This window comes from Lampetra fluviatilis, chromosome 4, assembly GCF_964198595.1.
Source record: "Lampetra fluviatilis chromosome 4, kcLamFluv1.1, whole genome shotgun sequence".
In the NCBI taxonomy this organism is placed as follows: Eukaryota; Metazoa; Chordata; class Hyperoartia; order Petromyzontiformes; family Petromyzontidae; genus Lampetra; species Lampetra fluviatilis.
The window spans coordinates 20,290,724-20,409,700 of record NC_136278.1 but is presented as its reverse complement, the minus strand read 5'-3'; the positions used below and the strand labels follow the sequence as shown (position 1 = coordinate 20,409,700).

Here is a 118,977-nt window from a genome sequence, read left to right as displayed (position 1 = left end):
AGAGTTGTCGCGGCCGCTACGGGTTCGTCCACTGTACCGGGGTCTATACAAGGTGTGGACGTGCGCATTTTGGTCGACTCGGGAGCGTCTGCGACTATTATATCGGATGTCATTTTCCATCTGTTGGGCATTCCGCCGGGGGCTGTGCGTCCGGTTTATGGGTCTTGCGTCGCTGCGAACGGGGGTAGTATGGGTATCGTGGGCCAGGTGGATGCTAAGATATCTATAGGGGATGTGTCGGCTTCGGGCGTTGTGTTAATATCGAGATCTTTGGCGGTTCCTTGCTTACTAGGCACGGATTTTTTGGCAAAGATGCCCATTTTGATTAAAATCAATGAGAATTGTATTGAATTGCCGGGGGGCCGTCGGATCTCGTTTCTGCCGTCGCCCTGGGGGCGACCTGCTTCGGCCGTACAGGTGCAGGCGCTGTCCGTCGCATCTGTGGACATCCCACCTGGTTCACAGATGCTTATACCCTTGCGGTATCGGAAGCCCCTGCCCAATCGGCTAGGAGCAGTAGGGGTCTTGTTGTCGCCATCCGCCACGATAACAACAGGATTGGCGTTAGTTGGGGCACAGACCATCGTCCGGCCGGATCAATTACCGGTTTTACAGGTGCTTAATGCGGGGGTGGAAAACATCCGTGTTCCGGCCGGTACGGTTGTGGCACATGCCACTACGGCGTTTGCGACGCACGATTGCCCGCATCGCCGGGGAGTGGTCGCTGGTGTTTCCGAGCCAAGGGGTTCGGATAATCGTTGGATCGCTACCTTATGTGACGAAAATTCTTCCCTGTCCGTGGGGCAACGTGATGCGCTGCGTAAATTGTTGCTGACGTATTCGGATGTGTTCAGCTCCGACGATTTGGATTTGGGACGCACATCGTTGCTTTCCCATCACATTGAGACGGGCGACGCTGCCCCTATTCGGTTAAATTCGCATCGGATGAGTCCAGCGGAGCGAGAACACGTTCGGGGGGCGGTGGAAGACATGTTGGCTGCGGACATTATATCGCCATCTAACAGCCCATGGGGCGCTCCTGTGGTCTTAGTTAAGAAAAAGGATGGCAACTTGCGATTTTGTGTTGATTTCCGGAAATTGAATAAGATATCGGTGGCAGATGCGTACCCCCTGCCGCGTATGGACGACTCCCTTGACGCATTGTCGGGGGCTAAGTTCTTTTCCACACTGGACCTCTCTTCGGGATTTTGGCAGCTTCCCCTTGACGAGTCCTCACGGGAGAAAACCGCATTCCGTACGCCGCAGGGGTTATTTCAATTCAACTGCCTCCCGATGGGATTGAATGCGGCCCCTGCTACGTTTCAAAGGTTGATGGAGCTCGTTTTGACGGGGTTGCAGTGGGAGACGTGTCTTATATATTTGGACGATATTATTGTGTTCAGCCGCACATTCGAGGAACATTTAACGCGGCTGGAGACAGTGTTCACGAGGATGCGCTCTGCCAATTTGAAATTCAAACCAAAGAAATGCCACCTACTGCAACGGTCCGTCCGTTATTTGGGGCACATTGTGAGTGCAGAGGGGGTGTCCACGGATCCGGAAAAGACGGCGTGCGTCCGGGATTGGCCGACTCCGGCCTCCGTGGGGGATGTTCGGCGGTTTTTGGGATTTGCCTCGTATTACCGAAGATTTGTGCCGGGGTTTGCGACGATTGCGAGGCCCTTGCATCTCCTTACGGGTAAAGGACGGAAATTTGTTTGGGGAGAGCCGGAAGAGGCGGCCTTTCGGAGTCTGCGTGATCTATTGGCTACGGCCCCGACATTGGATTATCCCGATTTTGATCGCCCTTTCATTCTTGATACGGACGCGAGTGACACAGGTATTGGGGCGGTATTATCACAGTCTAAAGGGGGCGTAGAGCGCGTCGTGGCGTATGGTAGCCGAGTCTTGTCGCCTGCGGAAACACGCTACTGTGTCACTCGTAGAGAACTTTTGGCGGTTGTTTTTTTCCTACGCCAATTTCGACCGTACCTTTACGGTCGTTCGTTTATTGTGCGTACGGATCATGCGGCCTTGCAATATGCACTCAAAATGGACCAGCCATCGGGACAGTGGGCACGTTGGTTGGACACGCTGCAGGAATTTTCCTTCCAAATTCAACATCGGAAGGGAGTGCGCCATGCGAACGCTGACGCACTTTCCAGATTACCAGGGCGCGCCCCTTGTAAATGTGCGTCGGGGACGCATAGGTGTTCGCCGATTCTGAACCCCCCTCAGCCGCTTACGTTGGCCGTCGGGAAGTCGGATACTCCGATGGAACCGGGACCGACTGATGGGGTTTTGAATCTGCCGCGGTCTGTCTGGATTCGGGAACAGATGATGGACGAGTCGTTGTTGTCCATGCGGAAGCGGTCTATGAGGGACAATGGGAGTCCGAGTTCGGCTGTGGGGCCGCGAACCGCTCTCCGAGATGGTCTGCTTATGTGGCAAGAAAGGTTCCAGGAAAGCTGGCGTGTGGTGGTACCAACGTCCTTGCGATTTGAGTTGATTAGAACTCTCCATTGTGACACACTATTGCATTTAGGGGTGCAGAAGACTTTGTTGACGTTACAACGTCATTATTTTTGGCACGGCATGGCGACAGATGTCGTAGGGCACGTGCGCGCGTGCCCTGAATGCGCCCGGCGTAAGCCGCCTAAACATCCTTACGTGCCGCCTCTCCAGTCGATTCAGGTGTCTCGAGTCAATGAATTGGTGGCACTGGACATATTGGGACCCTTCCCACCATCGGCGAGGGGAAATAAATATTTGCTGGTAGGGGTTGAGTATCTCTCCCGTTGGCCGATGGCCTGGCCGTTGCCCAATCAGTCGGCCGCGGCCATCACCGACGCCTTTTTGTTTGGGTACATTATGGACAAGGGGGCGCCTGAGAGACTCCTCACGGACCAGGGCCGAAATTTCTCTTCTAAATTATTGGCTGAAGTGTGCGCAGGCCTTGGGACTAAGAAAATACGGACATCTCCATACCATCCGCAGACGGATGGTATGGTTGAGCGGCTGAACAGGACATTGTCTGCCATGCTTTGCCATACTGTGAGTGAACAGCAATCAGATTGGGATCTGCACATCCCCGGAGTGCTTTCGGCGTACAGGATGACGCCCCATGCGGCTACAGGGTATTCGCCGTTTTACCTTATGTATGGTCGGGAAAACGTGCCTCCGGTGGATGTGCAATTGGGTACTGGGGTGAAGGGACCTCGTAAACCACTCCCTGAATACATTCAGGACACGGTTCGCCGGGTTACGGAGGCGCGGGAAAACGCCCGCGTGGCTACGGCCAAAGCCCAGGCCCGGAACGAGCGGTATGCTCGGCGGTCTGAGGGGGAGTGCCCCTGGAAGGTGGGAGACCTGGCCTGGCTCCATTGCCCGCAGGTGCGGCCGGGGACCTCTCCTAAATTGCACAAACCTTGGCATGGTCCTGTGCGCCTCATTGAGGTTCCCAATCCACAGTCGGCGCGCGTTCAGATTGGGTCTCGCCGTTGGTTTGTTCATACGTCGCGGTTAAAACCATATGTTGCTCCCCTACGTGATGCGTCATCTCCCAATGTTGCCTTGCCGGGGTCTGTTGCTGCTGACTCTGACTCTTCCCCGCCTGCGTCCATTGATCTTGCTAGAGCGCCTGTCGTACCTGTTCCAGACAGGCCGACCGTGACACCGCGGGGGAGGAGTGGGCCTGTTCGGAGGGCGCCTGCCAGGGCTGCGGGACCTTCAAGCCCGGCGACCCTTCCGACCCCGCTGCAGGCGCATTCGTGGAATACGACCAAGACTGATTCATCAGGGACACGAGACGTCGGTGGACTTCCAATCGCAGCAGGGGAATTACCCCCTGTCATTCCTCGTGTTCCATCGCGTCCCCGTTCTACAAGTGGGCCGCCGACCGTCCGGGACGGGCCGGCGACCCGCACTCGTTCCAAATCGCTTACGTTTCGTTGATTGTATGTTGTTATTGTTCTTGTTCTTGCCGTCGTATTTATCGCATGCTTTCGTACGTTCGTCGATGTTACTTGTGTTGTTGTTCTTGTTGTTATATTGCATGCTTAGTGTCCTTTAAGGGGGAAGGTCGGTTCACCGCATTACGCTTTGGTATTGTTCAGCCGAGGTCGGCTGGGTTTTTTCTATGGGGGAGGGTGGTGTAATGCGGGCGAAAGCGACCTTCCGGATGTGACGTCACGAGGAGGCGGAGCCAGGTGACGTGGGTGAAAGGTTGGGGTCCTTAAGCGGGTAAACCGGAAAGAGAAGGCAGTCGGGGTGTGAATGGAAAGGTGTGGGGCCACGCGGGCGTACGAGCCGAGGGGGCACCGTCGAAGCGGGAGCCAACCCCGGGAACAGTAGGGTGCTACTGGGAGGTGTAAAGCTGCAGATAGAGATAGGCAGTAAGGCTGTGTGTGAGGGGCAGCGGGGTGGCTGCCAAGAGTCGCAGGAGCGACGAGAAGGCGAGACAGCACGAGGCTGTCAGAGCTGCAGCAGGAACAGCCAAGGGAGCTGTGTGGGAGTACAGTAGCGGAGCTGCTGTGGGGCTGCAAGAGCGACAAGAACAGCAGCGGGGCTGCTGATGGTGACTGGAGTGACATCGGAACCAGCACTGAGAGAATAAGAGAGACAGCCGTGTGGGAACGCAGTACGGACCGAATAAAGGACACTGAGCCAGAGATCGTGGTCAAGTCTTTTATTACATTATGATACGTTAAGCAAACAAAAACGACATTCGTATGGCAAGTGTGCTGCTATTGGTTGGTGACCAGGCCAAGACCATAGACTCGCGACACTTATGCAGTTAGTTTAAGTTCCTTGTGACTAAAAACCAGATTTAGACTCAAGCCCAGGGCCTCTTGCGGTGCAGGCTCAGTGTCCTTGACGCAGCCATCGAGCCACCCGGACACATCTCACAAACTTGGCAAACACGCGTAGCCCCGTCGGCCAATTACGGTTCCAATTATTTCACACCTAGCCCCAGCGAGTAATAAGCTCGACTGGTGTGGGTTTTTTTCCCTTCGCGTGAGACGTCGTGTTATAAACGTTCGAGAAGCGAGGCGCGTCCCAGCGCGACGCGTTTCATTGCACAACGCGGTCGCCGCCATGCCTCGCCGCACGATGCTTGCCGATCCGCCTGCACGCCGCTGCACCAATCCCATCACGTGTCAATACTTTATTTGAATAAACCTTTGTTGCGCGATCCTATTGTTGTTGTTAAAGAAAGGCCATCGACGGGGCCTTGTCATTCAGTTACGCAGTGGCGCAAATTGGCACGGAGAGTTGTCGCGGCCGCTACGGGTTCGTCCACTGTACCGGGGTCTATACAAGGTGTGGACGTGCGCATTTTGGTCGACTCGGGAGCGTCTGCGACTATTATATCGGATGTCATTTTCCATCTGTTGGGCATTCCGCCGGGGGCTGTGCGTCCGGTTTATGGGTCTTGCGTCGCTGCGAACGGGGGTAGTATGGGTATCGTGGGCCAGGTGGATGCTAAGATATCTATAGGGGATGTGTCGGCTTCGGGCGTTGTGTTAATATCGAGATCTTTGGCGGTTCCTTGCTTACTAGGCACGGATTTTTTGGCAAAGATGCCCATTTTGATTAAAATCAATGAGAATTGTATTGAATTGCCGGGGGGCCGTCGGATCTCGTTTCTGCCGTCGCCCTGGGGGCGACCTGCTTCGGCCGTACAGGTGCAGGCGCTGTCCGTCGCATCTGTGGACATCCCACCTGGTTCACAGATGCTTATACCCTTGCGGTATCGGAAGCCCCTGCCCAATCGGCTAGGAGCAGTAGGGGTCTTGTTGTCGCCATCCGCCACGATAACAACAGGATTGGCGTTAGTTGGGGCACAGACCATCGTCCGGCCGGATCAATTACCGGTTTTACAGGTGCTTAATGCGGGGGTGGAAAACATCCGTGTTCCGGCCGGTACGGTTGTGGCACATGCCACTACGGCGTTTGCGACGCACGATTGCCCGCATCGCCGGGGAGTGGTCGCTGGTGTTTCCGAGCCAAGGGGTTCGGATAATCGTTGGATCGCTACCTTATGTGACGAAAATTCTTCCCTGTCCGTGGGGCAACGTGATGCGCTGCGTAAATTGTTGCTGACGTATTCGGATGTGTTCAGCTCCGACGATTTGGATTTGGGACGCACATCGTTGCTTTCCCATCACATTGAGACGGGCGACGCTGCCCCTATTCGGTTAAATTCGCATCGGATGAGTCCAGCGGAGCGAGAACACGTTCGGGGGGCGGTGGAAGACATGTTGGCTGCGGACATTATATCGCCATCTAACAGCCCATGGGGCGCTCCTGTGGTCTTAGTTAAGAAAAAGGATGGCAACTTGCGATTTTGTGTTGATTTCCGGAAATTGAATAAGATATCGGTGGCAGATGCGTACCCCCTGCCGCGTATGGACGACTCCCTTGACGCATTGTCGGGGGCTAAGTTCTTTTCCACACTGGACCTCTCTTCGGGATTTTGGCAGCTTCCCCTTGACGAGTCCTCACGGGAGAAAACCGCATTCCGTACGCCGCAGGGGTTATTTCAATTCAACTGCCTCCCGATGGGATTGAATGCGGCCCCTGCTACGTTTCAAAGGTTGATGGAGCTCGTTTTGACGGGGTTGCAGTGGGAGACGTGTCTTATATATTTGGACGATATTATTGTGTTCAGCCGCACATTCGAGGAACATTTAACGCGGCTGGAGACAGTGTTCACGAGGATGCGCTCTGCCAATTTGAAATTCAAACCAAAGAAATGCCACCTACTGCAACGGTCCGTCCGTTATTTGGGGCACATTGTGAGTGCAGAGGGGGTGTCCACGGATCCGGAAAAGACGGCGTGCGTCCGGGATTGGCCGACTCCGGCCTCCGTGGGGGATGTTCGGCGGTTTTTGGGATTTGCCTCGTATTACCGAAGATTTGTGCCGGGGTTTGCGACGATTGCGAGGCCCTTGCATCTCCTTACGGGTAAAGGACGGAAATTTGTTTGGGGAGAGCCGGAAGAGGCGGCCTTTCGGAGTCTGCGTGATCTATTGGCTACGGCCCCGACATTGGATTATCCCGATTTTGATCGCCCTTTCATTCTTGATACGGACGCGAGTGACACAGGTATTGGGGCGGTATTATCACAGTCTAAAGGGGGCGTAGAGCGCGTCGTGGCGTATGGTAGCCGAGTCTTGTCGCCTGCGGAAACACGCTACTGTGTCACTCGTAGAGAACTTTTGGCGGTTGTTTTTTTCCTACGCCAATTTCGACCGTACCTTTACGGTCGTTCGTTTATTGTGCGTACGGATCATGCGGCCTTGCAATATGCACTCAAAATGGACCAGCCATCGGGACAGTGGGCACGTTGGTTGGACACGCTGCAGGAATTTTCCTTCCAAATTCAACATCGGAAGGGAGTGCGCCATGCGAACGCTGACGCACTTTCCAGATTACCAGGGCGCGCCCCTTGTAAATGTGCGTCGGGGACGCATAGGTGTTCGCCGATTCTGAACCCCCCTCAGCCGCTTACGTTGGCCGTCGGGAAGTCGGATACTCCGATGGAACCGGGACCGACTGATGGGGTTTTGAATCTGCCGCGGTCTGTCTGGATTCGGGAACAGATGATGGACGAGTCGTTGTTGTCCATGCGGAAGCGGTCTATGAGGGACAATGGGAGTCCGAGTTCGGCTGTGGGGCCGCGAACCGCTCTCCGAGATGGTCTGCTTATGTGGCAAGAAAGGTTCCAGGAAAGCTGGCGTGTGGTGGTACCAACGTCCTTGCGATTTGAGTTGATTAGAACTCTCCATTGTGACACACTATTGCATTTAGGGGTGCAGAAGACTTTGTTGACGTTACAACGTCATTATTTTTGGCACGGCATGGCGACAGATGTCGTAGGGCACGTGCGCGCGTGCCCTGAATGCGCCCGGCGTAAGCCGCCTAAACATCCTTACGTGCCGCCTCTCCAGTCGATTCAGGTGTCTCGAGTCAATGAATTGGTGGCACTGGACATATTGGGACCCTTCCCACCATCGGCGAGGGGAAATAAATATTTGCTGGTAGGGGTTGAGTATCTCTCCCGTTGGCCGATGGCCTGGCCGTTGCCCAATCAGTCGGCCGCGGCCATCACCGACGCCTTTTTGTTTGGGTACATTATGGACAAGGGGGCGCCTGAGAGACTCCTCACGGACCAGGGCCGAAATTTCTCTTCTAAATTATTGGCTGAAGTGTGCGCAGGCCTTGGGACTAAGAAAATACGGACATCTCCATACCATCCGCAGACGGATGGTATGGTTGAGCGGCTGAACAGGACATTGTCTGCCATGCTTTGCCATACTGTGAGTGAACAGCAATCAGATTGGGATCTGCACATCCCCGGAGTGCTTTCGGCGTACAGGATGACGCCCCATGCGGCTACAGGGTATTCGCCGTTTTACCTTATGTATGGTCGGGAAAACGTGCCTCCGGTGGATGTGCAATTGGGTACTGGGGTGAAGGGACCTCGTAAACCACTCCCTGAATACATTCAGGACACGGTTCGCCGGGTTACGGAGGCGCGGGAAAACGCCCGCGTGGCTACGGCCAAAGCCCAGGCCCGGAACGAGCGGTATGCTCGGCGGTCTGAGGGGGAGTGCCCCTGGAAGGTGGGAGACCTGGCCTGGCTCCATTGCCCGCAGGTGCGGCCGGGGACCTCTCCTAAATTGCACAAACCTTGGCATGGTCCTGTGCGCCTCATTGAGGTTCCCAATCCACAGTCGGCGCGCGTTCAGATTGGGTCTCGCCGTTGGTTTGTTCATACGTCGCGGTTAAAACCATATGTTGCTCCCCTACGTGATGCGTCATCTCCCAATGTTGCCTTGCCGGGGTCTGTTGCTGCTGACTCTGACTCTTCCCCGCCTGCGTCCATTGATCTTGCTAGAGCGCCTGTCGTACCTGTTCCAGACAGGCCGACCGTGACACCGCGGGGGAGGAGTGGGCCTGTTCGGAGGGCGCCTGCCAGGGCTGCGGGACCTTCAAGCCCGGCGACCCTTCCGACCCCGCTGCAGGCGCATTCGTGGAATACGACCAAGACTGATTCGTCAGGGACACGAGACGTCGGTGGACTTCCAATCGCAGCAGGGGAATTACCCCCTGTCATTCCTCGTGTTCCATCGCGTCCCCGTTCTACAAGTGGGCCGCCGACCGTCCGGGATGGGCCGGCGACCCGCACTCGTTCCAAATCGCTTACGTTTCGTTGATTGTATGTTGTTATTGTTCTTGTTCTTGCCGTCGTATTTATCGCATGCTATTGTACGTTCGTCGATGTTACTTGTGTTGTTGTTCTTGTTGTTATATTGCATGCTTAGTGTCCTTTAAGGGGGAAGGTCGGTTCACCGCATTACGCTTTGGTATTGTTCAGCCGAGGTCGGCTGGGTTTTTTCTATGGGGGAGGGTGGTGTAATGCGGGCGAAAGCGACCTTCCGGATGTGACGTCACGAGGAGGCGGAGCCAGGTGACGTGGGTGAAAGGTTGGGGTCCTTAAGCGGGTAAACCGGAAAGAGAAGGCAGTCGGGGTGTGAATGGAAAGGTGTGGGGCCACGCGGGCGTACGAGCCGAGGGGGCACCGTCGAAGCGGGAGCCAACCCCGGGAACAGTAGGGAGCTACTGGGAGGTGTAAAGCTGCAGATAGAGATAGGCAGTAAGGCTGTGTGTGAGGGGCAGCGGGGTGGCTGCCAAGAGTCGCAGGAGCGACGAGAAGGCGAGACAGCACGAGGCTGTCAGAGCTGCAGCAGGAACAGCCAAGGGAGCTGTGTGGGAGTACAGTAGCGGAGCTGCTGTGGGGCTGCAAGAGCGACAAGAACAGCAGCGGGGCTGCTGATGGTGACTGGAGTGACATCGGAACCAGCACTGAGAGAATAAGAGAGACAGCCGTGTGGGAACGCAGTACGGACCGAATAAAGGACACTGAGCCAGAGATCGTGGTCAAGTCTTTTATTACATTATGATACGTTAAGCAAACAAAAACGACATTCGTATGGCAAGTGTGCTGCTATTGGTTGGTGACCAGGCCAAGACCATAGACTCGCGACACTTATGCAGTTAGTTTAAGTTCCTTGTGACTAAAAACCAGATTTAGACTCAAGCCCAGGGCCTCTTGCGGTGCAGGCTCAGTGTCCTTGACGCAGCCATCGAGCCACCCGGACACATCTCACAAACTTGGCAAACACGCGTAGCCCCGTCGGCCAATTACGGTTCCAATTATTTCACACCTAGCCCCAGCGAGTAATAAGCTCGACTGGTGTGGGTTTTTTTCCCTTCGCGTGAGACGTCGTGTTACAAACGTTCGAGAAGCGAGGCGCGTCCCAGCGCGACGCGTTTCATTGCACAACGCGGTCGCCGCCGTGCCTCGCCGCACGATGCTTGCCGATCCGCGTGCACGCCGCTGCACCAATCCCATCACGTGTCAATACTTTATTTGAATAAAACGACGCTGCTCGGCTCGCAAAAGCTCATAAAACCCGTGTTTTGCAGGCGCAACACGACACCCGATTGCACAGTGCGATTTCCGAGGATTACAAACTTTGCTGCGTGTCATTTGACCGTCGAACCCTGATCTGTACACATGTATACTGAGGTGTCTCTCCATCATCAATCGGACACGAGGCCGTTGTACGTAGGCAGCGCTCTGGCAGAAGAAGCAGTCTGAGGTGGGAACAGCGGTCACAGAACCACACGGATGTTCCAAAATGTTCGTGAATGCTATCGTAAAAAATCTACTCGGAATTGGCCACGTATGCTAAGCAAGGACCCTCCCCGAAGAAATTAGTCTTGAGACTCGGTGGATTCATTATTCGTTGAACAAATATGTAACATTATTCTTGTTTATGGGGGCACATTTAAATGCGTTACCTCTTTCAAATGGAGGCCTGCGTGCTAGTTACGTCGCCACAGTTATTAGCTGTGTCGACCATTCGCCTCCCCCGTCAGATCTCAGAAGATAAGCAGGGTTGGGCCTGGTTAGCAGGTGGACAGGAAGCATCAGGGCTTGGCAGTCACTTTCGACATGGGGTTGTGGGGTGGCCAGGCGGTGTCAGTGCCGAGTGTCACCCCTTCAGAGAGCTGGGGTGTTCTCCGGGAACTCCGGCTTCCTCCCACAAGCCGTTCGTCAAATTGGCCGATCGAACCCAATGGCCAAGGACCCTACTTTAAAAAAAGAAAAGTATTGAGACTCGGTGTTGCACCCCTCGGTGATTGGCAATATTATTAATGAGACCCGTCAGCATTTGTTTAACTGGCCACATTGTTCTGGTCCATCTCCCAATGTTGAAACCAGGCGAAGATCCGCCGCCTAGGGAAATGCTGCAGGGAAACACACATTGGTTTGGAAGGCTCGCTCACCGATGGATCCAAATGCAATTACATGTTTTTTTGGCCTGTGAAACAGACGCTTGGACCCATGATTGTTCAATATACATTAACAATTTAGTGTGGAGATGTTGAGATTTTGGCAAAGGCAGCAGTGTCCAATGGCCTCCTCTTCCAAACAATAGAACACGTTCGATAGCGTCATCCTTGGCACGCTTGCATCATTCTCAGAAAACGCGGCCATCAGCCACAAAGATTTGAATCGGCTGGGTGATGCTGCGGATAAAACGCTTGATCCACAATCGAAAGGTTACGAGGTTCAAATCCCCCGCCGTGGAATGACTCGGCCCCATCATCCCTCGAATGGTGGTCAAAATGAATACCCCTTTGTTGGAAGTCACCTGCGGTCCTACGGAGAGACTGGTGTTTCCAACTGGAATGTGGAGCTTCCGTGCGTCTCAGGGACCACCGATGGAGATCAACAGGGAGACGCCGACTTAACTTTAAAGATTGGAAACTGTACATTCCAGATCGACTCCACGTCGCTAGGCCACCCTGCGTTCCACAATAACACAGCACTCGGACATAGGAACACAGTTACAAAACATGAAAGTTCACCACTGGATGTCGCTGTTCATTATTTCCCGACCCGTAACGCTCAAAGCAGCTCATTCCCAACACGCCAGGCTGCGACTGCCACTAGCCACTGTTAATAATCAGCAACAAGCGGAATGAGGGAACAATGACACAGCAGTTGTCGCACTGCGCTGTAAACCCGACAAACCGAGTTCGATTTCTGTCGACAGCTGACATCAGTACAGAGTGTTGGCAAAACCCGCACTGACTGGCGTGAAGTATGGCCAAACATTCCCCATGACTGGGACGGCGTGGGGAGGAGGCCTTCAACCAGCAGCGAATTAACGAAGGACTGCGGATTTACAAGTGTGGCACTTTCTAGGTATGCGTTCTAGAAATGAAGCATTCTGAACATTTTATTACCGTTGGGGTCAAATGTTAATATACAGTAGAAATGAGCATCTTCTGACTCCCTTGACCCAAATAATACATTTTAAAAAACGTGGGTACTGTTGAAACGTTAAGATAAAACAAACTCGTTATCCCCATCCTTTAACAAGGTGCAAATCTACTGATAATCGTCATCCCCTCCAATCGAGACCTGGCAGGCCATTTGTATCTAGGAGCAGTCCAACATTTAGGGGTGTTTTTTTGCAAGAGCTCTATGCATGTAAGGATTTAGGCTGCAAGTGGCACACAACGGCCATTTTTTTTTTTGCAAAACGATGGCATCACAAGAGTCTTAACGGCCGGCCCGCTTTGGGACCTCCCCGTGAAAATTACCGGGCGGACGGAGAAAAAATTTAAACCTTCTACTCGTCGATATCGGACGATGTGCAAAGCGGCTTTAGTGGAGACACCTCTGGTGATGCAGGTGACGCCTTTCCACAAACGGCAGGCAGTGGGCAGCTTTGATTTTGTCGTCTCCTGGATTCCACCGCCTCACGGTGAGCTCCCGAGAGGCCGGGGGATCCACAGCCACCGCACGTTCTTTCCCTCGGCATTAATCGGCGTCGCCGCGGCCGGAGAGAGAGATCCGAGCGTCGGGCTACATCGACGTTTTGTTTGCCGGTGCCTGCTGCGTTGCGCACACACGGCGCGGCGCGCACACACAGAGCGGCGCATGCACGGTCGCTGCGTCCATAGGTGGAGCGGGAAGCTCCAGGGCGAGGAGCACGGGTTGGGGGGGGAGCAAGGCAACGTTTTGCGACTCGACAACGAACATTAAAACCAAACCCTGTTTTGCTCAACCCATGATCTAGGAGCCGGTCCGGCACGAGCCCCGCTCTGGAAACGCCGGGATCACCGACGTCACCCCTTAGCATTTTCTAAGCGGTGAGGGTCGAGCGCGTGTGCTTGACTTTCTGTCACGTCTCCCGAGGACTCCTTGTCTACAGCGCCGCCTGCCGCTGCGAGAACGACGGCGTTAACGGGCGGCGCCTTGTGCCGCCTCCGCGCCTCCTCCCCGGGCGTGCCGGGCGCCATCGCTACAAGAGGCCGCAGCTGTTGAAGGGCACGCGGCTCTTCTTGGCGCGCTGCTTGTTGGGCCTCAGGCTCACGATGTCGCTCCCGTTGGCCGCGGGCAGCGTGGGGCTGCTGTCGCTCGCGGTGTTGAACACGGCTGTGGGGATAGAAACGACGGTCACTCGCCCCCGTCCGCCCAGCTCGCGATCGCTCTCGTGTCAGAGAGGCCAACAGCAGCGGTTGTTCTACGGGGGAGACGGGACCCTGCAATGGCAAAGTGGAATTGATCCCCCCCCCCACCACTAGATTAGAGCCACGAATAGGGCAATCTGAGGGCGTCGCGGTGGCGAGATGTTAACCTCCTCGCCTGGTATACATGAGGTCGTGGCTTCGATCTTGACCCTGACGCCTGTATATTTGGAGTTTGCATGCTCTCTCTCTCTCTCTCACTGTGGTTGTGTGTTTTTTCACTCCACATTTAGAAACATTCATTTCGAGAATTTGGCTGCTATAAATTTCGACGTGATAAGCCATCCCATTGAGCTATCATTTGGGGCCGGGTAGCTTCTGAAAAAGAGCTCAGTGGACATTACCTGGTTAAATAAAATAAAAAAAAAGTCGAACTCTACTAGCTTAATAGAACTGGACAAGAGAATAATTGTTGGTGGGAGGCAACTGTATGACGCAGCAGAACAGGTACACATGTGACGATTACTGAAGGAAGGATCGAGGTGAAAATGATGAAATGAGAGCGGAATGGAGTGCTTTTGGAAACGTGAATTTCATGATGGAAAGCAACATACCAAGGCAGTGCGAGAAGGTTTTCAATCAGTGAGACATGGATCAGAAACATGGACACTGAAACAGAAAATATGGCAAAAGCTGAAAAGTGTGCAAAGCACAGAAAGGTGGAACAAACGCAGTTCAAGACATCACACGGGTTAGTAAGTGAGGGAGCACATCGTTCGGTGGGACGAGGGCCGTGTGCAAGATTGGTGAGCAGCAAACGGGACGAACATCGCACACACGGAGCGCCGAGACGAGCGTCAGAGTGAGACGGATTATGGCTTGGCAAGACCACGAGGGGTGGCGACGGTGTGGTGAGGCAGTTGATTGCCTAAATTCAAGCCCAGGATATCAGTGGTGCCCGCTTAGCGCTATCCAAACACAGTTTGCCGAGCCACATGAGTGCCATGGCAACGGCTCGCTGCAGCGTTTGAGCAAATGGATAATCTGGACTGAAGATGACTCGCCTATTTTGCTGTTGGAGATTTGCTTCCGCGGCGCCTCTGTGGCACCCTGCTGCAGGCTCTGCAGATACTTCCTTGCCAGGTACTTAAACACTGTCTCACACAAACAAACAACAATTCAAAAGATCCAACTTTTAGCCGCATAGATTGTTGGGAGAAGTGCTGGCAGGGCACATGAGGTGGGTGGGTGTGGGCAGGGCCACGCCTGACCACCTTTGTCTCCTCAGCCCTGATGTCTAAATACCGCACCAGTCGCTCAATGTAGAATTTATTAACCCCTTCTCGTTCCGAGACGTCTGCAAGTTGCAGGGTGGGAGTGTCCCGCTCACCGCTGAATCTCGGAACGTGCAAGTAGCTCGACGTTCATTTTATTTAAAGAGGAGTAGCGCCGTTGCTTTTTTTAATACATTTTACTGTACTCACCGCAGAGAACCGTAGTGATACGATCACTCCATGATAGCCGGCGTCAAACTGTGCCACACGCCCTCCTTCATGGCCTTGTGGGAGGATCGCTACCGATAAAGTTATTTTATCTTTCCTTCTGGTTTCGAAAGGGAAAGGGTTAAATGAAGAATGTGGTGGCCACGTTCAGTTTACATCGGCCACGAATGTCGTGGATGGATAGGAATTGAACGCCATCAGCCTATACGACCGTGCGCACGTCTCACGACAGTGTGAATGATCAACCCAAATCTCAACTCCATTGGTGTTTTATGCAACCAATGGGAGCCCGATTGAGATGACCTCATTTGAAATGTGGACGTGTCGCCGTGTGCTTTCCTCCATTACGAGACGAAGGCTTCCCCACGTCGTTATCAGTCATGGGAGTTGTTTGACCATACTTCACCAAGCCGGCCAGTGTGGGTTGGTGAAGAAATGACCCAGGACCAGGTTCAGATATCACTCGCCACTGATGTTGGCCGTGGCCAGTAATCAAACTCAGGGCGTCGGGTTCGCAGCAAAATGCACGAACCACTGCTCCCCCCCGCTCCTCGCAGGCACAGGCATCGTCTCAAATTGACAATGAAAATAGTGAAACCAGAATGGAACAAGCTGCGTTGCTCTGTGCACCGATCCCTATGACACAGATATCAATGCGAGGGAAAACCTCATGGATAAACCTCCAAGTGCCCAGTGCCCTGTGCACAGAGCTCACCGTCGTTGATGTTGAGGTCCTCCTTGACGGACGCCCGGTAGAACCGCACCTTCATCTGCTTGGCCAAAGCCTCCGCCTCCTCACTATGAAGGGGCACGCGGCACGCAGCGTTAGCCAAGACCGCGGAACACCGGGGCTACGACTACACCCGGAGGTTAGTATCTTCCTGTGCTCTGCAGCGTGGCAGGCTTCACAATCGCGTCCAGCATGGAGTGTGCAAGATGGTGGCGGTGACAATTATGCTAACTTTGCGACGATGATGACATTGATGAAGACGATTATCACGATACCGTTAATCATGAAGAAGGCGCTGAAGGCGGTGGCGGTGACGACGGCGACGAGGATGAAGAAGACGAGGATGACAAGAATGCTGCTGATAACAACATTGTCGCTGATGATCGCGGTGACAATGAGAGGAGGGATAATGTCAGAGATGACGGCGACGATGAGCCGACGATGGTCCGGCGCTGACACCTGTTGACGACGGCGTTGTCGAGGAGGTCGATCTTGTTCTGCACGAGCACGATGGGCACGGCGCCCACCTCGCGCTCCACCTTGACCCTCCAGGAGAGCGCCGCCTCGAAGGAGGCGCGGTCCACCGTGGAGAAGACGAGCACGCACGCCTGCGCACCTACGCACACACAGAGACACGCACGCACACAGACACGCACGTACACAAACACATGCAGTCACGCACACAGACACGTGCAGTCACGCACGCACACAGACATGCACGCACACAGACACGTGCAGTCACGCACGCAGACACGTGCAGTCACGCAGACAAGCATACACACAGTCTCGCACGCAGGCAAACACGTACACACGCAGAGGATAGACATGCAGACGTAGAGAGAAAAGCAGGCAGGCAAATGGACAGGCAGGCAAATGGGCACACAGGCAGGTAGGCAGCACAGAAAAGAAGAGAAAGAGATCAATACACCGCTTGCTCCGTAGTTTAAAGACACTGGAATGCATCTCTGAAGACGAGGCTCAAAGGACGAAACTTAAAGTGCACGACGCAAAAGTGAAAGTGTCTCTTGACACTGGGGTAGTGCCGGTCTCCCCTTGCGGCCCTGAGCCGGCAGCAGACATCCCACCTTGCGCCAGCAAAGGGGGCGAACATTCGCTGTGGCTGAAAGCCAAGAGGCAGCACATTCCAGCGATCTCTCGTCAACATTTGGTCACGTGTTGTTGGGGCACGGGAGGCAGTGGGGCAGCTGCTCCCCACAAACAGCCACCTGCTGTGCCCCACAATATCCTTCCCCTCGGCTGCTCAACCAGGGCCCCCAAGGGCCCCCGTGTGTAGGGACAAGCTGACATCAGGGCAGGGATCGGCAGACCAAAATGGCTCAAGAAGAGCCATTTTTTTTTCTTCCGAATTCCACACAACAACTCAATATTTCAAGAGCCGCAATGCACGTGAATATGTCTGTACATTACATTACATCACAAAGCAGGCCGTAAAGAGCTGCATGCGGCTCCAGAGCTCCCCTCCACCCCCCTAATGCAGAGGGGGTCCCCTAGGATAAAAAGTTTCAGTTTCAGTTCATTTAGTTTCAGTTTATTTGGTATAGCCCTGTGAGCCATTCGGCTCTTGTATCGGGTGCAACCGCAAAAAAAAAAATTAACAAGAAAACATCTTAAAGTGACTATGCGCAAACAGAAAAATCCAGGAAAAAACTGCAAAGTCTTCCAGAAAGAGCACCGTACACCAAAGACTGTGCTCTGAGAAGTACCGTTGTTATGGGCAGCCAATGAATGCAAGTCATTATTTTTTTTTATCATATGTCCTTTTCTCTTGAAGGTGAAAGTCGACTGGGTAACGAGGCATTCATCGGGACTGTGTGCGTTCAGATAAAGCTGCAGGTGCTGCGACCCCGTTTCCCATCGGCGGGCTGTGCAGGCTCGGCATGTCGGGTCACGTTAATGTGTAGGGTGATGTATTAGCTTCTCAAACAGAACCAGAGATCTGTAAATCTTTAAACCGCCTCCTGCACTCCCAGACAGTTTTTCTTTTTCAATTATTTTCTTAATGCCAAACGAAAAAGTGAGCTGGTTTGCATACTTGTGTGGCTTCGAGGCGTGCCCAAAGACACAGCATTAGCAGACTACGGTTACTTTGCTAAGAGGCTCCGGTGTGGTGTAGAATGAGTAGAGACAATTCTTGAAATCCCGAGACTTTAACTAATTCTGACATTTGATTTTGCATCATGTCGTGAGACGAAAGAGATTTCCATTCGATACTGTAGCAGGGAGAAGTGCACCACCTTGTGTCAGAGAGCAGCCCTGGGAGGTTATGTCACAGAACGAAGTCTGGCCGAGTCTCGTGAACCATTCTCCCAAGGGAGATTTTTGGCCAACTCCAAGAATGAGTGTTTGGCTTCACGTGGGAGCAAACCTGGAGAACCCGGACAAAACCCACCACTCGTAAGAGGGGGTGACACTCACTACTGCCTGTCACCTCGCAGCCTCGAGCCTACAACACGTGGAAAGCTGTCGAAGCACTAACCAGATTCAAACCTGCTGGGCTTGCGATATTCGTCGAGATCGGCGCGTTCACAGTGCTTTGGCGCTGTGAATTAGTTCGCCCCCACAGCAGAGCCGCAGCAGCGCCTCACCTCTGTAGTAGGCCTTTGTGATGGCGTCAAACTCCTCCTGCCCAGCAGTGTCCCACAGCATCAACCTCACGTCCTGCCCCTTCATCCTGCGCAGCAGCAACAGGAGCAGCAGAATCAGACAAGTAAGCAGCAGAATCAGCAGCAACAGCAAAAGCAACAGCTGAATCGGCAGCATCAGCAGCAGCAGAATCGGCAACAGCAGCAGAATCAGCAGCAACAGCAGGAGACTGTTGGGCATGCGATGACGGGGAGGCCGGGCGAGTGCTGCGCGCTCCGTCTGGCTCAAGCTGTGCCGGTCGCCGCAGAGACGGCTAGAGAACGCCGCTGCCTGTTACCAGCGCTGCCCTCTCCCCGAGAAGTTCCACAGAGATCCCCCCCCCCCAAGGGAGAGCCCTGTGAGTCGATGGTGGATGGAACCCGAAAACGAATCGGCTCTTGCAGATAAAGAAAATTCAACACAGTCATCAGAAAACAGACATAAGAGACGTTTCAGGGAATGGCCCTTCTTAATGTGCTACGAAAAAGGGCCATTGCCCAAAACGTCACCAATTATATATCCAGTGCTACTGTTGAATGTGCTGAGTTGTCTGTTTATTTCTTATTTGTGCCTGTGCACCCACTGCCAATGCGGTATCCCCAAATACTGTTCAATTTGGTGGATACAGGGTTCACGCTGTATGGTCCGAGCTGTCCGATAAGAACAGAATGCAAAGCGCTGGAGTAATAATAATAATAGTTAATGTTATTTTCAAATAAAATGAAGAATAAACACCTTCACAGCTGCTTTGATTCGGAAACCATTGGTCACCAATGAACTGGTGCCGCAGTGCCGAAATCTTATCTCCCTCGCCTGGTATGCAGGTCGTGGGTTCGATTCCAACCCTGATACCTGGAGTCTGCATGTTCTCCCAATGGTCGTGTGGATTCTCCTCCGAGTCCTCCGGTTTTTTCCTACCGCATTTAGAATCAACACGTGTTGCTACACATTTCCACATGATAAGCCACTAAGTTGAGCTATCGTTTGTGGCCAAGTAGCGTCTGAAAGAGAGCTATAGTGCTCAGTGGGCCTTACCTAATAAAATAAAATAAATAGTTGAATAGCTAATAGTTAAATTGCCGAAGCCAAACTCAGAAGTGTATTTATGATCCTTGGGATTAAGTGAAAATACCCCAAGACTCAGAGCCAAACCGAAACAACTGAGAATCCAAGTAGGAAAAACACACGGAGCAATCTCTCTTGGCCAACTCGTTTTATTGCGACTCTTGCTGTTAGGGCTCAATGCAAACGATCGTTGAGTGCGCATCAGGAAGGAGGAGCTTGGTCAGGCACTGACGATAAATCACGTTTAAATAAATCAGTCCCTGCCTGGGCCTCGCTCCAACCCCTTGCTGTGACTCTACGCAACTACGGCCCATTCAGTGCAGCAGGTGCAGATTAGAATAATAATTATCTAAACAATGGCTTTCAATAGAAATCGAAAAACACAATAGGCGTTATTAAAGCACAGCCTCCAGGCATACAAGACCAGGGCTGTGATCTTTGAACAAACTCTGAAAATGCATTAACTACGGGGTTCACGGTGTTCCAACACCCTCATATCACATGCTGTTCTTTAGCACATGCAGGCACGAAACGCATTACCTGCTGTCGCCGTGCTAACTGGCGTGCCTCGGCTGTGCGGCACGGGCTATCGGCACCAATACACGCGTACTCATGTCTCACGATTCCATCAGCGTGTGTCAGTGCTGCAGGGATATTTCCCTTAGGGATTCACCCCACACAGAATTTCAAATTTCAGAAACTAACAGATTTTTGTTGTTGCTTTATTGAAAGTTGCTGGCACGAGCTCAGGGCCTACCGTGGACCTTATCAGCGTCAGCGACGCAGACGTGAAAGTGGAGAGCGATTGTCGCAAGACTTAAAGTGACTGTGAGTTTGACTCTGGTGGGGAAGACGAGGGGAGGGGGGAGAGAGTCCCAGAGTTCAGCGGTGGCTGCGGGGGGGGGTTTGCCTGAATCGCGGTGAGGCAAAGCGTGGCGTGCGGCAAGGAAGTACAATTTTCACGCTGATATGACAAACGGGCAGACTAACGCGAGACATTTTAGAAAAGTATTGACCGGCAGAAGGAGGTAAAAATGTCAGCAAATATGTGGATTTGATTCTCTGTGGCTTTTGGTGAGATAAGGAGAAACTGTTCAATATGCAGAGTATGTGGTTGAGATAGGGAGGCTATGCATAATATAGGGGATGAGATGCAGAGTATGTGACCGACTAGGGAGGCAGAGAGGGAGGCTTTGGTGGAAACTAAATTGTCACATATCAGAGCAATGAGCCATCACCACTGAGGCACTCTCTGGGTTTCCCCAGCGCTGCCAGAGGCACTTACTGAATGAGCCTCTCGAGGAAGTCCACCCCGATGGTTTTCTTGTACTCGGAGGTGAAGACGCCCTTGCAGTAGCGCTGGATCATGCTGGACTTCCCCACGCCGCCGTTCCCCACCACCACTACCTTTATAGCCACTTCAATGTCCTCTTCCATCATGGCTCCGGCGGCCCCACGCCTGGCGCCCACCACACCGCCTCCCGTGGACGAGTGGCGCTCGCACACCGGCGCCCTGGCTGCCCCCGCAGAGGCGTAGGAGGAGGAGGAGAGGGTGCGGATGCGGCGTCTGTGGTGAACGACGCAGAGAGGCAGACAGGTGAGTCACGCGTGCAGTCACCCCACACATCAGTAGCCCCACATACCTGCCATTGGTTTGCATTAATTCTGTATGGTAGGGATTGGTGGAAACGAAGACAAACAGGCAGACAGACAACCGGAGAGACAGATAAACAGACTGATAGGCAGATCGAAAGACAAATGGAAAGACAGGCAGGAAAGCAGAGGAGCAAATAGACAGGGAGATAGCAATGCTATCCAAGCGAAATTGAAAGGACTGCTGGGCGGCTAGGCCACACACCCACCAGATGCCATGTGTGTGCGCACACACACACAGAAAAGGATCTCCTGGCAAACCTAATGGACCATAATAACAAGCGCTGTTAGTGAGCACCTGTGAAGGCCCGCATCCCGCAGGAACAGGTGGTGTCGCAAGTACCACATCCGGCCACCATTGTCTGCAATCCGGCATTGTTCGCAACGTACTTAAGGTTTCGTTGACCGAGGGAAGGTTCAACACAGTTTCAGTTGCAGCTTGTAACTGATTTGCAAGCATTGGCAAGAATTGAACCCAAGTTACGGGGGCGTAGTGCAGCGCAGAGACCATTGCAACATCATTCCCTAGACACGCGCAAGCACACGCGCGCGCGCGCGCGCACCCACACGCACGCACACAAAAAACCCAACAACCAGGAATCACCACTAAGTGGTGGGGACATCACCATGGCTCCTGTGTCAGGATTGATTCGGTCTCCATGTACACACGTATGCTCACGTCAGACTAATACAGTCACGCATCTGAAGAGGCTTCCTTAAAATAACGCTGGTATTCTCAAAAACACATGGCAACGTTCTGACATGGCAAGTAAGACATGGGAGATTGATAGCCCCGAATTACAGACCTATCTGTACGGATTGCTTTGAGTGGCCGCTCCTCTTATTTGTGGGTTTCCTCCGACGCACGAAGAGGAGTCTTGAGACTGAAGATTGCCTGGGTAAATTACATATTAGCTCAGAGGTCACATCATGGTTTTATCAAAGCACTGAGACATCAAACACTGGCATCTTTTGCAGTGCGGTAACACTCACAACTAAGAAAGCCTGGGTTCGATTCTCGACTACGGTGACTTTTCGTGTGGAGTTTGTGTCTTCTCCCTCTGTTCTGCATGGGTTTCCTCCGGATTCTCCAGTTTCCTCAAATAGCCCAAACAAATACACGCACAGTGCAACCGGTATTTGACAAATAAACCAGCGCCGCAAATTACTCAATGGGGATTTTGCACAGCAACATCGTTCCCATCACTGGGAAAACTTGGTAGGACCCTCATGACAAAAGGTCCTCGATTCTCAGTGGTACTTTCCTTGGTAAACAAGCATAATAATAATAATATGTACAATAAATCTGGCTTTCAGCCACCAATGAATACACTTTGTTCTCAAATCTGGTGAATGTATGGTCTCAGCCTGGTGTCCAATGACGACTGCCACCATAGATAATGTACTGACACAATTTGGCTTATTCCAACTGAATATTACACGTACAGATTTTTTCAGTTTCATTTCCAAAAGACCGACATGCTTTGAAGGGCGTAAGGGTGCGCCATCACCTAGCCACCACCTAGCGTAGATAAGAGGCCGATTGAAGCGACATCAAAAGTGACCACGACGTCATCTTCTGCGGCCGATCGCCGACCAAGAGGCTATGCCAGTCAGCTCAACGCGAACTCCGAAAAAATAAGCTGCCGAGATGAGATGTCATCACGTCTCACGGCATTTCGTAACATCTGTGATCGGTGTGGGGATGGGAAAGAAAGCAAAGCAAGTATCTGATACTGTTTGCACGGTGTAAATACACTAGAGTCTCGATTAATCCGCGTGAGTTTTATACAATTTGCGGATTAACCGCGCACCTGATATTTTGACATAAATTAATAACTCGTGGATTTTCCCTTAAGCCCAAATTAATAATCTAAAAACAGTTACACATTGTTATTCTTGGAAATATGTATTACAAGTCACATGCTTAAACCGAACAAATATGTGCTCCAGTTAATCAGAAATCCACGGAATCATCTCTACAGTACAGTAGTTGCAATATCTTTACAACAGTGGGCAGCGTTTGATTGATGTTGATTGGCGTGGCTCTGCTATCATCCACTTAGTGTGCCGAGCCTTCTGTGCGGGGGCAGGAAAGTGTTATCACTGAGCACGCTAGTGATGAAAACCTCAATTTCCTAGGCTCAAACATAATGTATATCTATATTAGTGGTTTTTAGCAGATCCAAGGAAAATTTATATTTTTGGATTATCCGCGGCCGTCCTCCCCGTCATTAGCGCAAATAATCGAGTCTACTATACTGGTATTTAACGTACAGTGCTTTGTCAATTTCCTTGGTGGATGACGGCCTCCACCCTGCCGTGTCAGTCGTGAGTACTGTTTGACCATACTTCACCATGCTGATCAGTGTGGGGTGGTGAAAGAGTCCAGGTCTGGTTTCGATATAACTTGCCACTAATGTTAGCCATGGCCAGACAATTAGCTCAGCTCACGGATACCGTTGTTTGGGTTGAATCGCGTTAATGTAAGTGTGTCGTACAGCCACCTCCACCCGACAGCCAATTTTGAAGGTTGTCACGTAAACGGAACATGCCAATTAGTTACTACTTCAGCACACCAGTGTGTGTGTTGGAGAGCAAACTCACAACATTTACAATTTGAGCATGACGTTTCGATGGCGCTTACAACTAGCATCATTGGGCGATTGGTAAAAGTGTGGAGGTGGGTGTAGAACACATTGACATTTATGAAATCCTACCAAAAGAAACGTTGTCATGACTAACATCAGTTCACGAACGCGTTACAAATCAGCTGAGTTCATAGCATACCTGTTGTCAACCCAATACGGCTTACCTATACAGTAGAACCTCGGAGATCGAACGCACCAGAACTCGAACAAATCGATGTTCGAACGATATGTCCGAACATTTTTTGTCCCGGAAACCGAACGAAATTCGGAGGTCGAACGGGCAATCGCGACTTGAAAGAACCTGTACGGCTGAGATGCGTATGGCCAGCGTGCATGACGCTTGCCCAGACAAAGGGGACTCCCCTTCCAAACAATAACACCACCACCTCCTCCTCACCACCTTCCACTCAAGCCATCAACTCTCCTTACTACAGGTAAAGTGGAGTTCAATGTTCATTTATTTAATTTATTCCATATATTTATTCATTTATTCCATTTATTGATTGTGTTTCTTGTTTTTTTTTATATGATTTTATGAGGAGATATGTGTAGAGGTGATATGTATGGGATCGTATGAGAAACTAGCACAGTGGGCGGGGCTTCGTGAGCACACGGGAGGGTGCTCGCAACGACGTCCGCACAGGGCCCACCCCAGCGGGGAGGGGTTCAAGATATAAGGGGATGAGCCGGAGGGCTCGGGGCAGAATGTGTTGGTAACTCTTGAAGATTGAAGACTGCCTAGTGAGAGCCCTGGTCTCCCCTGGGACGCCGCCCTTGTAAGGGCCGCGCAGGACCGAGCCAGCGGCGGGGCCCCGTGAATCAGAGCTAGGACTCTGGGACTCCGGGTGCCGTAGCCCGACTCACCAGTGTCGGGCCAGACAGCCTCCCCTAGCCCAGAGATTGGAGGATTAAGAGGCAGGTCAGGGTAGATAGCCGTGTGTCCCCAGCTATCCGGGTGAGGGGGCCGTTACCCCCTCCAGTATTACGTGTCCCCTGTGCTTATTGTAAATAAACGTCAGTGTGCCTCAACCCCGGGTGTCGATCTGTATTCGACGGTACTACATCTGGCGTCAGAAGTAAAAACAACAACGAACATGGACACGCGCCGAACAGCTCGGGCCGGGGTGCATGAGGCGGAGGACACCGCGGGAAGTGCGGTACCAGAGACGGCTGATGGGGGCAACGAGCAGCCGGGACCGAATGCACCATTACCGGGGCATCGGGAGGAAGGGGAGTCGCTGTCCGACGGACTTCGGCTGGCGCACGCGAGATTGGCGGAGCTGCTGTACGCTGCTACCGCCACACTCGAGACCATCACTCGGCTTCCCGCCATTTCTACCGACGGCACTTTTGAAAGTCCCGCCATCGCCGCTGCAGCTGCCGAGGGCGTGGCCAACCTCAGCCTGGGGTCCGACATCGGCTCCGCTGGGGCTGCCGCGTCACCACCTTCGGACGAAGCGTCACTACCTGCGCGACAGGCGATTACATCTGTCGTTCGGGCTGACGCTCAGCCGAGTTGCGGGGACAGCAAAGTGCGGGCCTCCACGGCGGTCGCTGCGCTACACCAAAGGCTGCCCCCGCTGAAGGAGTTTGTGGCTGAGGACGGCGACTGGGGGGGATTCCAGCAGCGCTTCCTCGCACATCAAGAGATGGCGGGGTGGTCAGACGCCGAAGCCCTCTGCGCGCTACCGGCGCTCCTTGACGGCGACGCCCTCGCCGCTCTTACGTCCGCACCGAGGGACAAGCGCTCTACTCTTCAGATGGCGCTGCAATTGCTGGCTGGGGTCTACGGACCTTCGGCGGAGTGTAGGCAGCGATTCTACGATCGCCAGCGGGGTGCGAAGGAGTCGCCCCTCGCCTACCGTACGAGCCTTCTGGCGCTCGCAAAGACGGCCTTCTCTCGTATGGATGACCAAGGCGTGGACGCCATGGTCACCGAGAAGATCCTTCTGCTGGTGGACGACCTGGACGTCGCTATCGTCGCGCAGGAGGACGCAGAGATGGGTTCCCTCCAAGCGGCACGGCTCCTCCACGCTAACCTCCTGTCGCAGCGAAGGAAGGCCAGCAGGGCAGCGGCCGGGCGTACGGTGGCTGCCATCACCCCACCGACGGAGGAGGTCTACGCCGCCGACTTCCGACAGCAGCAGCGGATGGGAGTACGGGCAGACCGGGATGGGTCGGCCCGCTCCGACCGCACGTCTTCACCACCTGCGCTCCCGCGCTGCTATAACTGCGGCATCCGGGGCCACGTCGCCTCGGGGTGCCGCTCCCCTCGACAGCGGGGGACGACGCCTCGCCGGGACGCCGGCCCTCCTCCTCCTCCTCCCGCAGGGGATGCTGCGGGGGTCGTCGGGCGTGAGCCCGACGACCCCCGCAGGGGATGCTGAGGGTCTTGCGACGTCAGCAACAGACTCACTCGGTGATGAACACCTGCCGGCCGACGACCTGCCGGCCGACGACCTGCCGGCCGGGCCTGTCCCGTGTGACGGGCCTGCGGCGAGGACGCGCGCAAAAATGCGCAAACTCTTGTGAAAAAAAAGAAGAAAAAATTTTTTTTTGCATCTTTTGTGGGTTCTCTTTCCGGTGTACATTCGCATGTTGTGCTCACGGTGTGGGGCGTCCGTGCTGTGTTCCCGGCACGTTGCACGTTGCGTTGTACGATTGTTGGGTGTGTTCTGTGTGTTCTGTGTGTTCTGTGTGTTCTGTGTGTGCTGGGGGGGTTCCAGGAAGAGAAACACGTGTATATACGCTCGTCCTACGGATTTCGTATTTATTCAGGGGGGGTTCGTCGGGTTACTTTTCCTTCCTGTTGTTCTTCTCGTTGCGTTATTGTTAAAGAAAAAAAAGAAAGATAAAATAATGAGGCACATGCTGGGGCGGATGGAGATGGTTTAAACTTTTATTGTCAATGTTGCAGCCGGGACGGCTGCGAGCTGTACAGGGGGGGGTGATGTAGGGGTCTTACGGAGGAGATATGTGTAGAGGTGATATGTATGGGATCGTATGAGAAACTAGCACAGTGGGCGGGGCTTCGTGAGCACACGGGAGGGTGCTCGCAACGACGTCCGCACAGGGCCCACCCCAGCGGGGAGGGGTTCAAGATATAAGGGGATGAGCCGGAGGGCTCGGGGCAGAATGTGTTGGTAACTCTTGAAGATTGAAGACTGCCTAGTGAGAGCCCTGGTCTCCCCTGGGACGCCGCCCTTGTAAGGGCCGCGCAGGACCGAGCCAGCGGCGGGGCCCCGTGAATCAGAGCTAGGACTCTGGGACTCCGGGTGCCGTAGCCCGACTCACCAGTGTCGGGCCAGACAGCCTCCCCTAGCCCAGAGATTGGAGGATTAAGAGGCAGGTCAGGGTAGATAGCCGTGTGTCCCCAGCTATCCGGGTGAGGGGGCCGTTACCCCCTCCAGTATTACGTGTCCCCTGTGCTTATTGTAAATAAACGTCAGTGTGCCTCAACCCCGGGTGTCGATCTGTATTCGACGGTACTACACATGTAATTACTGTAAAATTCATGTAAAAATGCTGTATAATGAGAGATTTCTTGTATCTGGAACCAATTAATGTCATTTACATTAATTATTATGGGGAAAATTAATTCGGTGTTCAAACAAATCGGTGTTCAAACAAATCGGTGTTCGAATGGCCTTCTGGAACGAATTAAGTTCGATCTCTGGGGTACCACTGTATTCTTGTACAGGGAAATTGAGTTTTCAGGCCCATACGACGTACAGCCGTTTCAATACGGGCAAAAAAAAATGTCTATATGTTTGTGTTTCTCCCTTGTGATGGGACTTTGTGGGATGAACGTTGAGATGTATAAGGGCACGGAGTGACCAATAAGGTCTGAATTGGTCTGTAATAAGGTAGGCACTGAGAAGGGGTTGACAGGTTTGTCATAGTGCAGGGTACCGATTAAAGCATCACCACTCCCCCACTCTGCTAATGTCATCTGGAGCAGCAACAGAGAAGGAGAGATCTCCTACTGAGCAACGATCAAATGGGGGAAATTTGACGGGAGGCCTTGGTTGCTGAAACGGAGGGCATTGGGAGAGCAGTGGAGTGTGGATGAGAGAGCCCCCCCCCCCCACTGTGGTGAAACGACGGTGTCAAATCCCAGTGCCCCGTTGTCTGGGTCACTTGGTCCTCCCTCTCTGAAGTCCCTCTCCGATAACATCGCAGAGCCACGCACGGAATGTCTCGCCGCCGGATTATGAAAGCGCTGTGCCCTGCAGCAACGTCCTGTGCCGGCCACCAGCCACGGTCATTTGTTTATGAATGCACGCTTAGAGGGGGCGCATTCATGTTATTGCAATTAAAACGTTTGTTTACTTTTTCGCACGTATTCATTGCATGAATGCAATCTGTGTCAGTTACAGATTTGATGTGTATATATGTCATAACTGGGTCACTATGCATGAGTTAAACTATAGACACACCCTTGAAAACGATCTGTTCCATCAAGGCGTATTCCAGATTAAATATTTTAAATACGCAAACAAAAACAAATACAATTCTGGAACCAGTTCCACATTCACTAATTGTTTGTGGGGGAGGGAGCCAGAGTGGCTGAAGAAGGCCCATGCATACAAAGGAACAATACTCAAAAGTCCACACGGACAGGTTAGCAGCCTACTTGCTGTACTGACATCTAGTGGCCACCTCGTAGACCAGCATATGGATGTCGCATCTGCATGAACCACCAACTGCGTCTCCTAAGCACCAGGTTTTGCAGGCGTTTGCCACCACCTGCAGCAATGATAACTCGCAATCACTCCTCTCCTGTGTCTTTTCACGTTGAACCGAGTATCGCTCGGCGCAATGTCCGACGTTAAGTTCCACGTGCAGCACAACCGCGAAAGCTTGCGCAGTGGTAATAATAATGTAGTGAGTTCAACTGAGTCGCAGACGTACACTTGGAGGCAACACATTTAACACACGGGGAAACTGCCCCTTAACAGAAAGACCTATGGTGGTGACCACCAGGCTAACTACACTAATTACGACGTAACTAGCTACTACGGGCCGGGACCAACAGCTTGGGTCCAGGTCCACGTGTTGGAGGCTCGGTAGAACGTAGGACGTAGACGAAGGTTTCTTCAGGATGAACAACAACGCCGGTTCCTCTGGGGGGACCTGGCTTATATTCTCTGCTGCGTGGCCGGCTCCGCCCTTGGCCACGACCACCTTCCAGAATCCTCGAGCAGGATCTGGATCCCGACCACGTGACCACCCCTAGCCCCCACTTGGGGCCCCTTTGTAGACTTAATTAGTCACGTGTCCTCTCGGGTCAACCAGAGTGCCATGTCCTTTAGTAACCCCATTCCTACGCCGGCACTCCCACACCCTATCCTGTGGTGTTGGCAGTGCACGCCAAGCGTGATGCCATCTCGCGCTATCAATCAGCACTCACCGAGCCCCTCTAGGGCCGGTACTACACCCACACCAAAGTGGTATCCGCGATGTCGTTACACCGCACGCCGTGCCTCTCTAGGGCCGGCACTACACAGTGACATTCCGCGATGTCACTACAATGATAACTGTTTACTCGAAGTGTATGCCACCACGCCCAGCACTGAACATCATTGTGTAAATGGTGGTAGTTAATGGAGGCATCGTTGCATTGTGAGTGTCATGGTCGATATTTACCATAGCCTTACAGTGGAGTTGAGAGCCACCCCTTTGCTAACGAACACGGACTTGATGAATACCAATGTCATTTTAATCTTCCTAGAGTTACTCTCGTCAGACCCAATGTACATTCACAACGATAATCTGAAGAAGGATTTTACTTTAAGGGTCCACTCCCAGCTGTTTAATGAAGCAAATCGGTGCAATGTTGAAGGTGACCAGTCGTCGTCATCTGGTGAGGCTGTAAAGAATGCTGCGCAGGAATTTGAGAATGCGGGAACTCGGAGCCCAACAGTGTGAAACCCATACCTAGCCGTGGTGGTCTTGCAGCGCAGTACATGCAGTCCCCTTGAATTGCAATTCCTTTGAATTTTGGAATGAGTCGTTGTACCATGACGTGCCATGTGAGCCGAAAGCCACCCCTTTTAGTAAAACGACACCTGCAAATCGATCACACCCAGGTCGCAGCGTAACCAGCGCGACGTCTCTCAAAGAAACAAACAACCGCGCACGCACGCGCACACAGAGCCCACCCACGCACGCACAGTGTCAGCACATGACAGCGTAGGCGATGTGTGCATGCACATCATTACACTCGCATACACGCACAGGCGTACACGTGGTGGTCCCACGTGCCAAGGCACAAGGCAGCAAAAAAGCAACCGGCATTTGCCATTGATCTGCGGTGACATCGCTACGGTGCTTGTGCCAGGCTAGGTGCATTGTCGGCCACGTGAAGAGTCGAAGGCTTTCTGGAAGGTCGCGTGACAAGCCCAAGTTTTATGGATTAAGTGAGTGACTGAGATTGCTGCCAGATCCACCATTCGTGCTCCACACTGTTCCACCCAGCTGTGCTTGAGCTGCCTGGCAGCTCAAGCGTTGTTGTGAGAGTCGCTCATTCACCCTCATTTATTGCTTAAGAGTGCGGCGAAGCTCACTGATGGGACTGTGCCCAGATCTTGCAAGGATATGCGAGCTCCTCACACAATCCAACCTGGTCAAACTCAGGATGAGGATTGTAGACAGGCCAGCCTGTACGTTTCAAGCCGGCGCAGGTTTTCCTGTAAATGGGTCCATATAAGAAAAAAGAAAAGTTCGTGGCCGAGAAGACCCAGAGCTTCGCGTGGAGCGAGAGGCCAGGAGGCGGCTTCCACAAAGCATCACGCAGCTGATGGAAAGATAATGCCGCTCCGCTCAACTGCTTTAGTGAGACCTCCGCTGCCAAATCAGAGCTGGTCGTGAGCTCACTGCCCAAGTATGGGGACCATAGATCACACCCCCCCCCCGACACACACAAATATTACATGCATACGTGCACGCAAGCACACATGCCCAGCGGTGTGCATGCATGAGTGGGCCTGCACCCACAGCACTCATCCGCGACTTAATCGGTCCAAGCGTGATTCCCACCCCCAGGTCAAAGCCCACATTTGTTTTAGCGACAAGAATGAAAAACATGAAAATAGGAAACGAGCTCTTTGTGCAGGCTGCCCTACAGCAGAAAGGAACCCCCCCCTCCTCTGCAGCGGACATGCAGGGGATTCTAATGAACACTACTGTGCATCACACACACACACGCGTGCGTACGGACCAGGCAGTCTCTATAGACACAGCCGCGATAGTCACATTTATTACGGACGCATCCGCTACACACATTCGCTGTATAGGTCTGGTATTCAGTGGGATTCATATCCGGTGAAATGGGTGCTCACACAGTGTGCCCATCACGTCACAGTGGCTACAAGACAAAGATCCCCCGTGTAGCCTTAACAGATTCTAGATTTTAAGTTTTCGTGACTGCAAGGATTCATACTCTTTGTTTTTTTCGGTAAAGTCACGTAGGTAAAAATTTTAAATCAATGAAAACAACAAAATTAAATCACGACACGTCGTGATTTAATTTAGTTGTTTTAATTTAGTTGTTTTCATTTATTTAAGTTTTTTACCTACGTGACTTTACCGAAAAAACCAAAGAGTATGAATCCTTAACAGATTGTTGGGGAAAGTGCTGTTAGCGAGCACCTATGAAGGCTTGCACAGCACATGAGAGGGTGGGTGACCAACACCGCACCCAGCCGCCTTTGTCTCCCTTGCGGAGATGTTTACACATCACACAGGTACTCAGTTGATGCTGACTTGACCTTGGGGAGGCCCAGGACCAGTTCAGATCATCGTCACCGGTGATGGCGATGAGTCGAACTCAGATGGCCGGGTTCATAGCGCAGCGCGTTAATTGCTACACTCATACTCTTTGGTTCTTTCGGTGAAGTCACGTAGATATCATTTATTTTGTTTTACATCTACGTGACTTTGCTGAAAGAACCAAAGAGTATGGATCCCTGCAGTCACGAAAACTTCAAATCTAGATTGAATCGCTACACTACCGCTCCCAAATTGACGACAGTAACTTAGACAGTCACTGTCAACACAGAGCATGTGGTGATATTACAGAGCATGCCGTAGTGATAATGCATCACACGCCATTCCACTGTCGTGATGTACGAGCAGTTGGGCTGGCAGGCACTGCTGTGTGTAACAGCTATAGGCTGGCTACGTACGGCGCAAAGAAAGTGCCTCGATGTCAGGCTTCGATCAATGAGTAGAGCACACAGGTCTTGCTGTGGCCATTATGGGGCCGTCCATAAATGACGTCACGCACCTGGGGGGGGGGTCAGACATTTGTGACGATGTGTGACGAGGGGGGGGGGGGGGAGAAATGTGACGTTACATCAAAATGCGCAACTTTAAATCAACTTAGAATTGTTATAACAACACTAATTGTTATAACAACACTCCTACGACATCAGAGTGCAGCGCCACATTAAATAGGCACTACAATGACAATAGTTTAAAGCGATTTGAAGCATGTTTTATTTTCAAAATGGAAATATGATTTTGGGGGGGGGGGCAGAGCTTTGTGACGTCATATTTGAGGGGGGGTCTGACTTTTTGTGACGCTGTGTGACGAGGGGGGGAGGTCAAAAATCGTCCATAATCCGCGTGACGTCATTTATAGACGGCCCCTATTCAGATGGCATTTGTCTGTCGACTTGTCTGTCTGGTTAGCCGTCTGTCCGTCTGTTTTTAGCTGTCTGACCTTGTACTTCGTTATTGGCGTGTTTTGTCTCTCTTTAGTCGATGACTTGTCACGATTCAGGGTCATGATACGATTCAAGAATTGAATCTTGTTTATCACTGTTACTGATGCAGCTGCAGAGGTTGGACAAACCCATCGCATGCAATGTATGTGTGCGATTTGAAAAAAATATCCTGATAATTGTATGTTTTGTTCACCCAAGAAAGCTTCACCGAGTCTCATGACCTTTTCAGGAGGGTCCTGCCAAGTTTCCGTAGGACGGGGGTCGATTATTGTTGTGCACATTCCAATACCGTACATTTGCAGGTAATTTCTAAATTTGGAACGTCACGATGACCTCCTCTTGCAAATGCCGTAATGGGATCTTTAACGTTCACTGTGAAGCAAAACGGTGCGTACTTTTACGGTTACCACACCCACAGTATTTACCAGGGCAGCCACTGGGTTAGAACCGAACGCGCATCTTTGTAACCGGCGATGAACGCACTACCGCTAGACCGTGTCACTGCCCAAAACTGATTAATTTATCCTTACACACGTGATTCAATGCAGGTAGCATGAGCTTAAGAATCAATACTAATTGACCAATCGATGCCTCGTTGCAGCTCCATTTCGCATGTCCATCCGTCAATGTTCCACTCTGTCTGCCTATCTGTCTGCCTGTCCGTTGATTTGTCTTTCTGTTGATCTCTCCACGTGTCCAGTTGTCTGCCTGGCTATCTGTCTATCTATCTGTACTGCGTGATATAAATAGGTGGGAAGGTTGGATGTCTCTCGGTGCCTGGTTGTTTGACTCGAGGGCTGGATCACCAACTGAATTGTACACCACAGACATAATATACACACACCCGCAACAGTGTATTATGTGTCTGTGTGTGTGTATATACACTAATCGTATAACAATATACTTATACTGTACTGTGGTGTCCTAGTAACTCACACAGCACACACAATACCATATGTAATATATTCATTCCAAATCTACCATATACTGACAGTGTGTATGCATCAGTCAAAACTCGGTCTGTAGTAATAATAATGTTTATTTTAAACTCGATTCGAAGCTTTCGTGACTGCAGGAATTACTTTTTGGTTCTTTCGGTAAAGTAACGTAGAAAATAAAATAATAATAGAATACGACGTTTCGATTGCAACACAAGCAACCATCACTAGGTAAGAATGTGTTGCATTGCATTACACTTCCTAATTTTACTAAATTTGCTTTCTCAAACTTCCGATTTTCTTGCTCTAAATATTGCCGTGCTGGTTTGTTTAGAGTCCATTGTCTCTCCTCCGGCCACTATGGTCCGGAATTCCACACAACTCTCTCATTGTCCTCTGCCCCCCCACTCTCTCTATGCCCCAACCCCTCCCCCCTCTATTTAAGGCCTCGACACAGTGGCGCTGTCTTTCTGTTTGTCATTCTATGGAGGAGCGTGGACAGCCACGTGGGATGTTGGCTGTTGTGTTGGCCGGCTCTCTGTGTTGTGTTGTATTGTGTTTCTAAGTTTACTATGTTTTTATTCTCCTTCATTTTTACCTGATGTTGTTTTGCTTGTGTTGCAATCGAAACGTCGTATTCTATTATTTTATTTTCTACGTGACTTTACCGAAAGAACCAAAGAGTGATGTTGATTTTATAAAAGCCCCTTTCATAACGAAATCTCAAAGCGCTGTACAAAAAAAAACTGCACTCCCAAGTATCAATAAATTCCAAATGAAATCCAATAAAATAATAACTGCACTCACAATACAGTACAGATGAAATGAATAACTACGTTAGAAGTTAATAATATTGTTTTTTGTTGTAACTTGATGACCCGCTCCCTACTGAACATCTGTGAAAAAGAGCTTCATAGCTTATCAGATTCCTTCTCCAGTATAACGATTCTGATACAATTACAGTACAGTTTGGGTAAAATCCAATAAAACTACGTTCAGGAAATGCCAATGAATGAAAATAGGTTTTCACACTGGATTTAAAAGTGCTGACAGAGTCACAATTGCTGATGTGGGAGGGCATAGCGGCATTCCACAGTCTAGGTCCAAGCCCTGTGAATTCTGTACTCCAGGTAGTGGTGAATGCAGTGCCTCGGGATCAGGTGACAACATTTATGGGAGGATCAGGTGTGGCAGTCGCAGACTCCAGGATTCAGTTTTTCGACTCGTCTACTCGACCAGAATATTCCGTTTGATCACCACGTGCAAAATATAGTCAAGTCCTGAAATTTTCACATCAGGGCTCTATGACACATTCGACCACTATTGAGTCTTGACATAACCAACACAGTGGCGTGGAGCATAGTATCGACAAGGCTCGGTTATTGCAACTCACTACTCCACAGGACATCTGGCAAACCAGTGTACGGGTGGTACTGCAAGATCTGACCATATCAGTCCAGTGCTCGCCGAGCTGCGTTGGCTTCAGGTTATTGAACAAATACGTTGTTATAAGATCGCACTTATTACACACAAAGTGTTTGCCAAAAATAAAATAAAAATACCTTGCTGATCTTATCAAGGAGCATGAACCATCACGCAAACTCCGGTCATCCTCGCAGCGGCTTTTGGCTAACCATCAAACAAAGACGGCCGCCACATCGCGCGCTTTCAGATGCGCTTCTGCGGCCGTCTGTAACGTTCTTCTTTCTGATATTAGGAAGCCACTGTAGTTATGCACTTTTAAATGTAGATTTAAACATAATTTCTTTAGAATTGCTTTTTATTTTTAGTTTGTTGTCCTTTCCCCGAACCAATAAGGTTTGAATCGGTATGTAATAAGGGAGGCACACTCATAAGGGGTTGCTAGGTGTGCGTTCTGTACAGCATACACATGGTTCTGTATATAACGTGCATGCGAACAGTTACATATGACATACACAACGTGTGTGTCAGTGTGTAGCCGTCTGTGTACAGCGGGCTGTAAAGTATTGACTAGAATATGAACAGTTTTGTACAGCACGGGCACTCTTATCCGTGTGTGCCCGTCTGGTTGTGTGTCTATGGTAAGAGTGTTCTATGCACATGAACAGTTGTGTGTAGACCACGTGGTGTGTGTGTGTGTGTCTATGGTAAGAGTGTTCGATACACATGAACAGATGTGTGTAGCCCACGCGGTGTGTGTATGTGTCTGGTTGTGTGTGTCTATGTTAAGAGTGTTCGATACACATGAACAGTTGTGTGTAGCCCACGCGGTGTGTGTGTGTGTCTGGTTGTGTGTGTGTCTATGGTAAGAGTGTTCGATACACATGAACAGTTGTGTGTAGACCACGTGGTGTGTGTGTGTCTGGTTGTGTGTGTATATGTCTATGGTGCGTGTGTGTCTATGGTGCGTGTGTGTCTATGGTGCGTGTGTGTCTATGGTGTGTGTGTGTCTATGGTGTGTGTGTGTCTATGGTGTGTGTGTGTCTGGTTGTGTGTGTCTATGGTGTGTGTGTGTCTGTGGTTGTGTGTGTGTCTATGGTGTGTGTGTGTCTGGTTGTGTGTGTGTCTATGGTGTGTGTGTGTCTGGTTGTGTGTGTCTGGATGTGTGTGTGTCTATGGTGGTGTGTGTCTGGTTGTGTGTGTGTCTATGGTGTGTGTGTCCGCGTGTGTTCTCACTCGATGGATGCAGACAAGAGGCACACCGACTCTCAGCCGCACACCGCTCTCACGCAGCGGCCCCGGCAGCAGTCGCCTTTGGCTGCCTCCGGTCCGTCTCTCTCCCCCCTCTCCGTGTCTGTGGCCGCTCCGTGCGAGATGCTGCAATTCCGTGGTGGTGGTGGTGACTGGTGATGCTGATGCTGCTGCAGGCGATGGCTACTGTGGGTGGCGGGGTGGTGGCGTCGTTCGTGGGGGGGGGGGTTGTTTTTACATCAACAGGGAAGACGAGAGGAAGACGCGAGGATGAGTCGTGCGTACGTGCGTCTGTGTGGAAATGGTGCGGGACGCGTGAGTGAGAGAGGGAGGTAGGAGGGAGAGGGAGGGAGATGAGAGGAGAGGGAGGGGGGAGGGAGAGGAGGGGGATGGAAAGGAGGGGGAGGGGGGAGGTAGGAGGGAGATGAGAGGGAGGGGGAGGGAGAGAAGAGAGAGGGAGGAGGGAGAAAAAAAGAGAGAAGAAAGAGAGGGGGGGGAGTGAGAGGAGAGGAAACAGGGTGAACATCGACATAGAGTAGGGAGAGAGGGGGGAGAGAGAGAGGGGGGAGAGAGAGGGGGGGGGGTAAGAAGGAGTAGAGCAGAGCGTGAAATATTTCGTGAAATCTTTCATTTAAATGGGGGGGGGGGGGGCACGTAAAGCAAAGCATTGAAAAAAATGAAAAGATGAACGAAGCAAAGTGCCGACTACACCGAGCATCTTCTTGTTTCCTCTGAGCGTAAAAAAGAGAGGAGAGGAGAGGGAGGGGAGAGAGGAGAGGACCTCAGCTGGAGCATCGTCCACGGCACCGTCACCACCAACGCTTCCCTGGCGCGCTTCACCGACACGTCCCCGGAGTGCCGGTTCTGCGGTAAAGTGGAGACGGTGGCGCACCAATACGTGGAGTGCAAGAGCCTGGACTCGCTGTTCAAGGTCCTGAGAAACAGCCTCCTAAGGTTCAGCCTCCACTTCTCCCCGACGGTCCTCATCGTTGGATACCCGAAGGGCGACGGATCCCAACATCTTCAGGGGCTGGTCAACGTGCTCGTCGGCTACGCCAAGCTCGCCATATCAGGGCGAGGAAGGTGGCCCTGGAGGGGAACCGTCCGGCCAGCAGCCTAGGCATCTTCTGCGCTCTGGTCGGAGCCAGGGTGTGGCTGACCCACGCCGTGCCGGCCTTCAAGGAGCAGTGGGCACTGGAGGAGGCCGTGTGCTCGGTGCCAGAAGACGGGGAGCTCTGCATGCAGATATGAGCTACCGTCGGAGGCCGTAGGACTGCGAGAAGGGCGGGGTGCAGATGCAGCACTTGTCGTAGTAAAAAAAATGACATAGAAAACAGGGGGAACATAGACATAGAGTAGGAAGAGAGGGGGTGTAGAGAGAGAGGGGGGGTAGAGAGAGGGGGTATAGAGAGGGGGGGGGGATAGAGAGGGGGGGGGGTAGGTTTGCAGGTGTGTGCGTGCGTCAGGTTAGCCTGGTTGAAAAGGGTGTCGGTCAAGTAAAACGGTGCTTTGATAGTCACGCTGATTTCAGTTTGTGTCCGGTGAACCTTTTTAGCTTAACGTGTTGGTAAACTTTAAGCATTTTAGAGCTTGGAAACTGCCCTCTTGTATTTTCATGTATATTTGTATATGAGAAGCACGATTGAGGACATGTGCAGCGGAGTTTCAATTCACTTCTAGTCAACGTCTCTCCCCACGTCATGCACGTCGTGGGGGTGGGGGGGGGTTATTTGACTATTTGCTACGCTGGCCAGTGTTGGTTAGCGAAAATGGGAAGCATAGATGCTGGAGCATAGAGGTGCAGTACAACAATGGATTTTGTTGTACAGCCCTCTGCTGTCCATTTTTCGCAAGTACGGAATTCCATCGGTTACGGGATGTAAGCGATGGGTGTAAAATGCTCGTACGATTGTAAGATATTGTAATCATTTACATACGAGTACCTTGTACAAAATGTACTACTAAGTGCTGTGTTCTTAAATTAAAAGGCAGTTTGGTTGATATTGCAAAAGAGAGAGAGAGAGGGGGTAGAGAGAGAGGGAAGAAGGAGGAGAAAAGGGGGGGGGGGGTTACATAAAGCAACACATTAAAAAAACGAAATGATGAACGAAGAAAAGTGCCGACTACACCGATCGTAAAAAAAAAGAGAGGGAGGAGGGAGAAGAGGGGGGGAGGAGAAAGAGAGGTATGAGAGGGAGGGAGGAGGGAGAGGGAGGAAAGGGGAATGCAGGGGCGTGTATCGCATGGGGGGGGTGGTGGAGAATAAGGGAGGGTAATGAGAGAGAGAGGAGGGGGGTAAGGGAGGAGGAGAATTTACGGAGCAGCCCGTAACTCCATCCTCCACGTGGTTGGTCGAGGTAGTGGTGGTGCCAGATATGGGGAGAGGTCGTGTCGCGGTTCGCGCACTCCGCTGCGAACCCAGCGACCCGAGTTCGATTCCCGCTCGCGACCATCACCAGTGACGATTATCTGAACCGGTCCTGAGCATCCCCTAGGTCGACTCAGCCTAAAATGAGCATCCAATGCGTGGTGTGTAAACATCACCACGCGGGAAACAAAGGCGGCCGGGTGTGGTGTTGGCTACCCAACCCCCTCTTGTGCCGTGCCGGCCTTTATAGGTGCTCACAAATAGCACTTGCCCCCACAGTCTGTTAAGGCGATACGGGGGATCTTTGTTTTGGTGCCAGATGCCCAACTTATTGGGCAGTGTGCTTATCACCAGCTCAGAATCAGTTTAGCGACATTCTCTTTTCATCAGCTGCGTAACGCTGTGTGGAAGCTACTTGGCCTGTCGTTCAAAATGTAGTGGGCTCAACTTATTATGCAGATGTAGACTTTGGAGGCAGCGTATTTATTTAGTTCCAACACACGGGGTACACTTCCCCTTAACACAATGACAACCTTGGGTGGTGACCACCCGGCTAACTACACTAGTTACCAAGTAACTGTTACTACGGACCTGGGACCAACAGCATCTGCTCGGGTCCACGTGCTGGAAGACTAGTAGGACGGAGATCGTAGACGAAGGGTTTCTTTCCCGGAATGAACAACCCTGATCCCTCTCGGGACTCGGCTTCTATTCCCTGCGGCATGGCCGGCTCCGCCCTTGGCCACGCCCCCCTTCCAGAACCATCGGGAAGAACCTGGGTCCCAATCACGTGACTCCCCTAGCCCCCTCTTGGGGGCCCCCCTGTCATCTTAACCGGTCACGTGTCCTCCCGGGTCAACCAGAGGGCCATGGCCTAAAAAGACCTTCCACTTAGGTCGACACCCACCACCGTGTCCTGTAGGGCCGGCACTTCACTTACAGCATGGTGCCATCCAGCGATGTCACTACAAATACAAAGCCACAGTTATGCCCTCCCTTCTCTGTGCTTGCGAAACTGTGGCGAGATGTTATCTTCCTTGCCTGGTATGCAGGAGATCGGGGATTCGATCCCAACCCGAACCAATGCTTGTTTATTTGGAGTTTGCATGTCTCTGTCCCCGTGGTCGCGTGGAATTTTATTTTTATCCGGGTCCTCTGGTTTTCCCCTCCACATTTAGAAACATGTTTTTAGATCGTTTAGATTATTTTGCCTGCTATACATGTCCACATATGGGCCACTTCGTTGAGCTATAATATGTGGCCAGGTGATGTCTGAAGAAGAAGCTCAATGGGCTGTATAGTACCTGGTCAAATAAAAAATAGTTTCGTTTTTTTGTGTGATTTGTTTACCTTTGCTATACTTTGCAATCCTATTGTGTTTTTGTATTGTTTGTTGTTGTAACATTCGGACCTGCCCCAACTGGACATCTGTAAAAGGAGCTTCATAGCGCATCCGATTGCTCCAGTATAAATAAATATTCTGAATTTGAACATCTGCGCAGGTTTGAAACATTCAGGTTAGCCTGCCTACGATCCATCCTGGGTTTAACCAGACTGGATTGTGTGATGAGTTCACAGATCCTTGAATGATCTGGACACTGTCCCATCAGTGAGCTCCTCCAGCAGTCGAGGCTGCGTTGGCTGGGCCATGCAGCCCCTATGCCCAGCCAACGCATGCCCAAGCAGCTTCTGTTCAGCCGGATAGATGGGGCTAAACGGGCGCAGCACAGGCTCGAGAAAAGATTGACTGATGTGGTATGGAAGGATGTGGAGCTGATTGGACTTGCCGATGCCTGGTACCAGCAGTGTCAAGATAGGTCTCTGTGGAGGAGGTTCATGAAGGACGCTACTGGGGAGTTGGAAGGCAGTCACCCTCCGACAACAACGGAGGGCAGATGAGCGATGCTCACACACAATGAGCGGAGCGCCAGGCAGCTAAAACGCAGAGCGTTGGCACAGTTGGGATCGCGGTTGGTGCTTCTGCCAGTCATCTCAGTCAGTCAACCCATGGCATCTGGGTCTGTTCCGTGACCTCCTGTCAGCGGGACTTCGACTCTTAAAGTGACCTAAAAAATCCACCGAGCATGGCACGAGCACCGTGGTGGCGTCACCGACACTTCGTGGTGAACGGCCGTTGCCGTTGGTGCCAGACGCACCGAGCTGTGTGGTGCCACAGCGACGGGGCCGCTCGGCCGAGCCAGGGAGCCGCCCGGCTTCCACCGCCGCACTGCCCCCCATCACCCCCCCCACATAAACACGCACCCGCACCCACGTAGGGCCTCGTGGTCGGGTCACCTACCCTGAGTTTTCACCCGAGGGCCCCCTAGGGGGGTTACCCCACGGTTTCTCAGGGCCAGGGAATTGGACAGGACCCTTCCCAGGCCAAGTAACACTGCGGCGCCGTGGGCGGATTTGAGATCGCACGACCACGGCGAGCTCAGAGAGCCCCGCAGTTAGAAACGCATACAAACACAAACACGGGTCAGCAAGGCAGATAGCTGGGATCAGGAACCGGGACGACTGATTGGTCGAAAGTTCAAAGGCCGGCGGGATCGCAAAAGAGCGGGAAATCCTAGGCTCAGGATTGGTCGAGAGACCAAGGCGGTCGGGACGGGGGCGCCTAGCCTTTGATGTGAATAGTTTAAAAGAAAACGCAGGGGCAGTAGGGAACTCTCTTCTTCTGGAGTTTGGACACGGGGTCAGCGACGAAGGAGTCATCGGGCGAGCCGCTAGATTGTCTGCAGGACGATCTGAGCGCCGCAAGGTCACCAAGGACTACAGACGGTATCGTGTTGCGCGCCTTACAACACCTCAGAGCGGAGGGTAGGATCCGTAGGAGAGGGTTAGTTCGGGGTAAGGACGAGTAGGAAAGCGGTTTAGCAGAGAGCGCAGCATAGAATAGGGCTACACGGCACCAGAGTGTGGGTTAGAAGCGCCTTGCTGTCCCGCACACACACACGGGTGGCTCGGTTGGTTAGCAAGGGCTAATAAAATCTCGAGCGTAGTAACAAAACCGTGTTGTTGGGTGTTTTTGGAACGTGGTATTAGCGTGCACTGCATTCGCGAGTGTGTGGTCGTTGTACGCATAAAGGCCGTGGTCTCTGTACGATTGTGCGGGTACGGAGGTGTGTGCGTTAACGCCCGGGGAGAGCACTTTTGGTGTGTTGGCGTGACTACGCAGCCGTGTGAGAGGAGAATCGTCCTTGTACGATATTTGTGTTGACGTGCACGCGCGAGTGGGGGAGGGGACGAGTCGTCGTGTCGGCGTGTGCCCCGCTTGCGTGCGCTCGTTACTTGCGTAAGCTCTCGGCGTGCGTAATCGGCGTGCCCAAGGTGCGCGATCGTAACGTGGGCGGCCAGCGCGGCGCAGAGCGGCGCAGGAGTGGGTATCGCGTGTGGAGCTGTATGCGTGTGTGCGCGCACGTTCACGACGTGTGTAACACAGGTGCGCGATCCTAACGTGAGTGGTCAGGGTTGGGTGAGTGCCGTGCAGAGCTGTGTGTGGGTGTGCGCGTGCGTGGTTATCCATGCCTGCTACGCGGACCCGCGGTGGAGGGGAACCCTCGGGTGACGGCTCCCACACCCTGGGTGAGGAGCCTAGCGGCGGTTCGCTTAGCAGCGGGGGGGCGATTGATGATGTTAGTCCGGCCGTTAGTATTATCGAGGGAGGGATCTCGGGGGCTAGCGACCCCCACAAATTGGTGTCGGAAGCGGTACGGACCCCCGCGTTACCTCACGCTAAAATAAGACTGATATTTACCGGCCGGGGGGCCCCTTCGTGGAAGGCATTCGCCCGCAATCTCTTAGGGGCCAAGGAAATTAATGGATGGACGGACGCGCAGGCAGTACGTCAACTTAATATGAATCTTGATGGGCGGGCAGCCGATTTTGTAGAAGCGTTACCCGCGAGCGCACAGACACAGCTAGAGGAGCTGATGCGCCGACTCGATCAGCGTTTTGGCACGCGTGACGAGGAGGAAGCAAAATCGGCCTTAGAGGCGCGCCGTCGCCAACCTGGCGAAGATCTCCGTGATTACGCCGAGGATGTGCGCGAGTTAACAAAGATCGCACGCCCGGGGTACGCAACTGAGGTTATTGAGGAACTGGCTGCCGAGAAAATCCAGCGGTACCTGTCTCGCACGGCGTGGTGGCAGCCAGACATGAGCTGCCCACGTCTTCCCTTTAACACCCTTGTCGAGCGCGCACGTAAGTGTGAAAGAATTCACAGCGAACGCGCGCAGCTCCGGGGGCTGGGACGAGAGCGCGCCATTGCGAGCCTGCTCTCGGAAGACGAGGAGGAGGAACAGGAGCTCGCGAGGACGGTAAGGGGCCGGGAAAGAGAACCTCCAGTGTCCCGCGAGACAACCCCGGGATGGGTTGCCGGTATACAAACGGGTATAAAGGATGTCTCCGGCCAGGTAACCCAGGTAGGTGACAGGGTAACCCAGGTAGGTGACAGGGTAACCCAAGTAGACAACAAGGTAACCCAAGTACGGGCACACATGACTGCGCTGGAGACAATGGTAGAGACGGTCCAGGCCGAGGTAGGAGGATTAACTGGGAGGATAGCCCGACTAGAAGCAGAGTATGAGCAACAGCGCACGGGGGGAGGAGGGAGTGGGCAGAAAGTTCGCCACAGAGCCGCCACTCCTCCCAGGACGTGTTATGTGTGCGACCGTCGAGGGCATCTCATGAGGGACTGCCCTCAGCGCGCCCGTGCGAGGCCGATGCATAGGTCAAACACTAAGCCCCCCCTAGAGAGGGGACCACCAGGGGATGAAATCGACGTAGACCCGACCCAAACCAGCTGTAATAATAATGGCGAGCGAGTGATCCATAAACAGGTTACAACGACAACACCCAAGGGCGCATGGACCTCGGGCGATTGGCTGCGGGAGCTGGTGGCAGGGATAACGGGAGCCACGTCGCTGGTGGAAGGCCAGGTGAACGGGCAGCGCACCCGGATCCTGTTGGACACGGGCGCCGTGGCCTCTCTCATGAGCGCCGCGCACTGCAGCATGCTCGGGGTGGACGTGGGCTGCCTGCAGGCCCCGGATCGCGCGCTGCACACGGCAAGCGGAGCCGGGATGGGGTTGCTGGGGAAGGTCTCCCTCGAGGTCCGTCTAGGAAACCAGGTGTGCACACAGGAATTCTACGTTTCGAGTGTGTTGTGCCACGAGTGCATTGCAGGAACGGACCTCCTGGAAAAGTTGGGACTTAACGTACAGCCCCGGCAACGATGCGCTACGGTGGAGGGCAGCGGGGAGCGGATTCCGTTCCTAGGACAGGAGCCGAATCGCCCACGCTTCACACCCGTGGCCGCTACGCTGGTGTCGGCCGTCACCATCGGGCCTCTCGCCGAGATGCTGGTGCCAGTGGCAACCCTCTCCACCGACCCAACCCACCGACCATCGGGCGAGGTAATGCTGACTCCTCACCCGGAGTTGGCATCGCGATACGGGGTGGTAGGGTCAGCCACACTGGTAAACGCAGATGGGGGCCGGCTGTTTATACGTGTGTTTAACCCACACAGTACCCCGGCAATGATACGACGACGCACCCCGGTAGCCACCGTACACCCCCTGCACGCTCGCCACTCGAACGACTCGGTGTTCGCACTCTGGGCGGAGGACCCTGGCCGCCCCGAGGACAGCCAGGATCTGGCCTGGCGAGTCGGCCCGACCCCCCGAGCCGAGATTGTTCCCCTGCAGGATGCGCTACATGTGCCTTGGGCAGCCTTACCTAAGGGGGAGGCCGATCAGCTGCGCGGGTTATTGCGGGAGTACGCCGACGTGTTCAGTGAGCACGATTCGGACGTGGGCCGGACCGACCTGGTCAAGCACCAAATTGACACAGGTGCAGCCCGACCCATCAAACTCCCCGCATACCGAGTGGGCGCGCCTGAACGGACCCAGATCAAAGAGGCAGTCACGGATATGCTACGCGATAACATAATCCAGCCCTCCGCGAGCCCTTGGTCTGCCCCGGTGGTACTGGTAACGAAAAAGGACGGATCGACTCGGTTCTGCGTTGATTACCGAAAATTGAACGCAGTCACCCTCGGCGACGCTTTTCCCATCCCACGCATCGACGACACCTTCGACAGTCTCGCAGGAGCGCGGTATTTTTCCACCCTCGATCTGGCGTCCGGTTACTGGCAGGTGGAGATGACGGAGGAGGATCGGCCAAAAACAGCATTCACCACCCCGATGGGCCTGTTTGAGTTTCGAGTGTTGCCGTTCGGACTCACTAACGCGCCCGCGACGTTCCAGCGGTTGATGGAGTTGGTGATGCGGGGCTTGCAGTGGGAACAGTGCCTGATTTACCTGGACGACGTAATAGTGTTCAGTAGGTCGCTGTCCGAACACTGGTCCAGGCTGCGGGAAGTATTCCAGCGACTGCGAGCAGCCCATCTCAAGCTCAAGCCACGTAAGTGTTACATTGCGCAACGCGAGGTGGGGTACCTCGGACACCGAGTCAGCGAGGCAGGGGTGAGCACCGATCCCGAGAAGGTGCGTGCCGTAGTGGATTGGCCGCGGCCGAGGAACCTGACGGAGATCAGGTCATTCTTGGGACTCGCCACTTATTACCGTCGATTTGTAAAGGGATTCAGTGAGATTGCACGCCCCCTCACCCAACTCACCTCCCCTAAGAACCCCTATCAGTGGTCGGAGGCCTGCCAGACGGCTTTCACCACACTCAAAGACCACCTCACCCACACCCCCACCTTGGCTTTCCCAGATTTCACCACCGATTTTATTTTGGACACTGACGCCTGCAGCAGTGGGCTGGGCGCGGTGCTGTCGCAAGTGCAGGGTGGGACGGAGCGGGTCATCGCGTACGCCAGTCGGACCCTGAGCGGGGCCGAACTGAACTATTGTGTAACCCGTCAGGAACTGTATGCTGTAATTTTCGCGTGTAAACAGTTCCGACCGTACTTGTACGGCAGGAAATGTCGTGTGCGCACCGATCATTATGCACTGCAGTTCCTCCTTACATTCAAGGAACCGCGGGGGCAGATGGCTCGATGGCTGGCGCAGCTGCAGGAGTACAACCTGCAGATCGAGTACCGAGCGGGGCGGACACACGCGAACGCGGACGCCTTGTCAAGACGGCCCGCGGTGCGCGCTGAGACGAGGGAGGGAGACGCCTGCCCGTGCTTCACGGGGGGACGCTGCCGCCAGGCAGCAGAACCCAAGGAGCGCGCGGAAACTAAACTCCCCCCCCCGAGAGAGAGTGCAGTGTGCGCCACAGAGACCCTCGCAGGTGGCACTGAGGATCCCGTCGACCGCCCGGCAAGCGCGGGACCCGCGGCTCGGGACCCGATCGGACGGACCCAGGAGGACGTCGGCTGTGCCTTCCCGGGCCTAAACGACGAGCAGCTGAGACAGACCCAGCAGCGAGATCCGGATCTGGCGGCAGTGGAGGCGGCACTGCGGGAGGAAAAGAGCGCCCTACCAGGACCCTGGAGCGGTTTGTATGCCCGGTTGTGTGTACAGAACGGAGTGGTACGGGAGTTAACCGAGGCCGGCCAGCCGGGGTGTATCTGTGTTCCTGCCCAGGTGCGACCCCAGCTGCTACGACTGGTACACGACCACCCGCTCGGGGGCCATGATGGGGAACGGCGCACCCGGGAGACTCTGCGTCGCCAGTATCTCTGGCCTAAATTGGCGCAAGATGTGGCCGCCTGGGTGCAGGGCTGCCGGGCCTGTCAGCAGTGTGGGCAAAAGCCGGCGAGGTACCAGGTACCCCTGAGGCCGTTCCGAGTCAGTCGGACGAATCAGTTGGTCGGAATCGACCTGCAAGGGCCCTTTCCACGATCCCACCGGGGCAACCGATATATTCTTGTAGCGGTGGAGTACTTCACCCGCTACCCCGTGGCGGTGGCTATCCCGGATAAAACAGCCCTCGTAGTGGCCCGGGCCTTCGTGGAAAACTACGTACTTAAGTGCGGGATCCCCGAACGAGTCATTACCGACCAGGGTAGTGAATTCGAGGCCGAACTATTCCAGGCGCTGTGCCGAGAGTTCGGGATCCAGAAGGACCGAACCACGGCATATCACCCCCAGGCGAACGGGATGGTAGAGAGGATGAACCAGACTCTGGCCGGGAAGCTTAAACGCATGGCGGCCGCGAATCAACAGGACTGGGACGAACACCTCCCCTATGCCCTGTTCGCCTACACCACCGCCGTTCACACATCTACAGGACAGACCCCGTTCCTAATGATGTTTGGTCGCGAGTCTCGCCTGCCCGCAGATCTGCTGTTCGGTGTCCCTCCGCCGCAACGGGAGGAAGGGAGCCACCCCGTGGAGCACTTGCTGGAGACCCTGCGAGGGGCCAGGGGCCGAGCCTACCCGCACGGAGAGGCCGCGCACCAGCGGCAAGAGCAGGGCGCCCGACCCCGTATGGAGCCCCCCTTCTACACTGCGGGCTCCGAGGTGTGGCTGTACACTCCCCGCGTCGGTGCCGGACAGGTGGGGAAGCTGACCACCTACTGGCGAGGACCCTGGATTGTGAGACGGCAGATCTCACCATGGACGGTGCTGATTCAGGGAGGAGAGAGGGGCCGGGAGATGGTGGTCAACATCCGCCGACTGAAGCCGTGGCGAGCAGCCCCCGAGGGGGGGAGCCCCGCCGTCCAAGTACCCCGAAACCCCGGGGTCCCCCTACCCCCCGTGCCCGGGGGCCTCGCGCAGTATATGGGCCCCACGGAGCCCCGGGCTCCGAGGGGCCCCGGGCGGGGCCGGGGGCGACGAGGACGGCGACCCTTAAACCCCACCGCCTCTGAGTTTGTTCCCCAGCCCGCAGGTGCCAGAGACCGAGGGGAGCCGTTGGAATGGAGGAGGAGACCACCGCCGGAGCCCCAGGAGACGGAGCCGCCACCCCCGAGGCCAGCCACAAGGGCCGGGCGAATCCCGCGGACCCCGCGGCGATACCTCGTGGGGGCAACCCAGGCGAGGTGCTCCAGTCAACCCGGGACGGGGACTGGCACCCCGGGGGGCTATGTGGTGCCACAGCGACGGGGCCGCTCGGCCGAGCCAGGGAGCCGCCCGGCTTCCACCGCCGCACTGCCCCCCATCACCCCCCCCACATAAACACGCACCCGCACCCACGTAGGGCCTCGTGGTCGGGTCACCTACCCTGAGTTTTCACCCGAGGGCCCCCTAGGGGGGTTACCCCACGGTTTCTCAGGGCCAGGGAATTGGACAGGACCCTTCCCAGGCCAAGTAACACTGCGGCGCCGTGGGCGGATTTGAGATCGCACGACCACGGCGAGCTCAGAGAGCCCCGCAGTTAGAAACGCATACAAACACAAACACGGGTCAGCAAGGCAGATAGCTGGGATCAGGAACCGGGACGACTGATTGGTCGAAAGTTCAAAGGCCGGCGGGATCGCAAAAGAGCGGGAAATCCTAGGCTCAGGATTGGTCGAGAGACCAAGGCGGTCGGGACGGGGGCGCCTAGCCTTTGATGTGAATAGTTTAAAAGAAAACGCAGGGGCAGTAGGGAACTCTCTTCTTCTGGAGTTTGGACACGGGGTCAGCGACGAAGGAGTCATCGGGCGAGCCGCTAGATTGTCTGCAGGACGATCTGAGCGCCGCAAGGTCACCAAGGACTACAGACGGTATCGTGTTGCGCGCCTTACAACACCTCAGAGCGGAGGGTAGGATCCGTAGGAGAGGGTTAGTTCGGGGTAAGGACGAGTAGGAAAGCGGTTTAGCAGAGAGCGCAGCATAGAATAGGGCTACACGGCACCAGAGTGTGGGTTAGAAGCGCCTTGCTGTCCCGCACACACACACGGGTGGCTCGGTTGGTTAGCAAGGGCTAATAAAATCTCGAGCGTAGTAACAAAACCGTGTTGTTGGGTGTTTTTGGAACGTGGTATTAGCGTGCACTGCATTCGCGAGTGTGTGGTCGTTGTACGCATAAAGGCCGTGGTCTCTGTACGATTGTGCGGGTACGGAGGTGTGTGCGTTAACGCCCGGGGAGAGCACTTTTGGTGTGTTGGCGTGACTACGCAGCCGTGTGAGAGGAGAATCGTCCTTGTACGATATTTGTGTTGACGTGCACGCGCGAGTGGGGGAGGGGACGAGTCGTCGTGTCGGCGTGTGCCCCGCTTGCGTGCGCTCGTTACTTGCGTAAGCTCTCGGCGTGCGTAATCGGCGTGCCCAAGGTGCGCGATCGTAACGTGGGCGGCCAGCGCGGCGCAGAGCGGCGCAGGAGTGGGTATCGCGTGTGGAGCTGTATGCGTGTGTGCGCGCACGTTCACGACGTGTGTAACACAGGTGCGCGATCCTAACGTGAGTGGTCAGGGTTGGGTGAGTGCCGTGCAGAGCTGTGTGTGGGTGTGCGCGTGCGTGGTTATCCATGCCTGCTACGCGGACCCGCGGTGGAGGGGAACCCTCGGGTGACGGCTCCCACACCCTGGGTGAGGAGCCTAGCGGCGGTTCGCTTAGCAGCGGGGGGGCGATTGATGATGTTAGTCCGGCCGTTAGTATTATCGAGGGAGGGATCTCGGGGGCTAGCGACCCCCACAGCTGCACGATTCCCCCCGTGTGGTCAACTTAAACACGTGCACTCGGAGAGAACAGAAGCTCGAGACTAAATTCAGACTCTTGAGGAAAGTGTACTTGTGCAGGACAAAATGCTAAAAGGGATGGTGGCTGATGTTGAAGAATAAACAGCGGTGTGACATTCATAATATAGGTTTTTGGGTCAGATCGCGTTACTTATAAATGTGTCGTAACCCTCCACCACCCGACACGGCCAAACAGTAAAACAATGTGTTACGCTTTCAAAGGACAAATTAATTGACTTCTTTAGCCCACCGGTGTGCTGAAGAGAGAATCAACAGCATTTTAAAATTTGAGTACAATCAGCTTCATCGGGCAAGAATGGTGAAGCTCTCCTGTTGCTTCCGGTCTTAAATAGAGCAGCATCAGGGTGACGTCATCATTTAATTCAATTCAATCTGGTGCATTGATTCGAGGCAAGGAGGGGGAGGGTATTGTAATGATATAGATTGGTAATCATTAAATTGTTATTTCAATGATTGGTAATCATTCAATTGTTGTTCCAATTATTGTTAATCATTCAATTGTTGCTTCGAATCACTGCACCAGATTGAATTGAATTAAATGATGACGTCACTCTGATGCTGCTCTATTTAAGGCCGGAAGCAACAGGAGAGCTTCACCATTCTTGCCCGATGAAGCTGATTGTAATTACCAGCGAAACGTCGTACTCACATTTTTAAATGCTGTTGATTCTCTCTTCAGTACACGGTGGGCTAAAGAAGTCAATTAATTGGTCCTTTGAAAACGTGACACAGTTTTTACTGTTTGGCCGTGTCGGGTGGTGGAGGGTTACGACACATTTATAAATAACGTGGTCTGACCCAAAAACCTGTATTATGAATAATATTGGTCGCGAAAGCCTGCTACGTGTTAAGCGGTGTGACAGCCAAGGATTTGCAACACGCATCAGAGAGGATGTGCACCGATGAGATGGAGCAGGGTGGATTATTATATCACAGGAGAATTGGCGATGGCGGCCGATTGTGGAGCTCTTCATCCAGCAGTGGCTTGACCAAGGCTGATGATGACGAGCACGTGACTTTTAAACGGCGTGCCTGGAGGAGGCACTGGTTTCTAACGCTTTCAAGGTGAGGCTGAAAGCGGGTAATGCATTGTAGCCCTGTCCATCTGCCTTTTCGTACGTTACATGGGGTCGTGATTATTAAAGGAACGATGTTGCACAATTAACGAAACATTCATATAAAGGTGTGTTGCTATTGGGGACTCATCCTAGAATCGGGGGTCGGAAACCAAAATAACAAGAATAGTCATTTTTGTTAGAATTCAGCAACAAAGAAATCCCTCGATATTTCAAGAGCCACAATGCACGTGGATACGAGACGGTGTTTCCTTCATAAATAATGGTCACGAAGCCAGTCCTTAAAGAGCCGCAGTGCAAAGGGGTTGCCTGCATTTTCCGTGGCAGAGCCACTCTGCAAACCCGCGTGGTCTCGTCGCGCCTGGCGTGTGAGCGATTAATCTAGTGCGGAGTCTGTAGCATATGTTATTAAGGGGCCCTATGTTAAATAAAAACACGTAAATATTAAGACACATAAATGTTTAACTTGCATAGTAAAGTAATTGTATTTTTTAATTTGCTATACAGCCAGATAATACGACAAATCGCTAACCTTAAACATCCAGTCGTTTATAAAAGTTTAAGGTGGTTTAGTACTATAATAATAGAGCAAGTGCAGAATCACTGACACGGAATTCATAACTTGAAAGCATTTGGCGCTGATCCCTTGAAAGTGCGGGGCCTGTAGCATTATGTAGCTACTTTTGCTACTGGGATAATCCGGCACTGGTCGTTGAAGACGAAGCGCACGTTTAAAAGGCATCGCAGAAAGCCGCGCGTATGGATGGTTGTTCTTGCTGGAATTTAACTCTCGTGGTTGTCGCTCTCAGAAGTTCCCTCGAGTGAAAACGAGGACTGCCTCGAGAGCGCTCGACGCTGACTGTGGGCTTCCAATTGCTGCACAAGTAGGAGAAATCACTCCCCACTCATTCAGATATACAATACACTTCTCCATACTCACTGCACCCCATGAATCGAATGCATTCGATTAAAAAAATTTTAATGGCGCATATGCATATCCATCCTGGCCTCGAGTGCAATATATTTTAAAGGAGATAATTGTTAGTGTGTACACTGATTATATGGATCGAAAACATCGACAATGACAACAACAACAATGTGAAAAGTGCGCAAAGATGCATGAAAAGACATTGCACTGAGAGAAATAAAAACACATCGATTGGAGAACTTGAACAAATTTTAGACATCACATTAGCTCCATTGGTACCTCATTTGCCAGTAAAAAATATGGTAATTGGTTTTTTACCCTTTAATCTGGCAACAAAACTGACACTTTTTTTTACGACAAGTCATGTTTCCATAGACCACAATACTTGCAGTCATAATGCAAACAAAAAACATAACTCTGATAAAAAAAAGGTGTCAGTTTTGTTGCCAGATTAAACGGTTAAAAAAAACAATTATCATATTTTTAACTGGCAAATAAGGTACCAATGGTGTAAATGCTTACCTCGAGCTCTTATACTCTGATGGTGCATTGTCTTTGAGTTGTGTGCCTTTTGGCGTCATCTGGTCCAACCCATGTGAGACTAGGCTCTAAGGAAAGCTGTCTCGGGTGTGGACCAATCAACTTCAAGGACAGTGCATACATTATCAGAGTTATGTTTTTTGTTTGCATTTTGACTGCAGGTATTGTGGTCTATGTAAACATGACTCCTCGTTAAAAAAGGTGTCAGTTTTGTTTCCAGAGTAAAGGGTAACAAACCAATTATCATTACATTGGCTGTTAAGGAAAGCAAGGTGCTTGGGCACGATATATTACGAGAAGACGGAGTGGTGAAATCAACTCCTGTGCAAGTGCTAGGTGGATTGTTACAATGCAGGACCACGTGAGATGGCAAAGGATTGGGGATTTATTCACATAGCAGTGGATTGATGAACAGTAGGCTGCTGATGCTGTTTCATTTGTAAGCCTTTAGTAGGAGGTCATGAGCGAGGTTCACCTTTATAAAGGTCAGTTATGGTCATGGGTTGAAGTGAAGAGTGCGTCGGCAATCTTCAGAACTATCAGAACACCAGGGGCCATGCTTTGAGGTCAGTGTTGTGGCAGGATGTTCAATACAGTGTTTTAAAGTTCAATCTATCAGTGGGGTTTATTATTCCACACACAACTTCAAAGTTAAAATTGCATTGGCGATGTCATCCAGATCATTCAAATAATTTGGCCATTTAAAAAAGTATTCATACCTTCACTGGTGAAAATATATGCAGTACTGTGTATGGCAAGAAATTATCTTGTTCCTAAAATAGTTGAGTGTTGAATGAAAAAACGCCATTCTATACGTTGACGTGTACAAGGGTTGAGTATTTGATCCATATCGCTCTGCTCTGACGAACACGGTGAAGTATGAAGTGGAGTACTGTCAAGTCGAACAACTCTCAACACCTACACGGCAAGGGAATGCTTTCATTCAGAAGTGGATTGACAAAGGGCTGGGGTTTTTGATTTTAATTATATGTGTCTCGTGACATCACCCCTACTAGCATCTTCACGCCCTTTATAACAAAAAGGGTCACTATGTTCATATCAGCATGACAAAGTGCCCATCACAATTGCCGGCCCCGCGCCAGTAGTTGAAATTACACATGTGGTAAGGAAGCCATTCCATAGAGGTACTGTTGACGTACCACAAAGTGGTACTCGCTTTAATCTACCCTGAAGGAATGATGGGCTAAGTTAACATCCGAGCTGTGTTTGAACTGGTACTTTTATGATGGTGAGCCAGGGCACCCAGCACCACATCGTCATACTAAAACATAATACAACTGCGATCAGACGTGAGTCCCAAGGCCAGGCGCAGTATACAGTATAACACAAGTTGAGCATTGATTAATGGGGAAGCTTCCTCCAGTCCCTCAGCATTATTGAGCCAACGGGGAGCTGGCCCAGCAGGGGTTGTGAAGTCCCTAAGCCGTTGCAAGTGAATAGGCGTATGCCCCATTGATGAGGTCACAGCATGAGGACTACGAGATGGCGTGAGTGAAGATGGGTGGAGTGAACACACATTCCTCTATTGCAGTGTTTCTCAAACGTGTTTGGCTCGCGGACCACTCAGCCGAAGCAAACTTTTCCGTGGACCACCCAGCCTCACACCCCTGGTGACAAAACGCATGCACTTCTCTCTAAACACCACTCATACCAAATGATTAATATTACCGGAACATAAACATTTTTTACACGCACCCATAACGTGTTTTTTTTTCATGGGGAGTAATTAGATCCTAGGGCTAGGGTAGTTTAATCAGGGTAGTTTTTCTAACTTCATTTTAAAATTAAAGTAACATATTAATTAATGTCCTAAACAAAATGTATATAAAAAAAAGACATTTTCCGGATCAACTTGCATTTGTATCACAGCCTGTGGCTCACCTGGATCACCGTCTGGGGACCACACTCTGAGACCCACTGTTCTAAAAGGAATCGCAAAACAATGGGAGGCGGGACTCTTCTGAAAAAGAGCCATGAGATGCAGACCTTCTTGAATAAATACGTGAAATGTATTTATTTCCTTACTTAAATAATGAGTGAGGTGTGAAATCCCATGTACGTTAATACTTGATCTACGTTCTTTACTCTTTGGTTCTTTCGGTAAAGTCACGTAGGTATAAAATAAAATAAATTGATCTACTTTACTGAAGGTCTCACTTTCAGAAAGAAGATTACATTTCTCACCCGCATAAAGAATAATAATTGGGTCATTTATATAAGCTCCTTCCTGGTTAGAGAAAGGGTAATAATGTAAAATTAATATATGTTATCTCGCCTTGTTAAAGGAGTGAAGACATCTCTCGAGGATTCTCGTGGTTATATAAAGAGCACTTCAAAGAGAAGTGTAATATAGCTCCGATCCTACATTGTTAAATAATGAATGAATATATAGTGTAATGAATATCACGGGTTCTCGATTGATTACAATAATGAATGTATTGGTTTCGTAAAGAGATATTGAATCTCAACGAGTTCCCAACTTCTTGGTTCTTTCGGTAAAGTCACGTAGAATGGAAATAAAAAAAATAATAAAAAAATAAAACATAATAAAATAATTCTCACGACGTTTCGGCCACAACGCAAGCAGCAGTCCTCAGGTGGAGAGCAGGTCTGTGGAGAAGACAGAGTCTGTCAGAGTCTGAATCGAAATTTGAGTTCCCAACTGATTAGATTAAGGACATAAATCGCGAAGTGTTGTAACTTTCACTCATTTTCTGCCTCGAAGTTAAAACTACATTTTAATCTCATGAAATAAAATAAAACCGATAATAACTTAATAATTACATCAAGATAGTTTGGCTGTTGTTACTTAATCTCTGAGAACCGAAACGTGTAAAAGTCAAAAGATGTTATTTCTGGTGTCCTTTATTCAAGGCCGTAGCTATGGAGTCAACATTGGGGGGGCCAAATCTTCTAGGGTGTCTGGGGGTCCCAACCCAGAAAAATATCTAAATTTGAAAACTCATTTCCTGCCTAAAATATTAAAAATTGACTATCACATGGGATGGACTTTTTATTTATGTTTTACAATCATGTCTAATAGTGTATTGTATTAGATTGCTCTGTTTTAACTTTCTATTTTACCATTTTTTGTTTCATTGTATGTAATGGCAGAGATTAGGGATTAATAAAGTGCAACCATAACCACAGTCATATGAACAGGAATGTATGCATTGATTATTTGAAGGCAAGTCCAGATATTGTGGCCAAGGTTTAGCAAATTGTTGTTTTATTTACATAGCATAGCAATTATTTTTTTAATAGCAATATATTGGGGGGGACATTTTGAGCATATTTGAATATTGGGGGGGGGGGGGGGGGTGTGTCCCTTCCAATTTTGATTATAATTACGGCCTTGCCTTTATTTAAACCTGGTGAGAACCCTTTGAGACTGTCCCTTGTGAATGGCGCTCTGTATTAAAGAGGTGAGAGCCTATTGAGATTGATTCGATCTTATGATTTACATGAACAGTTTATTTCCATTTTACATTCATAATACATGCATTGAGTAATTGACGTCCTTTCAATCACTAATTCAGATAAAAAAAAACTATTGAGATTCAATGTATCTTCATTGTCATTGTATCTTCATTGTGAAGTCAAGTAACTGAAGTTCTTTATTTTACCAAGTGGGAGAGAAATCATAGCTTTAAAAGTCGTTGCTCTCGTACCTGATGTCAATTCATTGTGCAGTTGTTTTACCTCTGGGCATTGTAGGTAAGCCAAAGTATTGCGATTGTGGCCATGCAACCGAAACTATTGACCATATAGTAAACCATTGTAGTCTGCCCTCCTTCAATGGAGGAACCGCGAAATTACAAACTCCCTCTGTCTTCAAGTCCTCTCGTCGTGGCCAGAAAGACATTAACATTCGCATATTGCTCCTGAACATATTGCTGGGAGCGCACGCCAGATGAGAATTGTGTTATTATTTACTTAACTAGGATGAGATCCTGATGAGATTCATCCTCTAACAGTTATTTAACCAAGTGAGAGAGAAATAATCCTCTGAGATGCATTGCCTCTTGTGACTGATGATGTAAATCAGTGTTCTTTACTAATTTTCAGAGAGGGGGGGTGTGCAACTTTTGCCGATAAGACATTATCAGTGTGAGGGCCGCCACACATTTGAAACCATTGTGGGTTTGACAGCAGCACGATGATCATGATGGCGGGGGGGGGGTGTTTTCACTTTTGTATATTGTTGGGGACCGCACCAAAGGCCATCAGGGGCCCGCCAGGGGCCTTTCTTTCTTATGGCTTTCTTTCTTAAGTAGATGCAGAGCAACAACTAAACTACAATTTCACATTCAGGCTGTGGTCAAGACAGATAACCGTGTCAGGAGCCAGCGGAGTGTTGCATCGTCGCTGTGTTGTCTCATTCCAATTCGTGGTCTGCGTATCGCGTCCGTCATGCGGTCTGTTCCGGATGACCAGTCACACGCACGCTCGCCTTGCAATTGTAGGGCTGTTACGGGAGGGCTGTAAGTGCATACGATCCAATGGGTAACAAACACAGTGGGCGGAGTTACGGGAGTACACGGGGGGGGTGCCCGCAGCGACGTCCGCATCAGGCAGCCTGGGGGGTTGTGATCCTGATGGGGGGTATAAAGGGGGAGGACAAAGAGAGCTCGGGGCTCAGTCTGGGAACAAAGGAGGAAGAGTGAAGATCCTCTAGCTAGAGCCCTGGACTCCCCTCGACGCCGCCCTTGTCAGGGCTGCAGAGGAGCGAGCCAGAGGCGTGGTTCCGTGAACCAGGGTTAGACCCTGGGACTCCGGAGACCGTAGCCCGACTCACCAGTGTCGGGCCAGTTAGCCTCCCCTAGCTCGTTAGAGGAGGACTTGGGGATAGGTGAGATTAGCTAGGGGGTATCCCCAGTTATCCGGGTGAGGGGGCCGCTACCCCCTCTAGTGTTGTCCTGTACCGATAAGCTGAAAATAAATATACGTGTGCCTCAACCTGGGTGTCCAGCGTCTTCACCGGTACTTCACAATGAAGGCCCCGGCTGACGGTATAGATTCACCGTGCTCTGCGGGCGTTTTACGCCTGGCCAATTTTAAATTTGCCCGCAAACTAACCAGTCTGTTTACCACGTAGGCTTTCCCGACCGATATCATCCATAATGCAGACTTTTTTGGATTAGATCGCGTAAATATAAATTCGTCGTTAAACCCGCCGCAGCCAATTAATAACTTTGTCACGTAAACAGAACGTGCCAATTCGTGACTAGTACAGCACACCGGTGTGTTTGAGAGCAAATCTACAACATATTTAAGGAACGAAACAGGAGGATTTCTCCACAAATCTGGCTGCCGCATGATGATGCCGGTTCTTAATTACTGGCGAAACGTCGTGCTCAGATTGGACTTTCTCTCCCAACACACCAGTGTTGCTGCACTAGTAACGAATTGGCACGTACTGTTTACCAGACACACCTTACTAATTGGCCGTGCCGGGTGGCGGCGGGTTTCACGACACATTTTTCTATAACCCAAAAAATAATTGATAAAAAAACCTCGATTATTGTGAATAACCAGAGTTTGAAACCCTGTTTTGTTGGGGGTGGGGGTGGGGTCACCGTAGTTCCGCGCACGCGCACTGAGGCGCGCATAACGGACCCCAGCCCCGCCCCCCGCACAGCGTGCTTGCCGTACATTTCCTAGTGTGGATAAGCGAAGCCCGACCAATGGGCGCGCGTGCACGGAGAGTGGGGGGTGGTTGTTGCCTGCCCACCCCCCTCCCCCACCACCACCACCATTCGTGCGCGTTAGCTGTACGAAATCTAAAGCGAGGTTTGTCGAGGCCGTGGTGCATGAACCGTTATCATGGGGAAGAGGAAGGCCGACCTGGGCCGGGCGCTCCGGGCACGGCTGAAGGCGCGCATGGAGAGGTCCTCGGGCTACGACTCGACGTGGGACACGAGCGACGAGGACGAGGCCGCGCAGCAGACGGACTCGAGGCCAAAGAAGGCGGAGGTTACAAAAAAAATAAGCGTTGTACGCGCACCACCACCGCCACCACTCGCCGGACCATGCTTTGGTTGCTGCGCTTGGCCTAGCGCAGGCTTTTCCGCGGACGTTCTCAGGAAAGGCGGCAAGGGTCGGGGACACCATGTGGGATGTTGAGAGGGATTTAATTCGTGTATTCTTTTGGGTCTTTCGGTAAAGCCACGTAGTAATAAATACGTGTTAACATTTTTTTTTATTGCCGATGCATAAAAAAAAATATTGTGAGTTTGTATTATTTGGTATTTGTCATACGAAGTGCATGGGTTGCTTTGGTTTACAATTGTTATGGTCGAATTGGGAATGTGTGCCTGACCTCGTCATGATAATGTGGAATTTCCATCTCTTGACTCAGCGCCTTTAATACAGATAAGCGAACGGGCAGACAGGTGTTATTTTGTAATGCTGTAATAACGCTTTCCATCGTAAACACCCACTAACCGGTAATTTGTTAGTATCATTTTAAACAATCTTTTTAAAATACTATACGCTTGTGGAACATAAATGAAACAGTTTCTTACATTATTGTGGTTATAATCATGCTACATGGATAGTAGCAGATTCTAGAATTTTACTAATTATTAAAACGCTGTAAACTCGTAAGACTTTAGTACGTAAGTTATGGCACAGAATAAGGAAAACAAGCTTTTTTTGCAGTGACCAATACATAGTTTTATTTAATATTATATATACGGTTAATCCGTGTAATGAAAAAGACAAAGTTCGTGATTATATTGGCACACCAGTAAAAAAATTAATAATAGAAATGAAAAAAAAGTGTCATTGTAAAATTATATTAAGATAATTGGCGGTATGTAAGAGCAGAAGTAAGTATAGAATACAATAACTGTAACAAAAAGTATAATCGTCATTGCCCTGCTTCAGGTAATTTATATATTTTTGTATGTACTAAAGTATTGTCAACTTTTTAAACTTAAACATTCTGTCTTAAGATGTTTGTCATACATCTAAATGGATTAAAATACACGTCCAATTTTATTGTTACATTAATTTTAAAGCACAGATAAAACCGACAAGGAATTGTAAATTGGTTGTGTTTAAAAATTGTCATATTTACTTTATTTCAGTCGATATTTCTACGTGTTGGAATTTTCACTTACCTTTCAGTTAATGTCATATTTACAGACAAGCTTTATTTGAGAATTTTTAAAGATTCAAGTTCAAATTAAGTTCTTGAATTCAATAAGCAGATATGTAAATGACGAGAAAATCTATCATAACATAAAAATAGTGTAGGCCAAAAAGTAAAAAAAACACGTGCAAAATGTGTACCAAAAGCGCTGAGCCTTTGTGCTTTCTGCAAAAATAATAAAAACTATTTCGTGAAGAACTGCATTTTGGTCATCTTGTTTTAGTTAACTTTCAAAAATGCCAGTCAGTTTGCTCAAATTTATTTCGATGGTCACCTAAGACAAGAGGACCACTGCATTCATTCAGAAGCTGCTGATGTTTTTGTTGTATAATGGACAAAGGCCGAGTGACTTTTGTACGTTTCTAAGTATATTTTGAAATTCAATCAATTAGCGGACAGTTGAATAACTACTACAGTAAATTACTGCTACAATACTTTTATCAGTTGTCAAAGTATCCCAATTTTATTGAGCAGTGGTTTTCACCTTTCGTGGTCCAGAGCCAGTTATGGAAATAACACATTCCTGTATGTGGACTATTCTCTTCATAGAACAACCACTGCCGACTTCCACAAAGTGGTACATATTTTATAGACTTTTGTGATGATGGTATTCTCTCACTGTGTTCCATTATCGTAAACAGCTTTTCCAATTATGTTTTAAATGATTAACATTTGTTGTCATAAATGTAAACTTGAATTGTAAAAAACCCATCAACAATCATGAAAATTCCATTTAATGTTGAGAGAAGTTCGATTTGGTATGTGTGATAGGTGAATTCAGGATGTTAATCTGATCCATATACGTGGCAATAAAGAAATTGGGGAAGGTTTGTACATCATAAACTACAATAGCACTTGTGTCCATCCATCAGTGGACCTTCTGGATCATTATTTTAAAGCCCTGGTTAAACATGGCAATCCCTGAATTGATTTCAGCTTCTTGCTGCTTCATGAGCAGAGTGTGACCTAAAAGGGTTATTTTGTACAATGTTGAAGTTCTCCGCTGAATATGACAATGAGGAGCCACATTGGCGTTTGTGTAAATCACTGGGCGACCCAGAAGCTGCATTTAACTGGCCACACCCTGTTGATGAGACTTAGTGAAGTTAAGACCAGTTCAGTACGTGGTTTATTTACTGGCCATAGCGTTGTGGATAAACTCAGGATATTAACGTAATCTTGAACCATAATCTCGGCCTGAAATTTACACCTTTCCACAGAGGACCTTGTGTGGGAGAAGCGTGTTTGCAGCAAAGGATCTGCAGCGGTATCGACGTAACTATCCGGTAAGGGCATCATATATCACTGTGCCACTTGACGGTGCAGTACTAATGGTATAGCACTGGAACAGGAGGGTCTACTTTAATAGTATCTCAGTTCATCATGTTGCTGAATTCTCAATTGTTTTTCGTTTACAACTGCAGCAGGGAACTGGCTTTTGCGGTAGTCGGCATGCCTGCAACAAAGCCATTTTATAAGGTGTCAGAAGTTTAGTTATCTTTGCACTTTGAGCTGTGTGTGTGTGAGTGAGTGTGGACTGTGTGTGTGAGTGAGTGTGGGTTGTGTGTGCGAGTGAGTGAATGAGTGTGAGTGAGCTGTGTGTGCGAGGCGGTTGAGAGCTGCGAAGCCTGCCGTGTGAGGACGAGGGAGGGGGTGCTAGTCGCGGCCTACTCCTCAGGCCTCGGCGCCTCCAGGCCGCACGGCCGCTGCTGCTCTGCTGTTGTTCACACAGCTGCGGCTGCTTCGTGTATGACTCCTGCAACTGCAGTTGGGTCGGCTGCTGCTGCTACAGCTGCTGCTGCTACTCTGGTGGCTGGGTTCATTGGGTGCGCGAAAACCCCGCTTGCCGCGACCTCGTGTTACTGTTGTAGCTGGAGCTACAACAACAGCAGCAGCTACAATGACAGAAGCAGCTACAACGACAACAGCAGTTACAACGACAGCAGCAGCTACAACGACAACAGCTACAACAACAGCAGCTACAACAACAACAGCAGCTACAACGACAGCAGCAGCTAAAACAGCAGCAGCAGCTGCTACAACAGCAGCAGCAGTTACAACAGCAGCAGCTACAACAACAACAGCTACAACAGCAGCTGCTACAACAACCGCAGCTACAACAACAGCAGCAGCAGCTACAACAAAAACAGCAGCATTGGCTACAACAACAACAGCAGCAGCTGCAACAACAACAGCAGCAGCTGCAACAACAACAGCAGCAGCTGCAGTAGCAGCTGCAACAATAGCAGCAGCAGCTGCAACAATAGCAGCAGCAGCTGCAACAGCAGCAGCAGCAGCTGAAACAGCAGCAGCAGCAGCTGAAACAGCAGCAGCAGCAGCTGCAACAGCTGCAACAATAGCAGCAGCAGCTGCAACAGCAGCAGCAGCAGCAGCTGCAACAGCAGCGGCAACAGCAGCAAGATGGCGGCGGCGTGTGCGTTGTGCTGCATAAGTGTGAGCTGTGCGTGAGATTGGGTAAGAATGAGCTGCGTGTGAGTGAGCTGTGTGTGTGTTTAAATTTTGTGTTTTAAAGATGTCAATTCTCCTGCTGTGTATCCCACTGCTGTCCCTCCCGGCCATATCTAGTGCCACACTCAACTCTACAAACGGCTACCCACGTTACTTCGCGTCAATACTTATTGCTAAATTTGCCACTACACCTGCTAATGAAATAACTTATAGACACTTCTACACTCCATCATTGTATCCTTGTAAACCCTATCTCTGTCCCATTACTTCACCAGCACTCCTTCCAAACTGCATTCTGCTCTTAACAATGTCACCATCTGCGAGCTGCTGCTATTTGTCAAAGGTTTGCCGCTCTTCATCCATTCACAGAAAATACCTGTGGAAACTATTAATTCTACTTTTCTTATTTTAGGGAGGTATTTAGCTTCATCCTGGTCCAAATGTAAAGAACTCGTATAATTCTGAAGAATGTTCTGGCAGGAAAGGTGTCGGTGTTCTACATGTCAACATCAGAGGGCTTGGGCTTGTGATTAAATTAAGTCAACTATAACTAGAAGTGGCAAATCTGGACCTGGACATTTTTTGCTTAACAGAAACATTTGTCACTCCTGCCATCAATGACTTGCAGATTACGATTGGCAACTACAATCTTTTTCGGCTTGACCGAGGATCTAAAGGAGGTGGAATTGCCATCTATGTTCGTAATACTATTGCATGTTCACCAGCTCACTCCTTATTTAAAATATATTGCTTTGAAGGTCTGGCTTTCAGAATAACTTTGCTAAATAATCAACAGATATTCGTAGTGTGTGCTATAGACCGCCTAGTGGGAAGGATGTTGAAGCTGCATCTGCACTGAGAGCTTCTTGGGGGCCTCCCTAAAGGTGAAATGGTTTTAGTGGGTGATCTAAATTGGAATTGGCTAAACCCGCTGGCCGTGGCCGCACATTTTGCAGATGAATTTAACCTGTTTCAATTAATAAATGGCCCCATAAGACTCAACCTGAAAAATCCAGGACAGTCATCTCTGCTTGACGGACAAATTGACAAATGCCCCTCACAATTTCGCACTGACTGGTGTTCTTAGTGATCACTCCTTCATATTTGGGGTGAGATCATCAGCCAGACCCAAAGCCCCCCCTAAATTGATTGAGAAGCACTCCATGAGACACTTCAGCTCTCGGCATTTACTAATGATGTGCTTCACTCAGATATTGACAGGGTCTGATATCCCCAACCTGACTACGGCTTGGGAGACCTTCAGGTGTACGTTTCTCCAAATTCTTAACAAACATGCTCCGTTAGTTAGATTTTAAACTAAAGGCAACTGCCCACAATGGTATTATCCTTTGATTACTAAGCTCATGAAAACTAGGGACAAGGCTTGGGCATGTGCTCAGAAAAGTAATTTGGTCAATGACTGGCTAGAATACAGGATTTTAAGGAATAGATGCGTCAAAAAAATACGACATGCAAAAGATGCCTACTTTTCTTCCACTCTTCTGGAATCGCATGGAAATGCCAGGATCTTCTGGAAAACAATCAAATGTATCGAAAAGGCATCCAAAACAGATAATCTGCCCGTTGAGCTTTACCGAAATGGGGAATATTTTTCAGAGCCCAAAAAAATAGTTGACAATTTTAACCTTCATTTTTCTGAAGCTGGTAACCTTTTTGATAATGTATTGGGAGTCACCCCTGCTCATGCAAATTCCTACACCCCTGTCCAAACATTAAGCGAATTTAGTTTTCAGCCAATCCACGAAAGTAATGTTCTGAAACAACTGTCCTACCTCAAAGGGTCCTCCTCTACCGGAGCAGATAGTATTCCTGTCTTTGCTCTGCTAAATGTTGGTAACCTAATATACAAACCTATAGCCCATATTTTCAAACTGTCCATCAAAGAAGCATCAATTCCTCTAGAATGGAAAAATTACTATGTTAGTCCACTTCACAAAGGGGGCCCTAAAGATGATCCAAATAACTACCGACCTATCTCAATTTTGTCCCCGTTGATGAAAATTTTTGAAAAGTTATTGAACTACCAAATTATCAGTTTCCTGTCCGACAACAATCTATTACATCTAAAACAATCTGGTTTCCGAAAAAAATACAGCACCACATCTGCTGCACTAGACTCTGAATCACATTTACAGTAGCCTTGATAATAAGCAGTACTGCACCAGTCTTTTTCTTGACTTGTCCAAAGCCTTTGATACAGTCGACCACAACATCCTGCTTAGTAAACTAAGTTGCCTCGGTTTATCCAAACATGCAGTAGAATGGTTAGAAAATTACCTCTTTTCTCGCACCCACACTGTATTCACAGATTCACGGTTGGAGGTCAAACAGTGTTAAGATAACATCCTCGGCCCCCTCTTGTTCTCTCTTTATGTAAATGACTTGGGCACTGACCTGGATCATTCCAGGGTAAATCTTTTTGCAGATGACACGATACTGATTACTGCTGGCCGCTCTCCGGATGACGTGATTGCTAAGCTCCAGGGTGATTTCAACAAACTACAACATCAGCTAGTTGCTCTTAAACTAGTCCTGAATACCTCCAAAACCAAGGTGCTATGTTTCTCACCAGGGCTAAAGCAGGAAGTTATTTTTCCCCAATTACATTCCTTAAATAATGATCAAATACAGCAAGTCAAGATCTATAAGTATATTGGGGTCATCCTGCTTTCCCCCTTTGTTCCGTTTTGGAATTGATAAAAGCTACCATACTGCCTCTACTTGATTTATGTGACATCGTATATAAATCAGCCCCAAGTACTGTACTGAAGAAGCTTGACTCAATTTATCACTCGGCCTTAAGATTTGCATTGAACTGCCCATATAGAACTCACCACTGTTATCTCTACATTGGGTCAAACTTAATATCTCAATGTTCGACGGCTTGTGCACCAGATCTTATTTATTAATGATATACTTACAAAAAAATCTGCAGACTACCTGCTGGATATCCTCTCTGTTTCGAGGAACAAATGTGACCTAAGGTCTTCGCTCATTTACCAGCTTCACATTCCTTATTGCCGTACAAATACTGGAGGAAGGGCCTTTGCTATTGATGCTCCCAGGGTCTGGAATGCTATTGCCAATAAACTGCAACTTGAATCACTACCTATGAGATCTTCACTCAAAACTGCTCTAGAGGAGTTTTACACCCCTATCTGCCACTGCTATTCAGTGGCTTAAAATAAAATGTTTTCGCTCCCGGTGACCGCTGTAAAGTATGATCTTGTGTTTTGATTTAGTGTGCTGATCTTAAAGGTACATTGAACAATGTTAATACTCCTACTGATGCTCCTGCTGTTGTGGAGTGACTCATGCAGTCAGCTATGGCTACAGGGTTTGGTGGTACATGTTGTTTATTGTGAAAATTCGGTCACAGTTCCTATGATCACTGCTACATTGCTTATGGCTTTTTTGGTTTGGCCATGTTTTGTTTATTGTAGTATGGAGTTAGACTGATGGCTTTAATCTAAGTTGTCTTGTTGTTTAACTTGCATCCCACTGGGATTTTTGCACACAGCGTTGGTGTGCGGTGCTTTTTCTGGAAGACTTTACAGTTTTTTCCTGGATTTTTCTGTTTGCGCATAGTCACTTTAAGATGTCTTCTTGTTCATGTGTTTTTTGTTTTGTTGCAGTTGCACCCGATTCAAGAGCCGAATGGCTCACAGGGCTATACCAAATAAACTGAAGCTGAAACGGGTAATATTTGTAGGGAATTGGCCCATCTATTTTAGGATCCACATACCTGTATACCCCTTATCGGTGCCTACGTTATTACAGACCAATTCAGACCTGATTTGTTACCCCGTGTCCTTATACGTCTCATCCTACAAAGTCCCATCACAACGGAGAAACACAAACAAATAGACAAACACATTTTTGCCCGTATTGAAACGGCTGTACGGTGTATGAACCTGAACTCAGTTTCCCTGTGCAAGAATACGGGTAAACTATGGATTTACAGGTTTAGGTCCATGTTTAAGGTGCTTTCACTTTTGTGGTTAATGCATGTGTAGTGAGTCAAACTGAGTCGCAGACGTTATCTTGGGAGCAACACTATTTATTCATACAACAGCACGAACATAACACAACCTACGCTCTGGTCTCGAATGCCCATCTAATCACACTACGGTAGAACTAGACACGGTTCGCTATCCCGGTCCGGACCACAAGTTGGGTCCCGGACCGTGTGGCTAGAGGCTTCTTCTCTCCGACCGGCGCTAGTGTTGGTACTGCAGCCTGCAACCCGGCTGCCCGCAATGATAATTACCGGCCGTAACTTCGGAAGTCCTGGCACCACACAGTGACAAGTACAGTCACTACATCACCCCCCCCCCCCCCCCCCCTACGTATCTTCCAGCCGTCCTGGCTGCTAACTCCCCCCAAAGCAAGCAACCGACGTAAACTAACATAACCAACAAGTGTGCTGCAACAACATAACAAGGCAATAATAAATAACCCAACCCAACTGTACAATATGTACACATGACAACAAGACAAAAAAACAACCGGTCAAACCGGCAACCGCGGCGCACGAAATCCCCACAACCACCATCTCCCACCCTCAACGTGTAACAATGCTTGTGATCTCGATGGCGAGCAGGATCACGTGAGCGCGACAGGCCATGACGGTGTGGGAGTGTGCATTGTGCGGGATCATGCAAAACAAGTCTTTGAATGAGTCCATGACGTTAGTCCTCCAAACGAGTTGGGCTCGACCGCCTTGGGAGGGCCGGGGGGAGCAAGAAATCGACCCGACGAAGCCGGCTCCTCATGCAGAGCAGTAGGCCGGGTCGTTAAGTCCTTGGCCTTCCGAGCCCGCGAGGCCGACACGAACGGCCGCGTGTGAGGCATGAGTCGCGCGGTGCCTGGGGACGGAACAGAAACAGTCTCCTGAGGAACCGCGTCGGCAGACGCACGCCCCAGCTCGTCAGGCACACCCGATACTCGGCCCCTTCGTTATGGAGATGAAACAAACTCGCACGGCATGATTAATGGTTTCAGGCGAGAGGGGTGGACAAACCAGTTCCGCTTACCAAACCGAACCTGGACACATTAGGGCCTCACGACCTGAACGACATCAACCGGCTCTCTCCAAGGTTGCAGCAATTTAGGTGACGTGCCCACTGGCACCTGCGGGCAATGCAAGCAGGCCCTGTCACCCGGCGACCAATCATGCAGGGAAACGTGGCCACCGTTGAGCCGCTCGTTGGCCAGCTGCCTGGCCCGAGAGTTAACGCTGGCGGCTTCCTGCGCCTCAGAAAGTTTGCCCATTGTGAATTGAATTGAGTCGGAAATTTTGGATACCTTTTGGGGTGGGCACAGCCTGAAACTGTACATCGATGCGAGGGTTATACTCTCTACCATACATCAAAAAGAAGGGAAAGTAGCCAGTAGATATGTGCGGGGTCAGCCAGTAAGCGGCAAGAACCGCAGAGATATGCAAATCCCAATCAACCTGCGACTCGCTGACCAAGTGACTCAACATGGCGGTCAGAGTCCGGTGTGAGCGCTCGACCATGCCATCAGTTTGCGGGTGGTACGGGGACGTGCATACCTTCTTTGTACGCAGCAGGTCGCAAACCTCACGCAGCAGCGTGGAATTTTTCTTTTTTACCTTGATCCGTCAATAGGCACTCAGGAGCCCCCTTATCCAGGACATACCCATTCAGGAACACTTCGGTGATAGCAACAGCCGACTGATTTGGGAGCGGCCAAGCCATAGACCAGCGTGATAAATACTTGACGCCCACGATAAAATATTAGTTTTCCCGTGCCGAAATGGGAAACGGCCAGAGAATATCGAGGGCGACAATTTCATTTACCCGTGACACCTGGATGGATTGCAGCGGAGGACAACAGGATCTCGCCAGCGGCTTGCGCCGGGCACATTGCACGCAGCCTTTAAGTAGATCCTCAACGTCGGAGGCCATGGCCGGCCAATAAAAATCCAATTTGAGCGCGGCCAGCGTCTTCTGCACTCCGAGGTGCAAGAGCCGTTTATGCACAGCCCACACGACCTCGCCCTGCAGGGCGATAGGGACAACAATAACATAACGGCGCAATCCTCCATTTAGATACATGAGCAATCCTCCCTGCAGCACAAACAAATTCACGTCCCGTGGTGTCTCACCATCGCCTGTCGACGTCCCCATACCTCATAATCAAGACCCAAGGGAGCATCACGCGCGACGGGGACGTCGCCCGTCCTCTCAACGGCGTTCGTGGCAGACGCAACGAGAGGGGAGGGGGAGGTTGAGCCGCATGGCCGACAGGGACCCGAACCGGAAAAACATGCGCACTCCCCAGGCGCTGGCAATCGCGAGAGGGCATCGGCATTCGAATGGCGAGTTCTCTTACGATATGTGACATTGAACGAAAAATCCTGTAGGATTTCAAGTCGGCGCAATAATTGGCCCGAGGGCTGGTCCACACGCAACGCATACTGGAGCGCCGCGTGGTCCGAGCGCACTTCGAAGTGCCGCCCGTACAAATACGGCCGATACTGCTGCACGAACACGACAATGGCCAACAGTTCGCGGCGCGTAACGCAGTACCGCTGCTCCGCCGGAGACAGCACCCTGCTGCTATTCACAACCACGTGCTCCACGCCATTAACAATCTGAGGTAACACGGCACCAATGCCGGTATTACTGGCATCCGTGTCCAAGATGAACGGCAGCGAAAAGTCGGAATAACGTCGGGGAGGAGCGTTAACAAGGCCATCGTGAATAGAGCGGAACGCAGCCTCCTCCGCCTCCCCCCAATAAAATTTCTGGCCCTTGGCCATCAAGGCGTGGAGAGGTTTAGCAATGAACACGAACCCCGCAACAAACCAGCGATAATAAGAGGCCAAGCCGAGGTGGGTGTCGGCCACGTCCGAACACAAGCAGTTTTCTCAGGATAAGTCGCAATGCCCGATTCGCTGACTATTAAGCCCAAGTAACGGACAGATTTTTAGGAGCAGATGACATTTTTGGGGTTTGAACTTCAAGTCGGCGGCGCGCATCTTAACAAAAACAGCCCGCAGGTGATCCAAATGCTCATCAAACATGCGACCGAAAACGATGACGTCATCTAAATATATCAGGCACGAATCCCATTGGAGGCCCGCCAAAAACAATGCCATCAGCCTCTGAAAAGTGGCAGGCGCGGAATGGAGCCCCATTGGAAGTCGGTTGAACTCAAACAGCCCTTGGGGTGTTCGAAAAGCCGTCTTGGGCCTCGAGGCCTCGTCAAGCGGAAATTGCCAAAACCCGGACAAAAGGTCGAGGGTTGAAAAATACCGCTCGCCTGCCAGAGCGTCCATGCGAGGCAGGGGGTAGGCATCCGCGACTGACACTTTGTTAAGTTTCCCAAAATCGACGCAAAACCGCAGACTACCGTCGTGCTTCTTAACAAGGATTATCGGAGCCCCCCATGGACTGGTGGACGGCGAAATGATATCCGCGGCCAACATTTCATTCACCGCCACACGAACATGGTCCTCCTCAGCCGGACTCGGCGATAAGGATTCTGGCGAATGGGGGCAGCATTGCCCATGTCAATATGGTAGCTCAATAGAGATATCCGACCGATATCAAATTTCGACTTACTAAAAATGTCGGAAAATTCCCGCAAGAGCGCCCTTAGTTTCCGCGTTTAGCCCGCGGACAAATCGCCGCATTCCGAACATTATTTGTCGATCCATGCCTCATCGACCACCGGAGGTCCGTGCGATTGAACGCCGATCCCGACGTTTCCCACAACATCCGCTTTCGGACACCCTGGGGACGAGTGAGCGATCACGGAACCCTCTTGAATAATCGTAGTGTCCGACCCAGTGTTAAGGACTTGTATAAACGGCGGCATGGCAAAATGTTATGAATCAACTCAGATATAATGGGCGAGGACGCACCAGCATCCGCACCCCAATTCCCTCAACAAACCCGAGCACGGCCGATGACCCTGTGGTTGCCGTGACCACACGACCTGCCAGCTCCGACCACTGATCAGGTCGGAGCGGCCGCGCGTCACGAACACGACCCGACTCCCCCCGAACACACGCGCGACCCCGACGCACACCGGATCCCCCCCATGAATGAAGGGAACCCCGGGGCCGAGTGTGAGGTGCATTGCGACTCGCCTTAGGGGGGGATGGAGTCGTAGGAAGGCGGACGTCCCAAGGCCCGCCGTCGAGGAACCCGGCAGCCCAACTGGACATGCCCCGGCAGGCCGCAGTTGTAGCAGGTGACTCGTCCGTCACTGGAATGGGACGAAGCAGACCTCGCCCGCTGCAGGTCGTCCCGCCGCCGATCACCGTCGCCCCGTCGATCGGCGCCCCACCAATGCAGCGAGTACGCGGACATGGCCTCTCCGACCGTGTGACCCTCGGGCTCCGCAGAAGACGCGGAGCACGCCACCAACACCCTGTCACGCTGCAGGGTCTGTTGCGCGTGGATACACCTGGCGATCTTGAGCGAAGACACGTCCCCGCCGTTGGCGGGAAGTACAGTGCGAAGATCCTTGGCTCAAAAGTGGCGGCCATCTGGTCAAACGCCTGCGTGTGAGGGTCGACCTCTCGGACGGCGGGATGGCGAGGAACGCCGCGAAAGCATCGTCATTGAGGGCGGCGGGAAGCGCCTTCAGCGCATCCGCCTCCGACCACCCCGCCACGTCGGCATTCGTGTGAGGAATTTTCTTTTAAACGCCACCCAATCTCCTCTGGAGGCCACAAATTATTTAATGAAGGGCAGCCGACGGCGGAGCGACTGGACGTCAGATGACGAGGAGGTTCCTGCTTCAAGCTTGGCGGGCTCCGCGCTCCCCGACGGCGGCAAAATAGTGCCCGCGGGCAACAGCAATGGCGTTCCCGCCCTTTGTGAGGATGGCGGCCAAGTCGCCTCGCCCGGACGGCTCCGCCACCCCTAACTTCGCCGTCCCTGACGAGCTCCTCAACAGAAGGCGAGGCGAGGCGCCCCGTGCCCCGGCTGGGCCCTGCTTCAGGGGCAGCGTCTCCGCTCCGTTCTCGGCGGCCGTGGGCGGAATCAGCTCGTCGTCGTCTTCGTCGTCCGACGCTCGCACGGGAACTCTGCGACGTGTAGACATCTTCTGTCTACCGCTAGCTATAGCCTAGCAAGTTGGCTACTTCCGACACCAGTTGTAGTGAGTCAAACTGAATCGCAGATGTGATCTTGGGAGCAACACTATTTATTCACACAACAGCACGAACATAACACAACCTACGCTCGGTCTCCCAGACTGCGTGGCTAGAGGCTTCTTCTCCCTGACGTGGATCTTCGAACACCAACACTTGAAGAACCCCAAGCTCCTCACGGAGCTCTCGTTATATGCGTCCGGGCTGGTGCTGGCTCCGCCCTTAGCCCCGCCCACCTCCCAGGCTCCTCTGGAATGTTCCTGAGAGCTCTCCGGGACCACGTGACCGCCCCTCGGCCCCCCTCCAGTATCGTCTGGTCATGTAACAACAGGTCAGCCAGAGTATCATGCCCCAGAGTAACCTTGGCTGGCTGACGCTCTCGCTCCCTCACTGGGAGCCGACACCGCACACTGCTCGCGGTGCCTCCGCGCTAACCAGCACTCACCCAACCACCGCTAGTGTTGGTACTGTACTGCAGTCTGCAACCCGGGCTGCCCTCAATGACAACATTACCGGCCGTGACTTCGCAAGTCCTGGCACCACACAGTGACAAGTACAGTCACTACACATGTACGATAAAATATATCTCATGTTGGGGGGCAGCTGTGGTGTAGTGCTCAGCGCGCTGTGAACCTGGAAATTCCTTGGTCAAGGCTAACATTCGGTGAGAGTGATATTTGAACTGGTGCTGGCCCTCACTTCACCAACCCATACTGACCAGTATGGTGGAGTATGATCAAACAACCTCTATAAATGACATGGGGAATAGCTTCAGCTGTGGATTGACAAAGATGATAACACTATTAAAAGATAATCATTTAAAAATATTCCTTGGTATGCAACATTCATTTATGCAAGTAAAAAACAAGTTTAAAACAAACATGCAGTGCTTTCAGACTGCAGTGATGGCTATGTTTGCATTACTAAGTGTTCAGACGAAGTTGCATGCGCTTAAAATCACGTTACATCACTTATAGTTCCAATAGTAGCCACACCATTGTCAACGTAATACCAATATGCTCCACCACCTGTGAATTTGCGATTACCACATATTACTGCTTTCATGTAAATATCTCCAAAGGGAGAGACCTAATTATGCTGTATTTGCCAAGGAGGCCAAGGAACATTGCGAAAGGAACCTACTCAAGGGACTGGCTTGTATTTGCCATGCTAAGGGATTACCAAGGGCAGTGTACATTTATTTACCTTTATATTGTCCTCAACACATTCAACTCTTTGGTTTGAGGGCAGAGGACAGAACCAAATGTGGGTTTGTTTTTATGAACAGCTCCCGCACAATAGTATGGTCTGTTTGTTACTGCTGTGAATGAGACGCCTAGGAAAGCCATTATTTTGTTAGCCCAGAATAATATACAGGCAATCATCGGGTTACGGAAGACCCGACTTCCAACTTAACGGAAATTCTCCCATAAATCATGTAAAAAAAGTAAAATATGCGGAATGTTTGCATGAGTTATATAAGCACAAATAGTTGCTGCGCGGTGAGGTTGCGGATGAATACCGCGGAGTGAGGTGTAAGCTCCGCCTTACGCCTCCACCAAAACGCGGCCTTCTCACCGAGCCCGAGTTTCACGAGGATTAAGTCAAATGGAATTTTTTTGTAGAGTTACTAATTCTTTTCCTTTTGTTACATTAAGTAATTGTTTGTTTTCTGTGCTTAGAACTGTCTTTTTTCTCCCATGTTTCTACTGCTAGTTGTCTTCATTTGAAGTTTATTTTTTGAGTTAGTTACTGTATGTACTGTGTGTATGTGTGCGTGTATCTGTGTGTATGTTGGGGCAGTGGTAGTGTAGTGGTTAGCGCACTGCACTACGAAACCCGGCAACCCGAGTTCGATTCCCGCTCACGGCCAACACCGGTGACGTTTATCCGAACCGGTCTTGGGCCTCCCCTAGGTTGACTCAGCCTCAAATGAGTACTTGGTGTCGTGTGTAAACAGACACTGAGGAGACAAAGGCGGTCGGGCGTGGTGCTGGCCACCCACCCCCTCGTGTACCGTGCCTGCCTTCATAGGTGCTTGCGAGCAGCACTTGCCCCAACATCCTGTTAAGGCTATACGGGGATCTTTGTCTTTGTATGTGTATGCGTGTAAACAAGCTTACTCCACCTTTGTTTTTGTGTACATGTATGCGAAGTCTAGGCGAGCCTAATGCATGGTAAACGACCATTAGAAAGTGACTGCTTTCTGTTAACAATTAATATTACAATTTTCCTGGTATTCATAAACAATTGTATACAGTACATGTTCCATCAGTTTAATTATGGGTAGTGTTAGGGTAGATATTCGATAAAATAAAAGAATGAAAGAATAATAGGAAATGTAGAGCGTATGTTCAGCGTTACGATACGGGTAGCGATAGAAAACGAACGATAGCGCGATAAAGTACTGAGAGAAATGGAAGGCAAGGCATGACTATTACCGGCTATTGGATTTTATTGTTGATTTTGGAGGAAAATTGTTCAATTTCCGACATACGGAAAATTCTGGTTCCGGATCGTTATCAGGAACCTAACCATTCCGTAACCTGGGGACTGCCTGTACCCATTTGCTTAGAGAGGGTTCACATTGCCTTGCGTGCCCTCAAACAGAGTGATGCTTATATTGGGAGCTGGTGATATGAATATCCTCCATCTTATACTCTCATGTGTGCTTCAAGTCAAATAATACCATTTGAATGAGGGGCTTAGTTTTATAATAATTTATTTTTGTTTTTGGAAATTATATTGTGATTGAATTGCCTGCATCTAGACAGTGAGGTATTTTCCATTCACGATCTCCATATGATACATTTAAATTAAGGAACAGTGTTGACAGCAGTGTTCCAGCACCAATATCAATGTACATCTTTGTAATTAACCATCATTTTAAAATAAAGGCAGTGTGAATGCCTTATAATGGAAGTACTGATAATTGACATGATACATTTGTTAGGTCTCTGGCAGGTCAGATTAGGGAAGTACCCAGAAGCTAGCTTTCATCTGGCTTGTTTCAAGGATCTTTGGTTCCACAACCCACGGTTGCACTTTTCTGCTGGGCAAGTCAGTGATTGGCTCACTCTATGTCTTTCGCTAGTTACGTTCTCAGAGCTAAGCAGAGCCAAATTGAGTGAAAACCCCAATTTATATGCTGTTTATTAAATTTTTTTGTGGCTGGGTTCACAAACATTGTACTCAACAATCTGGTTTATGCTGCGTGAGAACCCACGTTTGAAATGCACGAACTCAGATCACAAACACGTATTAACATTTGTTTCTGAGCCATCCAGCCACGTCTAATGATAATTCACTGTCGGAGGTTGTGTTGACGATGCTTGTCCCTGTTTATCCTTTCAGGGCACACAAGATGACATCCCTGCTGGAAGGATGATGAACTATAAATTTTATCTGAACCAGTTGAGGTGCAAGCCTGGCAGTAAGATCATACATAAACACACACCTCCACCCCATACACACCCAGCACTACGACAGCAACAGTCACCATTCTTCGTGCGGATTTTGCATCAGGCTTGGTGCACTTTGAGGCCACGTTGAGTGATAAAGGCTTGGTTAATTGACCGGCGTGACTTGCCGATGAACCTCCCGCACTCGCTATTGTGCCAACTCGCGATGTTTGATTGGTTTTACACTGAGCTCATTGTTAATGGCAACAACGAACTCGCATACACACACCTTCACCACACACACAAAGGCAAAGTCATAGCTATACAAACTCCTAGAGCAAGTGCTGTTATCAAGCACCTTTTAAGACCAGGATGGTACATGAGGGGGCGTGTTGTGGCCACCACCACGCCTAATAGCTTTTTATCAGTGCCAATATTTAAACACTGCACCAGGTACTTATTTGAGGCTGAGCAAAAAAAACCAAGGGACTTAATGGACAGTGGTGCACAAGCACACGTAAAAAAACACCCTGCACTTAATGTGTGCTGAGTTTATTTAAGGCCGAGTCAACCTAGATGAGGTTCAGGACAGTTTAAGACCACTTGCCATAGTTGTCACCGATGGACTGGAATAGGTCATCAGGGTTGCTGTGCAATTTAATAACCACTTTGCCACTGCTCCCCACACATCCACACACTTTTCTAAAGTGATATAAATTTAATTTGCTGCCCATGACACCTGTCTTTTTTAATTTCATACAGGAGAGTCACACTGAGTCTTTTTCAGCCAATTAATAAGTGTAAATACTTGTGGGAGAAAACCGGAACACCCGAAGAAAACACAAATCAAAAAGGGGCAACACTATACCCCTACAAATGGAAATAGATAGCGATTAGGCCACTTGCTGTACTGCATTCGCATGGCAAGCCAAGGTGTGGCAGCTCGTTGGCCACGGGAAGGGAGTTTCAGAATATTTGTGCGCGATTCCCCAACCCTCGCTGCTGCCTCTGCAGTGCTGAATTACAGGCATGCATAGCCACCACCTAACCAGACAACAATCCACTTGCAGTACAGCAAGAAGGTTGCTAATCTATGTGCATTTCGAGCGTTATCCACTCATGGGGTTATTTATATGCTCTGGTCAGCTTTGAAATGCAATTACATTGAAGTTGTAATATTCCTAGCAGAACACTCTTCAAAATTAGCCTTCAGACTCGGTGAGGCTTTCATGGTAAAATTAAATACATTATTGTACAAGTGTTTTTAACTTAGAATTTTCTGCACAGGCATGCTGATCGAGGAGATACTCACCGACTGGTTTTCTGACTACGAGCAGCTGGAATGGAACCACTCGTACATCCAGTGGTAAGATTTGAGCAAACTAACAAGATTTTTAATTCTCCTTTGAAAATATATATTTTGTATTAAATGAGAATGTATTCATTAGGTGAGAGAGCCCATTGAGACCACATGTCTCTTTTATTTGGGAGAACTCGTGGAGAGTATAACCAGGCAGCGTGTTGTATTTCCAGCTGAAAATTGTTGTTCAAAACGTTAGTCCTCTTTAAAAAATGTGCAGAGATTGCATGGTGGTTTAGGTGGCAGATTTTATAAGTACTTGACTATTTTGCAAAGTATACAATTGGGATCTCACAACTGCCCACTAATTTCACTGAGTAATTAGTAGTTGGAAAGGACCACCTGAGTGGAGGCAGAGGAGGAAGTGATAGGTGCGGTAGAAGACGGATGGAGCAGAGAGTTTAAAGAATTGAAGAGGAGAGCAGGGTGTGCAGATAGGGCGGAAATGAGGGAAAGAAAGTATGATTGACGACAAGCCTCCAGGGCCGAAGTGTAATTTGATAGTAGGGAAGTATATGCGGAACGTGAATCATGAGTTGGTGAGGTCCTCCAAATGCGCTCTGCTTTGTGTACGAGCCTGCGCTGTGACTTGAGCGGTGGTGATGACCAAGGACATGAGGAGCGTTGCGGAGGGTGGAAGGGAAGCAGAGGTGCAAGCGCGTCTAGAGGAAGAGAGTCCTGAATTTAGGACAAAAGAAGCAGTTTCGATTTAAAGCTTTCGTGACTGCAGGGTTTCATATTCTTGGTTTTTTCGGTAAATATTCTTAGGTTTTTTTTTTTCGGTAAAGTCACGTAGGTAAAAATTTTAATTAATAAAAGTAAAATAAAATAAAAATCACGACGTTTCGGAGGCAACACAAGCTTCCGTCTTCAGATGGAACAGCATGATAGCTGTATCAAGTCACGTAGAAGGGAAATAATACAAAAATAAAACACTTTTTTTAATTTTTCTTGCTGTGGTTTTCACACCTGATGATGATTGCTTGTGTTGCAATCGAAACGTCGTGAGAATTTTATTGTTTTATTTTTGTCATTTTGTTATTTCCCTTCTACGTGACTTTACCGAAAGAACCAAGAATATGAAAAGAAGCATAGTCAGGGTGCAGGGAGGAGAAATCTGAGTTGGGGAGGAAGAGATGAGGAAATCAGTGGTCAAGGTTGGGATGGAACCCATGATCTCTTGTATACCAAGCGAGGTTGTTAACATCTCTCCACCAAACATAAAGACCCAGATGTGACATTTCTGCAAGAAACACATTGAACGAATGCCACAGCATAAATTTCATATTTGTAAAATTACCTGACACTAATTTACAAAAAAATTCAACTTGATGATAGAGGGAAAGTAGTTTTGGCTTGTCATTGCAGCCGCTCCTTTTTGAACGATTTTAGTCTATCTTGGAGAGAGACCGTGGGCCCCTGTGGGGCTTAGTAAAGGATGTTGAGTGATTAATTGCTTGATTGATTGTTCCCTAGGCTTTTTCCGATAAGGGAGCAGGGCATGAACCCCTATGCAGCAGTATTGACCAAGGAAGAGATTGAGGTGAGCATCAAGGTCACATCTTTTACAAACTTTGAGTTGGACCTGCTGCCACTATTAGCACCATTATCACAACAATAACCACAGCCGCCATTCGCCACTAAGTGGCGGTGACATCACCACGGTGCTTGTGTTAGGCCAGGTGCACTTTGAGGCCACGTGAAGTGTCAAAGGCTTGCTGACAGGAGGTCACAGGATAGACCCAGGTGCCATGGATTGACTGACATGACTGGCAGATGCACCACCTGTGCCCCCTACTGTATGGACTTGCTGAATTTTAGTGGCCCGGCACTCCACTCATTGTTGTGAGCGTTGCTCCTCTGCCCTCCGCTGTTGTTCGATGACGACGGCCTCCAACTGCCCAGTAGCGTCCTTCACAAGCCTCCTCCATAGAGGCCGATCTTGACACTGCTGATACCAGTCTTCAGCAAGTCCAGTCATCTCCACATCCTCCTGGATCACATTAGTCCATCTGTCCTCCAGCCTGAGCTATGCCCATTTAGCCCCTTTATCTATCCAAACAAAAGCTGCTTGGACATGCGGTGACTGGACATGTGGGCTACATGACCCATCCAAAGGCAGCTTTGCCTTCCAGAGGAGCTCACTGATGCGAATATGTCCAGATCTTTCAAGGATTTGGGAGGTCACACAATCCAGCCTGATTAAACCCAGGATGGATCATAGGCAGGCCATCCTGAATGTTTCAAACTGGCACCAGGACCTTTCCCCGCACACTTGAGGAGGGGGATGCCCCGGTAGTTGTTACAATCTGTATGGTCCATCTTAAAGAGAGGAGGACCACCAGGGTATCCTTCCAATCATGTGGAACCCGTCCTGTGGTCCAGGCAGTTGTGACGTCATATAGGGTAGTTTGCACACAAACGACAACTTCCTTCAGCAGTTCGGTTGGGAGATCATCTCCAACTGGACGTCTGTGAAAAAGAGCTTCATAGCTCATCAGATTCCTCCAGTCTAAATAAAGATTCTGATCTCTGCCCACTCACTAGGAGTAATTACTTCTGCCAAAATCATCATCTAGCTTAGACCAGGCTACCGTGGGTTTGAATGGGGTCCTAGGTGGACACCCACCACCGCAGTGGAGGAATGGCAGGCGTATATTACAGATGACAAGCCGATGGTTAGTGGGCAGATCAGCTCCACGGTAGGTCCTGGTGTGAAGGACATGGGCTGGCATCCGCTGTCCCGTTAGTATATAGTCCAGCAGATGTTCTTGCTTGGACCAGGCGTGCATCCATGATGTGTAGATGCTCTAATGGTGGAACAGTGTTGTTGGTACTTAGTAGCCTCCTATCGTTACTAATGAGCTCTGGCCCATTCCTTCCAATTAGTCCGGCCCAGGTACCTGCGTCATGACATACTGGAGCATTCAAGTCACCCAACAGGATGACTCTATCCTGAGGGGCCAGTCTAGCTCGCACCTGGGACAGGAAGTTATAGAAGGCCTCTGACTCATCAGCTTTGTCTGCATCTCTCTACTGATGTTCATCTTCGGTGGGGACGTAAACGACCACCACCATTCCTCGCCTCTTGTTGATGAGTAGGCCAGCCCACAGCAGTCTGGGACTCACAACTTCCCACACCTTGCCTCCACGCTCCCACCCCAGCATCAGCACCACCACCAGCTTTACACCTCCACCACCAGCGTTGCTAACATCACCACCACCACCTACATCAGCAGTACCAGGAGTACCACCAGCATCACTACTACCACTGTCACTGCCATCCTTCATTCTAGTAAATTATTGATATAAAATAATTCTACAGGTGCGAAATAGTGTATTGCACTAAACACTTCTTTGTAGGGTGAAACTAGTAGACATATAGGGTAGCAGGATGTACCTCACGAATGATCCATAATAAGAGTAAAACGTGTACACTCTTGTCACAGAACATCGGGGATCTAATTTACTGATAATCTTTGATAATCGTTAAACTGAAACACTCGCCTTGCTGTTTTAACTGTAAACATTCAGAATAAAGCTCCTGTGCATATGCTGCAGCTGCTTTTAGTTCGACTCGTAAAGCATTGTGGGTTATGCTGTAAAGCTTTGCTGACCGCATATTTTTCACCCTAGCAAATGATGTGCTGCTTATTTGCTAATTATTTGTGTTCATTGGTTCTTCAACACGATTGTAGATTCATGGCACTGTTGCTTAAAACTTGCGTCACGAGAATTGAATTGTGAACCCCGACTTGTGAATCATTACATCCCTAGCCTCACTGTGTTTGATTGGCTCCGCTCTCGTTTGTGTGGCTTGCAAAATGTTTAGAAATTCAAGGAGTCAAAGGAGGTTCAGGGCCGGCTGATGCGGGCCTACCGCATGATGCTGGATTTTTATGGGATCATGCTCGTCAATGAGGAGACTGGGGAAGTGGCGCGTACGGGCAACTGGAGGACGCGGTTTCTCAACCTGAACAGGCAAGGACTCTTAAGTCCATGGCATCCAGATCTGCCTGTGGAGTTTAGGCTTCCACCTCGTTGGGTGGTGCAGTGGTTAGAGCTCTTGACTGGAAACTAGAAGGTTATATATTCTTGGTTCTTTCGGTAAAGTCACGTAGAAGGGAAATAATAAAATAATAAACATATAAAACAATACAAATTCTCACGACGTTTCGACTGCAACACAAGCAATTATCATCAGGTGTGAAATCCACAGCAAGAAAATTTGAAAAAAGTGGCGGTTTTTCCTAACGTCAGCACCATAGACGGCGATTTGGCAGTTGGCCAGATGGACGAGTACATCTATGTTCGGAAAAGAGGAAGAGGGAGAATAAAATGGAATGCGGTCTGAAAGTCACCGTAAGCGTGAACACAATCAATTAAGACCCGAAATGGTTTATCAAATCCTTCCAATGATTGCTAAGCCAGAATCCATCTTCTCGGTTGAAATTGTCTCTGTGTTTGTATATGTGGATAGCCTCATGAACGAATCTCTCATGGTAGCCAGATGGCTTGCAGAGAACCTCTGTCTTGGAGAAGTCAATGTCATGTGAGCCCAATGTCATGTGAGCCCACTGAATTATAACGTCGTGAGAATTTTTATTGTTTTATATTTGTATTATTTTATTATTTCCCTTCTCCGTGACTTTACTGAAAGAACCGAGAATATGAATCCCTGCAGTCACGAAAGCTTTAAATCAAAATTTAACTAGAATGTTGTGATTTTACATCCCGCTCGGTGGTCAACTTGACCCATTATTCCTGTAAGGAATGGCCCTTGAAATTCCACCACTGACTCAAGGCCGCCAGTAGAGATAAGTGCTGCGCTTTTAGCCGAGTGTGTTGGCGCTTACCTGGATGAAGCAGACTCAATGTGCAAGAGACATTCATTGATGCTCAGGGGCAGTGACCTGCCTGTAGAAGTAAGGACAGCAAGCATGTTGCCAGAATATCTACTGACCTTTACTGTCTGCTCATGTGCATTCCCATTTTAGACGTGGTTTTCTTACACATGAAGTCAATATAACTTTAAAATAACTGGCCTAATATCCAAAGAAAAACCCTCCTGGGTAAAAGTAAATTATCAGACTGATGAGGAATGGTCTCATTGGTGTCACTGATATATCACATGTTAACTGTGATACAAATGAACTCTGAAGGTAATTCAGTCAAACTCAGCTCTGATGTTTATTCAGCAGACTGGAGCAGAATGAAAACCGCTCACTAGTCCACACAGTTTTGCAGCGACTGCATTCAAGACGTTATGTCAATTGTTTTTTTGTTGTATCATATTGAACTATGGGAAAACTTCTTAAAGTTTCATTGATGTGGAATAATTACCGCATTGAAGACCTCTGCTTGCTGTATTTAGATGGCCCGTCAATCCAACCTACCTCATCTGTATTTCTCTCTCTCTCCCGACACGACAGCCACACGCACAACAATCTGCGGCTGACGCGCATCCTCAAGAGTCTGGGGGAGCTGGGTCTGGAGAGGATGAAGGCACCGCTCGTGCGGTTCTTCCTGGAGGAGACGCTGTGCAACAAGCAGCTGCCGCGCGTGAAGCAGAGCTGCCTCGAATACTTCGTGTTCACCCTCCGCACGAAGAAGGAGCGTCGAGAGCTGCTGCTCTTCGCCCGGAAGCACTACCCGCAGCCCGACGACTTCCCGTGGGGGCCGCCCGCGCACAAGCTGCCCGGCTTCAGGAAGCCGGCGGCAGAGCAGCAGCAGGAGCAGCAGCAGTGCGTAGCAGCGCCAGAGAGCGGTGGGAACGGCTCGTCTGAGCAGAAGGAACAGAAACACGACGTCGGCGCGGGCTCGGAGATGGACGAAAGCCACGACGATTGGAAAATGGATGGCGACGAAGGGAAGTCGTCGCCGCTCGGCGACGACCCCAGGCCCGATCCCACGCGGCCCGCGGAGTGGAGCGATGGTCCTCACGTCGCCACGGCGAGCAGCTCGACGTGTGCCGCTCACAAGGCAGAGCGGACGAAGACCGACGCGGCCACGTCGACGGAGGAAGAAGGGGAATACAGAAGTGTGCTCACAGGCGCCTGGCGATGCGACAAGACCGTGACGCCGTGGCGAGGAGAGGGAGCGGCGACGGCGGTGATTGCGTCGCCGGCCCCAGACGGCACCGCCACCGCCGGGAAGCTGCGTGCGGTCGTGGTGTCGCACACGACACGTCTGCAGGAAGTATCATCCGGCGCTGAGAAAGGTTCGCCACGGAGCGGTGGGCGCATGGGCAGCGTTTTGCATGCGACCAGAAGCCCGGCTGAGAAGAGCGTGTAGAACGAACAGTCGTGTAGCAGGAAGGAAATCGGTGAAGTTTTCGTTAAGCTTCACCTAGTGGTAACTCAGCAACCACTGCCAAACTATTTCACGTAAGTATTCTATTGGTGGGGCAGAGCTCATGGTTTCATTTCTCTGCGCTTGCAATCCCGGTCAAACTACGGATTCAAGCTCATAAAGGTTCTTTGCGTATGAATGATGTGCAATAGTATGAGTGCGAGATGATGGTCTGTTCATTTTTTTCCTTCCACGTATCGCCTTCTCGTGACATTCACCGTCCTTGGTTTCCGACTATTGCAAATAGGTTTTTTAAACATTTTTATTTATATTTAAAAGTGAAAAGTACGACGTGTATCTGCTCAACTTTTTAAGTGTCTGCGTCATAAGCTATGTACAAATATATTGTCTTTATTTAACTATTGCTAGTGCAGTGGTGAATGAAACTGACATATGTGGACAAGTCTGCATCAAGAATTAAAAGTTTAAAAAAGGCATTGTCTGTGCTCGTTGAGAATGTATTTCCGTCTAATCCAACTAATACGCTGATGTTAAGCATTCTCAACATTGCCACATGCGGGCATAATTGGTGCCATGAGTAGGACAAAAGGACCATCTCACCACACCTGGCAGACTGGTGGGGTGGTTCATAATGGAGTTTATCCTCCCCCACCAAAAAGCCACGTGTGGTTAATTAAACAAGGGGGAAGGGCGCGAATTGGAATGAATGGCAAATGTACCAATGACTGGATGGAAATATTTACACATAAAAAGTATGTCGTTGTGCAAACATGTTTACAGTTTAAAACATTAAATGAATACAGTTTAACACGTAGGCTTTCGCTACCAGTATTATTCATAATAATGTTTTTTGGGTTAAATCACGTTAATTATAAATGTGTCCGCAACCCGCAACCACCCGACACAGCCAATCAGTAAAATAATGTGTCGCGTTGACAAAAGACAAATATTTCACTACTTTAGCCCACCGGTGTGTTGAAGAGTGAAGAGATACACTTATTGAATTTTTAAATCATCTCAATGCGCAAAACCCAGCCATTCAGTTCACCGTAGAAATCGAGGTAAATAACACACTCCCATTCCTGGATATTTTGCTTGGACGCGGTCAAAATGGCAAAATAACGCACAGCGTCTACCGAAAGGGAATGCACACAGATGCCTATCTGAATGCAGATTCGCATCATCACCCAGCACAGAAATCCTCTCTCATCAAGATGCTCGTACATCGGGCAAAGACTGTCAGATGGTGAAAGTTTAAGGAAAGAGATTAAATGTTTAAGAAGCACTAAGACTGAATGGCTACAATGCTCAAATTAACAGCATTGAATGCCAAATCAACAATACTACTGAAAGTGATCAGATTATCAAAACAATTAAAATACCATATTTCTCGGGAGTTCAAAAGTAAAACATTAAAGTAAGATTTGGTACGGTCCACAAAATTCAAAAACTAGTGTCTTGTACTAAAGATGAATTACCGAAGTTATCAACAGAAGGTGTATATCGGATTAATTGCTTATGCGGTAAGTGTTATATTGGACAGACGGAACGTAACAGCGTAAGACTAAAAGATCACCAAAGGAAAATTTAATTCTCCCAAACAGCTGTCAGCAGTGGCAGAGCATGCTTGCCAATAAGGACATTCAATTTATTTTTATAACGTTGAAGTGTTATGCAGAACTAATTATTACTTGCCAAGATTAGTTAGAGAATCAATTGAAATTGAGAAGAATTCTAATAATTGTAATCACTGTGATAGCTATAGACTCAGCGCAGCCTGGAAGCGTATTATTAAGTAACTAGGGGTTGTTCGGGGGCGCTTGTGCCGCCCCTCAACCATTCACGGCCTTCGGCCAGGAAAGTCGCGAAAACAATTGCACACGAACGACGCATTCACGCAGGCACCCGATGCTCCGTTTAGAAGTTTTAAAATGAAGCAACTTTGAATTGTATTGTTTTGAATTAGATCATTGTATTTCTTCATTAAAAGCTTATATCATTTTACATCTGGAAGACTTAATTGAAAACGCCATTTCGTGTGAATTTTCTCTCGTTAAGTAGATGTCCTTGCGGGGGGTTTGGTTCGATGCGGACTTTTACCTGTTTGGGATTGTGGGATCGAGATAAGGCGACATTGAACTGGCCGTGCGAGAAGACCGCCGTCTGCAGATCGATTCCAACGTAATCGAACGTCTGTCCCTGCGCCTCCGTCGTTCATGCAGGGGGCGCGTAGGTTTGCAGCGCCCCCTGCATGAAAACGACTAAGTGCAGCGTTCATCACAGATAAAGTTGTGCGCTTATATAAGAGTCTACACAACACATTGTAATTCCTTACAGGTTATTCACATGCTAAGTGGATGATTATTGATCTATTACATAATTTAATACACCTCCGCCTCTGATCTCGAATCCTGATGGGGTTCAACAATGATGACGTCATCCTGCACTATTTAAGACCGGAAGCAGGTGGATGACTTCACTATTCTGGCAAATCGGCCGAAGATGCTGGATGTAATTTTCAGCGAAATGTCATACTCAAATTGTAAATGTTATGGATCCACTCTTCAACACACCGGTGGGCTAAATTAGTGAAATATTTGTCTTTTGTCAACGTGACACATTTTTTACTGATTGGCCGTGTCGGGTGGTGGAGGGATGCAACACATTTATAAATAACGCGATCTAACCCAAAACCCTTTTACAAATAAATGAATACAGTTTACACTAAAAACTTTGGCAGACGAGTTACGGAAGCAGAAGGTGTTGAACACTATGGGACCTTGCTTGAAATACGAAGGTTATGACTTTGTGTACACTGAGGGTAACCTAACAAATTAGGGTTTTTTTTAATATTTAAAAATACCATGAAATTTATACCCATTAAAAATGAATTGCCTATAACCAAATGATGCATAATTAACAACAAAAGCTCAGCAGGCATAAGCCTCGATAGTTATTGTATTGGTGTCCACCTTGACAAAAAATAGGTGTTATGGGCTGTGCTGTGGGCTGTTAAGCAAAGTCTGTCATTGTGTACAATTCTGTGGTGTAATGGTTTTGCAAATTGGACATTGCAATCCACAGGTCATCGGTTCGATTCGATTTCCCGCCGTTTAAACTGGATAATCTTCTCCGATCCACCCCATCCGTCGTCCACCCAGCAGTATCGATGGGTAACACCGCAGCGAGTCGGCAGGTCGTGTGTGGTGGGGCAGAGTGTGGGGACGCCCTCTTGTCGCATTGCGTCTGGTTAACGTGCAAGGGGAGATGAAATACAGCGAGTGGTTTCACTCGAGGAGAGGGCTTTTCACCAGCAGTGGCGTGAGCAAGCAATTCACATTTTACTCTGCTCCCACTTCTAGGCTGAATCAGAATATTTACTTATCCTGGAAAAATCCGATGGGCTGTGAAGCAAATTTTCACAGATGTCCAGTTGGTGGGCAGGTCAAAAAGTTACAACTGATGCTGGGGTGGGGGGGCTACAATAGCAGTTTAAACAATGTTCTCACGTCTATGCTACCCTTCACTATCCTGCACTGACCGGCGTGGTGAAGTATAGCCATACAACCCTGACGATGTGCGGAGGCCCGCCTGTTAGGTGTTTCCTTAAACATAACCTAATACTGCCGTCTAGGCGAAATGGACGTCGTTAATTCTAATTCAGATATGATCAGCCCAGGAATTGAACCTATGCCTTGCCAGTTAGTTGCACCTCATGTCCTTGCCTCCTGACTACTACACACACCCTGCTGAGTGAGAGACGCCTCCTCCTCAAAGGCGGGGTGAGGCTGTTGCATTGCTCGTGTATCGCCACACTTCAAAGTGCGTGCAGCCCTTCATAAATTGGTGCTTATTAAGCCAAAGTTCACATTGCTGTGCTCGAGCTATGAGGTGGTGTTCATCTGTGCGGCAGGGCCCTGAGTCACGAGTGGAAATTGCACATCCGTATAATGAAACTTATTTAACAACCCTGAAGAGATGTGAGGCTTAATTCGACCACCTTACTGACAATGGGACATGATTGCCACACGCTTAAACCACAGCGCCAGATTTGCTCGCTAAACTAAAACGCATTTCTGACCCCAGAGGGATGATGGGCTGAGTCCATCCTGGCCAGGATTTGAAATCTTAATCCTAAGATCGGGAGCTCTCCTGCTCAAATAACGAAGCTGATTTCCGATGAGACATTGGTGATAGTTGACTGCGTGTACAGTGGCTTCGTGGCGAGTGTGCTGATCACAAAGCCATTCAAATCCACACGAGTGTCATCTAAATACAGATTTACTGGTTGAAGATGCTCTCCCTGGTAGTCCAAAGGCTGGCCCAATAACACGGTTCTGGTCATGAATCATACATTCTGTTTAAGTATAGCTCGCAGGCAATACATACAGATTCTTAGTAAGGCGGGTAAACAACACCAGCCGTATTTGCTCCGTAATGAGCTTACTCAAGTGTAACTAACAGCTTGGAATTCACGAGCGTCGTAATTCTTAAATCCCCACCTGGCGGTGCTGTTCTTAAAACGCATGTCTTGCAACAACGAAGTTCACGGGGGGAAACTTTAATCTATTATCCCTCCAGAGTCGAAAAAAAACCGAGTACCATTTCGTGGAACGTCAACAGTGATCATCCCCTGTGGAGAAACTGCCATAGGTATGTGGAATTTCCATACCATAGCCCATTGCTTGTTTAACCCTTAAGGAGGCCACGCTTGACAGCATTAGTGAAAGTATAATGGTGTTGGTGAAAGTTATATGCATGTGCTCTTGACATGCATAATGGGAAAAATGCATTATGTAAACAGGAGCTTGAGGCTCATTCTGTTTTTATATCTCTCTGTCCTAAAATTTCCCACCATAATGTGCTTTGCATACATTCATCCTCACTGCAGGGACGGCTTCAACAGCTTCGTGCAAGCACAGACTGAAACATAACCCCCTCATCACAGCCGTCTTTATCCCAGCCTTTTAGTATCGCGATAACAATGGCAGCGGGGAGTTTGAAAAAAAATATTGTACTGGAATAATTGTAATGAATAAACATTTATATATACGTGTGGCAAGTTCTTTAATTTTTTATTTAAAGCTTTCGTGACTGCAGGGATTCATATTCTTGGTTCTTTCGGTAAAGTCACGTAGAAGGGAAATAATAAAATATAAAACAATAAAAATTCTCACGACGTTTCGATTGTAACACAAGCAATCATCATCAGGTGTGAAATCCACAGGCTGTGGATCATCATCAGGTGTGAAATCCACACAAAATTTGAATTTTTTTTATTTCTGTGGATTTCACACCTGATGCTGATTGCTTGTGTTGCAGTCGAAACGTGAGAATTTTTATTGTTTTATATTTTATTACTTCCCTTTTATGTGACTTTACCGAAAGAACCAAGCATATGAAGTTATTTATTGTTAATATTATGCAGTCGCCTTTCAAGTAGGGTGGATGTTTAAGACAATTTGATCATGTCAGCATTGTCTTCTTACACCTCTTTAGATTATATTTCGATTTTATTCATACCACAGGAAGGGCCCAAAGAGCTGTTGGGCTCTGATTCCATGGGCGTCCTGCGACGGTCCTGATGTTACTACTGCACGGAACCGATCTTAGTTGCAGAATCATGGTTACATTAGGCCACGATACAAACAGCCGAGTGTTGGTACACGCTTTACATGTTAACGTCACGACTATCGGTGCTTACACCCACATTGCACTTAAGCTTACTCATCACCGTCCGCGCATCATAGCCCCTGCCGGCACGCTTCCAATGGTGGTGTATTAATTATAAGGATAAGTAACGAGCGTCACGCTGTCATCTCCATAGAAATTCGTGCGACGGCACCATTGCACACATCCGCCGGTTGAAGTGCACCGATGAGAGTGCGTGACTTGCGTTATCGTGCGTCGAAAAAGTTAAGCTCTCCGGTAGTGTGCGACCGTGGTCATCCAGAACAGACCGTACAACGTATAACGACGCAATGCCCCGATCCACCAAAACGAAGGAAATATCACTGCGATACACTCAGCTGGCTCCTGATGCGGTTATCTGGGCTTGAGCACCTGAATGTGAAATTGTAGTTTGTTGTTCTGCATCTACATCAGCAACCAAACGAAAGGAAAAAAATAACTTAGAATATTAAGGCTGGGAATTGAAGTCCCAAGCACGGGGTGAGGATAACCCCTCATGCCCCCTGGGTGGAAATGAGCCCCGTGTGGCAATAGGATCATGCTATGGATTTGCCTTTGCTACGGGAATGTGGAATTTCCAGAAGAGGCTTAGGACTGGCCAAACACCCATAATCCACAATTCTATGTTTGTTTGATCAGGGAATCACTTTAACTTGGTTGTTCACTTCGCAAATTCCCATCTAGGAGGTTGGAAAATCATGCAAGCCAACATATAAATGAATACAGACTAACAAGGATCTCTCATGACCAAATTTTTTTTAAATCGAGGAGTCGGTGAGCCTTTTGGCCCAAGGTCGTCCGGCAGCACTTGTTTAAGCAGCAAATCCTCATCTTAAATATTGACTTAAAGCTTTCGTGACTGCAGGAATTCATATTCCTTGGGTCTTTCGGTAAAGTCAATAGATATGTTCAAATTAATAAAAATAAACAAAAAAGTACGACGGTTCGATCACAACACAAGCAATCGTCATCAGAAGGAAAGAGAGGGGGGAAGCTGCTGAAGGCATGAGGCTGTTTTTAAATGTTTAAAATGGGTGTGATCGAAACGTATTTTTTGTATATTTTTATTAATTTTAACCTATCTGCGTGACTTTACCAAAAGACCCAAAGAATATGAAATCCTGATCTTGTTTTGACTTTTGGAGTCTCATCAGAAGAATGTGGCCAGTTAAACAAATAGTGATGAATTTTGATTTAAAGCTTTCGTGACTGCAGGGATTCATATTCTTGGTTCTTTCGGTAAAGTCACGTAGAAGGGAAACAATAAAATAATAAAAATAATAAACAATAAAATTATCACGACGTTTCCATTGCAACACAATCAATCCTCATCAGGTGTGAAAACCACAGCAAGAATTTATTTTGCTGTGATTTCTAAAATATTTTTTATATTTGTATTATTTTATTGTTTCCCTTCTACGTGACTTTACCGAAAGAACCAAGAATATGAAATACTGATGCGTTTCATAAACAACCATCATCATGATCCGTGGGTAGATTGCCCGTACAGTGAGGGAAAAAAGTATTTGATCCCCTGCTGATTTTGTACGTTTGCCCACTGACAAAGAAATGATCAGTCTATAATTTTAATGGTAGGTTTATTTGAACAGTGAGAGACAGAATAACAACAACACAATCCAGAAAAACGCATGTCAAAAATGTTATACATTTATTTGCATTTTAATGATGGAAATAAGTATTTGACCCCCTCTCAATCAGAAAGATTTCTGGCTCCCAGCTGTCTTTTATACAGGTAACAATCTGAGATTAGGAGCACTCCCTTTAAGAGTGTGCTCCCTTTAAGAGTGTGCTCCTAATCTCAGCTCGTTACCTGTATAAAAGACACCTGTTCACAGGAGCAATCAATCAGATTCCAAACTCTCCACCATGGCCAAGACCAAAGAGCTCTCCAAGGATGTCAGGGACAAGATTGTAGACGTACACAAGGCCGGATTGGGCTACAAGACCATCGCCAAGCGCAGAGCTGTCCGGGTCTCGACAAACTATCGAGACCTAATTGGCGCGGCATTCGTCTATTCACCCCACGACCCATATGCCGATATGCGCGTTCTCCAACTTGGTCTCATGGACAAGCGGTGTGTCCAATGCACTGCTTTAACGTTTGCAGGAGAACCCAAGGGTCTATGTTGTGCAAGTGGCAAGGTCGTATTGCCTGCTTTGCCACAACCCCCTTCGCCATTGATTCAACTGTTGTACGGGAATGCAGACTTGGATCGGCATTTCCAAAACAATATCCGGCGCTTTAACTCTGCATTTAAGATGACCAGCTTTGGTGCAGACGTTAAGGATCAGGGGGGCTTTATGCCAACGTTTCGCATCAAGGGTCAAGTGTACCATAGAATAGGGTCATTGTTGCCTTTCGGTGATAATAATCCTCAGTTCTTGCAGATTTATTTCTGCGATGGTATCGACACCGCCACCAATGCTCGATTGAGCTTCACAGTTCAGAACGAACGAGATCGGTCCAAGGACCGTGAGGTGGTTGTGATGCTTCAAGACATAAGACATGCTTAATGACCACAACGAGTTGGTGCGGCAGTTCAAAAACCATCTTGGGAATTTGACTACACCAGGCCAGCGCTTGATCATTCGTGGGGACAAAACACCTGGGGATGAACATCGTGGGCGCTACAACGCACCAACGGCACCCGACGTCGCAGTCATCATCTGTGGAGAAAACGGAAAGAAAAGGGACATTGTGCTTGAGAAATCAAGCGGTGTTCTGGTGCGGATTTCCGAATTTAATCCAACGTATGATCCACTGCAGTACCCCTTGATTTTTTGGAACGGCCATGATGGTTATCACTTTGATATCTATCAAAACGGAGGGCAAAGTGCTAAAAAAGTGTCATGTATGCAATTCTACTGCTACATGCTCATGATTCGCGACGGTACTAAGAACATATTGCTGTACTATCGTGAATTGTTCCATCAGTTCGTAGTCGACATGTACGCCAAAATTGAATCTGAACGATTGGACTTTATCCGTTACAACCAAACAAAATTGCGCAGTGAATCTTACTTCCATTTGTGTGACGCGATGAATCAGGCAGACGCGGATCCTACTCAAATTGGGAGACGTGTCGTCTTGCCTGCTACGTTCACTGGTAGCCCCAGACACATGCACAAATACGTTCAAGATGCCATGGCGTATGTGCGCAAGTACGGGCGACCTGATCTTTTTGTTACGTTCACATGCAACCCCAAGTGGGAGGAAATACAACGTCATCTATTCCAAAACCAAAAACCTACACATCGTCACGATGTCATCGCTCGGGTCTTTCGTCTCAAGCTTAAAAAAATGATGGAAGTCATCTCGAAGGGCAAGATATTTGGTGACACCATTTGCCACATGTATTCGGTGGAATGGCAAAAGCGTGGGTTGCCCCATGCGCACATCTTGGTTTGGTTGGCTAAAAAAATACGCCCGAATCAAGTGGATCTCATTATCACTGCTGAGATCCCAGATTCCAACATCGACCCTGCTTTGTACACAACTGTCACTACAAACTTGCTTCATGGTCCATGCGGAAGGGACAATCCTTCCTCACCGTGCATGCTAAATGGCGTTTGTTCCAAGCGCTACCCGAGGCAATTCATTGTGGAAACACAAACTGACAAAGAAGGGTATCCTTTGTACAGAAGACGAGATTCCAACCATGGTGGTCATACATTCAAAAAGACTATCCGTGGGAAAGAATTTACGTACGACAACCGATATGTTGTGCCATACTCGCCGATTTTGTGCAAAATGTTCCATGCGCACATCAATGTCGAATATTGTCAGTCTGTGAAGGCTATCAAATACATTTGCAAGTATGTCTACAAAGGCAGCGACCAAGCTGTGTTTGAGCTCACTGGAGGCACTGACAATTTGGACGAGGTTCGACAGTTTCAACAGGGCCGCTACATAAGCAGCAACGAGGCTATATGGAGAATCTTCAGCTTTTCGATCCATGATCGGTTTCCTGCCGTTGTCCATCTTGATGTGCATCTCGAAAACGGTGAACGCGTGTATTTTACAGCCGGCAACGTCGACAGAGTCCTTCAAGTGCGTCGCAATACTACGTTGACTGCATTCTTCAAACTATGCGAAAGCGATGAGTTTGCGCGTACGCTACTGTACTCTGACATTCCGTCGTATTACACTTGGAAGAACTACACTTGGAACCGTCGTCTCAAGGGGCTACCAGTGGAAGGCTGGCCTGGCGTTTGCAAGGACCACGCATTGGGTCGCCTGTATACCGTTCATATGTCCCAAACGGAATGCTATTATCTCCGTTTGCTTTTGATTAACGTCAGAGGCCCAACATCCTTTGACTCCATTAAAACGGTCGATGGACAACTTTGTGATACGTTTAAACAAGCGTGCCAAGGTTTGGACCTTCTGGAAAGCGAACATCATTTGCACCAGGCCATGCGAGAAGCAGTAGACTGTCGAGGACCGTCAAAAATACGCGATCTATTCGCTATTATTTTGACTACGTATACTCCAGCTAATGCGAGGGACCTGTGGGATGCTTACAAACATCACATGGCTGAAGACATTCTGTTTCGCTTTGAAAATGAGTCCAACGACCAAGGACTTGAATTGTCCGATGCTATGACTAATGAGGCTTTGATCTTGATTGAGAACATCACTTTGTCTATGGCGGGCCGACCGTTGGACCACTTTGGTCTGGATCCACCTCGACGAGACCTTGGAGTGCCCCTTTGTGCTGAAATTGTTCGGGAGCAGAACTACGATACTATTGCTCTCTCACGTTTAGTGGACCACAATCTGCCTCTATTGCAGAATGTGCCTGCGCAACATACGGCATATGTATCATTGATAGAGAAGATCTACTCCGGACAAGGTTCCGTCACCTTCCTCGACGCACCTGCTGGCACTGGGAAGACGTTCCTCATCAACACCATATTAGCCTCTGTCCGGTGCAAAGGAGATATTGCGTTAGCAACAGCTTCTTCTGGCATTGCTGCTACTCTTATGGATGGGGGACGCACAGCTCATTCCACATTCAAGCTACCTCTGAATTTGACACGTGAAGATGCCACTTGCAATATCTCCAACCAAAGTGGTACTGCCAAATTGTTACGTGCTTGCAAAGTCATTGTTTGGGATGAATGTACCATGGCACACAAAAGAGCTGTAGAACTCCTCGATGAGACTTTACGCGATATCCGCGAACACGGTCAAGTCATGGGAGGAGTCTGTGTCATTTTATCAGGGGACTTTCGTCAGACCCTGCCTATCATTACCCGGGGAACCATGGCGGATGAGGTCCATGCGTGCTTGAAGAAAAGCCGGCTTTGGACCCAGGTCGATAAGCTAAAGTTGACTACTAACATGCGCCTATTGACCAGTGCCGATGTGTCGGCTCAACGTTTTGCCGACACATTACTCCACATTGGGAATGGGACTATGCAGCCAATCCATAACGATGACGTTGCACTCCCTATCGACTTTTGTCATATGTTGTCGTCTCCTAGCGACTTAAAAGACAAAGTCTATCCTGATATCGCCACCAAACCTATGGGAGATGAATTGTGCACTTGGCTATGTGCACGAGCTATACTGGCACCCCGGAACGATGATGTCAATGCAATTAATGCTCATATTTTGGGGTTGCTGCCACAGCCTGCTGTGACGTACAAGTCGTTCAACAAGACACTTGAAAATGACGATGCAATACGCTTTCCCACTGAATTTCTTGACTCTCAAGAATTGCCAGGCATGCCTCAACATAAACTGGAGCTGAAAGTTGGCGCACCTATACTTTTGTTGCGAAACCTCAATGCTCCAAAACTCTGCAATGGTACAAGACTTTGTGTCAAGTCTTTGTTTCCTAACTTAATTGAAGCAGTTGTGTTGACTGGCAGTCACAAAGGGGTTGAAGTGCTATTGCCACGGATCCCCATTATTGCCGAAGATGTCCCATTTCCCTTCAAGCGAACGCAATTCCCCATTCGTTTGGCTTATGCAATGACCATTAACAAATCTCAAGGTCAAACATTGCTAATTGCTGGGATCAATCTACAAACGGCTTGCTTTGCCCACGGCCAACTATACGTGGCCTGCTCTCGCGTCGGATCCGCCAAAAACTTATTTGTTTACGCACCTGGCGGTGTGACAAAAAACATTGTGTACCCACAAGTTCTCATTGATTAGTTTTTAAACTTCCCTAATAAATTATCTTTAAACACTTCACTTAAACACACTCTTTACTTACCTATTTCTAACACTCCTTAATAAATTATTCTATACACTTTTACATCTTTCTCTGTCCCCACTTATGTACCCGCCACAAGCGGAACGCGTCCACATGCAAACCACAAAATACAAAGCCTCCAACTCAGACAACACGTGAGGACCCGTGCAACGCCGGGTTTTACTGCTAATTGCCAAAGTTGTCAATATGTGTGTCTGTTCAACATGTTCACCGTATTTCCCGACATGCAACAAACAGCTAATTTCTCATGGGGGTACTTTGCAGACTGTACACCATGCAAACATTCTCAAAATACACTTTTTTTTAGGGGAGGGGGTGAGCTCAATAATGCATATATTTTTGCACAACAATTGAGCTGTGACGTCAAATCTCTCATGTGACCCGCGCATGTGTAAGCGTAACGCATTGGAGTGTCGTGGTTAGCGCGCCGCGCTACGAACCCGGCGACCCGAGTTCCATTCCCGCTCACGGCCACCACCGGTGACGATTATTTGAACCGGTCGTGGGCCTCCCCGACGTGGACTCAGCCTCAAAACGACTAACTGGTGTGGCGTATGAACATCGCCACTGGGGAGACAAAGGCGGCCGGCCATGGTGGATCCAAGTCCCGGGCGAAGCCGGGTAGTACAGCTAGTCTATATATATAAAATCGTGAATCTGTCTGTCTGTGTGTGTCGCCGGACCATACGCACTTTCATTGGACGGCGGTTGCCCCTGGCAACGGGTAGCGACGCCTTTGCCGCTTTCATTGGACGGCGGTTGCCCCTGCCAACGGGTAGCGACGCCTTCGCCGCGGGCTGCAGTTTCATTGGACGCCGGTTGCCCCTGGCAACGGGTAGCCACGCCTTCGCCGCTTTCATTGGACGGCGGTTGCCCTTGGCAACGGATAGCGACGCCTTCGGCGCGGAGTGGACGCCATTTTTAATTTAACTTAAAAATAGGCGCACGCATTAACACGCGACTCTGACGTTAATTCATCAAAGTTTCACGACCGGGTGGCCTATTTAGGCGAGGCCGGAGGCTCTGCACGGTACTACGCCTCGACACCCAGCACGCGACTGTCAGGTAAATGCATAAAAGTTTCACGTCCTCTTCACTCCCCCCCCCCACCACAAAATCTTATGAAATCTTTTAAACATTACATAGCAATGACAAAACAACTGTCTCATTACTTTTAAACCCGACGCGCCAAGAATCTATTCTTTAAATGTTGACTGTACAAATAGTCATTAAGCTGGCTGAGCGCACTGCCAGTATATAATGTACACTGTAGCCTGCTTATTAAATTGGCTCAGTGTACTGGCAGTCTATAATGTAGACTGTTGCCTGCTTATGAAGCTGACTGGGTGTACTGGCAGTCTATAATGTAGACTGTTGCCTGCTTATTAAGCTGCCTGAGTGTACTGACAGTCTATAATGTACACTGTTGCCTGCTTATGAAGCTGAGTGCGTCTACTGCCAGTCTATAATGTTGACTGTAGCCTGGTTCTTCAGTAAAGTTAGTCTATTTGTAACACGTAGCCTTTCGCAAACATTATTCATAAACACCGTTATTGGGTTTAGATCGCCTTATTTCTTAATGTGTTGTAACACTCCACCACCCCACACGGCCAATCAGTAAAAAAGTGTCCCCTTGATAAAACAATCATAGTTCACTGCTTTAGCCCACCGGTGTGTTCAAGCGTTAAAACACAAAAATTACCATTGATGATTAAAAAACAACTGTATCATGTTTTAACCCCACGCGCCAATAAGCCATTCTTTAAATGTTCACTGTACAAATTGTCATTCAGCTGGGTGAGCGTACTGCCAGTCTATAATGTACACTGTAGCCTGCTTATTAAGCTCGGTGCTTCTACTGCCAGTCTATAATGTAGACTCTAGCCTGGTTAATAAGTTAAGTCACTCATTTTGTAACACGTACGCTTTCGCAACCATTATTCAAAAACAACCTTATTGGCTTTACATCGCCTTCTTTATTAATGTGTTGTAACCCTCCACCACCCCACACGGCCAATCAATAAAAAAGGGTCCCGTTCATAAATGACTAATAGTTCACTGCTTTAGCCCACCGGTGTGTTCAAGCGTCAAACCACCAAAAATTACCATTTCAGAGTAGGACGTTTCGCTTATGCTGGATGCAATTAGCAGCCAAACGTCCTACTCTACAATTGTCTGTCCGTCTGTGTACGCTCGCTTGCGAGGGATTTTCCGGGAGGCACGTCCCGTGCCCCGCGATGGGAATAGGCATGTCAGTTTTTTTTATCCGTCACCTTTAAAGTGCTTTAATTTCGGATTTTGTGATATTCTACTTTCTTTCTAAATTTCACCGCGCCGCTCCGCGCTTCCCATGCCAAAAATTGCGGGATCGATCCCCGCGTCCTTCACAGCCGAATATATTTAAAAAAATATTCTATTAAGTTCGCTGCCACGCATATTAATAATTTTGAGTCAAAAACTTCACTTTTACGCATTATACTTATTCTTTATTCATGTGCATCACCATCCCAACTCACGCGCCTTTCGTGGGGGAGACGGCTCATGCCAAGTGGCACGCTGGTAGTGAAGGCAAATTTTTTTTCCCCCTTAAAAATGCTTTACAAATACACTAAACGCTCACCTAAATACTTCACTGCCTCATGTCCTGCCACATCAACTTCTCCGGAGGGGGGTGCGGCCAACCGTGCGTTTTCTGTACCATGGCTTTGCCCACATTTACCTTCCGGACGGACGGATATCTCAAGGATCCCGAAGCCGGTAGACACTCATTTTCCATGTGTCCGCGATTTTTGTGTTGCGTCGCTCTATAGTTTCCTGTAGCGAACCGGACTTCACCTAAAGCTAATGATCCGAGCCAACCGTCTACACCTTGAGTTGTATGGCCAATGGCAGAGACGTGTTAACACCGCAAGCTGGAAACAGACTGGTCATACCGAAAGGCGTCAGGTCAACGTTTCGTTCGGAACCCCATGAATGGGGGGCACGCAACACTATTTTCACAGCGCCATAGTCGTGTTGTCCCATCGGAAGGGCCCCATTGGAAGGGATCTCCAACACGACTTGAGAGCGCCACAGTCGTGTTGCCTCATTGGTAGGGAACTACAACACGACTCTAAACTACAGTTGGGTTTCCCCATTCGTATGGATTTACAACCCGACTGTCAACCGACAATTAGTGTTGACGCTTTTGCGTTCAGCGCTATTGGTGGTGTTTTCCCACGCACGTGTCAACTTGCTGGAGTTAATTCTAAGTTCCTTTCTATTCCATAGAAACCAAGTATCCATGTCTACATCAAGCAAGGGAAAGCGTAAAGCGCAAACCACGACAACTCAACAAGCCAACAAGAAAGCCCGTACAACGACCGACGAAGCAGCCTCCATACCTGCACCAAAGCGCGTTATGACCGAACACCAAAAAAAGCTAAAACGTGAACGGGCGGCGTTTATACATGCGACGCAAACGGCAGAAGCGTTGCAACAAAGCCGCCAGAATAAAGCAATTGGCAAGGCGCGCTTGCGCACCCAAGCTACTGCAAAAGAATTTGAAGCCAGACGCCAATGCAACCGAGAGCTCATGTCTTACGCACGTGCCAACGAAACCCCCGAAGAACGCGAGGCGCGACACCTACGCAACCGTGAGGTTACGTCGGACGCACGTGCCGCGGAAACCGAGGAAGAACGCGACGCGCGACGCCAACGCAACCGAGAGCTCATGTCGGACGCACGTGCCGAGGAAACCGACCATGAACGCGATGCGCGACGCCAACGCAACCGAGAGCTCATGTCTTACGCACGTGGCAACGAAACCCCCGAAGAACGCGAGGCGCGACGCCACCGTGACCGCGAGGTGACGTCGGACGCACGTGCTAACGAAACCGCTGAAGAACGCGAGGCGCGACACCTACGCAACCGTGAGGTTACGTCGGACGCACGTGCCGCGGAAACCGAGGAAGAACGCGACGCGCGACGCCAACGCAACCGAGAGCTCATGTCGGACGCACGTGCCGAGGAAACCGACCATGAACGCGATGCGCGACGCCAACGCAACCGAGAGCTCATGTCTTACGCACGTGGCAACGAAACCCCCGAAGAACGCGAGGCGCGACGCCACCGCGACCGCGAGGTGACGTCGGACGCACGTGCTAACGAAACCGCTGAAGAACGCGACGCGCGACGCCAGAGCGACCGTGAAGTTACGTCGGCCGCACGTGCTAACGAAACCGCTCAAGAACGCGACGCGCGACGCCACAGCGACCGGGAAGTTACGTCGGCCGCACGTTCTAACGAAACCGACGAAGAACGCGAGGCGCGACGCCTCCGCGACCGCGAACTTACGTCGGACGCACGTGCCAACGAAAGCACCCAAGAGCGTGAAGCGCGACGCCGAGTGGATCGCGAGGCAACTGCCGTGGCACGGCAAAATGAAGATGAACGCCAACTCTCAGCACGACGCGCTGACGATGCGCAGCGCAGAGCTGTCCGGGTCTCGACAAACTATCGAGACCTAATTGGCGCGGCATTCGTCTATTCACCCCACGACCCATATGCCGATATGCGCGTTCTCCAACTTGGTCTCATGGACAAGCGGTGTGTCCAATGCACTGCTTTAACGTTTGCAGGAGAACCCAAGGGTCTATGTTGTGCAAGTGGCAAGGTCGTATTGCCTGCTTTGCCACAACCCCCTTCGCCGTTGATTCAACTGTTGTACGGGAATGCAGACTTGGATCGGCATTTCCAAAACAATATCCGGCGCTTTAACTCTGCATTTAAGATGACCAGCTTTGGTGCAGACGTTAAGGATCAGGGGGGCTTTATGCCAACGTTTCGCGTCAAGGGTCAAGTGTACCATAGAATAGGGTCATTGTTGCCTTTCGGTGATAATAATCCTCAGTTCTTGCAGATTTATTTCTGCGATGGTATCGACACCGCCACCAATGCTCGATTGAGCTTCACAGTTCAGAACGAACGAGATCGGTCCAAGGACCGTGAGGTGGTTGTGATGCTTCAAGACATGCTTAATGACCACAACGAGTTGGTGCGGCAGTTCAAAAACCATCTTGGGAATTTGACTACACCAGGCCAGCGCTTGATCATTCGTGGGGACAAAACACCTGGGGATGAACATCGTGGGCGCTACAACGCACCAACGGCACCCGACGTCGCAGTCATCATCTGTGGAGAAAACGGAAAGAAAAGGGACATTGTGCTTGAGAAATCAAGCGGTGTTCTGGTGCGGATTTCCGAATTTAATCCAACGTATGATCCGCTGCAGTACCCCTTGATTTTTTGGAACGGCCATGATGGTTATCACTTTGATATCTATCAAAACGGAGGGCAAAGTGCTAAAAAAGTGTCATGTATGCAATTCTACTGCTACATGCTCATGATTCGCGACGGTACTAAGAACATATTGCTGTACTATCGTGAATTGTTCCATCAGTTCGTAGTCGACATGTATGCCAAAATTGAATCTGAACGATTGGACTTTATCCGTTACAACCAAACAAAATTGCGCAGTGAATCTTACTTCCATTTGTGTGACGCGATGAATCAGGCAGGCGCGGATCCTACTCAAATTGGGAGACGTGTCCTCTTGCCTGCTACGTTCACTGGTAGCCCCAGACACATGCACAAATACGCTCAAGATGCCATGGCGTATGTGCGCAATTACGGGCGACCTGATCTTTTTGTTACGTTCACATGCAACCCCAAGTGGGAGGAAATACAACGTCATCTATTCCAAAACCAAAAACCTACACATCGTCACGATGTCATCGCTCGGGTCTTTCGTCCCAAGCTTAAAAAAATGATGGAAGTCATCTCGAAGGGCAAGATATTTGGTGACACCATTTGCCACATGTATTCGGTGGAATGGCAAAAGCGTGGGTTGCCCCATGCGCACATCTTGGTTTGGTTGGCTAAAAAAATACGCCCGAATCAAGTGGATCTCATTATCACTGCTGAGATCCCAGATTCCAACATCGACCCTGCTTTGTACACAACTGTCACTACAAACTTGCTTCATGGTCCATGCGGAAGGGACAATCCTTCCTCACCGTGCATGCTAAATGGCGTTTGTTCCAAGCGCTACCCGAGGCAATTCATTGTGGAAACACAAACTGACAAAGAAGGGTATCCTTTGTACAGAAGATGAGATTCCAACCATGATGGTCATACATTCAAAAAGACTATCCGTGGGAAAGAATTTACGTACGACAACCGATATGTTGTGCCATACTCGCCGATTTTATGCAAAATGTTCCATGCGCACATCAATGTCGAATATTGTCAGTCTGTGAAGGCTATCAAATACATTTGCAAGTATGTCTACAAAGGCAGCGACCAAGCTGTGTTTGAGCTCACTGGAGGCACTGACAATTTGGACGAGGTTCGACAGTTTCAACAGGGCCGCTACATAAGCAGCAACGAGGCTATATGGAGAATCTTCAGCTTTCCCTGCCGTTGTCCATCTTGATGTGCATCTTGAAAACGGTGAACGCACGTATTTTACAGCCGGCAACGTCGACAGAGTCCTTCAAGTGCGTCGCAATACTACGTTGACTGCATTCTTCAAACTATGCGAAAGCGATGAGTTTGCGCGTACGCTACTGTACTCTGACATTCCGTCGTATTACACTTGGAAGAACTACACTTGGAACCGTCGTCTCAAGGGGCTACCAGTGGAAGGCTGGCCTGGCGTTTGCAAGGACCACGCATTGGGTCGCCTGTATACCGTTCATATGTCCCAAACGGAATGCTATTATCTCCGTTTGCTTTTGATTAACGTCAGAGGCCCAACATCCTTTGACTCCATTAAAACGGTCGATGGACAACTTTGTGATACGTTTAAACAAGCGTGCCAAGGTTTGGACCTTCTGGAAAGCGAACATCATTTGCACCAGGCCATGCGAGAAGCAGTAGACTGTCGAGAACCGTCAAAAATACGCGATCTATTCGCTATTATTTTGACTACGTATACTCCAGCTAATGCGAGGGACCTGTGGGATGCTTACAAACATCACATGGCTGAAGACATTCTGTTTCGCTTTGAAAATGAGTCCAACGACCAAGGACTTGAATTGTCCGATGCTATGACTAATGAGGCTTTGATCTTGATTGAGAACATCACTTTGTCTATGGCGGGCCGACCGTTGGACCACTTTGGTCTGGATCCACCTCGACGAGACCTTGGAGTGCCCCTTTGTGCTGAAATTGTTCGGGAGCAGAACTACGATACTATTGCTCTCTCACGTTTAGTGGACCACAATCTGCCTCTATTGCAGAATGTGCCTGCGCAACATACGGCATATGTATCATTGATAGAGAAGATCTACTCCGGACAAGGTTCCGTCACCTTCCTCGACGCACCTGCTGGCACTGGGAAGACGTTCCTCATCAACACCATATTAGCCTCTGTCCGGTGCAAAGGAGATATTGCGTTAGCAACAGCTTCTTCTGGCATTGCTGCTACTCTTATGGATGGGGGACGCACAGCTCATTCCACATTCAAGCTACCTCTGAATTTGACACCTGAAGATGCCACTTGCAATATCTCCAACCAAAGTGGTACTGCCAAATTGTTACGTGCTTGCAAAGTCATTGTTTGGGATGAATGTACCATGGCACACAAAAAAGCTGTAGAACTCCTTGATGAGACTTTACACGATATCCGCGAACACGGTCAAGTCATGGGAGGAGTCTGTGTCATTTTATCAGGGGACTTTCGTCAGACCCTGCCTATCATTACCCGGGGAACCATGGCGGATGAGGTCCATGCGTGCTTGAAGAAAAGCCGGCTTTGGACCCAGGTCGATAAGCTAAAGTTGACTACTAACATGCGCCTATTGACCAGTGGCGATGTGTCGGCTCAACGTTTTGCCGACACATTACTCCACATTGGGAATGGGACTATGCAGCCAATCCATAACGATGACGTTGCACTCCCTATCGACTTTTGTCATATGTTGTCGTCTCCTAGCGACTTAAAAGACAAAGTCTATCCTGATATCGCCACCAAACCTATGGGAGATGAATTGTGCACTTGGCTATGTGCACGAGCTATACTGGCACCCCGGAACGATGATGTCAATGCAATCAATGCTCATATTTTGGGATTGCTGCCACAGCCTGCTGTGACATACAAGTCGTTCAACACGACACTTGAAAATGACGATGCAGTACGCTTTCCCACTGAATTTCTTGACTCTCAAGAATTGCCAGGCATGCCTCAACATAAACTGGAGCTGAAATTTGGCACACCTATACTTTTATTGCAAAACCTCAATGCTCCAAAACTCTGCAATGGTACAAGACTTTGTGTCAAGTCTTTGTTTCCTAACTTAATTGAAGCAGTTGTGTTGACTGGCAGTCACAAAGGGGTTGAAGTGCTATTGCCACGGATCCCCATTATTGCCGAAGATGTCCCATTTCCCTTCAAGCGAACGCAATTCCCCATTCGTTTGGCTTATGCAATGACCATTAACAAATCTCAAGGTCAAACATTGCTAATTGCTGGGATCAATCTACAAACGGCTTGCTTTGCCCACGGCCAACTATACGTGGCCTGCTCTCGCGTCGGATCCGCCAAAAACTTATTTGTTTACGCACCTGGCAGTGTGACAAAAAACATTGTGTACCCACAAGTTCTCATTGATTAGTTTTTAAACTTCCCTAATAAATTATCTTTAAACACTTCACTTAAACACCCTCTTTACTTACCTATTTCTAACACTCCTTAATAAATTATTCTATACACTTTTACATCTTTCTCTGTCCCCACTTATGTACCCGCCACAAGCGGAACGCGTCCACATGCAAACCACAAAATACAAAGCCTCCAACTCAGACAACACGTGAGGACCCGTGCAACGCCGGGTTTTACTGCTAATTGCCAAAGTTGTCTATATGTGTGTCTGTTCAACATGTTAACCGTATTTCCCGACATGCAACAAACAGCTAATTTCTCATGGGGGTACTTTGCAGACTGTACACCATGCAAACATTCTCAAAATACACTTTTTTTAGGGGAGGGGGTGAGCTCAATAATGCATATATTTTTGCACAACAATTGAGCTGTGACGTCAAATCTCTCATGTGACCCGCGCATGTGTAAGCGTAACGCATTGGAGTGTCGTGGTTAGCGCGCCGCGCTACGAACCCGGCGACCCGAGTTCCATTCCCGCTCACGGCCACCACCGGTGACGATTATTTGAACCGGTCGTGGGCCTCCCCGACGTGGACTCAGCCTCAAAACGACTAACTGGTGTGGCGTATGAACATCGCCACTGGGGAGACAAAGGCGGCCGGCCATGGTGGATCCAAGTCCCGGGCGAAGCCGGGTAGTACAGCTAGTCCCATATAAAATCTGTGGAGGGAGCTGACGGTTCGAGTTGCCAAACAGCATCGAAACCTTAATGACTTGGAGAAGATCTGCAAAGAGGAGTGGGACAAAATACCTCCTGAGATGTGTGCAAACCTGGTGGCCAACAACAAGAAACGTCTGACCTCTGTGGTTGCCAACAAGGGTTTTGCCACCAAGTACTAAGTCATGTTTTGCAGAGGGGTCAAATACTTATTTCCCTCATTAAAATGCAAATCAATTTATAAAATTTTTGACATGCGTTTTTCTGGATTTAGTTGTTGTTATTCTGTCTCTCACTGTTCAAATAAACCTACCATTAAAATTATAGACTGATCATTTCTTTGTCAGTGGGCAAACGTAGAAAATCAACAGGGGATCAAATACTTTTTTCCCTCACTGTAGGTGTTCACTCTATATTTCGTCACTTGTTTCCACTTTTCGCCGTGTCTTGCGCTAATATAGTGAGTCTCAAGAGATATATACAGCACACGAGGGTTGATCAAAAAGTACCGGGACTAATTTTATTTAGACAAAGCTAAAGGACGACATATATATTCAAGTGTGTATGTCCTTAAAAGTAGCCCTCTGAGCGAACACGATAGCGATTCCAGGGGTCCTGTCATTTCTCGAGGCATCTCTGGTACTCTTTAAGATCATCCCGAGTTACATTTTCAGTGATGGTTGGCACATCCTGAAATATCTTTCCTTTTAGGGTGCGTTTTAATATAGGGAACAGGAAAATGTTATTTGGTGCCAGATATGGTAAATATAGTGGGTGAGGAACCAGGTGATGAGACTTGGGTTTATTGGCTCTGGCCCCGAGACGAAACGTCGGTCATCTCGGCGTGGGACGCCGTCGTCACCTCAACCAAAGAAAGCAAGAGAGGTAGTGGGTGAGTGGTTGGGTGAGTGAGTGACCGAGTGAGTGGGTAAGTGGATGAGTGGGTGAATTATTTACCGAGTGAGTGGGTGAGCGAGTGAGTGACTAAGTGAGTGGGTGAGTGTCGAGTGGGTGAGCGAGTGACCGAGTGAGTGGGTGAGTGAGCGAGTGGGTGAGTGAGTGGGTGAGCGAGCGAGGGAGTGGGTGAGTGAGTGGGTGAGCGAGTGACCAAGTGAGTGAGTGGGTGAGTGAGCGAGCGATTGGGTGAGTGAGTGACCGAGTGAGTGGGTGAGTGAGCGAGTGGGTGAGTGAGTGAGTGACCGAGTGAGTGGGTGAGTGAGTGGGTGAGTGAGTGGGTGAGCGAGTGGGTGAGTGAGTGAGTGAGTGAATGGGTGAGCGAGTGACCGAGTAGGTGAGTGAGTGGGTGAGTGAGTGGGTGAGGTCATGAGACTTGGGTTTATTGGCTACGATCCCGAGACGAAGCGTCGGCCATCTCGGTGGAGGATCGCCGTCGTCACCTCGACCAATGAAAGCAAGGCAGGCGCGCTCAAATGTAAACATGATGGTCGACTGTCTTTTTTGACGGTGAAGGTGTGTTGTGTGCACTATGAGTTCGTTCCACAGGGTCAGACGGGGAATCGGTTGGTTTAACAGGCAGGCTTTCACAACCAATATCCATAATATATGTTTTTTTGGGTTAGATCGCGTAAATATTAATTTGTCGTTAAACCCGAAACCACCCGACACAGCCAATTAGTAAGATTTGTCACGTAAACAGAACATGCCAATTTGTTACTAGTACAGCACACCGGTGTGTTGGAGAGCAAATCCACAACATTTACAATCTGAGTACGTTTTGCCAGTAATTACCACTAGCATCATCAGGCGGAAAGCCAGATTTGTGGAGAAATCCTCCTGTTTCGTTCCTTAAAGCGGTTGTTTCATTTGGCCGTTCTGAAACGCCTACGAGATGCAGTTCTATGGAAACGGCCTGAAAAATGGGAGTCAGCTGTGTGGATCTCGCATTACGACAACGCACCATCACATGAAACACTACTCGTACAAACACATTCCTGCGGAGGGAGCTGGTAGGAACGTTGGGTTGCTCGGTCAATGGCCAGGGTCAACGGCGGCGTGGTGTATTCCGCAAATATGCCCGACTGTGAGGGCGGGCACAAGCCGGCGTGAGTAGGTTAAACGTTGAGTTTTATAAGGGCACCACGGGGTGACCAGCCCCTCCCCACCCAGCCCCACCCTCCACCCAGCCCCACCCTCCCCATCCAGCCCCTCCCCACCCTCCCTCCCCACCCAGCCCCTCCCCACCCTCCCCACCAAGCCCCTCCCCACCCTCCCCTCCCCACCCAGCCCCACCCTTCCCACCTAGCCCCTCCCCACCCTCCCCTCCCCACCCAGCCCCTCCCTGCACGACGAACACAATAATCCCCTGTGGGCTGGTGTAACCAGGAGGTTCCTACCAGTATAATTGATGGCCAAGCGCAACATTCCACTGGTTCCTTAACCGCTGTATTCACCAGATTTGGCACCAAATGATGTTTTCCTATTCCACAGATTGAAACGCACCCTAAAAAGGAAAGAGATTTCAGGATGTGCCAACCGTCATCCAATATGCAACTCGGAACCTCAAAGCTATCCCCGAAAGAATAGTATCGTATTCAGTCAGGAGGAAACTACTTTGAAGGACGTACATTTGATTAGGTATGTCGTCTTTTAATTTTGTCTACATAAAAATGTGTCCTGGAACTTTTTGATCAACCCTCTTATGTGCATATGAGGAGGGTCATGTAACGGGGTATTTGACCACTTGTATTTGTATGTATGCATGCATGTTGAACTTCTTTCACACCGTACATAGCCAACCGCGCTAATCGGAGGGGCAGGCAGAAGGATAACAAACTAAACACAAAAGACAGTTTTAAAGAAATTCGTTTTCCATCTAGATTTAAAAGTGCATAGCTCCTGGCTCTTCCTAATATTGGAAGGAAGAGTTTTTGGCTTGCACCGGCCAAGACCAGACCATCTCTCTTTCCGGTAACCAACTGAGATCGCATCACTTTCGTGTTTTAAAATTCTAAATGTGGCAAATAACAGTGAATCACGTGATCACCATTTGAGATGAGTGCATTGTCAAATAATCCACTCTTATTAGCCATATGAATAAATCTGTACTACAAAAGTGTTGCTATCTAAGGCTGGTACCAATTCCTGCTCTCTATGTATTTATGTTGAACACCTTTCGCACCCGTACGTAGCGAATTATGCTCGTTGGAGGTGCTCTGGTCCACGGACTATTACTGTTACCGAGTGTTTGGCATAATCTGGATTTTAAGTTTTCGTGACTGCAGGGACCATTACTCTTTGGTTCTTTCGGTAAAGTCACGTAGGTATAAAATAAAATAAATGCGCCCGAAACGTCGTGATTCATTTTTTATTTATTTTATACCTACCTGACTTTACCGAAAGAACCAAAGAGTATGGAGTGTTTGGCATGTGGAGGGAAACCGGATTACCTGGAGAAAACATTCCTGCTTTGCTGATGAGACTGTGGAAGTCAAGGCTAGTCCTGAGTTTGCTGCTTAAACAAACACTTCTGAAAAGCCCATATGTTGATGGACCTTAAATGTACGTATCTGCATGCATGTTGAACTTTTTTCGCAGCGTAACGTAGGCAACCCTGCTAGTCGGAGGTGTGAAATGTGCATTACAGACCGTTGTGTTCTGCTTACATTGTGGTAATCTTATGGCAATGGCAAGGAGCTTCAGTCCACCATTGGAACCTCATTTGCCAATAGCAAAATATGATAATTGTTTTTTTACCCTTTTATCTGGCAACTAAACTGACACCTTTTTTACAAGGAGTCATGTTTGCATTGACCACAATACCTGCAGTCGGAATGCAAACAAAAAACATAACTCTGATCATGTATGCACTGTCCTTGAAATTGATTGGTCCACACCCGAGACAGCTTTCTTTAGAGCCTAGTCTCACATGGTGTTGGACCAGATGACTCCAAAAGGTGCACAATTCAAGGACAATGCACCATCAGAGTATGAGAGCTCGGGGTAAGCATTTACACCATTGGAACCTCATTTGTGGTCAATGCAAACATGACTCCTTGTAAAAAAGGTGTCAGTTTTGTTGCCAGATAAAAGGGTAATAAAACAATTATCGAGCTTCAGTCTGTCCACACAGGACGTGTTCCCTCTCCATCCAATCGCGTGGCCGCTCGAACTCCGGGCACGAGCCATGACCCATGTGCACGGGCCACGATTTGGATTGTCGGCGACTGACAGTCGTTGAATGTTGTGTGCATTTAAGATGTGCATTCTACATCAGAGGCTGCCTCGGTCTCCGAAACGTTGGGACAAACTCTCCCATGCGCACACATATGTATGCATGCTGTTTGGAAGTAATGTACCGTATTGCAATGCTGAAGTTAATACTGACTGGTAATTCATAAGAGGTGTTTAGGGTTAGATCGCATAAAATATTAATGTGTCGAAAACCCGCCACCACCCGACACAGCCAATTAGTAAGCTTTGTCAAGTAAACAAAACATGCCAATTGGTTACCAGTACAGCACACCGGTGTGTTAGAGAGTAAACCCACAACATCTACAAGTCGAGTACGATGTTTTGTCGGTAATTACAACCAGCACCATCAGGCGACAGCCAGAGTTAACTGGTGTGCTGAACTAGTAACGAATTGGCATGTGTTTTTTTACATGACAAACCTTACTTATTGGCGCTGTAGTGAGTCGAACTGAATCGCAGACGTTATTCTTCAGAGGCAACACATTTATTTGCAACACGTATATACACAAAGGGGTAACTGCCCCTTTACCAGACACAGCCTGGGGTGGTGACCATCCAGCTAACTGCACTATCCATAGGAGTTACAGCTACGATGGGTCCGACCCTCACTCAGGTCCCCAGCCACGTGTTGGTGCCTCTCAAGCTTGTAGAACGAAGCGACCCTGGTCCCTCTCAGGGACCCACATTTTATTCTCCCGGGTCGGGGTCGGCTCCGCCCTCTGCCCCGCCCACCTTCTCGAGCGTTCTAGTTCCCTCTCGATCCCTCTCGAGAGCTCTCCCCGGACACGTGATCACCCCCTAGCCCCCCCACCTGGGGCCCTCTCTGTGGACACTCCGGATCACGTGCCTACGGGGTCAACCAGAGTGCCATGGCCCGGGGCAACCCTGTCCCTGGGCTGACGCTCTCCTGCTCCCCCTTGTGGGAGCCCGCACTACACGCTATGTGTGGTGCCTGCGCTATCCCAGCGCTCACCAAGCCCCGCTACGGCTGGTACTACACCCACCTACGGGGTGTACGCGATGACGCCTTACTATGTTCGAGCCGGCCTCACTCAGCAACACACACGGTGCTGTCCGCGACGTAAGTACATCGCAGGCCAAGGCCCTCCCGGGCCGGCACCATACAGTGCAGGGCCGTAATTATAATAGAAAATTCAAATATGCTCAAAATGTCCCCCCCCAATATATTGCTATAAAAATGTATTCCTATGCTATGTAAATAAAAAACAACAATTTGCTTAACCTTGGCCACAATATCTGGACTTGTTTTCATATAAATCAATGCATACATTTCTGTTTATATGTTTGTGGTTATGGTTGTACTTTATTAATCCCTAATCTCTGCCATTACATACAATGAAACAAGAAATGGTATAAATGTAAAAACAACAGAGCAATGTAATACAATACACTATTAGACATTATTGTAAAAAAAAAGTCCATCCCATGTGTTAGTGATTTTTTTAAAATATCTTAGACAGGAAATTCGTTTTCAAATTTAGATATTTTTCTGTGTTGGGACCCCCAGACACCCTGGAAGATTTGGTCCCCCCCAATGTTGACTCCATGGCTACGGCCTAGATACAGTGACATACCCGATGTCACTACAGCTCTGTCGGGTGGTGGCGGGTTTAACGAGACATTTATATCTACGCGATCTAACCCAAAAAACCCCATCTATTATGGATAAGATTGGTCGCGAAAGCCTCCTACTACTACGTGTTAAACTGACTGGTAATTGCGTGCATCGTGGTAGTGAGACAAATTAATTTGCGACAAAGCTGAGTTTCACATTCAAAGCACTTAAATGCGTGCTTTCTTACAGCGTGTCCGCTTGCTGTTATCAACGAATGAGCAGAATTGGCATACGATCTGTAAACATCAACTCAAAGTACCCTGCCCTGTTGTAGCGAGACTTCGTGTATCATGTGTATCGACGGTTCTCTACTGGAGGTGTCAGTATTACTCCTGTATTGAATGTGACTTAGGGTTGTGTTTCCAAAAGAGGAACGCATGTTATATTTGGAAGAAATTATGCTGTAATGGGTCAATGGTTCTATATTGTATCGTATAATACAATGTCTCTATGTTAAGGCAGCGGATTCTATATTGAATGGGATGTGGATTCCATGTTGGCTGAGGCAAGGATTGTGCATCAAACACAACAGAGGTGTTGAACGTTCTATATTAAACCTGTTAACGGTTCGATAGTGGTCTGGTCGATGGTCCTAGAATGGATGGGTCGCACTGAAGTTGAGCGTGGCGTGGATGTCAAATTCGGATGCCGTTTGTGGAGCAAACATTTTTTTAAACGAAATTAGTCTGGAGTGGAATTTGCTTTATATCAGTGGATTTCAACCAACAAATAGTTTACATTGTAATAATGCGAGCATGAAGTAGTAATTAACAAGCAATGTCCACATATCATATATATTTTAATAGGAATGAATGTGATATTTTCAACATAACACACGTAAATAAATTCCTCCCCTCGTGAGTTAATGAATTGTCAAAACGTAATTTCAGAATCAATTATTTTTTTGCCTTGTTTTCATCATCTCGTTTCTATTGTTTTTTTATTCGTGTGCACGGTTTTGTTTGCCCATTGATCTAAACGTAACATTGGCATATCATTGACATATAGAGTGGGACCTTTTTTTCCAGTATCAAAGTATGAAAATATAAGAATATCTTTTACCCTTATTGGCAATAAAACAGGTGTTCAGATGTTGCCAATGTTGGCGTCCTCTGGTCTGACACTGACTGGTGAGACCAGGCCCTAAAAAAGGCTCTCTCTGTTGTAGGCCAATCACTTTCTAAGACAATGCCATATACAGTATTAGCAGGGGATGTTTTGTTTGCGGGTTTACCACAAGTACGTGTGGTTAATGCAGACATTATTCCTTGCAAAAAAGTTTATATTTGATGTTTGAACATCTTAACACCTCATGTTTTCGATTTAAAACTTTCGTGACTGCAGGGATTCATCTTCTTGGTTCTTTCGGTAAAGTCACGTAGAAGGGAAATAATAAAATAAAATAAATAAAACATAATAAAATCATTCTCACGACGTTTCGGCCACAACGCAAGCAGCAGTCCTCCGGTTTATTATTTTATTATTTCCCTTCTACGTGACTTTACCGAAAGAACCAAGAAGATGAACCTCATGTATTATTGACAGAAAGGGTAAAACATATTCTTATTTTTCATTCCATATAGAGTATTTGATTTTTTCCGAATCGTTTGTATTTTAGAATGTTTTTCTTACACATACGAGTCGATGCGTGTACATTGAGTTGTAATGATTGATTGTATGACATTATTCGAGGCATCATTAAATTACGTGGTTTGCAGCAGTGTCTGGCCGGGAGGTCCCGCGGTCATCCCTTACTCGATTGACGCGGTTCATTCATTTGAAGGTTCGCAATCGGCTCAAGGGCACCAACCTTTCAGCGCTTTATGAACTAAAGCATCGCTATTTTGGGATAGCTGTTAGTGATCGTGCCCTTGAAGAGACTGGCCCAGTCCATACACACACGTAGAGTTTTTCACCACCTCCTCTGAGCAGTGCCGAATTAAGCTGGTGCGGTGCCTGTTAGCATATGTTGTTATAAAGTGGCCCTAAATAAAAAAAAACACGTAAATATTAAAACACACATTTTTTAATTTGCATAGTAAAGTAATTGTATTTTTTTCATTTGCTATACAGCCAGATAATATAATACGACAAATCGCTAACCTTAAACACCCAGTCGTTCATAAAAGTTGAAGGCAGTATAGTACTATAGTAATAGAGCAAGTGCAGAATCACTGAACCGGAATTGATAGCTTGAAAGCATTTAGCGCGGGGCTACGAGGATAATCCGGCACCGCCTCTGAGACCGCTTCTTTGAGGACCGAGGCGACGTGTGGGTGCGTCGGTGTTTGCGGCGTGAATTGCGTGACCACGCTTCCGTTCGCCAAATTGTTCGCCACGCTGTTACACGGCGCCGAGTGCTGCCACGGTGCTCTGGCCGGAGGGATGCAATAATCGAGACACCGTGCCCAGCCGTGCATATACACGCGCAGCTGTTTGATGTGTGTGCCCGTGTGTTGCGTGGTGGTGTAGCGGTTAGCGCTGTGCTGCGCTACGAACCTGGCGACCTAAGTTCGATTCCCGCTCACGATCAACACCAGTGACGATTATCTGAACCGATCCTGGGCCTCCCCTAGGTCGACTCAGCCTCAAATGAGTACCTAGTGCGGTGTGTAAACATCGCCACTAGGGAGACAAACGCGGCCGGGCGTGGTGCTGGCCACCCAGTCTCTCGTGTGCCGTGCCGGCCTTCATAGGTGCTCGCTAACAATATTTGCCCCAACAGTCTGTTCAGGCTATACGGGGGATCTTTGTCTTTGTCTTCTGCTTCGATTATCACCACCACCACCACCACGCCGAGCCATAACCCTCCAGCTTAATGTGTGGCTAGCCCAGTGGTGAGCAACCTCGCGGCTGAGCAAGTTTTCAATGAATCATCTTCATTATCACCCAAGCTTCATTCACTGCTGGATGAAGGTTTCCCCAAGTCGTCGCTATCTCTCACCGTCCCGTGATGCAACGATACATCTTGCTCCTTGCACATGAGCTGATATCATCGCTAAAATTCGAGTGGTTTGTCTTCTCCGGTGTCTTCCCTCCTTTGGCTGACATTCTGTCACTTGCCTCCTCTATCTGTTTTCATCCCTTCCGTCGACGTGTCTTGCCCAAGCACACTTTTCTTAGCGGGGAATATGATGCCTTAAATTTATATTTGTTCTTTAAGCCACGTGTTCTTTTTTTGTCTCTTTGTCCCCAAGCATGCAACTCCCAATTCTCACTTTTTTTTAGACAACTGCAACTTTGTAAAGACTGCTTCTTGCTAGAACAATGCGGAATTCCCACCACTAGCTTAGGAGCGCCAAAGAAGACGATTGCTGCCCCACCGCAATGAGAGTTTCTTTGACTTTTTGGCAGCTGTGCAGTAATTATATCAGTGAATTACCAAAACTCGAAAGTGGACGTTAGTAATCTTGTGACAATTACAAGGGCATATGCCATTTGCGTACCAGCATCATGGCTAAAGCGACCATTTAAAATCATCCACAATTCTAAATATAATTTACATTATACTGAACTACTGTGATAAGTCAGGCGTATTTTCCATAATAAGATACTTAATCTCAATTGGCTGTCACATGGTTAATTTAAGGACGTTGCCCTGCAGTGTATGGCGTATGATAACCGAAAGCACAATAAGCCACAAGCTCAAAGAGAACGTGGCTTTGACAGAACTTCATGAAAGTCACAAAACTCCGGGCCAGGGGGCACGCTGTTGTACTTTGATTCCGTGATTGCAGAGTCCCCCAAAGCGTGCCATCTTACCCCCGATTTTATTTTCTGTGCTAAACTGTTCAAAGTCAGTCAGTGCCTGAGTCGATTGGTTTTATATGGCTCTAGCGGTTAAACATGAGTGGCTGAAAACCTAGACTCGAACACAGGTTCTTAGCGGTGTCGGGGGTCAGTGTTCTGACATGGTGTTAGCCCTCTCAGCTAGCTCGACGTACGTTTGGTAATCAGATCGCAGTAACTCATTATATAATTTAAGAATAGTGTTGCCCCTTTCTGGCAATTAAACGGGAGGTGGTAAGATGTTCAAACACCAAATGTATACCTTCTACAAGGGATCAAGTCTGCATTAACCACACATGCTTGTGGCAAAACATGCAAACAAACATGCTCTGATAATATAAACAAACACGCTCTGATAATTTGATGCCTTCCAAAAAGTATATAATTGGTGTGTTGTGAGCATTGTAACACCTGTTTTATTGCAAGAAAGGGCAAAAAGATACCATTGACAAATGATGGATTCAGCCCAGCAGAGGGCGATGTGATGAAGTGAAATTGTGAACAGCATTTGAAGGAGAGGCGCAGGGTGGCTCAGTGGGTTCACCACGGCCAAGTGGGAGGCACGCTGAGCCAGCACTGCTTCAAGTCTGAATTTCAGTCGGCTGTGATTAAACTGGGTTCAGTGTCACTCACCAATAATTTGCATAGAAACAACCAAATTTGCTTTTTTTTGTTCATTTGAATTTAATTGGATCCAGCTGATCTTTGGGAGCTTGTTCAGTAAATAGGCGCGTAAATCAATGACCTTTTTGGAGGCGGCAATTAAAGTCTTGGAGCTGTGCAAGGCGAGCGTCTGAATGGTATTTTGTTGGCTGAAAGAAAAAGGGTCGTGCGTGTTGAATGAGTCATTCTGCAGCGTCACAGGGGCCGTCCATAAATGACGTCACGCACCTAGGGGGGGGGGGGTAAGACATTTGTGACGATGTGTGACGAGGGGGAGGGAGTTTGAGAAATGTGGCGTCACATCAAAATGTACAACTTTAAATAAATATAGACAACACATTCTACTTCATTAAATAGACTTTTAAATAAATGTTTTCTCCTACAACATCAGAGTGCAGCGCCACATTAAATACGCACTACTATGACAATAGTTTAAAGCGATTTGAAGCATGTTTTATTTTTTGGGGGGGGGCAGGGCTTTGTGACGTCATATTTGAGGGCGTTCTGACTTTCTGTGACGCCGTGTGACGAGGGGGCGGGGGGGGGTAAAAAAATCGTCCAAAATAGCGTGACGTCATTTATGGACGGCCCCACACGCAAATGCCAGATTCAATTATGGGGTGGCCAAAACCATGATTTAAACCCCTGTTGTTTATAGTCGCTGGCTCCGTGCTCTGACACGGCCATCATGAGCCCCAATCGAAACACCGGGCCGCTGTACATTGTTGGCGAAGGTAAAAACAAAACAACAACCGTGATGATTTGGTTCTTGGCATGCCCTCCCGACGTGCAAACAGGTGCAACAGCCATCGCCAGAAGTTACTTTCTCATGAATATTGCGTGTATTTCTGCGCGAAGATGAGGGATGAAAAGGATTAAGGCGCAGCCCTGCAATTGCTTGCTTCAGGCGGATGCTGCTGGCAGGAGAGCCTCCCAATAGAATGACGAGCTCCAGAAAGTCCCTCTAGACGAAACGTTGGAACTCCTCTTCCACGCTGTCCATGTGTATTGGAAGAAGTGGGATCACCCACATTTAACCGCACCACGCATGACCTGGCGATCGACTGTTAGTGTACCTAGAATCGCACTGCTGGGTGGACGGAGGAGAGGTGGAGGGGCCATTGAAGAAGCTTCCTCCATTATTTCAACTGCCCATAGGACGAGATCCAACCGGCGACCTCTGGACTGGCACACTAACAATCGCACTAAGGCAGCATCCCCGGATAAAGAATAACGCGGAGAAAATCCCCGGACTATGGGCGCAGGAAGATGCGCTGGAATCCGGGCTTGTTTTAATAGGCGGAGAAGGAGAGAAAAACCTGCCTAGTCTCATTTCATAAACACCGTGAGATGAACCTCCCGTCGTAGGCGGTCATTCTGATGCATCGCTCTTGTGTTTTTTCATGCCCTAATTACATTCCTGGGAATGTGAACTGAAGAGCTCTCCTGGCACCCTCCCCTCCTGCACCGCGAGTGGAGGAGTGCGAGCGTGGATAGGGCGCGTGGCTGTCAGCGATTCTCACGCTGGTCTGCAAATCCCACAGCTGGGTTCAATTCTTGGGACGAGGCCCACGGTGATACCGCTGGCAATGGGACAGAGTCTGAACCTTGGCTTGGGGCCTCGCCAATGGTAAATTGCTTTGCGTCTGCCACTGCTGGCCTCTGCGAGAGATTACCTCTGCGGCAGCGGTTCTCAACCCCGGGGGGTATGCGGACCCCCTTGGGGGTAACGTGGCAACGACCCAGGGGGGTAAGTGAGACGATTTATGAATGAGCCAAATTAGACTGTACATGACAGTCATTGGTAAATAATCATGTATGGATCTGCCAATATAAAATATGTACGCTAAAATGTAACTACATATGGTAACCTAGAACAATATAAACGACCTTTGTAAACTCATTGTAACGTAAAATAAATAAGTGGTCCCAGCGAGCGCGAACAAATTAAGTCGCGCGTGCAGAGCGTCCGTTGAATTTTGTTTTACTCACTCGCGGTTACCTAACATACTCGACAATTGGTTAATATATTGATGTTCATTTTCCATACATTATATCTCAGAACCATGCCGGGCCAGGCAAGGGGGGAGAAACTCGGTTGAAACCAAATTCAACAAGGGGTAGAGTAGCAGCTAAACAAAGGTTGAGAGCTACTGCTCGAGAGAGGCCCTCTCTAGCCCTCTCTAGAGGACATTTGGCCTACCCTTTCACGTTAGCCAGACATTTTGTAAGAGGGGAGGGGGGTACCCACGGTTTACCCCACCACACGCTACCTGCCGATCAACAACTGTGCTGTACACATTTATACTGCTGGGTGGTGGACAGAGGCTGTGGGGGGATGTTGTGAAACTCGCAAACGTCGCAAACCAGGGGATTGAACCTGCGGCCTCTAGATTGCAGGTTCAGAGCGCCGCGGTGGCGAGATGTTAGCGTGGGTTCGATCCTGACGTCTGTATATTTAAAGTGTGCGTGCATGTTTCTCTCTCCCCGTGGTCGAATTGATGTTTTTTCCGGGTCCTCCGGGTTTTCCCTCCACATTTAGAAACACGCGTTTCCAGTATTTGGCTTCTATATTCTAGATTTAAAGTTTTCGTGACTGCAAGGATCCATACTCTTTGGTTCTTTCGGTAAAGTCACGTAGATGAAAAATAATAATAAAAAATAATAAAATGAAAATAACTAAATTAAATCACGATGTATTGGAGGCAACACAGGCCTCCGTCATCAGGTGGAACAGTAATTTTGCTGTGGCTGTTCCACCTGATGACGGAGGCTTGTGTTGCCTCCGAAACGTCGTGATTTAATTTAGTTATTTAAATTTTTTTCCTTTCTATTTTGATCTACGTGACTTTACCGAAAGAACCAAAGAGTATGGCTTCTATATATTTAAGCCACCTCGTTTGGCTATCGTATGTGGTCAGGTCGCTTCTGAAAAAGAGCTACATAGCTCAGTGAGCCTTAGCTGGTAAAATCAAAAGTTTAGTTTTGGTTAAGTCCGGTGTGGTGAACATTGCACTGCGGCAGCACAACGTTCCGATTCAACATTAACCTTCGTTGATTAAGTAGCCTTGTGTGTAGATATCAGGTAGACAAAGGTGGCTGGTTGTGCTTTTGGTCTCCCACTAACATGTGTGCCACATTGCTCTTAACAGGAGCTTGCTTGCTCACGCAACTTTAACGCCTACACCAGCGTTTAAGACTATCCGTGATACACTTGTCTTTGGCTATTCGTACAAACTAATCGGCAATGTAGGGATGTTTCCTGTGGAAATTCCCAGGCACCTGTAGTGGGAGTCGAACCGTTACTTCTGTACTAAACTGGCTCAGGGTTGAGTGATGTACTGTAACCACTGGGGCAGGTGATCACTCACGCACCACGTTCTCCATCACGCTTGTGGAACACGGTGACAGTTGAGTGCCTTGTTAAACAGCAAACAGTTAATAATTACCTTGATTTGTAAACATACGTTGCTCCTCCGTTATCTGTGGGTGTTGTGTTTATAATGTACGTGAAACAACAAAGCGTGTCCCGCATATGAGCGTCTCTTTTGGCTGCCCTAAGCAACATTTCACATTCAAGAGATGAAAGCCTTTCGATTCATCTCCAACATCAGCCACAATTGATCCACTGCCGGATAAGGCCTCCCAAAGTCATCACATATTCTATCCATATATGGTACTATATAAGCCCATGACCTCATCACCCGAAATGTGTCTGATGTCACCAGATCTCATAAAGCAAAGCACTCACAGCTTTTCAGTATCCTTGGCCCTCTACATCGGTTTAAATACCCCTTGACGTGTTCCCAATGCGTTTTTTTACAAATCCAGACACGCCGCCTGGCTGTTCGCTAAAATGTGCATAAATTAATGAATGTAAAACGGTACATGCGGAGTCGAAACACATTTAGACACGCAAAGCATCGTGGGAGAACCCACAATACTTTGCTCGTACTATGCTGGTGTGCATCTGCAAAGCAGCCGAATACTAAATATTAAAAGCGATGTGTTTTTCTATTTCCAATGTTGCAACTTATTCGTTTCCTGCTCCCACGTATGTACGTATGCTGAACTTATTTCGTAACGCAACGTAGCCAGCCGTGCTGATCGGAGGTGCGATTAGCACGGAGCGAGAGGCATCGCTCGTCATGCTTGCAGCCCTGAGTCAGAAGTGCAATACGCATCTTGCTATGGCAGGGGGGGAGTTTTGCCATCCCCTAGGACAGGGGTCGGCAACCAAAATAACAAGAAGAGCCATTTCTTTCCAATTCGGTACAAAATTCAGTATTTCAAGAGCCGCAATGCATCTGAGTACATACTGTACATACGTACATATCGTCAAGAAGCAGCCCGTAAAGAGCCGCATGCGGCTCCGGAGCCGTAGGTTGCCGACCCCTGCCCTAGGACAACTAACGGCTGACTATCCAGAGTGGAGCTCATTTGATCGACCCTGAATGGACAAAGAGCTGCTTAGACGACCCTCGACTGGGATTTGAACTCACGACCCTGCGAGTCGCGCGTTGGCGTGACTTCTTCTCCCGGTCGATTTCGTGTTTGTACTGCTACAATGCTGCATTCTAAGCCGCTAACCCGCGCAGTACTTTCCAATCCTTTGTAACTCGCGTCGACATCACACCTTTACCAAGCTCACTCTTGCAAATGAGACCTATCCTGGCCTCTTGAGTTCTCGCCTGATGAAATTAAATACACTTCACTTGAATCCTGAGATTGGGGCTGGCGACCTTCTGTTTGCGAGCCGCTGTGCCAGTCCCCTAGGCTATTCGATTTTGGGAACATGGGAATGTGTACGGGTCTCAAATGTATGAGGAACCATTAATAGAGAACTTACTTCCGATTTACCGAACCTCCGATGAACACGGTTGGCTACTGTAGCCGGTCCGTCCTTGTCCCTCTCATCCCGTGAATTCTAACGAGGGGGGGGGTCGCCTAAATAGACAACAGCAATAAATAATAATAATAATAAAGTTCGGAGACAATGGGTATAGACATTTCCGCGTTGTGTTGTGTCCTCCGGTGAAGTGGGCGACTCCACAACACGCAACTTTATTCAAATTGTTCTTCTGAAGGGCATTCGCGTACAGGCAGGGGTGTGTGTCTTTGTGTGTGTGCCTGTGTGTGCAATAGAATAATATATATAACATTCAATAGAGGTGGGGTCTTACCATCAGTCCCACCAAAATTAAGCACCTGCCATGGGTATTTGGTGCCATCAAACTCTCCACCCCTTCAGCTCCCCATTGGTGATAGAGCAGTTGTGGAGAGAGTGGAGAGTTTCCCATACCTGAGCAGTGTGCTTATGACCGGCTCCGGTTTGACAGCAGAGGTCTCACTCCGAATCAGTCGGGCGGCATAAACTTTTCGTCGACTGCGCAATGATGTGTGGAAGCTACCTGGTCTGTCGCTCCGTAAAAAGCTTCGGGTCTTCTCGGCTACATTCATGCCCCCCCTTCTCTATGCTTGTGAAACGTGGACCCCTCTAAGGGAAAACCTGCGCCGGTTAGAAACATTCAGGCTGGCATGCCTACGATCCATCCTGGGTTTAACCAGGTTGGATTGTGTGAGGAGCTCACAAATCCTTGAAAGATCTGCACACATTCCCATCAGTGAGCTCCGCTGGCAGGCAAGGCTGGGTTAGTTGGGTCATTTAGCCCGCATACCTAGCCACCACATGCCCAAGCAGCTTCTGTTTGGCCGGATAGAGGGGGCTAAACGGGCACGACATGGGCTGGAGAAGAGATGGACTGATGCGGAGCTGAGTGGACTTGCCGACGACTGGTACCAGCGGTGTCAAGATCGGCCTCTATGGAGGAG

General features: G+C 49.1%; 2 protein-coding genes across 4 annotated transcripts; one reads left to right on the top strand and one right to left on the bottom strand.

The window, feature by feature from the left end:
• Nucleotides 1–13,284: 13,284 nt before the first annotated feature.
• Nucleotides 13,285–37,509, bottom strand: LOC144931641 (ras-related protein Rab-23-like). Of its 2 annotated transcripts, XM_078855746.1 has the most exons (8): nt 36,929–37,509; nt 36,133–36,333; nt 20,786–21,067; nt 18,399–18,484; nt 16,252–16,408; nt 15,778–15,860; nt 14,625–14,714; nt 13,285–13,528 (listed from the first exon to the last, which is right to left on the bottom strand). In XM_078855746.1, the coding sequence occupies exons 3-8, from the start codon at nt 20,938–20,940 to the stop codon at nt 13,395–13,397; spliced, it is 705 nt and encodes a 234-aa protein (XP_078711872.1). In that variant the 5' UTR covers nt 20,941–21,067; nt 36,133–36,333; nt 36,929–37,509; the 3' UTR covers nt 13,285–13,394. The 2 variants fall into 2 exon arrangements, with proteins under 2 accessions (XP_078711872.1, XP_078711871.1); XM_078855745.1 differs by lacking the exon at nt 36,929–37,509 and having other exon boundaries at nt 36,133–36,470.
• Nucleotides 37,510–57,455: 19,946 nt separating this feature from the next.
• Nucleotides 57,456–83,541, top strand: LOC144931640 (uncharacterized). 2 transcript variants are annotated; one of them, XM_078855743.1, is made up of 7 exons: nt 57,456–57,659; nt 60,063–60,128; nt 73,823–73,901; nt 75,157–75,235; nt 76,706–76,772; nt 79,062–79,210; nt 80,662–83,541. In XM_078855743.1, exons 1-7 carry the CDS (start codon nt 57,510–57,512, stop codon nt 81,521–81,523), a joined length of 1,452 nt encoding a protein of 483 aa, XP_078711869.1. In that variant the 5' UTR covers nt 57,456–57,509; the 3' UTR covers nt 81,524–83,541. The 2 variants fall into 2 exon arrangements, with proteins under 2 accessions (XP_078711869.1, XP_078711870.1); XM_078855744.1 differs by lacking the exon at nt 60,063–60,128.
• Nucleotides 83,542–118,977: the final 35,436 nt, after the last annotated feature.

Bases quoted from the DNA above. Each gene is read 5' to 3' on its own strand.
- LOC144931640 (XM_078855743.1), top strand. From the start codon at position 57,510: ATGGGGAAGAGGAAGGCCGACCTGGGCCGGGCGCTCCGGGCACGGCTG. The intron at 57,660-60,062 runs GTTACAAAAAAA...ACCTTTCCACAG, and splicing joins CGAGGCCAAAGAAGGCGGAG to AGGACCTTGTGTGGGAGAAG. The intron at 73,902-75,156 runs GTAAGATCATAC...TTTTCTGCACAG, and splicing joins GTTGAGGTGCAAGCCTGGCA to GCATGCTGATCGAGGAGATA.
- LOC144931641 (XM_078855746.1), bottom strand. From the start codon at position 20,940: ATGATGGAAGAGGACATTGAAGTGGCTATAAAGGTAGTGGTGGTGGGG. The intron at 18,485-20,785 runs GTAAGTGCCTCT...GCTGCTGCGCAG, and splicing joins TTCCTCGAGAGGCTCATTCA to GATGAAGGGGCAGGACGTGA. The intron at 15,861-16,251 runs GTGTCAGCGCCG...GCCCCTTCATAG, and splicing joins GACAACGCCGTCGTCAACAG to TGAGGAGGCGGAGGCTTTGG.